The 107,970-nt window shown below is 38.3% G+C and overlaps 10 protein-coding genes across 25 annotated transcripts; 5 read left to right on the plus strand and 5 right to left on the minus strand.

The window, feature by feature from the left end:
- Positions 1–1,444: 1,444 nt before the first annotated feature.
- Positions 1,445–7,812, minus strand: naxe (NAD(P)HX epimerase). Its single transcript, XM_028461719.1, has 7 exons — positions 7,700–7,812; positions 6,423–6,609; positions 6,231–6,339; positions 5,088–5,198; positions 4,724–4,834; positions 3,679–3,826; positions 1,445–1,786 (listed from the first exon to the last, which is right to left on the minus strand). Exons 2-7 carry the CDS (start codon positions 6,584–6,586, stop codon positions 1,587–1,589), a joined length of 843 nt encoding a protein of 280 aa, XP_028317520.1. The 5' UTR covers positions 6,587–6,609; positions 7,700–7,812; the 3' UTR covers positions 1,445–1,586.
- Positions 7,813–10,178: 2,366 nt separating this feature from the next.
- LOC114472453 (lamin-A-like) lies at positions 10,179–23,528 on the minus strand. Of its 5 annotated transcripts, XM_028461708.1 has the most exons (15): positions 23,402–23,418; positions 22,810–22,873; positions 21,659–21,940; positions 20,168–20,518; positions 17,558–17,714; positions 16,491–16,616; positions 16,225–16,395; positions 14,798–14,923; positions 13,492–13,712; positions 13,127–13,382; positions 12,929–13,036; positions 12,552–12,671; positions 12,407–12,463; positions 11,662–11,859; positions 10,179–10,877 (listed from the first exon to the last, which is right to left on the minus strand). In XM_028461708.1, exons 4-15 carry the CDS (start codon positions 20,503–20,505, stop codon positions 10,842–10,844), a joined length of 1,914 nt encoding a protein of 637 aa, XP_028317509.1. In that variant the 5' UTR covers positions 20,506–20,518; positions 21,659–21,940; positions 22,810–22,873; positions 23,402–23,418; the 3' UTR covers positions 10,179–10,841. The 5 variants fall into 5 exon arrangements, with proteins under 5 accessions (XP_028317509.1, XP_028317510.1, XP_028317511.1 ...); XM_028461709.1 differs by lacking the exon at positions 22,810–22,873 and having other exon boundaries at positions 23,402–23,528; XM_028461710.1 differs by lacking the exon at positions 23,402–23,418 and having other exon boundaries at positions 20,168–20,520; positions 21,662–21,940; positions 22,810–23,025.
- Positions 23,504–34,509, minus strand: LOC114472454 (lamin-A-like). 7 transcript variants are annotated; one of them, XR_003675108.1, is made up of 12 exons: positions 33,205–34,509; positions 32,723–33,008; positions 31,213–31,348; positions 30,247–30,372; positions 29,981–30,151; positions 28,147–28,319; positions 27,608–28,031; positions 26,321–26,428; positions 25,977–26,096; positions 24,172–24,315; positions 23,791–23,936; positions 23,566–23,687 (listed from the first exon to the last, which is right to left on the minus strand). XR_003675108.1 is itself a non-coding variant. In XM_028461712.1 (10 exons), exons 1-10 carry the CDS (start codon positions 33,001–33,003, stop codon positions 23,519–23,521), a joined length of 1,689 nt encoding a protein of 562 aa, XP_028317513.1. In that variant the 5' UTR covers positions 33,004–34,509; the 3' UTR covers positions 23,504–23,518. The 7 variants fall into 7 exon arrangements, 1 of the variants encoding a protein (XP_028317513.1); XR_003675107.1 differs by having other exon boundaries at positions 33,163–34,509; XR_003675109.1 differs by having other exon boundaries at positions 24,172–24,312; positions 32,723–34,509.
- A 282-nt stretch (positions 34,510–34,791) lies between these two features.
- usf2 (upstream transcription factor 2, c-fos interacting) lies at positions 34,792–44,782 on the plus strand. Of its 3 annotated transcripts, none has more exons than XM_028461715.1 (11): positions 34,792–34,930; positions 36,212–36,255; positions 37,697–37,806; positions 37,863–37,979; positions 38,901–39,063; positions 39,980–40,067; positions 40,276–40,320; positions 41,557–41,615; positions 42,373–42,464; positions 42,588–42,716; positions 43,783–44,782. In XM_028461715.1, exons 1-11 carry the CDS (start codon positions 34,893–34,895, stop codon positions 43,870–43,872), a joined length of 975 nt encoding a protein of 324 aa, XP_028317516.1. In that variant the 5' UTR covers positions 34,792–34,892; the 3' UTR covers positions 43,873–44,782. The 3 variants fall into 3 exon arrangements, with proteins under 3 accessions (XP_028317516.1, XP_028317517.1, XP_028317518.1); XM_028461716.1 differs by having other exon boundaries at positions 37,700–37,806; XM_028461717.1 differs by lacking the exon at positions 40,276–40,320.
- A 714-nt stretch (positions 44,783–45,496) lies between these two features.
- On the plus strand, positions 45,497–52,903 carry tekt2 (tektin 2 (testicular)). The gene is made up of 10 exons (XM_028461713.1): positions 45,497–45,620; positions 47,736–47,896; positions 48,568–48,693; positions 48,810–49,015; positions 49,090–49,233; positions 49,317–49,431; positions 50,526–50,633; positions 50,713–50,856; positions 50,936–51,015; positions 52,677–52,903. Exons 2-10 carry the CDS (start codon positions 47,738–47,740, stop codon positions 52,879–52,881), a joined length of 1,287 nt encoding a protein of 428 aa, XP_028317514.1. The 5' UTR covers positions 45,497–45,620; positions 47,736–47,737; the 3' UTR covers positions 52,882–52,903.
- A 1,675-nt stretch (positions 52,904–54,578) lies between these two features.
- Positions 54,579–55,862, plus strand: LOC114472457 (free fatty acid receptor 3). The gene has a single exon (XM_028461714.1). The coding sequence runs from the start codon at positions 54,756–54,758 to the stop codon at positions 55,767–55,769; it is 1,014 nt and encodes a 337-aa protein (XP_028317515.1). The 5' UTR covers positions 54,579–54,755; the 3' UTR covers positions 55,770–55,862.
- Positions 55,863–57,213: 1,351 nt separating this feature from the next.
- On the plus strand, positions 57,214–59,634 carry LOC114472459 (free fatty acid receptor 3-like). Its single transcript, XM_028461718.1, has 2 exons — positions 57,214–57,274; positions 58,497–59,634. The coding sequence occupies exon 2, from the start codon at positions 58,528–58,530 to the stop codon at positions 59,494–59,496; it is 969 nt and encodes a 322-aa protein (XP_028317519.1). The 5' UTR covers positions 57,214–57,274; positions 58,497–58,527; the 3' UTR covers positions 59,497–59,634.
- A 1,838-nt stretch (positions 59,635–61,472) lies between these two features.
- On the minus strand, positions 61,473–80,787 carry ago3b (argonaute RISC catalytic component 3b). Of its 2 annotated transcripts, none has more exons than XM_028461263.1 (20): positions 80,653–80,787; positions 80,276–80,436; positions 74,951–75,110; positions 74,239–74,356; positions 73,937–74,145; positions 73,532–73,668; positions 72,216–72,350; positions 72,028–72,115; positions 71,805–71,952; positions 69,555–69,674; positions 69,328–69,450; positions 69,082–69,215; positions 67,736–67,920; positions 67,387–67,546; positions 67,220–67,310; positions 66,093–66,287; positions 65,888–66,022; positions 65,710–65,811; positions 64,854–65,053; positions 61,473–63,666 (listed from the first exon to the last, which is right to left on the minus strand). In XM_028461263.1, exons 2-20 carry the CDS (start codon positions 80,292–80,294, stop codon positions 63,558–63,560), a joined length of 2,568 nt encoding a protein of 855 aa, XP_028317064.1. In that variant the 5' UTR covers positions 80,295–80,436; positions 80,653–80,787; the 3' UTR covers positions 61,473–63,557. The 2 variants fall into 2 exon arrangements, with proteins under 2 accessions (XP_028317064.1, XP_028317063.1); XM_028461262.1 differs by having other exon boundaries at positions 69,082–69,218.
- A 1,162-nt stretch (positions 80,788–81,949) lies between these two features.
- On the plus strand, positions 81,950–85,981 carry olah (oleoyl-ACP hydrolase). The gene is made up of 7 exons (XM_028461130.1): positions 81,950–82,009; positions 82,877–83,094; positions 83,173–83,311; positions 83,448–83,547; positions 83,930–84,099; positions 84,736–84,818; positions 85,596–85,981. Exons 2-7 carry the CDS (start codon positions 82,890–82,892, stop codon positions 85,736–85,738), a joined length of 840 nt encoding a protein of 279 aa, XP_028316931.1. The 5' UTR covers positions 81,950–82,009; positions 82,877–82,889; the 3' UTR covers positions 85,739–85,981.
- On the minus strand, positions 85,871–105,407 carry slc9a3.1 (solute carrier family 9 member A3, tandem duplicate 1). Of its 3 annotated transcripts, none has more exons than XM_028461129.1 (16): positions 105,313–105,407; positions 94,002–94,304; positions 92,320–92,480; positions 91,892–91,970; positions 91,415–91,592; positions 91,105–91,325; positions 90,829–91,031; positions 90,668–90,757; positions 90,523–90,593; positions 90,325–90,454; positions 90,092–90,237; positions 89,285–89,411; positions 89,023–89,196; positions 88,815–88,869; positions 88,648–88,734; positions 85,871–87,862 (listed from the first exon to the last, which is right to left on the minus strand). In XM_028461129.1, exons 2-16 carry the CDS (start codon positions 94,222–94,224, stop codon positions 87,570–87,572), a joined length of 2,238 nt encoding a protein of 745 aa, XP_028316930.1. In that variant the 5' UTR covers positions 94,225–94,304; positions 105,313–105,407; the 3' UTR covers positions 85,871–87,569. The 3 variants fall into 3 exon arrangements, with proteins under 3 accessions (XP_028316930.1, XP_028316928.1, XP_028316929.1); XM_028461127.1 differs by lacking the exon at positions 105,313–105,407 and adding an exon at positions 103,547–104,075; XM_028461128.1 differs by lacking the exon at positions 105,313–105,407 and adding an exon at positions 96,568–97,013.
- Between the last annotated feature and the right edge of the window lie 2,563 nt (positions 105,408–107,970).

Consider the following 107,970-nt stretch of genomic DNA (forward strand, 5'->3'; position numbering starts at 1 on the left):
ATTTTTACAGCTCTGGTATCATTTCTCTTTGGCAGGAGATGGCAGGAGTTGATGTTGTCAGGGTTCAGGACAATGTCCTTCGACTTGAGGAAGTCAATGACCTGTTGTTCAATCGATTTTGTTTCTTCGTCACTCCTGGGTTTTATCTTTAGGCCTGTGATGATGACATCTTTCTCTCTTTCCTTTTGTTCCAGCTGTTCAACCCTCACGTTCAACAATTTTATCTCTTCAGCATTTCTTTCATTCTTTTCTTTCAGTACCTTTGTTTCGCTTTGTAGTCTTTCCAGTGAGTTTTCCAGCGTCTTTTCCAACGACTTTATCTCGGCAGATAGGTTTTGTAGACCCTCGCGTATCATCTCCTTGACCTCTTCCAAACCCGAATTGGGTTCTGAAGGGCCTCCCTGCGGTTTTTTCACCATTTTCCTTCAGTCTTGGGCCCAGTTTTTCAGGCTGTTCAGGCTGTTCAGCTGTAGCCAGCTGTAGCCAAGGTCGTGTTATCGGAGCAAACGAAAACACGTCTGCTGTCTCCAAAGACCAGAGTAGTAAGTCTATAGATTGCTAATGTTAGCAATTAGCTTTGGAGAGATCTCAAACCATTCACTACTACTGCAAATAAACTTTTTAAAGCAATTTTGTTTGTTTCTTTTAAATTTTTTGAATTTTGGAAATTATTAATTGTAGGTTAAGTCTAGTGTTATTCTGGTGAAACAGTTCACCTTTTCCACCAATGCGGACTTAGATTTTTTTAAGATTAAACCTGAAATTCAATTCAATTTTATTTATATAGCGCATATTACAACAGTCATGTTAAAGCGCTTAACAAAAAATAGAAATCAAATAAAACACATCATTATATATATATAATTTTAATTATTTATTCAATAGATTATTTGATAAGGACAGTGCACATCTATTTAAACAGCAATAAACGTAAAAATGCCAAATTATAGCAACAATGCTCATTTGTGTCTGCAAAAAAAAAAAAAACATTGGCCGATAAATCACGTTAAAATACGTTACATTTAAGCATAAATGTGACTTTCCAGTTCATCTGCCAATGACTGCTGGCCGTTACTATGGTAACTTACCATCAAACGCTTTCAGGATGCTACGCAGCGGCTGCTCAGTGATTGGTTAGATACAGTTAACTACAATTAATGTTTCTGAAATAAATATAGGAAATTAGAAATTCGAATTTGTTTAGAAAAACAGTGAATAATTTAAAAAGTCATGTAACAGATCTAGACCCAGACAAATTAAAATATATGGGTTTCTCAATATTTATTAGCCATGCATTATTTAACACGACTTGTATACATCACTATCGTGCAGTTTTTGTTGATGATTTTTGCAAATTTAGGAGAAAAAAAACACTTAAAGCAACGAAACACAAACATTGATAATGGTTAAATGTATGATTTCCAGTGAGAACAACAAGAATTCATTCATTTCAGGTACTTCCAAGTTTCGGAAACACGTTTTATTATACACAATCTTTGTGCTAACCTAAGTCAGCCTGTAAAGTTCAAACATTGATGTAGTTACAGAGCAGATGAGAGACGTTCACTGACGTTTCCTGGTGTACGTCACAGCTGGAGGACACAGTCCGTCCCTGGATACTGAGGCAGGTTCAGCTGGTACTTTCTCTCCAGACCGGGCGGTACAAACCGTCCGCCCAAATAGTGGTAGCGCCCCCTGAACATGGAGGCTGACTTCTTGGGAGCAGTGAGGGAGATGAGCGTGTCGGGCTGGAGTCCGTCAACGCTGCCTTGCTCAACGTCCCAACCTTCAACACACAACCATGAAACAAGATGAAAGCTGTAGCGTCCAGTGTGGCGTTTAGGGCGTGACATTGGTGCTTTAGAGGAAGTTGAAGGGTCAGTAAAATCAATGTGGCTCTTTTGGGCGCACGGACACGCTGATGCACTTATTGATTTTTAAAGCATTTCCTGCTCTGGTCACAAATGGAAGCTTGGAGCCAGAGAGAGGAAATCAAAACTTATAATGATACACAGCTCCATCCCTTTCACCAATGTGATTATTTGAGCGATACATGTTTTCACCCTGAAATTAGGTTTTTCAAACTATGGTGATAACTAATATTCTAAAGGTAATAAGAGCGGTAGGGATGTAACGATTAATCGTAAAGCAGTAAAAAATCGATTCATAGGTATCACGATTCACATCGATGCTCTGAAAATTGAATCGTAGTACTTTTTTTAAACAGCAGAGGGCGCTATCTATTTATCCTTTTCATCCAAAAGTGTAGGCTGCGGGCGGAATCTGCTACTACTTTCTTTCTGGCTGCCATCTACTCTTAAACATGTTCATAAATGATTCCTTATCCCTTTAGCACTGAATGAATATCTGTAATATTCCGTGAATATCTGTAAAAGTCACGTTTTTTTTCAGCTCTGTCTGCTAGCATAGCATGTCTTCTTCACTGCAAGAATATCTGCATGCCAACCGACCACTGGGTTGCCAGCGCCCTCTGCTGGTCGAAACAAATATCTGACATAAATACAGTGAAATGACTGTTTTTTTTTTAAAGTCCAATTGTTAAGGCACAAAATACATTTTCAGTTGCACTTTAAAAAAAAAACAAAAAACTACTATGCAGTTTTGCATTGTTTACTATAGAACCAGAATTTAAATTAATAGACTTCTTCTTCATTTGTATTATTCCTATATTTCATTCAAGATTATTTTTTTATTTTCTAGTTTTTTTCCCCCAAAAAAATAAAGGAATATTTTTCAGTCATCATTTGTCTACAGAGAGAATCGATAGAATCGTATCGTGAACCCAGTATCGTGAATCGAATCATCGTTACATCTCTAATGAGCAGATAATCAGCCTAAGGCAGTATATTCTCAAACTTTTTTGAACGTGGGTGAACTTTCAAGCCCCACCTGCGCCAATTACCCCCAAAATATTCCTGACAAATTAGACATTTTCAAATTCATTGAACCAACAGGGAACAAGTAACAATATATTTCAAAATAAATCAAAAATCAAAAACTAAATCAAAAAATTTACCAGCATAAAAAACAAACGTAAAAGTGCAGTAAAAAAAAAAAAGAAGAAAATTCAGTGCAAGAACAAAATTAACTAAAAGGGAACAATTTCATAATGCATCTAAAATAGTTCATAAATAAATAAAAACTTAAAAACTAATATAAACTAATTACCTGCATAAAAACAAATGTGAAAGTGCTGCAGTTAAAAATACAGGAAATAACAAAACATAATTTGCAATCTGTGCCAAAAAGCTTAAGAAAACAAAAAAGGATTTTTTTTAATTATTGTTATTATTATTGTTCTGCTCCACTTCGCATGCCAACGTAAATCATTATTTTTTTAACTTTAGTTCAACGTCACATTTTGTTCCCAGTCACATAATTAATGCAGTCTAATAATTTAGTGCTCATTTAATTTCTGATACAATTTCAGGTGTTTTGTTTAGCATTTATGGTCTTTATTGTCAATAACAAAAGTTTTTTAAAAGATTGGCATGATAATGAAAACGTTGTCTTTTTTTTCACGCCTCACCTGTCATACCTCTATTCGCCACCGGGGGCACGCCACACACGTTGAGACGCACTAGCAGCAGAACAGGAAGTTCACAGTCACAGACATTGATTCCCATTGTCCTTAAAGCTAAGAAAACACCGACTCACCCGACGGGATGTCGATGCTGGCGACGGGGACCGACGTCTTTTTCAGGATGTCTAGAACGGAGGCGAACGGCTCCCTCACAGCACCTTTAAAACTGAAGCCAAAGATGGCGTCTATCACCAGGTTGTAGGCTTCATCGATCACCTCCGCCTGAAAAAAACGAGCAGGAAAACACAGATTTATTATCCTGTTAACAATACAGAGATGATTGTTTACACAATAACTTTAAAACATTAATAAAATCCTTTTCATTATTATTTATTACAATTAAGCAACAACTAGAGATGCACAATATGTATCAGCCAATAATGTTTAATTTCTTTATTTCTCTTATCGGCCCAATTATTCAATATGAACAGATTAGTGATGATATATTTTATATTTTTGAACAGAGGGCTTATAGGTGAAGCTAATGCTAGGTTAGTCCTAGGGCTAGATTAATGCTAAACTAGTACTAAATTATGCAATGCTAATGCTAATAATCCTTAGGAAATGCTTGGGAAATGCTTAGGAAATGATAAGCTTATGCCGTGATAATGCTAGGCTAATGCAAGTCTAAGTTAATGCTATTACTAGGCTAAAACTTAAGTAATGCTGATGTTAGGCTAACGCTATGCAAATGCGGGGCTTATAGTAATGTTAAGCAAATGTAATTGCTAGATAATGCTAGATTATACTAATCCTAGGCTAATGTTAAAGTTAATGTTAATGTTAATGTTATGCTATATTAATGCTAGGTTTATTCTGGGCTAATGCTAAGCTAATGTTAATGTTAGGCTAAGGCTATGCTAATTCAGGGTTAATGTTATGTTACTACTAAGCTAATGTCAATGTTAGGTTAATACTGATGCTAGGCAAATGTTAAGCTAATGCTAATGCAGTGTTCAATGACATGTGCCAGCACCTGCATCCTCACTTGCATTTTCTTCATGAAATGCAAATATTCTAGTTCTCACAACGCTGTACTTATGCTGAGTCATGTGTGACTAACAAAAATTAAATGGCAAAATAACAGGAGATGTTCTGCGGTATTAATCTAAGACAAACCTCAGGCATCTCCGTCAGAAAGGGGATTTCCATCTTCTGGCATTGTGTGGTCAAACCCTGGAACAGGGGCTTGTTGGGCCTCTTCGGGTACAGGATGGAGGGCTCGTAGCCCTGCAACATGAAGTGGGACGAGGGGGTGTGAAGCAGATCAATAAAAAAACCACGTGTCAACATTTCATATCAATGCTATTCAATTAACTACATTGTCAGTAAGGTTAGATTTAAAAACAACTTGAGCTGAGCCGGGTGTTTTTTTTTTACAGACAATAAGACACATTTCAAATGTAATTAAAAAGTTCAAATGTTTCCAAATACCATCAACGACACTTGAAACATCTTTCAAGGGTTAGGGATTTACACTCACAAAGAGTTTAAGATGGCGGGCACAGACCAGACCGTCGCCCCCATTGTTTCCTGGTCCACAGACGACCAATAGCGTGGGTTTGTCTTTCAGCAGAGACGTCAGTGGATACGCCTGCAGAAAAACACCAAAACAAACATCCATGCAGTCAGTGGAGAGAAATGATTAGTCTGACATGATATAACAGGATGATCCTCTCAGGGCTCCCTTAAACAGTGCGTTGACATGCTCTGGTGGCTGAAGTTAGCGAGTAAATCACGGACTGTTGAAGGACTCGTGTTTAAGGGACAGTAAAGGTCCCTTAGGAGGGCTCTTCTTCTCTGCTTCATTGTCTACAAAACCGCAGAGTTGGAACTGTCGCCCCCTGTGGTCACATTCACAGAATTGTTTTCATCCTTTTTCTATAAACAAAAGAGGGTTACATCAACATCTTTAACTGTTCCTGATTATTTAGAGCAAACAAAAGCAGCACAAGTTGTCATTTTGTGTGAAATAGCTGCTAAATTATCTAAAAATCAGGCTGAATGTTTCACTCCAATAGAAAACAATGAGATGTTTACAGGCAGTGGAGCCATGCGACATCATCAATCACATGATTTCAAAATGGCGGAACACAGGCTCTAAAACTGTAAAGTAGCCCCATTTTAAAAAGTTAATAAAATGAATATGGTGAAAATGAATGCGTTTTGTTAGGCACAGATCTAATAATAATGACATTTCAAAAATTTTAGGCCACATTTGTGAAAAAAAAAAAGGAACAAAAGTGGAGGATCCCTTAAAGACGTGACTCCCTCTTCCTTGGCTCTTTCAATGTTAATCTTACAAAATCCCAAAACAGTTTGGGGGCTTGTTCTGGATCTAAATACAACAAAATGTTTTGATAAAGGAAAATATTTTTGTCTGTCTTATTGTTATAAATTAATTAATAAACAACAGAGCAAAAGATGTTCCTAAATTCCACAAGAATAATTCAAACACATTTAATAAGAAAGAATTAAATGTCAAGAAAATTGGATAACATTTTAAATGAGTGTTTTTTTTCTACCAAAACAATAAATGAACTAGTTATTTATTCTTTATTTACATTAAGAAACTAGTAATTTATTAACAAAGTCGTTGAATACCAAAATAAGAGGCAGCACTGACCTTTGTGATGGCAGTAGCACAGCTGAGTCCTGCCAGCTCCATCAGCTGGTCCACACTGAAGCCGTACTCACTGAAGAGCTCCTCATCAATGTGCTGGGCCTCCTCCTGCCTGTGGAACAGTCCACGGGTCACATCTATGCTCAGATCTACAGTGAAACACATCACACGGTCCATCAAACCGTCAGACCTCACCCCAGATACTTGATGCCCTGAGCAGCCATGGTTGAGGCCATTCTAAGGCTGGAACAGTCCTTGATCCAGGTTTTACTGGAGCATGACCCGGTGTGGGCGAAGGCTGCAGAGGATCTAGACGTCACCAGGAAGCCGATCCCGAACAGAGTCCGAACGCTCAACATCCAGTCGGATCCAGACTGGAAACCTGCCGAGTTCATGTTTAAATATTTCAGTTCATCTCAGAATGCTGAGGATCAGTCAGCTGACGCCACATGTTACAAAACAACCACTGTTGCAGTCGTGCAGCTCTGCAGCCGTCAAGGAAACAAAGTGTTCACTGTAGCGGAGATTCTCAAATTATCACGTAGCAATCATTTCATTTCAGCAGACTGCAGGTATTTGGGGGGAAAAGCAAGAACAAATGTGGTGCTTTAATCTATTTATTTAATTATTTTTAGAATTTTTTGTTTTATTATCATGTTTACTTTTCTTTAACACAAAAAAAAAGTTAAATTTCTCTTTATATAAAACAACTCCACACAGGAATTACCCTTTGTTGTTTTTTTTACACTTTTTTTTTAACCTTTTTCTATTGTTATTATATATTATTTTGACCTGCCTTCTGTTGTTTTAAGTACGTAACAAGGAAATAATCAAATACACAGACTTGCAGAAGTAATTGCAGCCACTTGCAAAAAAAAAAAAAAAAAAATATATATATATATATATATATATATATATATATATTTAAATTTTATTATTAATTTTTTAAGGCCATGTCTTATGATAATAATTTCATTATTTCTTCTAACTTATTAACTACATATTATTGCTGGTTTACCCCTGTGTTTATAGTTTAATGGTTGGCCCATGAAAGGCGCTCATAATTATATTTCATCATATTTATTTATTTATTTTATTTCAGACCGAATGGGATCTATATTACAATAAATATAACACCACAGTAAAAAAAAAAAAAAAAAAAAAATTACAATCGATTACTAATATTAATAAATACTATCAAAATTCACACCATCGTTATCAAATTCATTAATGTTTTTACCTGTCCTTTATTTATTATTATTTTTAATGTTTCTAATGTGCTTTTTGTAACTGTAATCTTATCTCTCAATACTTTAACAGGTGCGTGTATGTGTATCTCATATGAATATTTATGTATTTTCTGTGAAGCACTTTGCGCTGCTTTAGTGTGCATGTAAAATAAATGTATAAAAGCTATGTTGTGTGGCTAAGTGCTACTAGCTAACCTTCACCGTCCGCTGGGTAAACATTACCTTCAGCCCAGTGTTCCGCTTTCACAGCAAAGTTTAGAGATTAAACAACAAAACGCAGCTGACAAGCGACATTAGCTTCTATCATTAGCCTAGCCGTTCCTGCAACTTCCGTGTCTGTCAAAATAAAAGATCTAAAAAAAAATAAATAATAAAAAAAAAACTTTATTGACATTAACACAACAAACAAAGCTACAACAGTCAACAAAAAATACATAAATACATAAATTAAATTGCTCATAAAATGAAAACAGAGGATACAATAAACTTGGTTACAAAATATCATAGTAAATGTTTCAATATGATTTTAAACCCATACAAATGACAATAGAATAATTGTCTTATTACATGTTTAATGTGTACCGTATTTTTAATGAGATATCACAGTCCCCATGTGTTTAAACCATCAGTAATAATAAATAAGGATACGTGCGTATCCATCGCCTCTGTTTACCGCTAGGTATAAATGTTCATTAATTGATCAGAAATGAATAATGAGAAAGCTGTGGATATACAAAGAAGGAGGGGCTTAACGACAGTCACAGGACAGAACACTAAGGTCTCCCAATGACAACGATACACTATACATAATTTTCCCAGACTCGCCTGTTTTCCAGAAAAGTCACTTTCTCAGCAACTCTACACAAAAAGACTGATATGTGGCCTACTTATGCACATTTATGAGTGGGCGTGTCTATAGCCGGGACACTGACTTCCTCCTCCACTCACGGTGACGTAGGGCCAGAGGATAGCCTGCTCTCCTCCCACCCACTTCTAGCCGAGCTCATGCTGCTTTATAAACATGAGACAGAGCGTGGGGGCGGGGCGTTCACCGGTACATACATAGACTGTAGAAAATACATACATAGCACTGCGCAAGGGACGCTAGAATGCTCACCTTCGTGGCCGTGTCTGTTTACATGTCAATCACAGCAGAGAGCTTCCTGGAGGTGTGGCTTCTCCAGCTCAGTGCTGTGTCAAATTCGTCATCAAAGTGGGACTGCGTCATCAAATTGGAGAGTGGTGCTTGGGTTTACCCTGCAGTGAGAAAGGAGCAAATCACCCTCTAACTAACGATTGAGGGAATCAATGGGAAAAAAAACACTTTGGGCCTGTGTATGAAGCCCTAATAGCACTTTATGATGTTTAAAGCACAGAAAAGTCCATTTAGCTTTACATTAACAACGCTAAACACCGTCAGTGTGCTCGGCTCAGCTGGGGAGCTTCAAGCTGAGAAGAGTTTGATGAAAAGGTAAAAGCCAGCATGGTCACGGACGGTTTAGCTGAACCAGGTTTAAACCATAAGCCTGGCTCTACTGAGAACACTTTGATGAAATATCCCATAAGTCTGTTTTTTGAAGTGATACACCGAGAAAACAAGTGGCTGGAACAGAGAATGAGCAAACCCTGCGCTCAGTGCGAGCTTGTCTGGATATAAAGCGGTGCATTGAGTGGTTGTTGTGATAATATATTCACCTCCCCGTGACAAAATCGGCATCTACCTGCTATGGAAGCACATAGACAATCAGCGAAGGTGGAGTTATGTGTTGTTAGAGACTTTTAATGCCATAATCTACAATGTTGGACTTTTAAATGCTTTTTATCCATATGGATCCTTATATTCTCTCCTACCTGTTGTTTAACAGTGATTTACAACTGACAGCAAGTCTCACCCTCCATGTTAAAGTGTATCTCCCATATTAAAGCTCTCATAAAGCTTTCAAAACGTATGTTACAGAAATGAATAAAAATAATAATAATAAAAACAGTTAGATTGGTACATTTGTTTTCATCCCTTGTTTGTGAAGCGAAACTTGAGACGTTCTATATATTTGTGGGTGGGATCCAGTCCTTGATTCCTGAAACTTTTAGATGTGTGTCTTTATTGACATTAAAACAACAAACAAAGCGCAAGTTTCCAAACTACAGTCAACAAAAAGACATACATTAAGTTGCTCACGTAATGAAAACAGAGGATACAATAAACTTGGTTTATATAAAATCAAAATTGTGTTTCTATACAGAGGGGACTGATTTATTTTCAATGTGTCAAAGATTGTGTATAGTTTCTATGCTTTAGTAGTTTTGATCAATTCTAATTTGATTAAAAATATTTGAAAGTACGTGATCAACTTTCAAAATAAAAAAAGTAGTAGTGTGCCCACAAAACTGACACGAGGGAGCGTTACCAATGCACATAATAAGATTTATTGTTATAATTTTATAGATTTGAGGAATAAAACAGTAAAAACCTTAATTACTAATTAAATGAATCGAAGCCGGTGTAAACTCGAGCAAGCATATGGAAAATGTGTCGACTTTACAAAGGAAGTAATAAGAAATTTCTCTACTTTGATAATGTATTATTACATCATATAAGTAAATATTGTGTGCACATGTGTGAGAGAAAGGGATTTACAGTATAGGACATTTCTAATTAATATAATGAGGAAAAACTAGTACAAATTTAGAAATCACCATATGTTGAAAAAACATTTTATTGTTATTGTAGAAAATACAAAATATTCATAAAAGATAAAAAAAGAAAAAAACGTAGCATAAGATCATATCAACTACTGTATAGCTATAAGCACTAAGCTATAAAAACACTAAAACATTGATATCAATTATTTCCTTGAACCATTGCAAAACAATGCATTCATTGTAGCAAGGTGCGCTAGAAGCTGCTTTAATTAAAGAGCAATGTCTCATAGATGAGATGATACATTCACATGAGAAAAGAGACACAGGCTTTCCTTCGTATCATTGCACGAAACATCCTACGTCCTCGTTATGATGTCATGGAGGTGGATCGGAGTCTTCATAGGTGGTGTGACGGGTCTGCTGCTACTAAAGGCTAAGGTTTTTGCTGATCACGTGGAAAAGTAGCACAGAATGGCTTTAAGGATGGAGAAGACGTTAAATAACAAACTGATAGTGATGAATTGCTATAGTGTAAATACAAACATTTAAATGTAAATAGTAAAAAATAATAAAAAACTTTAATCAATGGTTGATTAAGTGTCTTCAGCATGCTTTTATGTACTAATAACAACAGTAAGGAAATCTTACATTCTTACTAACTAACTAAAGAGCCAATAACTGCAATGTAACTAAAATAAGAGAGTTAATGAGTAGCCGGGGATCACATAATGGGGCAGGTCTCCTTTCTGGGTCCAGCCTGAGAAAAAAGATTCACAATGTTTTAAATCATTACAATAATAGTTTCAAAATAAAATAACAGTCCATGGTATGTAAAAAAAAAAGCTCTATTGGTTCCCAAGTGGACCAGATTGGAAAAATCCTATTGATAATTTTATCAACCTACACTTAACAGTTAATAAACTTTACTTTGAAAGTCATGTTTATCATAATTTATGGCCTATAAGGGCAACTGGCGACCTGTCCTCGGGGCCACATGTGGCCCTCGGTTTGAAACAAATCCAAAAACATATAAAATGGCAACAGAAACACACAATAGGGATCAAAAAGCACAAAAGAACCGAACAAAAATACAAATATAGAAAACCGCAACATAAACACATAAAAGGATTTCAAAAACACACAACGACAAAAATACACAATAACACAAAAAATACAAAAAAATAAGGAAAAATATACAAAACAGCAACATAAATGCACAAAATTACTGTGATAGATAAAACATGTACTAAAAATACAAAATACGACAAAAAGATGTACAAAACGACAGCAAAAACACACAAAATGAGTTCATAAACACACAAAATTAAAACAAAAATGCCCACCATGACACTAAAATCACACAAAATATATAGATAAAGAGAGACAAAACTCTTAGTTTTTTCCTGTATTAATGCAATTTATTAATCTATTAATGCTCAGATTGTTCCTTATTCTAAATACTGATATGAATGTTGATAATGTGCCCCTCAGACCAGATATAATCACATTCTGTGGCTGTGATAAAAGTCTCCTGTGCTCACCCTGCAAGGCGTACTGGTGTCGAACACGTAGGAGTGGGGCAATAAACCCTCAGAGATGCCTCCACTGCGGGAGGAGCGAGAGGCTGAGGTGACGGAGCAGTTGGAGGATTTATCTGCAGAAAGTCCGCAGGAGCCACAGAAGACGGTCCGGTTGCGCAGGTTGTAATCACTGTCTGCGCACGTGCTGTGAGCGACCTGCTGAGGCCCAGAAACACAGGGTCAGATCAGACTACTAGGAACTCACATTTATAGATATTTAGTGATACTTGGCCTAAATCTCAGTTAAAATAATATAGGTTTTATCAGTTCACTTGTGTTCTGTTATTTAAAAAACCTCATTTTCTATAGACTTATGCCATGAGCTGTACCTACATTGACATTTCTAATTTTTCTTTTTTAAACCAATACATTCAAAACTTTACTAAAACTCCAGTTAACGAGTGAAATTTCAACCAAACACTATAGAACAAGAACACCCACTGGTTCATTTTAATTTGGAAATAGCTGCGCATGAGTTCTCTGAAGACAAATTTCAGAATAAGGATTAAATGCTTAGTGCATGTGAGTAAGACTGATGAAAACCAAGAGAAAAATGACGTGAAATCTAGAGAACATTACCCCATACACAGTGTCAGTTGTTAAATTTGAGTCCGGCTTAATTTATTGTATAGTTTTAAAAGTGTTCCATTCATTGTTAGTTTTTAAAGTATTTGTGTTCATCTTGATCCTAAAAAGCTTTTCTCACCATGTCTTCGTCCTCGTCTTCACACTGAGTGCGCGTGACCTTCCTCATGGCCATTTCCTGAAAGAAAAGGTGTCAAAAATGTTCACTGATGTGTCTTTCCCTTCAATATTTGAATTTCTGCAGTGTGAGGAACGTGTTGAAGTACCTCTCCACCAGCGCTGATCAGAGTGGTTTGGAAAAGATCTCCAGTTCCCCATGAGTTCTGAGTCTTCCACACCAGGTCTGAAGGGGGTTTATGAATCCCGCCTGCGTTAGCGGCCCAGATCTGCAGAGAATCACAGCCATCTCTCTTTAATTTGGATGTTTTTTTTCCAAAGTGTTCCTGTAACAGTTACTTTCTGTGGCCAAAAACAGATAAAATATAGATATATTTTACACTAAATTTTCAAATCTGAGAAACAGTTTTTACAAATACCTTTTCACGGAACAAATGACAAAATAAAACCAATAAAATGTATTTATTTACTTCAAATTTCGGCCCATTCATCAATGGTCGTGATTGTTGAGTAGAAAAACACTAACCGTGACCCTCTGTCCGGCCTTCAGGGTGAACTTAGCCGGGAACTTGAAGACGATGGGGGTAGCAGATCCCACCTGACGCTTCACCAGCCAGTTCCCCAAGTTCTGATCCTACAGGAGAATAGAGAAGGATAATGTTCAGCTGAAGAATCTAAAAATACACAATGACCAGATAAGTTCTTCTGTATCGTCTCATCTCACCTCATCTGCCTTGTTGCCGAGTCTCACGTACTTCCCATCCAGGTCGACCACATCCACTGTGACCCGCCCACTGGCAGACGCCTGCTGGGTGATGCGGGTACGGGACACGGTTCCACCTGCGAAGCTGGAGGCCTCGCTGTCCGTGTCGTTGGGGCGTCGCCTTTTGGTCGGTGAACTCTGGGAGCTGTGAACCGCAGAAGAGGAAGAACGACTTCCTGTCACTCTGACCGGAGGCGGGCTAGGGGACAGACGCAGCCTGGAGGGACAAAGACAAGGATGGACATGATGGAGATACAAGCAGAAAGAAGACAAATGCGTCACAACATCTACAAATATCCTAAGCTGGTAACTCCTGATCTACGCACCTCTCCTCCTCGCCCTCCAGCAGCTTCCTGTAGGCACTGATCTCCATGTCCAGGGCCAGCTTCACATCGAGCAGCTCCTGGTACTCATCCAGCTGCTGCTGCATCCGCTGCCTCATCTCAGCCATCTCCCTGTCCTTCTCCCCCAGCAGACGGCGGGTGTTGTCCCGCTCCCTAGAGAGAGCGTCCTCCAGGTCCCGGATCTTGGCCTCGCGAGCAGCCATCTGATTGGTGAGAGCAGATGATCAGTTTCACTCATATTTCTAGGGGTTCCAACACATTCTCATCAAATTGTCCATCTGTGACTCAGGTTGTTGAGGCTTTACCTACGTGTCAAAGATTTTTGGGCAGACACAAATCCTTAAGATGGTCCTAATATTGGACTAACTAACTAGTCAAACAAGTCAAATTCCTTGTACTGTCCTCAAAACTGTACATGGCAAATAAAACATTTCTGATTCTGATTCTGATGCCTTGGATGGCCACTCTGTCCCATTGGGTGTCAATGGGTTAATGTGGCTGATATTGTAAATATTTTTGGGACTACTTCAGTGGTAAATAAAAGTGCTATCACATTCAAGTCCATTTGTTATGACACTTAAAAATAAGAGTGATGAAGTCAAAGGCTTTTCATCACCTGTATATAAAATTAAATTAAAACCAAACACAATGGGCTTATTTGGTCCAGTGGGTTTCGAAGAGAAGTGTTGAACAGCCTTAAATTAAAAAGTTACCGCTTTTCCATCTCTGTCCACTACGACAGTGTATTATGGCCACATTAAAATAAAAAAATCTGGGCATTATGAGGTTAAAGTTGTAATTTTAATTACAAACAGGATCTTGTCTGCATTTAGTGAAGTTTGCATTCGTTCTGACAAAAGAACCAGACTGATTTGGAGCAAATAGCACCTTTTATTGTGGAGGAGGAACTGGTTGGAAGTGGTTTACTTCAGGGTTATTGGTGTTCGTTAAGTTCACTGGGAATTCTGAGCGCTGTACCATTACGGGTTTTTTAAGATACGGCTTTATTCTCATAAAATTAAGACTTTATTATTGAAATATTACAATTTTAATCTCATGGTGCATAGATTTTTATTTTATTTTAATGTGGCCCTGACAGGCCATTGTAGTCCGCTGGGAACCATGCTGATTTTGTAAAAGTGAAGAGAAACTACAGATGTAAGGTGCAGAACTGAACAACAGATGGCAGCCAAACCCATCTGATGGCCTGTGATGAGCATATGTTATGTGTTATAAAGAAGGCTGTGATTAGCATGCCGCTAAGTATCAGCTAATACCACGTGCTCACTTGTTTCTGCAGCTGGTTGAGCTGAGCTGACATGGACTCGAGGCGAGATCGTGTCTGCTGCAGCTCCTCATGAGTCGCTCCGAAGAGGTGGCTGCTGCGATCGGCCGACAGATGGGCGTTTTCCAGCTGAATTAGAGATCAGAAAGTTAGTGAGTATAGGCCATGATGGTGTCACCTAAAAGGGTTTCAAGCCACTTACTGTGGGGGAGGGGGGTTCTATATCTAACTACCATCAGAATTGGTTAAAGGGAGGCTTAAAGGGCAGAGCCATCATTATGTCACACAAACAGAGCATACAGGGAACAGCTGATCAGCTGGAAGTTTGATCAGTTGGGTGTTGGGGTGTTTCACATGCTATTCTGGTAAGACTGTGATTGGTGTCGCCATAGATTTTATGCGGGAAAATTAGTAATTTCAACATTATTGTGCCCTAGTTAGCACTTCTACTTATAAATAAAATACAAAAGAAGTATTTTAAAAAGATGAAACAAAGCATTAAGGGGCAACATCTATCTTTTTTTTTTTATTTGAATTTCTGGCCTCAAACTACTAAATCTCATTTGTCATTCCTAGGTGGGGCCATTATTTTAAAGGAAAAAAAGGCCCATAATTTGCATTAGTACAGTATATGAAATCCAAGCAATAAGTGAGAGATATCAGTGCCAACACGATCTTCACATTAAATTTCCTACATTTTTTTGACCAATTTATTTCTATTTAATTAAGGGAAATATTATGTAATAATTTGAGGAAAATTTAAGGATTTTGTAAGAATGTTGAGATTTTTCAACTGTTTAACATTAAAAATGAATGCAACCATGTGATAAAAGCACTGGGAAAACAAATCCGAAGTTGCACTCCCTTGAACCAAGCAGCAGCCATGTTGAAAGTCTTAGGCCAATCTTAGACTGATCAGCAGAGATATTTGCAGAAGAAACACACACACACACACACACACACAGACAGAGGTTCCTTGCTTTAAAGATACAGTAGGTAAGTAGATCATTCATGTTTTCCCTGTCATTTTTACTTTCTCCAGTGGGCCGAATTGGATGCTCTAAAAGGCCGGATTTGGCCGATGGGCCATGAGTTTAACACATGTGCCGTAGATCTATTTATTTATCTTTATTTTTCTACCATTAGAAGCCAGTAGGTGGTTCAGGCATCTAATAATAATGATGATGATGTTTTCTGGACTTCTCGGCCTCCGTGTGAGACACTTTCCTACATCTATGAGGAATGTCAGCGAGTGTTTTGTTCACACCTTTCAACTAAAAATACACAATTACAACTTCTAACAGCGACACACAGAATCTAAGCTGTGATGTGATAGTGTGGTGTTGGTTCTGCTCTATTGGCCCCCCATGAGTAAACTAAACTAAACCTATTGTCACTAAGTTATCTATGAATATTAGACGTTGATCTACCTTAGTGTTGTAGGTTTTTTCAACCTCTTCTTTGTAGAGTTTAATCTGCAGTTCATGCTGGCTGCGCATATCCATCAGTGCGTCTGCCAGTTTGCTCTCAAAGTCCTGCTGGTGACCGTTGTCCAACTCCACCATACGAGACTCATGACGCCTCTTCGTCTCCCGCAGCTCCTGTTAGAGAAACACCAGCACATGCCCATCACATCCCCTTTATACCACTACTAAACACAGCTGCTCTACTGGTCAGAGCATTTCATTACCCTGACCTCAGAATGAAGGTTCTTCTGGAACTCCAGCTCTTCTTTCAGTGTCTGGATGCGGTTCTCTCCGTCCACCCTCCTCAGCATCTCATCCTGCAGCTTCTTCCGGACGTCGCTCAAACTGGTTTCCAGCTACAAGTGGAAGCAGAGAGAGGACAAGGTTTGGTAAAAGGTGGACTTCAAACATCAGGGCATAATAATCGACGAGTGTAAAGAGATATAATGCATTGTTCACATAATTGCAGTATTACGGGAAAGTTTTGTGGAATTATTGATTCTAGAGGTGAAATTGTTCCCGTTTACTCTAAATTAACTGCTTTTTATGAAATGGCATCTTCGAAAGCAAACCTTTTGTCACCTTCATAACAAAAGTACTAAGTCAATTTTGGGACATTTTGAGAATTTATGCCTAACTCGTTTATTTTATAATATCTTTTTATTCTTAATTATTCAAATTTTTATTTTTAATTATTCAAATTTTATTTTTAATTTTTCTCATCTTATTTGAAATTATTACAATTTTATTTTTACTTTTTTAAATTTAATTTTAAACAATATTTTGTTGTGAGGATGACAATTTAAAAGAAAATGGAAAAATACAAAATAAAAATGATTTTAAAAATTAAATAAAAATAAAAAATACTTTTAGTGTGACTAAAAGTTGTTCTTTGGAAAAAATACCTGCACTACTTGTATATATGTTCATAGGGTTAGGGTTAGGGTTTTTTTCGCACCATCCAACAAGTCACATTCTTTGAATTGTTTTAAAAACTTTCTGAAATAAAGTTTTTGATTGTGCATCGTTGGCACAACCTCGCAAATCCCCTTCAAAATAAAAGCTTATTGCGTTTTTCCTTTTCAGCCAATGCAAAACTGTGTGATTGTCTGTGAATGACTAACTTCTTTTTTCACAGCTACAATAAAACAGGAAGATGGATTAAACACAAGTATTGAAAATGTGCATCTATGAGTTTTTACCCATTGTGTTCAGGAAATGAGGAAGATGATGAGAAACTATCTGTTGATGAGCTGACCACAGACAGACTGAGCCTGATGGCTTGTTTCCACCTCACCTTGGCGACCTGCGCCTTCAGGTCCCGATTTTCCACGTCCAGGTTCCGTTTCTCTCCCAGTGCCGTAGTCAACGAGGCGTCCTTAGAGTTCAACAGAGCCTCCAGATCCTTGAGCCTCTGCAGGGCGGCAGATAACTCCGACTCCTTTTTTGTGTTCCTATGCAAACAATGGGAGAGGATGGATGCTTTTAAATACAGTTAACATAAAGCTAATGAACCAGACTGGAAATCATTGGATGATTCACCAAGGGTGGAATAATGTAATTTTTTGTTTCATATACTATATATATAATATATATTAGCAGCCGATCCATTTAGATTCACTGTATCAAAAACTTCCCCTTTGCTTTGTTTCAGCATTCAAATGTTGTTGTTTTTGTTGAGAATTGACTAATTTTCATCTCTCCAACCTTAACTCGGACATTCTTATCCATACCATCTATCTATCTATCTATCTATCTATCTATCTATACCATAATGCAACAAAGGTCTGCGTGCGTGTGTGTTTGTGGAGCAAATATCTCCCCGGCGCGGTGTCTGTTCAAATGGAAACTTTGTCAACGGCTTCCAAATACCCCGTGTGTGCATCTGTTGTTTTGGTGTAATTTGGTCATTTCAAAACGTTTATTTTCATTTTATTTGGCCCTGATGGCACATTCAAGTTCACCCAGAAGTGAAGCCTATTCAGCTTTTGACCTCAGTGTGAGGGGGCGCTATCGCACCATCTATATCTGTTTCACTGCACAGCTCCTCACAGTGGCGAGCTAGAGTCACGTGTGCGGCCAGAGCCAATTTGACAACTCTACTTAAGCCCCCACTATATGAATACATACTTCTGTACTGTACTAGTAATAATAATAATAACAATAATTATTATTTGTTTATTTTGGATTCTTTTTTGCTTAACAAATGTGTATTTGTTCCTTATGTTTGAACTGCTTATTGATGCTTTATTAACTTATCTATTTTGTTTACTTTACTTTGTTATGGAATACAACTCGATTCAATTATATTACTTATTATATTATTATTATTATTATTATTATTACTTTTATTATTATTATTATTATTATTATTATTATTATTATTATTATTATTATGACACTATACTATTGTTTTTTGTGTTATATTGTTAGAATTATACTTGTGTATTTGAGTGTTTCATTATTATTACTACTATCGTCATCGTCATAATTATTATTGCAGTTATGAAAATTAACTAAACTAATTGGTTTTAAGAGTTTTTTCATTTCCTCAAAACCTGTTTGAGCCAGTTTGTCTCCGGTTTGGTCGGGGAATTTTAAGCACAGAGGGATGATTAAAATAAGCTATTGTAACTCCAGTAGTTTTCTCTTCTTCTCTGATGCAGATGTGATTGATGTGAGCAGAAACTGGGAAAGACCTCGGCACCAGTGACTCATTCTGTCCTGAAGTCTGTGGAAACCCACAAACCCACAGCCGTTGGTGTTTGGCTGGAGGTGCTGCCATGGCAACGGCTGGCTTTTGCCAAACACACATTTTTACACTGCTTCAATATTTATGGAAAAACATTGAAGGCTTTTTAAACACTGCCACGTACTGTGTGTGTGTGCAGCCTATAATGATGATGGCTGTGGTGAGGGGAAAGAGTTAGTCATCTCAGGCTGTGTATGAGAATATGAGAAAAGACCGTCAGCAAGTTTTATAAATACTTACAACATCACCGTACTATGAATAAATGAGGATCACATGCAGGGAGCTTGAGAGGAATGGAGCCTTCAAGTGAAAATTCAGATCCCAGAGGCAACAAACCATCTCATGATATTCATTAAAAACTGGATTAAAGATGCACTTATTCACATAATTTGGATTTCAACCATGAGAAATGTTGCTAATCCTTTGAGCACATTATGCTTTTTCTGATTCTTTCTTTTTTGGAGCTAGAATCATAAGGTCCCATTAGGTTAGGAAAGTCTGCTACAAAGTATGTTAAAACTGCAGTTTTAGTCCCATGAATTCAATGTATTTCAAGATTTCTAACATTTTGTGGGAAAAATCTGAAGGTGTACATCAGCTAAGTTTGGTTTGTTATAGTCTAAGTTTCACTGGACGGTGTAAAATAACTTGCCTACTCAAAAAGAAAACGTGCTGAACTCCTCCCACTCCAATAAACTTCCTATTTTATCTCGTAAGTTGATAAGACACGACACAAAAAGACAAGATGAGCTAAGTTAAGATAAGCTAAAACAGGATATGATTAGATGAGCTAAACTAAAACAAGCTAAGCTACAATAACATGAAATAAGATAAGACAAAACAAGACTGGACAAGATAAGACAAGACTAGACGAGACAAGATTAACGTCTCATTTCCTCTTGTAAGATGATAAGATAAGACACAACATGATACAAAAAGACAAGATGAGCTAAGATAAGCTATAACAAGATACGATTAGACGAGCTAAGCTAAAATACTAAAAAATAGGATTAGACAATGTAAGACAAGCTAATCAAAGACAAGTTAATTGAAGACAAGACAAGACAAGGCTAGACTAGTCAAGCCAATAAAGGGCAAGTCAAGACAAAAATCTTAATGTATATATTTGGACCACCCAGGTGAACGTTGACCCACCTGGCTTTCAACTCCTTGTGGTCCTCGCGCAGCTTGCCAAGCTCCAGCTGCATTCTTGCTCGTTCCTTGGCTACCGAGTCCAGAGTCTTCCGAGCATCGGCCAGCTCCGTCTCGTAGGCGGCCTTCAGCCCCGTCAGCTCCCGGCTCACCTCCGTCTCAGACTCAGTAATGCGAAGACGCAAGCCGGCGTTCTCGGACTCCAGGAAGCGCACCTTGTCGATGTAGACGGCCAAGCGGTCATTGAGGTTGCAAAGATCTGCTTTCTCCTGGAGACGGGTGATTCGGTTCGGGGACATGGGGGTGTTCGCACCTCGAGGAGTGTTTTGCGGAGTCGCCATTGCACCTTTCTGCCTATTTGGTGGCAAGAAATTCATGAGAAAAAATAGCCCTTTGTAAATTCCACAACAGTTTTAGGAATAAATCTGGCCTACATAGTCTTCCTCCTGGTCCCAAAAGCACCCGAGTATTTAGTTTTTGGATCAATGGAAAACTGTTCTCTCCAATAAACGCAAAAAATCTGGACAATTATAATGGATGATATGATGCTTTTATTTTGAAGGGGATTATGTTTTGTTTTGTTTTGTTTTTAGAGAGAAATAGAGAATCCTATCAAGTCCTTTCACATTTCTAACACTAGAGGGTAGTACAGTAAATATTACGCTTTACACCAGTGGTCCCAAACCACTGGGCCATGGACCTGTACTGGTCCGAGGACCATTTGGTAGCAGGCCACAAAATATGTTCTAGAATTAAAATTGGCACTTTGTCGCTCACATGTCTTTTACTTGACTGCAAAACAAGAAACAAAATCAATTACGTCGGGGGTTCAGAAATGTCGCGTGGACAGACATGTAGCAACTATGAGGTGTAGCCACATTAGATATGGGCCAACCAATCATATATCAAGTTTTTTTCTTCCCTCTCTGAGAAGTGCTCTACTCGCACCCAATGATGCATGAGCTCCCTTTCCAGCAGTTTGGAGTGACTCCAAAAGCTTAGTGTGAACGCAAACTGGGCCAAACCCAGACGTTAATGAGGTGTATCCACCCATTTGGGCGTGGACTAATCTAATTTCAAACAAGGATAATAATTAGAATACTGATCAAATGACAACTGATTACATTGTAACGAGGTACAAAATGCATTTTTATGTCCGAATTTGGCACCAACAATGCTAGAAATATTTCAGCCCTTTGGGGAAATTAGTTGCGAACCCTTGATTGATAAAAAATAGTCTCATGCAGCCGGGCATGGTTTCATCAGTAAGCTTTAGCATTTCCTGTGCCTGAGCAGGATAAGCGGGTACAACAATTATTAAAAGCAGGTGTTTTAAAACAAAGTTTTTAAACTATTAAACGAGCCCTGCAACAAAAGCTCAAAGGCACCACCAAAAAAAAAAAAAAAAAAAAAAACCCAAAAGTCATTTGATCTTGTTTAAACTGATGGCCATCAATAGGTTTTAAACAAAAACCACACAAACTAAAGATTTACCTTTTTTTTTTAATCCAAGTAGATGAAGAAAAGCTGTTCGTCCGTTCGAGTCTTCAGGCCAACGTTGGCTCTTCAGGCTGTTCCTGCTTCATAGGGACTAATGAAAGGGTGGAGCAGAGGCTGGCCTTAGGTTTGGCTGTCCTGCCTCTCCCTCCATCGTTTCCCTCTGTCTGTGTCTGTACTGGGTGTGCTGGAGTCTGACTGGGTGAGTCACAAAGCCATGTGATGCATTCAAAGAATCGTTTGAAGCAGATCCTCATCCTGAGAGTTGACTCACGTACACTGTTCCAATCAAACCACAAAGTTTACACAAAGTTAAAAGCAGTTGCGTAAAGCATTCAGGGTTGTTGAAAGACTTCTTAATCCCTCTGAAAGTCCACAGCTACACAAAAAACTGGATTATTGTCAATGCTCATTTCTTTAAAAAGTCGTGGTAAAAAATTGTGCTATATTTTTTTAGTATGTTTCTAAATCAGTAATTTCACTTGTACTCAAGCACGTTTTAGAAGAAGTCATTTGTTACATTTCTACACCCAATCGTTATTGAGTAAATTAAAAAATTTTGGTGATATTATTTCTTTTCCAACCTTAAGCCAGCAATTTTTGAAGATAATGAACATTGAACATAATCCAATGTTCGACGTCCAATACCATACTTTTATTGGTGTTGTTTCTTTTTTTTGACTGTGGAAAATAAATTAAATTCCAACTGTGCAAGATTGTGTCTCTTTCTTTTTAAATGTATACATAAAGAGGTTTACTGTATGGAAGCAAACCGTGGAGGTGAAAGTAACTAGTAACTGAATTTGAGTACTATTTAATTGAGCTAATTTTTACTTGTACTTGAGTATGTTAAGTATGACTTACTTGTACTCGAAGTACAATTTCACTCAAGTAACAGTACTTCTTCTTGAGTAGGATAAATCAGTAGTCTTTACAACCTCTGAGTGCTTCCCAACCATTATGTGGAAGTATTTAGCAGTCATCTTTAAACTAATAAAATTACCTGTTATATTTTACATTTAAAAAATAAATTAAATCAAATGAAAATGTAGCAGTAAAAATAACAGAATGTATTTACTTTTCTTGAATAATGTGTATGAGTACCATAGGTGTATCCACTGGGTGTGTAATAATCAGAGTAATCTCACCTGAAATTCCACTTTTTTGGAACAAAGAAGGCGAGGCAGTAGGGACATAACTTTCCATTGATTGCTGAAGTGAGGAAGTTATGACATTTGTTTAGCATCAACATCCATCCATTTTCATACCCGCTTATTCCCGTTTAACAGGGTCGCGGGGGTCTGCCGGGGGTACATCACAGGGCAACACAGACACAGACAACCATTCACTCTCTCATTCACTGGGTGGGAGGAAGCCGGAGTACCCGGAGGAAACCCACGCAGCACGGGGAGAACATGCAAACTCCATACAGAAAGGACCCAAGTCCACCCCAGGGCTTGAACCCAGGACCTTCTTGCTGTGAGGCGGACGTGCTAACCACTAAGCCACCGTGCGCCTGCATCAACATCCACAAGTTGAAATATATAGTAACTAAAACAAGCACAAATGTGAACAGCAGATGGCAACAAAACAACATTAATGCACATACTGCAGAGGCGTGAAAATGTCCTGAAATGACTTCGACATCCCTGAAAGAAACGTTTATAAATACCAAGAAATTTGATTGGACAAGAGACTTTCCAGGAGCGCTGATAGAGCAACAGCAGCAATGGGACTTACCGGTACTCATGTTCTGAAAATGGCTGCCAGCCATTTTCAGAACAACTACCCCCTGACTGCCAGATATTTGAAGGCTGCTGATCAATGTCTGGGTCCATGTTTGGCCAGATCGTTCTGTCACATCTTGAAAACACAGCGTAGAACCCAAGAAAGAGACAAAGGAGTGAGTTTTGAGTGGATTTATTTATTGTACACAGATAAGTAAATCCAGGCAGCTGTGGTGGTGATAATCTGTTAGTGGATGAGTTGAGGCAGGCTGGGGGCGCTGGAGTTTAAACAGAAAACACTGGAGAGAGAGAAATAGAGATTCAGATGAGTGGTGAGTTAAGCACAGACAATGATTCCATAGAATAGGCTCAAGACCTTGTGAGAGAGAAAACATGTAATACCACTCAGGAAGACGTCACTGGTGCTGATGAGGAGTCACTGGTGCTGATGAGGAGTCACAGCAGGGCTTAAATCCTGCTGCAGATCATCAGCACTGATTCTAGGCAGATGTGTTGCTCTCCAGTCGACTCCGAGCAGCAGCCACGCACTAGATGCTCAGAAAAACCACTTATAAAACACAAAATATGAATGATATACACAAAATTAAAGCAACGACAGAAGATGGTTACCAAAATACAAAATATGAAAGATGTACAAAACAACAGCAAAAACACACAACATTAAAACACATACAGTGATGCTAAAAACACAAAAAAATACTATGACCCTCAGATCAAATACAATCATATTCTGTGGCGGTGATAAAAGTCTCCTGTACTCACCCTGCGAGGCGTGCTGGTGGTGGGCAGGCAACTCTCAGAGATGCCTCTACTGTTTGAGAAGGGAGAGGCCAAGGTCAGGGGGCGTTTAGAGGATTCTTCTTCAGTAAGTCCACAGGAGATGCAGACGGGGGTCTGGTTGACCTGCTAAGGCCCAAAAACACAGGGTCAGATCAGACTACTAGAAACTCACATTTATAAAAATTTAGTGATACTTGGCCTGAATCTCAGTTAAAATAATATAGGTTTTATCTGTTCACTCGTGTTCTATCAAAAAACCTCATTTTCTATAGACCTCTGCCATTACCTGTACCTACATCTGTTCTGTTCTAAATTTTAAAAAAAACCGAATGCCTTGAAAACAGTTACACTATACAACAAGAACACTGGTTGGTTCATTTTGATTTGGAAATAGATGCGCATAAATTCTCTGAGGACAAATTTCACAATAAGGATCATTAAATGCTAAGTGCATGTGAGTAAGACTGATGAAAACCTGGACATTTTCCAAGAGAAAACATTAACCTGTGCACATTGTCAGTTGATAAATTTTAGTCCAGCCTAAAATTCTGTATAGTTTTACAAGTGTTGCATTCCTTGTTTGTTTTTAGATGATTTATTTTCCTTTTTGATGTTAAAAAGCTTTTCTCATTATGTCTTCATCCTCATCTTCTCATAAAGTGCACGTGACCTTCCTCATGGCCATGTCCTGAAAGACAAGGTGTCAAAAATGTTCACTGGTGTGTCTTTCCCTTCAATATTTGAATTTCTGCTCATGTGATTGAACACTTGAATGGATGGAAGCAGTCGGGCCAGATTTGAAGAGCGTATATTTTTCGAAGTGTCTTAACAAAGGGCTACATTTGTTAAGTTGCACTGAGATAAAGTAAAGGTTTCGTAGCCATCAGGGTTACTGAGTATGAAGCCTGTTACTGTGTATCACACATGCAGGGGACATGTTGAGCATTGGTTGTGCAATGACTCTTTTACTCTCTCACTGAGCTTACTACAGTTCCCAGAAAACAAATCCTGCTAATTATTTATTGTTTCAAGTGTAAGGAACTCTTTTTGTGGCATTTATTATGGCTTTTGTGTGTATGTTGTCTTGTTCCTTCTTAATTTTAATGGTGCATTTGTTGGAATGCCCGTTATGTGCCGTGACATGTTGGAGAACTCTATGCATGAACCATCCAAACATGTAAATGGTTACCGTGCTGGTTTAAGGGTTACATAGTCATATTTTCTTTGAACCACTAAACTGTTTTCTGTGGTGTTGCAACCAGTTTGCTACTTGGTTGGAGTTAAAAACCAAGGCAGGGTTTGCTGCTCAGATGCACACATGAGGAAAAGTAGATGTTATTTTACAATGCGTGTTCCTTAGCATGCTAATCTGATTAACTTTGTTGAATAAGCTACACCTTAATGAAGAAAGACTAGTTCAGGGTTTTGGTGGACTATTTAAAGATTGTTATTCTACAATGACATCGGCCTGGGCATTAGCTTTAACCACCGAGACAATCGCGCACATAAGTTATTTAGTGGTTTTGATGAAGAAGGAAAAAAAAAAAAAGACGAGATCATGTTTCCATGTATGGCTTTGTGAGTTAATCAGTAGTTACATCATGGAAGTACTGCATTTCACAGTTCACTTCTGACACAAATATTGTTTTGAAAATGTGGCTGAACCTTTTTCATGAAAGTAAGTTTTCAGGGAACATCTCTGGAAATAAAGCCTGAATCTTTGCGTGTGTGTGTGTGTGTGTGTGTGGGGGGGGAGTAGAAGCAGTGTGAGGAACGTGTTGAAGTACCTCTCCACCAGCGCTGATCAGAGTGGTTTGGAAACGATCTCCAGTTCCCCATGAGCTCTGAGTCTTCCACACCAGGTCTGAAGGGGGTTTGTGAATCCCGCCTGCGTTAGCGGCCCAGATCTGCAGAGAAAAAACAAATACAGATATTTTTTACACTAAATTTACAAATCTGAGAAACATTTTTTACAAAAAACTTTTTATAGAACAAATGACAAAATAACAGCAATAAAATACAATTTCTTTCAAATTTTGGCTCATTCGGACCGAGTCCAGGACTAAACCAGTGTGAAAGCACCCTAAGTATTCATAAATGGTCGTGATTGTTGAGTAGAAGAACCACTAACCGTGACCGTCTTTCCGGCCTTCAGGGTGAAATCAGCCGGGAACTTGAAGACAATAGGGGTAGGAGATCCCACCTGACGCTTGACCAGCCATTTCCCCAATTTCTGATCCTACAGGAAAATAGAGAAGAATAATGTTCAGCTGAAGAATCTAAAAATACACAAAAGCCCTCATTTATCAACCTTGCCTGAAAACGGGTGCAAATCTGAGTGCACATTTAGTCATACGACAGGACCAACGTGTGATTTATGAAACATATGTATCTGACCAATCCCAACGTACAAATGATCGGGTGTTGATAATAATTGCAGCAGCTGAATTTCATAGTCATTTACATGTGACGCCCTCCTGTTTCGGAGGCCCCGCCAACTAGGAAACTTTTCTAAGATGAAAATCGACATCCTCACATCTGAGGTGGAGCAAAACAAAGATTTGCTTTTTAAATGTGTGAAAACTAGAATTTAAGAAGTGTATTTAAATGAGGTGTGGAAGAGAATCAGCTCCTACAGGTGAAGTCTGCCCCCCTGTGTGCACTGAGAGCAACTTAACAACAGAAATCCTGAAGAAACGCACAGATATGATGTTTATATCAACCTCAGTGTGCACGCTTTAGGCAATAAATATTGCATTAAAAGAAAATTACGATCTAAACATTTTTTGAAAATGACTAAATATTGTCCCTTGTGTGTATTATACCTTCAGCCAATTTCACCTATAATTCATCACATTACCCTTTACTGCATCACATTTGTAGAAGTTTAAGGAACGATTTACATGTGTGTGCGACTGTGTGTGTGGGCGCTCTGGGTGAATTTATGTGCTCCTGCTCAGTAGCAGAGTTTTTTAGCTAGATTATATAAATATACAATAGATAAATAATTTAGTTTAATTCGTTTTAATAATCCCTATAGGTCTGTTTTGAATGTGTCTGCTTATGCCTAAATGACAGCTGAGTTTTTTTTAATACTTTATTTTCAGTCTCAGTCAGATTTTGCTGCGCTGAACCACTAATCCCCACACTCAGATTATCGTACACGAACTCAGACCTGACATGAGATCTTATCGTCGCGAACGCTCACGTCAAAATTGATAAATACAAAAGCTTGCCTGAATTTGGTCGAACACACGTCGTACGTTCAGATCTGAACGTACGAACAGTTGATAAATTGGTTTTACTGTTTTTATGATCTCATGTGCAGTACTTTGGAAGTGTTTTGTTGTTTAAATGTGCTACATTAATAATAAATAAGGGCCAATGACCAGACGAGTTCTGTAGCGTCTCATCTCACCTCATCTGCCGTGTTGCTGAGTCTCACGTACTTCCCATCCAGGTCGACCTCGTCCACGATGACCCGCCCGCTGGCTGACATCTGCTGTCTGACGTGAGTGCGGGTGCTCTTGGTGCTGTTGAGCAAGGCTTCACCCGCGAAGCTATAGGCGGCTTCGCTGTCCTTGTCGTTGGGGCGTCGCCTTTTGGCGTTGTTGTGCACGGCTCCACCCGCGAAACTGGAGGCCTCGCTGTCCTTGTCGTTGGGGCGTCGCCTTTTGGCGTTGTTGTGCACGGCTCCACCCGCGAAGCTGGAGGCCTCGCTGTCCTTGTCGTTGGGGTGTCGCCTCTTAGTGGTGTTGTGCACGGATCGGGAGTCAACTGCCAAAGAGGAGGAAGGACTTCCTGTCCCTCTGACCAAAGCCGGGCTAAGGGACAGACTCAGCCTGGAAAAGCGGAGACAAGAATGGACATGATGGAGATACAAGTTCAGAAAGGAGACGGATACGGATGCTGCAACATCTACAAATATCCTAAGCTGGTAACTCCTGATCTACACACTTCTCGTTGTTGCACTTCAGCTTCTTCTTGAAGCTACTGAACTCGTCCAGGGTCATGTTATGCTGTTGCTGTTGGATCCGATGCCTCATCTCAGCCAACTCTCTGTCCTTCTCCCCCAGCAGATGGCGGGTGTTTTCCTGCTCCCTCAAGTAAGCCTCCCGGATCATGGACTCCTAATCAATGAGAGATCAGGTTTAGGGAAAAATTTAGGGGTTCCAACAAATTCTCATAAAATCTATTGTCCATCTGTGTTATGTCAAAGCTTTCTTGGGCAGAAACTAAACTCAATGGGAGACTGACTATCTAACCAACCACCTAAGTAACTAACTAAGTAACTAACTAACTACTGCCTTGCATGGCAGCTCTGTCCCATTGGGTGTGAATGGGTGAATGTGGCTGATATTTTGTAAATATTTTTGGGACTACTTCAGTGTTCAGTGTCTTCATCTATCAAGTCTGCTTGTTATGACACACATAAATAATAGGGATGAGGTCAAAGGTTTTTCATTACGTGTACATAAAATCAAAATGGGTTTATTTGGTTCAAACGGGTATCAAAGAGAAGTGTTGAACACCCTTAGATTCGAAAGTTTACGCTTTTCCTACTTTGTCCACTACGACAGGGTATTAGGGCCACATTAAAATAACAAATATTCTGGGCACTACAAGATTAAAGTCATAATATTTTGAGGAATTAAGTGGCAATTTTTTGAAAAAAAAATCATATTTCAATAACATCGTAATTTATGAGATTGAAGGCAGAATATTTTAAGATTAAAGTCCTAATAAAATTGAATTCCAAACAGGACCTTGTCTGTATTTAGTGAGATTATAGCCCATCATCACCACACTTATCAGTTTAAGGACTTTAGTTTTTTGAATTTGTTCTGACAACGAACTGGGAGGAAAGGGTCGGCTTCAGGACTATCGGAATTCCGAGCGCTGTACCATTACGAGTTTTTAAATCATTACAACATTATTCTCGAAATATTACGCTTTTAATAAAATTACGACTATTCTGAAAATTTGACTTTATTCTTGAAATATTACAAATTTAATCTTTTAGTGCTCAGATTTCTCTTTATTTCAATGTGGCCTTAATACGCCGATGTCGTCGAGTGAGAATCGCGTAAAAAAGTAAAAATTACAGAAAAAACATGAATGATTGTGTAAATGAAACTCAACACTTCTGGTGCTTATATTGCATGATTACAGTATTTTTAACTGTTGAAAAAAAATCTAAATTCTTACAAAATCTTTTAATTTTCCTCAAATTATTACATAATATTTGCCTTAGTTAAATAGAAATTGGTCACCAAAATAAGAGAAATTTAGAGAGAAGATCCTGTTAGGACTGATATTTATCACTTATTGCTTGAATATTGTCGGTTTCTTACATATTTAGTATTTTATGTAAACGTAGAAGTGCAAACTAGGGCACAATAATGTGGAAAGTACTTGTTTTTCCACAAGAAATCTGTGGCACACTTAAGATCAAACTGCTCTGCATTTGGCCCCTGAACTAAAATGAGTTTGACACCCCTGCAGTAGGTGGTTCAGGCATCTGATGATGTTTTCTGAGCTTCTCTGCCTCATGTGAGCATCTGACTACACGTGTGAGACACTTTCCTACATCTATGAGGAATGTCAGCGAGTGTTTGGTTCACACCTTTAAATTAAAAATACACAATTACAACTTCTAACAGCGACACACAGAAAATCTAAGCTGTGATGTGATAGTGTCGTGTTGGTTCTGCTCTATTGGCCCCCCATGAGTAAACTAAACTAAACCTATCGTCACTAAATTACCTATGAATATTAGACGTTGATCTACCTGAGATTTGTAGGTTTTTTCAATCTCTTCCTTGTAGAGTTTAATCTGCAGTTCATGCTGGCTGCGCATATCCATCAGTGCGTCTGCCAGTTTGCTCTCAAAGTCCTGCTGGTGACCGTTGTCCAACTCCACCATACGAGACTCATGATGCCTCTTCGTCTCCCGCAGCTCCTGTTAGAGAAACACCAGCACATGCCCATCACATCCCCTTTATACCACTACTAGACACAGCTGCTCTACTGGTCAGAGCATTTCATTACCCTGACCTCAGAATGAAGGTTCTTCTGGAACTCCAGCTCTTCTTCCAGTGTCTGGCTGCGGTTCTCCTCTTCCACCCTCCTCAGCATCTCATCCTTCAGTTCCTTCCGGACGTCTCTCAAACTAGCTTCCAGCTACGAGTGGAAGCAGAAGATAAAAGTTGGTAAAAGGTGGGCTTCAAACATCAGGGCATAATAATCGTTGAGTGTAAAGAGATATAATGCATTGTTCACATAATTGCAGTATTACGGGAAAGTTTCGTGGAATTAGGGCTTCTAGGTTCCTGATGCTTGAGGTGGAACTGTTCCTGCTTACTTTCAAAAAACTGATTTCTATGAGTAAGTAAAAATAGCGTCTTGTGAAACAAACATTTTTTCACCTTCATAACAAAAGTACCTAAGTACATTTTGGGCCATTTTGAGATTTTATAGCTAACTCATTTATTTTATAATACATTTTTGTTTTAAATTATTCTTGTCTTAATTAAAGTTATTTTAGATTTTTATTTTTATTTGGGACAGTATTTTGAAATTTAATATTTTATAATATAAAAATACATGAGTTTTGGATTCAAAGACAAAAAAACTACACAGGCACTTTTGTTGTCAGGGTGGGGATTTAAAAAAATGAGTGTGTTTTTAAAAATTAAATAAGAATAAAAAATACTTTTGTGATAAAAAAGTAGTTCTTTGGAATAATAAAATTTTTGATTGTGCATCGTTAGCGCTTTATAAATAAATCCCCTTCAAAATAATAAATAATTAATGCATTTTTTTTTTTTAGCCAAGGCAAAAGGTTCTGAAGTGTGACTAACTTATTTTTTACAGCTACAATAAAACAGGAAAAAGTATCAAAGAAGTCAATTTATCAGTTTCTACACATTGTGTTCAGGAAATGAGGAAGATGATGATGAGGAACTATCTGTTGATGAGCTGACCACAGACAGACTTAATGATGATTTGTTTTCACCTCACCTTAGAGACCTGCCCCCTCAGTTTCTGGTTTTCCACCTTCAGGCTCTGGTTCTCTCCCAGTGCCCTATTCATCAGACCCTCCACATGCTGGAGCTTCTTCAGGGCGGCAGATAACTCATGCTCCTTTTCAGTGTTCCTATGCAAACAATGGGAGAGGATGGATTTAATAAACATGTACACTTTACAATGCAGTCATAAAGATAATTAACCAGAGTGGAAACCATTGGATGGTTGAACAAGGCTGCAATAATGTAATGTTTAGTTTCATATATGTAATATACAGTATATTAGCAGCCAATCCATTTAGATTTATATTTATTGTATCAAAAAGTTTATTTGCTTTGTTTCAGCATTCAAATTGTGTTGTTGAGAATTGACTTATCTTCATCTCTACAACCTTAACTCAGACATTCTTTCATTTTCTGTATTACTTTCTTCTTGCACGTCTTAAACTTAAGTAGCTCAAGCAGAAGTATTTGTATTATTATATATTATGTGTATTTAACCATTTCAGAGGTTGTATACTTTACACAAAACAAGTTTCGATTTTCCTTAAAATGATGGGAGTGAGCAAAATATTTGTATTTATTATCATTATTGTTTTTTAATGTTAGAACTTTTAATGTGTATATACTATAAATAATATATATATTTATATGCATAAGGGATTGAAACTTTACGCTGCAGGATGTAAGCATCTTTCCTTAAAAATGATTATATATATATATATATATATATATAACTATAATATAACTTAATATTGTCATTATTACTATTATTATTATAATTATATTGTTGTATGACCATCAAAATGTGTATTTCTTAAAAATGGTTAATTAAACTATTTTTATATTACTATTATTATTGTGTTATTATTATTATTATTAATAATAATAATAATAATAACAACAATAATAATAATAATCAATAATAATAACAAATACTATTATTATTATCATCTGTTTTTCTGGTCTAAAATGGCCAAACTTCTTTCTTTACATTTATACATGATTAGATTTTGTAATAAGTAATAAATGTGCATTATTTGTATCTGTTGTTTGAACTGCTTATTGATGCCTTATTAACTTATATATTGTTTTTATCTACTTTACTTTGTTATGGAATACAACTATTAAATTATTTTCCTATCATGACAATCACTATTATCATTATTTGTATTATTATTATTTTTGTTATTACTAATACTATTGTTATTGATGTTTTAATGTTAGAATTATACTTGTGTTTAACACAAATGTATTTTTGAGTGTTTCATTATTATTATTACTACTTAGTACTATCATCATCTGTGGATTGTTTGTATGTAAGGTTTTAATGATGTAAAGCACTTTGAATCATATTGTATTAATGAAAAGTGCTCTATAAATAAAATTTGATTGATTGATTATAATTATTGCCATGATGAAAATTTGACTGGCCAGTCAAAGGGCAATGCAAGACAAAAAATCTTAATGTATATATTTGGATGATCTGGTGAACTTTGACCCACCTGGCTATGAGCTCATTGTGGTCGTTGCGCAGACTCCCGAGCTCCAGCTCCAACAATGCTCGTTCATTGGCCACCGAGTCCAGAGACTCCCGAACGTCGGCCAGCTCCGTCTCATAGGCGGTCTCAGTCTGAGTGATGCGACGTTGCAAGAAGGCGCTCTCGTTTTGAATGGAGCCTGCCAAGGTGACGAAGGTGTCAAATTCTTCCTGCAAGCCATTCAAATCTGCTTTCCTCTCGATGGCGGCGTTCGCATCTCGAGGAGGGGTCTGGGCGTTCCCCATTTCACCTATTTAGTGGCAAGAGATTCATGAGATAAATATCAATGCACACAAACAGAACAATATTAAAATATTAAAAAACGCTGCTTATCTGTTTTTTCTGTATTGGTTTTAAATCAGTAAATTGGTTTTAAAATGTAAAAACTAAAAAACGAAGGGTACCTGGATTGTATCCACTGGAGTCAATAATCTGAGTAATCTTACTTTTTTAAGATCACAGTGAGGCAGTAGAGGTCGATTAAGATAGACTGTTTTCAGCGATTAAAGTTGAGATCGAACTCACGCCATATGAGTTACTCGAAGTCTGACGTCATAACTAGAACGTGGTGGATCTATTTGTTTTGGGGAGCAAAATAACTGATTAAGCAAATATCAATATATTGTCACTTATTCGTGTTAACTAATAAAATGCGTTTGTAGAACTGTTTTATAAAAGCAATATCACACTGGAGATCGCGCTGTTGTGCTGAATATCAGCAGTGGTGTGATTATCACACCAGCACGATGTTTTATTGTTTACACAGTGCTCTTATTTTGAAAAGAATAACTTCCGGTCTCACATAATGAAAATCATGTCTGTTAATTCCTTCTTGACCCTGATAAAGAAATATGCCTTTACTTTCAATTTGAAATATATATATATATATATATATATATATATATATATATATATATATATATATATAACACATTTATTTTAAATAAAACATTTTGCTATAACGAATGATTTGAAGTGTTGTGGAAAAATAGAAACATTTTGTTGCAGTAGTTTATGGTTTTCAATCAAATTAAGTCGTTTTAGCTTTAAAAAAAATAATAATGTTAATCACATGTTGTTTATCTAAAGCGAAAGTGATCATTGGCAACGAAACTGTAATGTAGTGAATTGAAGAAATCGCCAGAAAGTTTATCTGTCTTTTACTTCCGTAAATTTACATATTTTCACATGTGCATTAGCGCCCTCTGCTGGCTGTAAAGGCTTAAAACATCGACTATCTGTGGAAAACACTGAATATCCGTTTAAACGTTGTACCTTTCAACACAGATGCCAGACTTACATATACATATTTCCCTTTTTAACAATAAGTGTGGCCTTAGAGTGAGGAATCGTTTGGAAATGTCAAATGTGGGTAAATCGTAAGCTATCGTCCCTAAGCCAGACGTGTGGTGTCATGTGGTTTGTGGGAAAACCCGGATTGGACCACGTCGGTCACCTGGGCAAAAGACCTGAAAAAAACGTGCAGGGAAGTGCGTGTGATTGACAGATAAATGACACACACTGAGGAACAGCGAAAAGGGATTACATTAGACAGTTAGTTTAATAATAAAGTGCATTAATCGGTGCGCAAAACGGTTTGAATGAGGACCGGGCGCTGAAATGTATCTATTTTCCGTGTTTTATCCAGTAAATGTGTAATGCAACAGGAGTCCCGTCAGTGCAACATGATAAAGTGTGACGTGTTGACATGAAAAAGCGAGAATAAAAGAGAGAATATTGGTGTTTTTCCTCTGAGGTGAAACTACTCCACTCCGTGTCTTATAGGGCGCAGCCCAGCTTTGCGCGCACAAACAGCCGCTGTGCGCCATAAACAGAGGACACCAAGGACAAAAAAAGACATCCGAGCACAACAGGGCGGAACCCGGATTCTATTCTGATAATCCCCCGGTTGTCCGTGACTCGTCCGCGGCGTCCACCCTCCGTTAAGCCCGCTTCAGACCGCCTGAGCTCCGCAGCTCCGCTCCGTGCTGCTCCGTCCTCGGACTCCATTAAAGGCCCGTGTGCGCCTCACGTGTCCTGGGTTTCCTCCCTCACATGACCCGTTGTTTGTCCCCGTGATCATCTCGGTGAACCCGTGCCGGTCAGTGAGGTGAGGTGAGGGTAGGTGAGCTCTATGGAGATGCTGGAGCAAAGTCTGGACAGCTCGGCCAGGTGAGAGCACCAAAGCAGAGGGATTTAAACCCAGATCCACCGTCTTTAAGAACCAAACTGCAGTTTTTAATAAAAGTTTTTCTCATTGTGTGCAGCACATGTGACCAGTCGAGGTTTAATCCTTATCCAAAGTACTCTCATTTTCCCACTTTAAACATGGATTACCTGATTAATATAATAAATCTAATTTTATTTACGTCCTGACGTTTGTTCTCTGGCCAACCGAGAGGCGGCGCACTTTCCCCTCATGCTTAAAGATAAATAGTACTAAAGGATGGAGAAACTAAAGCTCTCTCAACTAATTAGGTAGTGCTGGGCGATATATCGATATTCAAGATGTATCAATTTTTTTTATTTTGGCGATATCGAAATTTACAATATTGCCTATATTGATATACATAGTTTTTATAGCTAATTTTGTATGAAAATACTTGTTTTAGGAGTTGCTTTATTTGCTATTTCTCAGAACAGCATTGAAAGCACAGTTTGATGGATTACTGAGTGGTTCTAACCCAGATCTACCACTAAACAAGCCACACTACAGAACTCACTCACACGTGCTGTCCCTTAGAGGAGAAAAAGCAAAAGTGGCACATACTGTGCAGCTGTTTGTTTTTTAAATGTGTCTGTGTGGCGTTTTGCATCAGCAAATTTAACCCAGAATTGTCTTTCTGCTAAAACTTTATTGAATTAAAATTATTGAGATTTAATTTGTGCATCGCCATTTTGAGAAAAAAATATCAGATATGAGCTTTGGTCCGTATTGCCCAGCCCTACAATTAGATTAAGGCTACTTTTTTAAAAGTGTGGTACTGAACTGCCTGAAAAAAAGGTGTCATTTCATGCTGGCAAAGTTAGGATGAAATTAAAAGAATTATATCGTAATGTATCCATTACTTAACTAATTATATCTAGATTCTAGGGATGTGCATTGCCATGAATCTGACAAAGCTGTACGATTCATAATTTCCATGCCACTATGCGATATATCCCAATACTAAATAATACGATATACATTGCGATATCAATAATTACTAATTTCACTTTTACAAGTACAAAATAGTATGAAATACAATGTATTTCATGAGCCTGAGTAAACAAAACCTGAAATAAATATAATGGCTTACTAAAAGAGATGAAAGCAACACATACAGAAGTTAAACTAATCTTATTTTAAAATGTTTTTGTGTGCATCACAAACCTTGTATTCTCATTGCACACAACAAATAAACACCAATAGTTTGTTGTGTGTGTGAATCAAAGTGTTTTTGTGTGTTTCAGTCACGATAAACAGGAAACGGAGGAGGTGGTGCAGCTAGCAGAAGGTGAGCCTCCATCACAGATAGAAAGTGAAACTGTGCATGACCTGGATTCATCGTTGGATATTTATTATTAAGCTTCTCTCCTGGTTTTATTGATTTGCTCATTCTGCTCGTACTCTTCTCCTTTTTGTTTCACTGCGGTAAATATTTTGATTATATATCTATGTTTTATCTGCTAAAGACTTATCAAATCTAGTTTTACGTTGTCTCATCTTAATCAGAGTCACATTTTATTGCCAAGTACATTTACATATATGAGGAATTTGTCTGTAACTAGTCTTATTTCAACTATTTTTATCTTTACTAGCCTTTTTCAAAGTTAACTAGTCTTATCTACCCCGCGACCCTGAAAAGGAGCAAATAGGGTTTGATAAGAAATGGATGGTTAGTCTTATCTATCTAAACTTAACTAGACTTATTTTTTATCCTATCATAACTCGTATTAGTCTTATACCTAGTCAAATGCATTATCTTATCTTGTCTTATCTAAACTTGTACCATCTTATCTAGTCTTATTTCAACTAGTCTTATCAATAACTAGTTTTTTAAAATACCCTTTGTTTGATCTAGTCTTGTACAGTCTTATCTCAGCCAGTCTTTTCTTAACTAGTCTTGTCATAACTATCCTAATCTTACATTATCACACCTTATCTTATCTAGTCTCTTTTCAGCTAGTGTGAACTAGTCTAGTCTTAACTAGTCTTGTTTCATCTTAACTAGTCTTGTCTCGTCTTATTTTAACTAGTCTTTTCTTGTCTAGTCATGTTCTAATTAGTCTCACCTCATCTTAACTATTTTTCTCTTGTCTACTTGTCTTTTCTCGTCTTGTCTCATCTTATCTTAACTAGTCTTTTCTTGTCTTGTCATCTAGTCATGTTCTAATTAGTCTCATTTCGTCTCATCTTAACTATTTTTCTCTTGTCTACTTGTCTTTTCTCGTTTTGTCTCGTCTTAACTAGTCTAATCTAGTCTCGTCGCATCTTGTCTGGTAGTTTAGTTGTCTTATCTTAACTAGTCTGTTTTATTTTCTTATTTTAACTAGTCTAATCTAGTCTCGTCATATCTTGTGTAGTAGTTTAGTTGTCTTATCTTAATATGTCTTATCTTAATATGTCTTATCTTAACTAGTCTTTTCTTGTCTAGTAGTCTAGTCTCTTATTTTCTTATTTTAACTAGTCTAATCTAGTCTCGTCATATCTTGTGTAGTAGTTTAGTTGTCTTATCTTAACTAGTCTTTTCTTGTCTAGTAGTCTAGTCTAGTCTGTTTTATCTCCTGTTATCTTAACTAGTCTCATCTTGTCTTATCCTATGTAGTCTTATCCTGTCTTATGTTAAAAAGTCTTTTCTTGTCTTGTCATGTCTTGTCTAATCTTAACAACTCTAATCCAGTCTAATTTGATCTAGTCTAGTGTTGATCCAGTAACTAACATAGGTGTGTGTGTAGCAGGAGAGGGGGAGGAGCAGACTGCTGTGACCATTGCTGGCGTCCCACAGGCTACGTTCACTGACCATAATGTCCAGTATCAATTCCGCACAGAGAACAGCGGTGGACAGGTGAGAACTGAACATACACGCAGTCCCCACCAGGTACCAATGTGCTCTCTGGTCAGGTGACCTATCGAGTTGTCCAGGTGACTGATGACGCTCTGGAGGCGGCGGACGGGACGGGAGCCGTTAGCGTCGTCTCTGCCGCGTCGTTTGCCGGAGCCTCTCAGGCTGTGACTCAGGTGAGGAAACACGGCAGTGGATTGTGCTTCAGCTTGTCTTATCAAACAATAACGTGAATTAATTAGTAACAAACACACTGTAACGCTTAGATCTTAATCAAAATATCAAAGTGAGCCAGTGTTACAACCAGAGTTGGGGTCAATTATATTTTTCAATTACAATTATCCAAGTACAATTACAACTCAATCCTGATTATGGTGACATTTTTTCCAATTAAAATTTTAATAATTTTCTTCTGAAACTCAATTGCAAATACTTTCTCAATAATAAAAGTTAAAATTACAAATAACAATTACTGAGTCTGAAATAAATAACCTAATAAAACAACCATCCTTTTGCGTTAGCTTTCTGTTAGCATCTTTTATGATTTTTATTTTGACTAATGTCTTAAGTCAACTGTAAAATACACAAACTGACCTTGTTAGGCTTCCGCATCCATGAAAATATTGGTATTATATTTTTGGTGTGGGCGTCTGAGCCTTTTTTCTGTCAATTTACCCCTAGATTTAAAATGTTTAATGGTAAAATTATCCTCAAGAGAACTGACAGGTAACATATTTTAATAACTGTTAACTATATCTATGTGTCAGTTTATGACACATGGTATTTGAGAGTGGCGTAGAAGCTGTGTCCCAGATATGGGAAGGATATACATTTTGGGGACGCATCATCAGTAGTAATCATTTGAATCAGGAGGTGTTTCAGCCTTTTACACACTAGACACCCTCATCAAAGGTGGCCAGCTACAGGGTGATCAAGCTTGAGCTTGCATTCCATAACTGTTTCCCCACTGATAATAATTAGAGTGTCAAGAAAAAAACAACGAAGTTTGAAGAACTAATTTGTCGTAGTTGCAGCAGAGGCTTTTCCTTCTTCTTTTTCCTCTCTCTGACCTCTGCCTAAACTCCGCCCTCCCGCAGGCTGTCATCCAAAACCCTTTCAGTAATGGCAGCAGTCCCGGTGGAGACACCGTAGGGGGGGAGACGCGCTTCGCCTATTTTCCAGCCGCCACCGTCAGCGACGGAACAGCCACAGCTGTGTCGGTGCAGGCCGCCACCGAGCCAACCATCGCACAGGCAGGAGGTGAGAGAGGACTCCACCGTCCTCTAAAGCAGGGGTTCTCAACCTTTTCAGCCTGCGACCCCCAAACTAAAGATTCCAGAAACCAGGGGCCCCCACTGTAGCTGAACACAGACATGAACATTGAACATATGGAGACAGGACCATCTATAAGGGGGAATAAAGGGAAGAGATTTTTGGGGTCCATCCATAAAGTCAGCAAAATGATGGTCCATTGTTCTATGAATCTGTGATAACCACATTTATTTATTCATCTCAATAATATCCACTGTTATACAGGAAGTTTAGTATTATGTGTGCCATAGTATATAGTCATCTTAAAGATGTAAATCCTTCTTTTAATCAAAAATAAAATGGGTAAAAAGGTGGTGAATTGGGATTATTGGTTTAAAGTTGCAAATTAGAGTGACCAAAAACAGACAGAAAAAGGGTTAAAAGTGTCAATATTGGAACAATTAGTTTAAACTGGCAAATAATGGGCATGACAAACTGGGAATGTGGTTAAATTGTCAAAAATAAGCATGAAATATGGTGAAAAGAGATTAAAAGTGACAATAATGGGTCAACATGTGTGACATTAGGTAGAAAAGTGGTGGAAAGGGTTTATAAGTGCCGAAAATGTCTTGAAAGTGGAAAAAATGTGCAGAAAAGGTGTTGAAATTTGATGGAGAAGTGGCGGAAATGGGAGAAATGTTGCAAAAATGCATTAAAAGGAGCAGAAATATGGCAAGAAAAAGTGATGAAAATAGGTTAAAATATGACAAGCTTGGTGTAGTTGCAGAAAAAGGGTAAAAATAAGCAAAAATGGGCTCAAATTGTTCAGAAAATATTCTTGGTCCTGACCCCAAGGTTGAGAACCCCTGCTCTAAACAAAGCACGATCACAGGATGGCGACGCATGTTTGTGCTGCTGTTCTCAGGTCAGTTCTACGTGATGATGAGTCCTCCTGAGGTTCTGCAGACGGCCACGCCGCGGAGCATCGCTCCTCGCTCACACAGCTACACACAGTGAGTGTCACACACACGAGTGAAAAAACCAAAGCCAGCTACGCTCTGTTCCTCATGTTCTCACTCCACTCCTGGGCTCCACATCCTCCCATCCTTGGACTGTGTGTCACTCTGTGCGTGTGTGTAAAGTAAACAAACATACAACCTTTTCAAATCTGTGCTTTAAACCATCCATCCGCACTCTGTCCTGCTTACCTGCCGCCCTCAGAGACCTCGGTGAAAGCGAGATGTTGCAGCATGGCGGCTCCAACTGGTGAGATGATCTTCCACACTCACCTTCGTCATCGTCATGTGTTGTAGAGAAGGACGGTCGCCATCCCCCATGTGCCGCGCCTCTGTAAAAACACTCGGAGCGCTGTGTCCCTCCAAGTGCTTCTTTGTCTTTATTGTCCACAAACTGAGCCTCTGAGATCAAACACACACACAACACACTGTGTGACACTTCAGTCATTTCCAGGGGTGTCAAACATGTGGTCCACGGGCCAAATGTGACCCTGCAAATATGGAGAGAAGAAATGTTTTATTATTGTTCAGTGTTTGCACCACAGGTGTTCAGCATAATCCGTGTGTGTCGCACGAGTTGAACGCAAACATTGTCATTTAAAAGGAAACGCTACTCTTTTAAAACATTATTTCATGATTCTAATTAATCGTAATTTTTTTTGGGATCTTTTATAAAATCTTCTGGTAATTTCGTAGTAAGATTTATTTATTAATCTGACATTTAGTTAAATTGTATTCTTTCTTTTTTAAACCCAAAAACAAATGGGAAAATTATTTGTTTTTTTTTAAATAATTATTTTTGGTTATTTGTTAAATACTTTAATGTTTTTCTTTTATTATTAAATTATTCCCACTCCAAACTTTATTGATGTAATTAAAAAAAAAAGTCTAGCATTCGATGGATGCTAATTATATATAATGTACAAATTTGAGCTTTTCTCTCCAATTTTTCTATTATTCAATTGTAAAGATGTCCTACACCACATTTGTCAAACTCAAGGCTCGCGGGCCAAGTCCAGCCCACCAGAGCATCTAGTCCGGCCCACAGATAGATTTTGTTCAAAGTTAAAAATACAGTCAAAACAGGAGTTTTTTTAAATGACTGTACAAGTTGAAAATAAAAAAAAATACAATCAGGGTTGCAAAACTACATTATTTACAATAATATTAAATCAATATTATTATTTTTTAACTTGGAAAATTCTTGCAAATGATCCCACAGAATTCTGGCAAATTTGGTCGCAAAGTTACTGATATGTGGCCCGTGAACTAAAATGAGTTTGACACCCCTGTCCTACACCCTGGGGAGGGGAATTAAATAGTGAATAGTTGTTTCTGTGCTCAGACTGGGTTAGACAGCCTAATTTTATCATTATGTGACTCAACAGTTACCTTTGATATGAAAATTTCAGTAAACTGGTTAATGTACATCCATGCACATCCCAAACCTGTTTTTTTTTCTCTCTTTGTCTCTTTGTCTTTGCAGGAAAGTGGACGGTCCACGAGCACCGAGGGACGAACGGCGGCGAGCCCAACACAATGAAGGTGAAACTATACTGTATATAACGGGTCTGCAACCTGCGGCTCTGGAGCCTCATGTGGCTCTTTGACTCTTTTGCAATGGCTCTTTGTAGCTTTAAAAAAAATAATTAAATAATGAATTGTTATTTCTAGCAGAGGGTGTTGATGATTAATGACATTAACGTCAAATAAAATGATGATAAAACAATTGGCTAACCTAAAAATAAATCACATTGTGCAATAACTCTGTCACCTTCCTACTTCACCTCCTACAACATCTACTTACCATCAACTGTTCGTGCAGCTGTGGCTAACCTTAAGTTTTAAATCCCTGGTAAGATAATTAAACTAACAAAAAGACTAATTTGGAAGAAAATAGAGATTTTATTTGTGTGGGAAAAGATGTATTTAATTGCCAACATGCTGCCTTAATATGCATGCTTTGTGTTACAAGAAATTAGCAAGTAACGTGTTGACCAACATGATCATGTGTTATTTTTTTGTAGCCCTTCAAATCCATTAACTCATTAAATTATTGGATAATATTTTAACTGTGTAGAATTTTATACACTGTATTGTCTTCATTGAGAAGGTTTTTTTCTTTTCGGCTCCGGAAGGACTTTAATCCAGGTGAGATGAGGCAAAACGGCTCCATTGAAAGTAAAGTTTGCAGAACCCTGGTATATAATTATGCAGTAAATCCACATTTCTCTCTAAATCGGTGCTGAAAGTGTGTGTGTGTGTGTTCTATTTTTCTAAAAGTGTTTCTGCTTCTTTGCAGTGGAGAGAAGACGACGAGACAAGATCAACAACTGGATCGTTACGCTGTCGAAAATCATCCCCGACTGCAGCGTGGACAGCAGAACTGGAGCAGTGAGTAAACACACGTTGGACTTTATTTTTCTGCATATTTAAACAGAGATCAAAGCACTTCCTGCATCAGTGACACATCAGTGTTGATGATGTTGTTGTTTACCTGATGTATTCGTTCCTCAGAGTAAAGGAGGAATCCTCTCCAAAGCCTGCGACTACATCCGGGAGCTTCGTCAGAGCAACCAGCGGCTGCAGGACAGTTACAAGGAGGTGGAGAGAGTGAAGATGGACAACGAGCTGCTCAGACAACAGGTCGGCTTCTCAGACGCTTTATTCTGAAAGGACCAAAACAAAAATGAGGAATTGCAATCTGCATACGTCCTTCACAGGCTGGTGGAGATGCCACAGCGTTGATTAGTCACACACAACCCTGGTGGATTTTTCCTCCTCGGAATCAGTACAGCAGAGGTGTCCTTTCCTTTCAGGGTCCCCACTTTGATCTGTAATGGGCCCGACAAGACAAATCCACATTAATTTGAACACATTGATCCCCTACTATTAGGGGTGTGCATTGTTATGAATCTAACAACACAATTCACGATTTGCATGTCATGATACGATATATCCTGTTACTAAACAATACGAGAGACATCGCAATATATCGTGATATTAATGACAAATTTCTCTCTTACAAGTACAAAGTGGTATGAAATACTATTTATTTATTTTTCAACTTGCAAAAAAACAAGTAAATAACTGTAATTCAAGTACCGTTGTCACAAAGAAGTGGTTTATTAAACTGTCAAGACATTTAAAAAAAAAAAAAAATTTAACTCTCGCTTCTACAACAGATTCTGATACTGTTATGTTTTTGGTTTTTTTTTTAGTAGTAACCACATACATAAATGAAAGTTTTTTTTTTTTTTAAAACATGATTAAAAAAAATTATTTTATTTTTTTATATTGCAATATACTGTATGGCCGAATCGAGTTTTTCTTACACTACCTAAAGTGTAAAGCACATTCGCACAAGTATCAGTATGAATTTCCAAACAATTTTCCTAAAAATGGAAATCGCACAGTACTTTGAGAAAAATGCAGGGATTTATGAGAAAGTTTTTGCATAAAATAATGTAACGATTGCCAGCCTATGCACATGTTGGGGAGTTTTATTAAATGTGTGATTTTGGAGAGACAGATATCTGGAATCAAACCTTTATTGTGATTTATGTGGTTCATGTTTTTCTGACTTTTTTTAATTTTAAATGAAGCTGATCCTGGATGTTCAAATCTACATGTAACTGCACTGTAATGGATGCTGTAATGTTAACGTTTCAAGCTGGAACTTAGTGTCAAATGTGTTTTGTGTTGGTCTCAGATTGAAGAACTAAAGAATGACAACGCGCTGCTTCGAGCACAACTTCAGCAACACGGAGTAGAGATCAACGGAGACTCCACGCCTCAGTGACGGACTGGGCACACACACACACACACACCTCGACTTGAGCAAGGACAAAAAACAAAAGACTGGAAAAACAGAGACTGTTTCTACAAAAACCGGGTCACAGAGACACACCCACACACTTGACTTGTGACGGCGTCTCCTCAGCCCAACACTCCGTTAACTGAACAATCATTTTGTTTTTGAAGTAGCTTTTTTAAAAAAAAAAATCCTTTACTCTCGTCTCCCTCTCCATCCTGTTTGTGTCGTCGGTGTGTGCCGTGTTTGTCCCTGTTTTTATTTAATTTATTTGTGTTAAAGAAAGTCATACACGTGCATAAAATATGAAAACACACTCATCACACTCACGAAGGATTCCTTTTTACTGCTGAGCTTTGCACCTAGTTGACGTGTTTGTTTTTTGGACACTCAAAACTTCAAGCAGTTCAGCAGCAGAAACACTTTTTTTTTTTTTTTTAGAGTGAGAGGAGTTTTGTTTTGTTTTGTTTGGAGCCTTAATAAGAAACCTGCTGCAGAGTCGAGGTGTTCACATAGCTCAGGTAACTGGGAGAGTGCGCTGGTAAGGTAAGGGGTTCCCAGACTCCACAGAGACCCTAAAAAATGTAGAAAACTAGCAACAATTTTAAGGTGCAATGTACAGAATTGACTGAAAGGTTTCCACCTGTGACTGATCCCTTTTGGGCATTAAATGATGTTATAAAGGAGAGGATTTTGCCCACTGGTGGATGTGTGAGGGTGGAGTTCCTACTAAGCTGCAGTTTTATCATGAGTTTCATAGGAAACTATTGCTACAGAATCATTACGAGTGATGGAAAGTTTTAACCAACCAGCATCGAGTCTGAACGTCACCATGGCAACGAAATATAACCACTGGCATGATTGATTCTGACTACAATAAAACAAAAGTGTTTATACACATGGACTGGTTTCCTTTGATAATTAAAGCAGCTTTTACATGTTTGGATTGACGTGTGATTTAAAAACTCATAATTTAAAATACTGTACATAGATTTTAACAATATCAAAAAAAATATAATATTAAATAAACTGACATTTTAAGGCCATTTATGTTGAATCAACCATAGCTCCCTAATTTAATATTTAGTGAAAGAAAAAAGGATTACAGATCAATATTACGTAGAGCTGCTTTTCAATTTGTGCATTATAGGTAGGTAGTTGTAGGTAAAGTTATTAAGAAATAAATATGGTTGATTGGAACATTTTGAGATTTAATTACCATTTATTACAACAAAATTACTGAAAATTGGTACATTTGAGTATTGATTGACAGATACCGAGTATCGTTTCGATAAACTTGCAAACCTAAGCAACAAAAACAAGGAACAGATTACCTAAAATAATGACAAAGCAAACTAGGGTGATCTTTTTTATTATTATTGATTTACATTTTTTTAACCAGATCAATAATTGGGAACAGACATTGTCCAACTTTAAATAAATTCGATGTTAAATATTGTGTCAATAGAAAACCGAATGGTTTAAAGAAAATATCTCAAATAAATTGGTATTTAAAAAAAAAAAAACCATTACTAAAGTAATTATATTGTTAAAATTTTATTTGTATATTTTTCTAGTTTTTGTTTTTAGTTGGTCTTTATATTGATGTCATGTTTCCGTCGGACGCTATAGACGTTGCTCGAATGTCCGTTGCTAGGAGACAGTTGCCAGTGTAAACAGACTTCACAGTCACGACGTTGTCAGCGGCCGAAGAAGACGTGTTTTCAACAGTTTCGGTGAGTAAAATGTGTTAAAACTTAAAAAAATGTGTGATATTCTAATAAAGATGTTTAAAGTTTTAGCTTAATTTTTTTTTTTTTTTTTTACTAACCGACGTACGATCGTATCAAAAACGCGAGCCTTGCCTTCTTATATTTTAAGCCAAACAAACATCGATTCGGTTTTTAATAGCGTTAAATCGTTACTGAAATCTAGCCTAAAAATATTGAAACTAAATCAACTAAAATTCAGCTACAGTTAATTCCAAAACTAATCTATAACCACAACATATTATTTTTAACGGTGAAAATGCATGAATAAATCATCATTTTGACTTATCGGCAACATAAATGTAATGATAATCTTTGTTATTTTATAGCAGACTGAAGAAAACATCACAGAGCATATAGAAAATAGTTTGTTGTTTTCTCTTACCTTTATTTATACAGTTTTTTTTTTTTTTTTAAATACCTAAACATGATAATAATAATAATTAAAGACAGCTGCATGACTGGGGCTTGTTCTATTATTGCATGTTTTACACTACATAATTTTCTTGCACCGTTTCTTCATGTTTCATCACTGATTATAATTATTTGCGTTTCCGTTAAAAAAGTAATGTTAGGAACCGAGGGTGGGACGATATATTGTGTCACGATAATAAAATGATAAAATGACGTATATAGCAGGGGGTGGTTGGAATAAAAAAATATGATCCACTGCTGCACACCAGATTGTTACAGTTCGTTTTTATTTTTTCATATTCTCGTTGAGTTGAAAAGGTCAAAGCCAGAGTAAGTATGTCCAGTAAACGTCATATAAAAGCATGGTTACTTTTCCTCTTTCAAAGTTTTCCTTAAAAAAAAAAAAAAAAAATGTAACACTGTTTTTTTAAGAGAAAAAGTTGTAATTTAACTTCTTTTTTATTTTTTAAGTTACCTCTTAAATTGTACATATACGCTCATAACAGGAGCTATGCACAATAAGAAAATAATAATTATAAACTTGTAAATATGCGTTAGGTAAACTTTAATCTTCAGGCACAATGTTGATCAATGCCAACCACAAATCATCCATCTTCAGACCCACTTGTTCCTGTTAATCAGGTTTGTCAGTGAACCACAAATCAAACACTACAATATACAATTATAGTTGCTGCGCAGCAATGGTCGGGCCAGACAATTTCAGATAATATCATTAGGCAATTCTGAGCAACAAGCAGAGTGTAGGAAGATGAAAATTGGATGCATTTTTTTAATTATGATGTTGCTATTATCATACGTTGTTGTGAATAACCTCCTAACGTACTATGATTTCATTTTAAAAAGAAAATAAAATGGTTTTCAAGCGTTTCCGAGCAGTGCTGCCGCCTGGTGGAACATGTAGGAACTAATCTCTGGCAAGGCAATTTATTTGTACAGCGCATTTCATACACAAGGCAACTCAATGTGATTTACATACTGTACATAAAAGAGCAATAGAAAATATTCAACAGCTTGAAATCAATAAAAACACAAAAGTCGGCAGATATTCTTATTTATTTTTTTTAATCATCAGTAAAAACATTTAAAATCATCAACAAACAACAACACGACTTAAAATCTCTCTCTCAATCATATACAGTAGAGAAAAAAAGTGCCTTTAACTTTGATTTAAAAATGTTCACATGTGATGCTGACTTCAGCTCTGCTGGCAGTTTGTTCCACTTCTTTGCAGCATAACAACTAAAAGCAGCATCACCATGGTTACTGTGAGCTCTGGGCTCCACTATCTGACCTGTGTCCATACTGTAGACCTGCTGGGTTCAGACCTGACTAACATCTCACTGATGTATTCTGGACCAAACCCATTCACATTTATAACCAGCAGCAGAACTTTACAGTCTATTCTGAGGCTGACTGGCAGCCAGTGTAAAGACTTTAAAACTGGACTAATGTGTTCTGGCAAACAAAGCCCAATAAAACCTCGGGAAACAATAAGTAGGAATAAATACTTGCTCCGTCGTAACGATATAGTAACTCTAACAACTGGTAAAATGATAAACTTAGTGATTTTACAGCCTGTGCATCCGACCAACACAAAGCACTATTCAACAAATAAATGGGATTAACTATGTTTTTTGTCTCTCACAGACATGAAGTCTAGTTCATTCTCAAAGCCTGGCCTTTGCCACAACGTCCCAGAGTGGAACAGAAACAACCAGCAGCTGTCAACCACAGCTCAACATGAGCAGCAGGTCTCCACTACAGTCAGACAGGAAGGGAAGTGTCAACGCAACAAAATCGAATGTCAGGTACATTCCTGTTAGTGAAGAAACCTAAACTGTCAGCAGTCCCCAAGGTTTAGTAATTCCACCAAGATTCATTTTGTCTTCCTTTTGAATAACAATGCAAGGTTTCATTTATTCATTTATGTTTTGACTGTCAACTGTCAGTCTTCATCAGAGGTGTCTGCTGATTGCTTTGCTGTTTCCTTCACTTCCACGTAATAATTCCAGCAAGATTCTTTCTTTTTGTCTTTTTTCTTTATTATAATATATTCACTTATCATTTATTCAGACAACTGTTACTCTGGAAATCCACATGTCAACTGCCAGTCTTCGTCAGAGGCATCTGCTGATTGCTTTGATGTTTTCTTGACTTCCGTGTAATAATTCCAGCAAGATTCTTTTTGAATAATACGTTTAGGTTTCATTTAATCAGACAACTGTTACTCAGGAAATCCACCTTGTTCTTGTGACATGTTTTGACTGTCAACTGCCTGTCTTTGACAGAGGTATCTGCTGATGATGTTTACTTGACTTCCGTGTAATAACTCCAGCAAAATTCTTTTTGAATAATATGTAAAGGTATCATTTGTTTAGACAACTGTCACCTTGACCCTGACACGTTTCAACTGTTGACTGCCAGTCGAGGGTTACGTGACCACTGGGTTAAGAAGAACCTAATCTGTGTTTCTTCTCAGACGACCTTTGATGAAAGCTGCACCTCTGGAAGGCTGAGGGAGCGCGTGTGGGACCTCGCTCGATGGAAAGAGGTTTTGGAAAGCTGTGCTCAGAAAGTGGATGAAGAGATGCAGGCTCTGACCCTGGTGACGTATTCAGATTATTCCACGTCTCTACTAAACTCTTAACTTTCCAACATCATTCGTGAGCTGAAAAAGTTTTGAATGGCTTTACTCTAGACCTGCTGTGTGTGTTTTAACAGTCCAAGGAGCAGAGCGAGCACGCCCTCGCTGCTACGGTCACTCCTCTGGAGGTGAGCACTGAGTGTCTGACGCTGAGGGACGGACGGCGAGGGATGGAACGCGTCGTGGACCCCGTGGACGAGGAGCTGAGGAAGGAGGTGGTGCTGATTGAACGAGTGCAAGGAGTCCTGCAGCAGCACATCGACAAGGCTTTGGAGCAGCTGGGGTGAGACAACGCTACTCTGACTAGACTCTTCTTCCTCCTCTTCATCGCCTATGACGCGTTACTTGTTTGTCCAGGGTTCTGCAGGAGATTCGACATCAGCTGACCTCTGACCTCCAGAACAAGATGGAAGCTTTGGATATCGATATGACCTGCCTCTCACTTACAACTCTTTCTCCGACCATCTCTTTAAAGCCTAATCCTACTCGTATACCATCAGGGTAATTCATCTAAGGCTCAAACCTAAACTTTAGCACACTCTAATTTGTTAACTGGTGTAATTTGAAGCTTTTTTTTGTCGCAGCTCTTCCACTCCACAGGAGTGGCTGGAGTTCAGCCATTCTAATGTGTCGTGCGCCCACAACGCCATGCAGAAGTCTCAGCAATTACGGGAGGAAACGAGTCTCAGCAGAGCTCAGGTATGGGATGATCTACACCTCATCAGCTTTAGTTATAAAGTAAACCAGTCAATCTATTCATCTTCTATACCTATACAGTATGTACTAAAAGTGTAAGAAAAAAATTATTCGATATATTGTGATGTTTCACCTCATTTTCGATCCAAAAAATGTCTTTACTTTTTTAATTATGGGTTTTTTTGTTTGTTTTTTTTTACAATAAAACCATTACAATTGTGCATACATATGCATAGCACCCACTAGGTGTCAGTGAACCACATCAGACCTTGTTAAACCACATCACTCCTCAATGCATTTTAGCTGGAAGTTGATTGCACTTTATTTTCATAAAACATACTGGGCACTTTTATATTTGTATGTATTTTCATTTTTTAAAAACGCCACAGAATCAGAATGTGTTGTAGAAGCGAAAGTTAAACTTTTTTGAAAAATGTAATTTGACAGTTTGATAAACATGCCACTTGTTTTTTATATTTGTACTTGAATTACAGTTAGTTACCATTTACCTGTTCTTGCAAGTGTAAAAAAAAATGAAATCAACTATTTTATACCATTTTGTACAAGGGAAATTTGTAATTATTAATATCTCGATATATATCATATTGTTTAGTATCGGAATATATCGTATCGTGCCTGGCAAGTTGTGAATTGTGTCATTTTGTCAGATTCATGGCAATGCACACCCCTAGTATTTAAACACATCAACATGTCTATTATTGTATCCAACTTTCCTGCTGCGGAACAGCTTTAAAATACCAAATCAGATCAAATCAACTATACCAAATATTAAAAAAATTACAAATGTTTTAAGCCAGCAATTTCAAAGTTAAATTAGCAAAATGTTTAAAAAGGAATCCTCCCTTCCTCTGATGGTTCCAAGCATTTAATCCATATCACTGTAAAATAACAATATTTACTTGTTTTTTAGTAACATTTTAAAATGTGTCAGTTTCTCATTGAGTTAACGGTGCTTGGGTTACCAAGTCTTAGAGAGTAAATTCAAACATCCACACCGCAGACATATACTTTCCTTTGAGGATAATCATTTCTGCAGAATTTCATCCACTGACTTGTTTCTTTGCTCTTGTGATCAGCTCCAAAATGAGATGGAAGCCCAGTGCAGAGCCACAGAGTTCACTCTACGCAAACGTAATCATGACGAGAAGCAGGCCCGGGACGAGCTGCAGTGGCAGATCAAAACTGTAAGAAGAAAAAACCCAACAAATAATCTATCAAACCTACAACACGTTCCATTCAGGTGTTATTATCATTGATCTGCAGACTGAGGACGAAATGTCAGAAATGGAAGCCCACATCCTCGGACTGGAGGCTGATCTACAGGCTAAGACCTTCCCCCTGATGCTGGCTCACACCAGGCTGGAGAAACGCACGGCCAGGCCCGGCATGGACCTGTGCAGGGACGAGGTGTGGACACAACACATGAGATACACGGTGGAGGATCACAGAGTAAAAGCATCATATCTGAGTACTGTTGGTTTTTTAGGTGCAACGTGGCCTTGTTGATGAGGTGCAGCAGTTGGAGGCTTCAATCCTGGTGCTGAAGAAGAAGCTGTCAGAGGCTCAGTGAGTCAAACACAAAAAATAGACACAACAGTAACTTAAAAAAACAGTCAAAGAGTTACTGAACCCTAACGACAAAGACAACTCAGCTGAAGGACTGTTCTGTATAACCTTTATTAGTGGAAATCAGAGGAGATTTAGAAGCTGCAGGTGCAATAAAGAGCACTTTAAAGAGTAACTAAACCCCAAAACTACATTTTTCTACTGAATACAAAGGTATTCGTGTACAAAGTAGTACTATTGATTGATCCTGGTCCAACTCTACACATTTTAGTTAAAGTATTTCAATTTGGTAGATTTTGTTGGAAAGAGTCAGAGTGACTGCCCTCTATGGGTTGAAACCAGGCTATTACAATTGATTTTTGCTATTGGCTGAGAACAAGATTGTGTGATGTTTTGGGACCATCTTGCATCACAAACAAGCACTGTTAGCCCCGCCCCTTTTATAAAAACTAGCACCTGTGGGCTCTACAATCTGTGGCGAGTAGGTTGGATTGAGAGAAGAGTGAATAGGGAGGTATAATGAGTAATGAGTAGATAGTTAGCATAGCATAAATTGTTCTTTGGTGATTTTATAGTATAAACTGGGCGTGTCTTAACTGCTCCAGGAGCTCCGCCCAAAATCATAGCATTTTTTTTTTACTTCCCTCCTAGTGGCAGGTCAGGAGAAAGCAGGGGCTTAGTTACTCTTCAAAGTGTCAGTACACCCACAGGTTGTTGCTGACCTGCCACTATGGGGAAAATTAAAAAATGCATTGATTAGGGGCGTGGCTCCTAGAATAGTTAAGACACGCCCAGTCACAGCAGCCCCACACTCACAGCGCTGCACAGTTCCACATGGAGCTGTCAATCAATGTTCACTGAGGGTCATGAGAGGAGGAAACCTCGTCTCTCCTCCCATCTTTTATAGGTGGGGCGGGGCCAACAGTGAAGGTTAGTGACGTCACTGATCTAATCTCAGCCAATAGAAAAATGTAGTTGCAATAGCGGCGTTCAACATATAGAGAGCAGTCACTGACACTTTACAACTAAAAAAGCTAAATTTAAATACGCAGATTGAAATGTGAAGAGTGGGACTAGGATCAATAAGCTACGTTATTTTACTTCATTCTAATCGAATGTATTCAGCAGGAAAAAGTGTTTCTAGGGTGTACTTACACTTTAAATTTGCACTTGTTGAGGTCGACATGTTTGACAAACTGAGTTACATGAATGGAGCACTTCCTTGAGTAATCTCTACATCACACTGTTTTGATGAGATTAAAGGCATCCGATCGTTGCCGTGGTAACATTGATCTCCCAAGTGTTAAGGCCCAAACATACTCGGGGTAAAACAGACTCTGCGCTGGATGTCCGCAGTCATTAGAGCTTCATTAGTCGAGCGCACTGCAGTGTAGTCGTTTTCTGTGAAATTTTCATGTTGGCTTCCAAGATTTTTCTGACACGAATTAGAAACAAAGTTTGATTCTTCAGCTTTGGAGCGATGATAAAGTGTAAAATATGATGGCTTAGTATCATGAAGAAAACAAGTCAGCTTTTCTATATTTAATACTCTCAGATATGTAATAAATTAATAATAAAGCACTGATCAAGTATCTCCCACACACACACACACTTTATGAGGTCATTAACTGTGTGAATATCTGACCTGTTGATTCTTCCAGACACACTCTGCAGAAGTTGATGCGCCATCATTCCCAGATGCTGCAGGATTTCTCCAGGAAACAGGAAGCTCTGTCCCTGGAGCAGCGCAGCATGGACACCCGCAAACGCCTCACGCAGAACCTTAGCAGCAATAAAAGCCCGATGCAGTGCGTCCAGCTTGCCAACTCCAGTGGGCGGAGCAACCTACAGTTCTTGACTCAGTGAGGAGGTGGGACGATGCATCATGACTGACATGGATTGACTTTTATTTGAGTTTTCAAGCAATAAAAAATATTGTTTGATTTTTTTCTATTGACTGTCTAATTTACATATAGATATTGTTACACACTGTAGTATAAGACAAATAAAATAAACCAGGTATTTATAAAATCTATAGTTATGTCGGGCTATTTAAAATTGATTTTTTTTCATACAAAAACAACTGCAAGTATTTTGCAGCTCACTTTTAATCTACAATACTTGAATTTGTACTAAAATATGTATTTATGGTTATGTGTAAAATATATTACATTTATTGCTGAATATATTAGCTTGAGATTCCAAGTGTTATTATGAATAATAATTAAAAATATTAAATCATTAACATCATTAACTAAAGTCCAACCAAACAATTAACCTCACTTTTCCTTTGAATTAGCTTGTTAGCTTCAGCCTTTTTGTTTGCACTTTTATTCAACGCAGCCTTTCTTTGTGACATTTCAAACACACTTTTCCTCTAGTTTGTGTTCCAGAATAACAGACTTGTGACGCTCGATTGTATGGAAGCCCAAAAGAGTCATAATTAATTAAATGAAAACAACATTTCTAAATAAATACCATTTTGATAAATAACAGACAAATATATAATATGGCCATTAAATTGTTAAATAAGGTAATATTATTATGAAATACGTTTCATTATTCTTAAATATATATTTCCACAATGGTCTTATTTTGTGCGTTACTATCAGCCTTTTTGTTTGCGGTTTTCAACCTAATGGTTTGATTAAAGTTAACAGTAGATTTTATGTTGCTTTTTTATTTAATAGTTTGAATTAAACAGACATGAATTGATGCTAATAAGGGTCTCAACTTAAAAAAACAAAAACAAAAAAAACATTTACGCCTTCAGTGTTAAATGAAAAATAAACTCATGACACCACCTTGTGATGTAAAATGGTATTACATGGTGCTAACAGTTAGCTTGTTCAATTCAGCCTTACAGTATGAAATGTTTCCTTTGATAAAACCAAAAATCACTTATTGTACAAAACCATTGTGGTATTCAAACTTCTACAATATTCTGATGTTTGGGGGTTTGTATTAATGTAAAAAAAAAAAAAAAAAAAAAAAAAAAAACTTCAGTTATCTGTTTTTATGTACAAATAAAAATCTCCTGCAACAAATCAATTATTTTCTGCACCATTTTCCTCTCACACTAGCAAACATGCACACCGACACACACACACACACACACACAATAGGGAAGTCATTCTGCGTCATAAAACTGTTAGAAGCGTCTTTTTGTCACAAACAAGTCACCCTCTGCCCAGGCCCAACCCATCTCCTCCTCGCATGGACCATCAACTCCAGCACCTTTATGGCTTTACTGCCCCAGCCCTTCAGTTCATTTGCAAAGCCTGGGCTGTAGAGGGGACTCGACTTTGCTTCCTGACAGGCTGGATTATTCTGAACCATTGCACTTAAGGGCCCAGATGCTACCTGTCTGTTTCCCTCCACTGAGAGGGCAATTAAAGCTAAACTAGTGCCTGCTAAATGCCTCCTATTTCTGCTTGAGTAGATGCGTCTCCTTATCGCTCTTCTGTCGTGATGTAATGTGTGCCGCGCCCACTACATGCCCACATGCTTTAACACCATCGTCACTGCCGTCCTTTTCTTCCTCTCTGCTAGCACCAGTCTAAGGCACTTCCTGAAATCCTCAGAATCAAGCTCATCACGATGGACGTAGAACCTCGGCTGTTCTCGGGCTTTAATACACGCTTCAGAAAGGAAGCATTTGCTTTTCAAACTGTGCTTTTTGTTGGAGGAGTAAAGCAGTTTGTTTGCTGGTGTTAAACGCTGCGTTGGAGGGACCGTTAATGGACTTAACAGGAGAGATGAGGGTCAAGGACTGTGTTGCCCTTTGCGTCTACATCTTCACTTTTCTGCTGGGCCTTCCCGCCAACATCCTGGTTCTTTTTGTCTACGTGCGCAAAGCTCGTAAGCACGGGGCTACACCCAACGTGGTATACGCCCTCAACTTGTGCCTGGCCAACTTGGCCCTTGTGGCCTGGCTCCCGGTCAAGGCTCTGGAGACTATACTTCAGGATTGGAGGCTTCCGGCGCCCATGTGCCCCCTTTTCAGCTTCTTCCTCTTTTCGTCCCTCTACGGAAGCTGCCTCTTCATCACCGTCGTCACAGTCGGACGATACCTCAGCATCGCCTTTCCAATCTTCTATAAGAGATACCGCAATGCTCGCATCTCCTGTTTCGTCAGCGTCGTCTTGTGGGCGGTGGTGTTGGTGCATCTGGGCATCGGCCTCGAAGCCGAGGGCGGAGTTAACTTCGTCCATGTCAAAGATGATACCTCGTTCTGCTACGAGCATTTCAACGCGTCCCAGCTGGAGGTGCTGCTTCCTCTTCGTCTAGAGATGGCCATCGCTTTGTTTCTTCTGCCTCTGATTGTGACCTCCTACTGCACACTGCGGTGTGTCACCCTAGTGTGGCACTCAAATTTGCCCCTGGTGGGGAAAAGAAGAGTGTTGGCCGTCGCACTGTCCACTCTGGCCGTGTTTGTGGTGTGCTACGCTCCGTACAATGCCTCCCACATTGTTGGCTTTGTGTTGAAGGATAACGTGGACTGGAGGAGTTATGCTATGCTGACGAGCTCCTGTAACGTATTCTTGGAGCCGGTGGTCATGCTGATGCTATCGCCGGCTGCGTCCAGAGGCATTCTGGGAAGAATCTGTGGACGTCAGAGCCAGTTTATCCGGAGGAGTGTGTACCGAGCTCGATTAAAACCCACCAGCAAGACTGCTAACGTCAGAGTTCTTACCACGCAGACGGAGAGGAGCCAAGCAGGGGCCGAGGTGACCAAAGTAATCGTGGAATGACTTTGCAAAGCTGGAGATGTGAGGACTTTCTACCATGACAAAACCAAAGAGACGAGTATAAAATCACTTAAAGATGTAGAAACAAGATTCGGTTTGGATCCAGAATCCATCTTCCTAACCAATGAACCAGTATTTATACTAGCTCCAGTCCTTTCTATCATTAGGACCTCACAATGAATGGTCCACTCACAGCTGAGTGTCTTTTGGACATCATTAAAATACTCCAAAGTTGGTGATTCATCCCATTGACAGTGTCACAATACTTGTATAATTACTACACCTGTGTGTGTGTGTGTGTGCATATATATATATATATATATATATATATATATTCCTCTACTTTATATATATATATATAAAGTAGAGGAATTGTTCGCTCACTTATTTTCATACCAATTTGGAACCAGGCTGTAGAGCCAGTTTTACACATTTTCCTAAAGTATTGGCTAAAAAAATAGAAAATGGATGTTTCTCAAAGTCTAAACTTAAAGGGGACATACGTATTATGAAAAATCCACTTTTGCAGTTTTTTTTTTTTTTTAAATCACATACGAGGTAACTTGACTGTCCACCAGCAAACAAAATTTGAAATAAACCCATTCAGTCATTTGTTTGTGGTCTGTGTAAGTCTAATAACACAGAGAAAATTGCTCCGTTTCAAATTTTCTACATTTGTGATGTCACAAGTGAAATCACAAAAAAGTTGACTTTTCCTGGGGAAGTGTTGAACAATAGAGAAATTGCTTTTTTTTTCTTCAGAAAAATGACAGATTTTTCATTTTTACTTGAAATATATTTGGTCCATGAAGCCCTTGTCCTACATTCAAGTACATAATTATGAAGGACCAACTCTGGCATAATTAAAAATAAATAAATGAATAAATAAATTGTATTCATGGCATTTATTCAGGTATCAAGTGATCGGCTAAAACTGCTGCTTTCAAAATACTTTACAGTGCCCTCTAGTGAGTAAAGAAGGTATAAAAGTGGCAACGTTGGTTGGCCAAACGAGAGAGAGACGAAGACTCACGAAGCTTCCTGTAATATTCAAGAAACAAAGTATATGCTGAAGAAAGCTAATACTAATCTCCAAAACGAGATGCTACATCTCAAGGGGTTTTCCTCAAATAAATTTCAAATAAAATTTCAAATATTCTGATCATGATAAGCATGTATAGTGGATGACAGAATAAAATAATAATATCACTCTCCAGTTCTCTGTGGGTTTCTATAAAGCTCTTATGACCAAACACAGACTGAAGTGTTACTTCCTGGCGTGGCCTTTCACACTTAAATGTATTTAACGCGTATTGTGATCATCACCTCGGAGTAGGCGGTTGCCGGGAGATGATATTTGAGGAGTGACGGGGACGAGGAGTGTGTGAGGAAGATAATTAAATTTCCACAACAGAAGGTGAGACTGTAGATGTGCAGAATCAGAGCGCGACTGATGACACGGTCGACTTTGACGAGAATCGCACACGGTGATGGCAAATCGGACGTAGGTGAGTTTAACTCATTTAGAAACGCCTGAAAAACACTGAATTCATGCTTTCTAATTTTGTAAACAGTGAAGTATTTCTGAGAAAGTCATGTTTAAACTTTTTCCGTGGTGTTTTTTTCTTTTTACATTTTATAACAAACCTGTTCACATTTAAATTGAAAGATGACCTTATTTCTTTTTCAGGGTTTATAAAAGTGCAGATTTATTATAATTTGTTTAAATTGCAGATTTATTATAATCTGTGTAAATTGTTTCCATTTATTTGTATTTATTTATTCTCATACTTACTACTGTGAATATTGTTGTTATTGGTATTAACAACTATATTTAATCTATGTTAATTTGGAAGAACCAAGTTAAAACAGCAGAGATAAGATCCCAATTGATGAAATGCCAGTTTTCTTCTACTTTTCTATTTCTATTTATGAAATGCCTAACCTTAACCATAATTACAGTAAGTGTTTGTTAGGATTGTTAACGGGTTGCAGAAGCAAATTAGCTTGAATTCTTCAACAATGTATGTTGGAAACACTTGTTCCTGGTTTTTCTGAAGTCTTCAGTCAGGCTAGAAACATCTACCAGCAACCAAGAAGTTGAAATAAGAAATATGATAAAAGAGGTGGACATTCAGAAAACAATGGTCATAAAGCCATCTAGTGTGTTATTTTTATTACTAAATAACCAACGGAGGACTTTAGAAGAAGAACTACTGAAAATGACCTGAAATCCTTAAAGTTTAAAAGGAAAGTCAGTCAGTTGCATCCAGGGTTTTGTAGATCCATTTTAGGAATATCTATTAGGCACAAAAAGTGCAACAAAAAACATTCAACAGCTTAAAAATCAATAAGAACATTAAAATCAGCAGTAAAAATATTAAATCAACAACATGACTAAAATCTCCCACTCAATCAAACGCAGCAGAGAAAAAGAGTGAAAAATGTTCACATGTGATGCCGACTTTAGCTCTGCTGCAGTTTGTTCTACTTCTTTGCAGCATAGCAACTAAAAGCAGCATCACCATGTTTACTGTAATCTCTGGGCTCCACTATCTGACCTGTGTCCATAGATCTGAGAAACCTGAGATCTAAGGAGGATGCTTGCACGGTGCATACATTATCACCAAATCTCTTAGATCCACGTTTCCTACATTAGCTAAATAATCCAGACCACAGGTGTCTAACGTGACTAGGTCTGAACTCTAAACGGTTTCTTCTTCTTTCCAGTCTCTTTAAGAGTGTTTCTTCCAAGGCCGCTATGCTCCTCAACCAGCTGCTGCTGTCTGTTTACATCCTCACCTTCCTGATGGGTGTCCCCGCCAACATCCTGGCCTTCTGCACCTTCTGTCGCAAAGTGCATCGGAAAGCGATGCCCATCGACATCCTGCTTCTCAACCTCACCATCTCAGACCTCATCTTCCTGGCTTTTCTGCCCTTCAAAATGAAGGAGGCGTTCGATGGTGGGACCTGGAGGCTTCCCTACACCCTGTGTCCTCTCACCAGCTTTGTCTTCTACGTCACCATCTACAACAGCACGCTGATCCTCACTGCTGTGAGCGTGGAGCGTTATCTGGGCGTGGCCTTCCCCTTCAGGTACTCCCTGTGCCGCAGGCCTCGCTACGCCGTGATGGCCAGCGTCAGCATCTGGATAGTTACCTCTCTGAACCTCAGCATGGTCTACATCATGCCTTACTCCCAAATGAACACAACACCTCCGCTTACCTGCTACATGAACTTCACAGAAAACGAGCTCCGCATCGTTCTGCCAGTTCGTCTCGAGCTCTTCCTCGTCCTCTTCCTCGTTCCTTGCTTCATCTGCAGCTTCTGCTACATCAACTTCATCCTCATCCTGTCCCGGCTGCCGAAAATCGGCAGGCGGCGCCGGCTGCGAGCCATCGGTCTGGCCCTCGGCACGCTGATGGTGTTCATGATCTGCTTCGCGCCGTACAACATCTCCCACGTGGTGGGCTTCGTCCACAAGGAGAGTAAGGAGTGGAGGAACGTGGCTCTGCTCTCCAGCACCCTCAATGCCTGCCTGGACCCAATCATCTTCTACTTCTCTTCAGCAACGGTGCGCAGCATGCTGAACCACTGCTTCAAGAACATCATGGCCAAGCTGCACATCCTCAGGTGTGGAGCTCCACCAGCTCTTTCACAGAAGCCCCCCAGGGCAGAGAAAGACCAGGAACATGCTACTTCCCCCAAGGAACGTGAGAATGAAACGTAGTTCAACACGACGGCTTTGATCTTTAAAGATTTTAGAAGGAATAAGAGTACATGGAAGTCAAGTGAAACTTCAAAGAAACGATTAAAGGCAATCAGCAGAACTCCTCAGATGAAGACTGGCAGTAAGCAGTCGAAACAACAAGAGTACCGTCATAATCAGAAGCTGGGTTTCCATTACAGATTTTCACAAAATAAAAGTGATATTTCTAAATGTCAACAAAGTATAATTGCACTTTGAACACGTTTCCAATGAAGGCGGTTTTGGAGCTTGTAACTCCCTTGAAATCTCATCCCGCGAGACTTCGCTGCAGAAAGACATGTGCTCCAAACCTCCTTATAACTCTCTGTATTTCTTTGTTGTTTCACGCCTAATGTGGTCGTGATAATTATAAAGTATAATGCTAAGAATTGTCCCGGTCTCCTCTTCTGTGTCCTGTGTTTGTGGAAAAAGTGTTTCAATGGCGCTTTTGTGACACGCTTTCATGAGGAATTTCAGACGTTTCGATTTTAAAATGTAATAACATTTTAGTGATATTTCAGTGTTTTTTCAAAATTGAGGCGTTTCCATTGCGCTATTTAGATTTTGCACATTTCCAAGGGTAATGGAAACACAGCTAGCTAGAGATACTGTACCTCTATCCCATTCAAGCACGTGAAAAGACTCAACTCTCCCATTAGCCAGGTTGGCTCCTCAAACACAGACAGCGGGACAAAAATCAGCGAAAATACCAGAAGGCCATTCAGTTGAATTTGTTTCATTGCAATATTGTTGACCAATGAAAGAGTCTCATTTCCATCTCGTCGTTGAACGGACGTTGATTGACCAACACTGTCGATATGGAAACATGAACTGCCGTGAAAGTATACAACTTCAAATGCTGGTTTCAACTTCAATGTTTTTCCAAATCTTTTGTTAAAAAATATAACAAAACTAATTCCTTGAAGGTAGAATAATTTCTGGTAATTTACGAGTACACATTGTTCTCATTGGTAATGCATAAATGTAGTTAATACAGGCAATCCTGTATGTGGCTGATGAATGTATATGTGGTGCTTTCTTGAACAGTGTCTATAATAAAAACAATGAATTCTCGAGTTTACTTCCTGCAGTGTTTTCTCATTGTTCCAGTTCTGAAATCAACCCCCTGTGGATGCAGCAGAGACTGTCCTTCAAGCAGATGTTAAATTAATGCTAGTTTTAGTACATAATGGAACAATTAGTTTAAACTGGCAACTAGTGGGCATGACACACAGTGAATATGTTAAATTGGCAAAAAAAAAAAAAAAAAAAAATATATATATATATATATATAGTGGCAGAAATGGGGGGGGGGTTGGGAGGTTGAGGTAATGTAATTTAAAAACATAGGAACAATTAGTTTAAATTGGCAAATAATGGGCATGACAAATCATGATGTGGTTGAATTTGGCAAAAAAAGAAGCATGAAATATCTTGAAAAGAGGTTAAAAGTGACAATATTGGGTCAGCATATGTGAAATTAGGTATAAAAAGTGGTGGAAAGGGTTTATAAGTGCTAAAAATGTTTTGAAAGTGGAAAAAATGTGCAGAAAATGCATTGATATTTGATGGAGAAGTGGAATAAATGGAAGAAATGTAGCAAAAATGCATTAAAAGGAGAAAAACCAAGGCAAGAAAAAGTGATGAAAATATGGGAAGTTTGGTGTAGTTGCAGAAAACGGGTGAAAACACTAAACACTGATAAGTCTGACTTTGATTGAATGACGCATCAGCTTCAGCTCAGACAGTGCACAAACACACACACACACGCACACAATGTACACTTTACATGTTCCTCCTCACAGTTTACTCGCACACTTGTGTTTTATTGAAGCTTTGAACTAATGAAAACCCACGAGGACATAAGGTACGTGGGTGAGATAACGCCGCAGCACAGCTGGGATAAAGCAGGACGACGAATAAACAAACCACGGGATTAAAAACAAGCTGAGAGATCATAAAAAGGAAGAATTTATTTCAACAATTTAGTAGGACAAATAAAATGGCTCAACAATGATCAGATCAGGTCCGTGTAAAGACAAAATAAACAGTTTAACAACCTCTAAAATACGGAGACATAAAAACATCTAAAAACACTGCAGGAGGTAAGAATGTGTAACAGACGAGTGCACAGAAAGATATGATTGCTTCACATTATCATCATAGGAGTTGTATATAAATAAATAAAGCTTACAGTGACTTAGTTCTACTGTCTGATGTTTGGTTTGAGGTTGAAAATCCTCTGTAGCTACAGATCTGCATATGTTAGACTGCACACATTACACAAAACCTTAAGTCTTCTCCATAAAGTAGAAAATAGCTCATTCATGGTATCTCATCATACTCTAAATATATTATACACAGACTTATTGTTCATATCAGTGGAAAAGATCCAGTTACCGCTTCATTAAAACGTCCTTCAAGTAAAAACAGTCCGACACTACAAATAAATCATCAATTCATGTCATCATTACGGTTTACAGTAAAACATCTCATCACAGCGCTGGTTTCAGTGTTGCCAGATTGGGAGGATTTCTGCCTGAGTGAAGTTTTACTTTCTTTTTACAGGCAGTCAGTGTTAAGGCGAGTAAATGGTTCAACATTTATAGAATTTATTTTAAACCCTCCACTGTATCTGGCAACATGTAATGATGACACAGCAGCAAATGGGCATGTGGTTGTTTTCTGATTGGTTGATCCTGCAAGGAAAAGCTAGCTTTGCTAACCAGGTCAGATTGTTTGTAGATTTGGCTTTTTTTCCTCCCTCAAACATTCATCAAAGGTTAAGAAAGAGGAGAGAAAAAGTGATGATCTAGGCTTACATTACATGTCTTTAAAGTGCTAAACATGCTTTTTAGAGCGTTTTATTGGACTTTAAAAGCACAGTGGAGTCATAAAAAAATGTCAAAAACAAGTGAAGCGACTTTAGCTTTCACTGTGATGCAGGTGATGGTTATGATACGTGAAGAGGACTAATGAGACAAGCTCATTTTAACAGAGATGGATCACAAACGCATCATCTGAAGTGCAACAAAGCTTCTAATCCTCACATAAATTACATCTTTAAACTCTTCTAGCAGCTTAATACTGTACTTAATTTTGTGATCAGATGCAGCGAGCTTTGACCTCGGTTTAAGACACGTGGCGGATGTGAACGACTACGGCAGAAAACGCATCTTTCTGAAGAACGAAAATCATTTCAGCAGCAGAAATAGGTGGACTTTGAGTCGCTTTTCTTTGTCATATACAAATAACTTTTGATCTTTGGGCTTTAAAGTTAAAAAATAAAGGAAAAACACTTACTTTGTTAAAGATTTGTTAGAAATTGAGCCGATTGGTTTGTTCTGGTAAACATGCCAGTGCTACAGGAATCTGAGCGAGAGGCATCATTTTAGAAAAAGGCAGAAATGTAACAAATGACACTTGTTTTCTGCTCACAGGTGACGCAGCTATGATGAAACCACTATAAAAGTAGCGTAAAAGCTTTAAATAATCTCCAGCTTTGTGAGCTAATAGTAAATTTCAGCTCTTCAATGCTTCCAAACCATTCCAAACATTCTTTATTGTACCTTTAATAATTACTACATCAATGCATTAAAGGGACGTCCTCCCCTCAGGTTTTTTTTTTTGTAAAAACTGTTGAATAAACAATGCATAAAAAGACAAATACCAAAAAGAGTTGAACAGATAACAGCATCGTTGGCTGCACTGAGCTGTAAAAAACAGGTAGAGTGTGTATTTTTGAGGTTTAAGGCACATCACTGAGGAAGTTACACAACTGTGAGAGAGTGTGAGTACGAGCCAAAAAACACCAGAGGAAAACACACAAACATGTAAAACCACTCAGAAAAGCTCAGATTCTCCTTTGATCTACTTGAGTTCCATTAAAAGTAATCAGATTACAGCAAAAAGCTGCTCTCTAAATAGAAAAGGAGAGAGAGAGAGAGACAGATGTGACCTGTGAGATCGGAATGATGACGTTGTAGCTCTTTGACGTCTTTGTGTTGATCTCCAGTGACGGACGTGTGTGTGTGTGTGTGCGTTCAGGTGAAGTACATGGTGCTCAGCGCGTCGTGGTGGATCTGAACGGCTCTGGCGAGAGTCTGAGGGTCTCGGCCGTTACTCTGCCCAGACAGGTGGCTCCCCTCTGCACTGTGGGAGAGAAAAAAAGAGGGAATTACACTAACTACAACACAATTAACATCTGGTTTTGAGTTTACAAATCAAAAGGGAGCAGGGATGAGGAACTCAAGGTAGGAAATAGAAAGGGTGGGAGAAGAATAGATTGTTTTCCAGTGAGGGTGAGATGTGAAGTTGTAGAACATATTGTGCTTATTATGTTGTGTAATCCAGCCAGTATGGTGACAAGTGAGAAGCTTAGCTATAAAGGTGGTGGCTGTGAACAGGGGGAATGAGTGAGTGGTAGTACCTAAAGCAGGTATTTGGGATTAACGTGTCTAAAGTTAGGCCCAGTATGAGTTTTATCCCACATCCCAAGGCGTGCCAGTGCATCGTAGACCAGTATATGTGCAAAAAACCGCTACCGCAAACCCAGGAACTGCCCCAGGCCCGCAGATGCAGCCAGGCCAGCAGAAAGAGTGGGGGCCAGGGAGCCCCAGGCCACCCCTCCACGGCCGAGCAACCCCCCAGACGCCCCCAAGATCCCAGGCTGAGAGGCAGCCACCGCCCCTCACACACACATCCGAGGAAGCCCCAAGCAGCCGAGCACCCAGCGCATCCCGCCACCGACCCCAACCCCCAACCCCAAGGCCCCCCGCCAGCAAGCCCACCCCCCACCCACCCACACCCAAGCACCCGACCCCCGAGGGGAGGGCCCAGAGAGCCCCCCGCCCGAGACCCCAGCAGCGGAGCCAAGGCCCACGCACAGTAGACGGCCAGAGCTGCGCCAAACGGGCAGCCGGCGGACGCCCACCGGCGGGTCCAGAGCCAGCAGGGACCGGACCCCAGGCCAGAAGGACCCGGAACGAAAGCAGCACCAAGAGCAGCGCCCCCTGGGGCTGTTCTGCCATCTTGAAATCACATGATTGATGACATCACACGGCCCCACTGCCTGTAAACATCTCATTGTTTTCTATTGGAGTGAAACATTCAGCCTGATTTTTAGATCATTTAGCAGCTTTTTCAGTCAAAGTGACAACTTGTGCTGTAACTCTCTTTTGTTTACCAAAAGAGAATAAAAACAGTGTGTGTTTTGTTTGAAATGTCTTTATTAGAAGATCCATGTCTAAGGTTTTAGGCCACATTCGTAAAAACTCATTAATGCAAAATCTCTCATTCAGAGTCTTTAAAACGCATAGATCTGAAGGAACGAGACTCACCTGTCGTGGTCTTTGTCCACCAGGTGGTAGCGAGCTCTGAAGGCCACCAGGTGAGCGTAGTAGGCCGGAGCCGGGATTGAGACGGAGCGGGTGCAGCGGACGTAGGTGTGACACAGCTGGTAGGTGAGCAGCTGGAAGTCGTCAGCGCTGAAGCCGTTATCGTCCCACAGGACCAGATAGTGGGAGGGGCGACTGGTTCCCTACACAGAAACCACACAAGTGTTTTTACTTTGGTTTCTAATTAAAACACTTATGCATCCGTCTAAAGGACTCCACATCCCACATTGCAATGAGTGTTTATGTGTAGATCAAAACCAACTTTCTATCTGCAATTTCAGCCTTTTACATCTTTTTTTTTTCTGAGAAAATGATCTTCCATTTATTGATCCATGAGGCCTACACTACAGCTGACTAAATTTATAAATCTATGAAATATAGATATCATCTTCAGCAGCTTTAAAAATCAGGTTTTTCCTGTAATTTATACTAAACATTAGCAAAAGTAGGTGATATGAAAGAGTAAAAATGGGGCACATGCTTTGATTTTGACCCAAATACATCAGTCATGGTTTAAATTCCCACAGAGGTCGATTCCAGAAAGGTGTAAAACATTTATACACACATGGTTACAATAATGGAAGAAAAAGTACTAAAAACTGGTCAATTGCACTTAAAACTGAACTTTTCAGCTTTAGGGCTTTTCACACATCATCTCCCTCCTGCATCCATCATCCTCCTCACTGGCCTTCCTCTTCTGCTCCATCCTCAGCATCCTCTTCCCTACACAGTCATCATCTCTCCTACAGTTTCAGTGAAGTGTGAGTTAGTTTTAATCAAAGTCAGGGTGCGTTGGTACCTGGATGCCAGCGTGGCTGCAGAGGAAGAAGTCAAACTCGTACGGGTGAGAGATGTCCGTGTCCACTGTGGTTCCAGCGGGAATGTTTCCACTTCTTCCAACCTGACGCAAACAATGATGTCACAGAGGTTTAGGGATCACGTGACCCGGAGCAGAAACAGCTGTAGTTTCCACTGACCCGCTCAGTGCGATCGGAGCAGAAGAGACGCGTGTGGTGGCGTTTCTGCACCACAGCGTAGGTGATCCCAGGCTGGTAGTCCACCTCTAGGCTGAGGCAGGCCTCCCTGATGGCCAGCAGCTCACAGTACAGCACCTGGAGACACAGAAACATTTCACTTAGCGTCTTCTTTAAGCTTTGTAACTCAGCTTAGAGGCCGTACGACCTGTCTGAACTGGCCCTCCGACACTCCGTCTCTGTAGAAGATGATCCTGGTGGGTTTGTATCGGGTGGATTTGTAGAACTGGATCAGAAGCTCTCGGACCATGCAGGCCAGGTCCTGGATCACGTCCTGCCGAGCCCTCTGGACTCGCACCGTGGCACAGTACCGGCTGGGATGGGCGTCCATGCTGCCCACCACCTGTGGAGGAAGAGTGAAGGTTGGATGTAAAACATGTCGGCACTAAGAAGGACGCCTGCGTCATCATCATCATCATCAGTTATTAGAGATTGCTGCAACAAATTAATTTTCTTTGTTGTGTTTGAGCTGGTTTAAGTATTTGATTTTATATTGTAGTCAAAGTTTTTGTATTGTAATTGCTGCAAAATGAAATTAGTTTTTTTTAGATAAGATGTTATATAGATTAGTGATAGACCGATACCCTTTTTGCATTTTTTAAGTGTGTCAGCATCGCCCACAATATTTACAGAGAGCAGAAATATTTTTTGCTTGTTGTCGTTCTACCTCACCTGTGCTATTTTCAATAAATGCTCCTGTTTTTAAAACTGAGACTCATCATTGTGTAATTTTTATGATGTAAATTGAGTGGTATTGCCTCAAGAAGATCGGCGGTCCGTATCGATCATCGGCTAAGGCTGATGGGAAAAAAATTGGTTTTGGCATCGGCCCTAAATAATCCATATCGGTCGATCCCTAATCCAGATGAAGTTTTGTATTTTGGAGTGTATTCTAGAGTAGTTCAGTTGGATCTGCTGCGTGTTCCTTCTTAATTTTTTACTGTTATTTCTTTTTACAAGAGTATGATATAATTTGGCCTCCAATGGGTTTAACTTTCAATAGCCAACTTAAAAAAATGATTTCCTTTTTTGTTTTCTTAAGCTTTTTGTCACAGATTGCAAACAATGTCTCACTATTTCCTGTATTTTTGACAACTGCATTTTAACATTTGAGTTATGCAGATGATTAGTTCAATTTTTCATTCATTAAGAAACATGTCACTTGTTCCCTGTTAGTTCAATACTTTTGAAAATGTGTTATTTGTCAGGATAATTTGGGGGGCAATGGGCCCAAGTGAGGAGCACTGCTTTAGGGGAACTTCTGGGACGTCTCACCGCTACGATGGACGGCTTCTTTCCGTCTCCTGCAGGAGGATGAGTGACATCGGCCCCGAGGAAGATCACAGGCTGCTGAAACACTGACGGCCTGGAAGAAAAATCCAGAAAGTCCAACAACAAACCTTCGTCATTAATCACTGACTGTCCTCTGCTCGTGCTCTTACCGCTGGTGTGGAACCAGGATGTTGTTGATTCCTCCCAGTTTGGCGTTGATCTTCAGGCAGAGGTTGGAGAGAGTCTGAGGAGATGTTTTTAATACGTTCTTCACCTGCACGCACTGGGTGGCCATTCCCAGCAGGGTGTCCCCCACACGCTTCACCTCAGCTAGGGAGGAAAGAGAGAAGATCCTTCAGTTACTGTCAAATATCAAAGAAATCTCCCAAAACTTGGTTTGGAACTGAGGAGGGTTTGTCTGCTTTTATACATTTGATGTTTATATTTATCTGGACATGGACATAATGTCCACTCTTTATGTTTACATTTGTGTCAGTATGTAGGAACCTGTTTACGTACCGTAGACAGGGGTTTTCCCAGGGAGGATGACAACGATGAGCTGCAGCCCGGTGTAGGTGTTCTTCAGGTGTCTGAACATCGGTTCAACGCTGTCGGTTCCCTGCACGTATTTGCAGAAGCACGGCTGGCTCTGAATCGGCATCCCAGCATCCTTTGAAATTTTCCTCAACTGGTCGGTGAAGTTCCTGGAAAGCAAAATTAAAAATAAAAAAACCTGAGGGTGGAGAGAGCGCCATAAAGTCTGAGGAAAGGGAAAGTGTCTCCGAATGCAGTAAAAATGACGGCGTTTGGATGGATTATGAAACGCCGCTGCAGACCGTCAAATTAAAAGCTATGAAAATGTAAAGGACACGTCATTCCTTTCTTTTCTCATTTTAACAGTTGCATGTAAAAAGTGCTCGAATGCAGTCGTGCCCCGGGCTACAGAACGGAGTTTAAAAGTTGTGTTTTATTTTGAAAGAAATTGACTTTTGTTTTAACGTTCGTTACTCCTGCACTTTATGCAAGGACACACAAATAGATATGGGACTGCATTTAGTTATTTAACTTTGACACAAACTAGATGTTTTCTTTATTTTTCTGTGAACGGCAGCATTTTTCTACTTAATTGTTGTTTGATCATCAGTTCTGTTTCGAATGTTGCCACTAATGGATTTTACTAATTGTCTAATTCTAATTTTTTTTCATGCATGAAACGCTCTATTCTTTGTCATCAACCAATGTACTTTGTTTCAACGTTATCATTTATGTTCAAACTTTATTCACCTTTTTGTTAGATTCACATTTTTGTTTTTTATGAAAACATGTTTTGTAACAACATTCCTTGGATTGAATGTAAAAGTTAATTTGAGAGAAAGTAGACGTAGAAATTTTAAATAATCTATTATTGTCAAAACATTCCACCGTTTCCAGGTAATCCTACATTTTATCGTTGTGCACGTGTTAACTTAGTGCAGTGTTTTTCAACCTTGTGTGGTCACCTGGAAATAAAATAGGGTCACCTGAAATGTCCAGTAATAATCACATTTTAAAATTACTGATTAAATTTATATTTAAATTTTTTTGTACCGTATTCATTTTTATTTATCTATATTTCAAACAACTGGATTCTATACTTTCACTTTCTCAAAAAAAAATGCAGTATAAAAATATCTGCGTTGACTCTATTTGATACACTGTTTAACATATATGATCAGAAAACGAATTTTGGAGGAAAGAAAGTCTCTGGGGTGGCCAAAAATGTGTATTTCTGAAGAAATCCTCCTGTAGTTTGTAGTTTCAGCGGCTCAGACAAAAACACGTTATCACCTCATCAGAGACGTGTGTGAACATGTGGCTCAGCTCACTTGAGGACCTCCACTCTGCACTGTCTCTGGGTGGCGAAGCAGGCGATGGCCCACATGGTGATCTCCACCCCGGTGTGGAACTGCTTCCCCCTCATGTCCCACACGCCCTGGCTGGGCGTGGCCACGCTGCGGCTCTGCTGGAGCGACGAGCGCACAGAACCAATGGGAGAAAGTGGGCGGGACACAAGTGAGGGCATGGAGTCAGTGCAGGAATAAATACTTCAAACAGTATGTTTCTGTGCTCACCCTCCCCCCGTACTGCAGCATGGGGGCCGGCAGGATGCGTCCCACCACCTGAGCCATCTCATCCCGCACGCTGAACTGGAACTCCTGAACGAACGGGTCAGCGTTGTAGTGGGCGTTCCTCACCTGAAGGGAGAGAGAGACAGAGAGAGTTTCCTGTTCAGAGTACAGAGGTATGTGGGGTTCTGTGGTGAACTGTGGTGGTCTGTGGGGGTCTGCTCATCACTCACCAGTCTGCTGATCTCATCTTGTCTGTCTGGGGCAGAACGAGCTGTGGCTTTGATCATCATTGACGTCTGGTTGTCTGTTAGTTTCTTAATACAGCGCTGCCCAGAAACGATGTTACACACCTACAGACACACAAACACTAATTCATACAGACACACAAACTAACAACAGGGGCAACACACGTGTATATTTATCACTGCAGTAATCACAGACTTAACCACTGTCAGACTAATAAAGTCTCATCTTACGTCACCTCATGTCTCATCTATCATTTATCATCTCATGTTCTCATATGTCATCATAACACATCTCTAACAATTTCATGATATGTCAACTTATCTGATCCCATGTTGTCATTTAATGTTATATGTCTTCTTATATCTCACAATTTTATCATTTGTCTCATGTAATATTTTATGTACTCTTATCACATCTTGTGTTATAAGTCATTCTCTCTCATAAGTAATATTATCTCTCACAATTTTATCACGTCATGTTATCCTATAATAACGTTTGTCTCCCTATCTCATCCTATATTATCGTATCTCATCCTGTTATCATAAGTCATCTTATATTATGTAAATGTTATATACAGGGCTTTAAATTAACAACCGCCAACTGCTGGTAAAAATTTACTTTGGCAGCTAACATTGTAGCGTTAATAGCCATTTTGGCTAATGAAGAATGAAACAGATACCACTGCGTCTGCTGCAGAATGTCATTGTTGACAGATTGGGCTGTTTTTCTGCCAAGAAGTTTGAGGGTTCTAATCCCACATTTCCCATGAACACTATGTCGTAACGCGTCATTCGACAATTGGCTACGTGCCTACGTTAGCGTGATTGTGGTTTGGTATCGGAGAAGACAAAGAACAAACAAAAACATCTGAAATGAAGTTGTAAAATTGAATGGGAAAAACAAACGTGTGGAGATATTTATCGGAACAAAAAAGGGGAAAATAAAGATGATAGAGGATCTGACACCCAAAGTTCCATATTGCACATTTTAGGCATTGTTACAACATTGTTTTTACATTAAATGTTTATGTATTTTTACCATTTTAATGTATTCCTGCAATCAACAAAAATAAAAACTAATTAAAGACACATGAACGCTTAAATCTATTCTGTGGCTCATAATGTAGATTATTTTCGCTGGAAATAAATTTGGCTGGTGGACAATGTGGTTGACTGGTAACTTTAAGAGTCTACTAGTCATGCTGGCTAGTGATCTAGAGAGTTCATTTAAAGCCCTGGTTATATGTAATCTTATCTCATCCCATATTATCATATGTCATCCTCTCTCACAGGTCATCATATCTCTGACAATTTTATCATTTTTCAACATCCCATGTTGTATGCAATCTTCTCTCCTCATAACTCATTTTCTGTCCTAATTTTATCATTTGTCATCTAATCTCATCCTATTACAGGGGTCTGCAACCTTTACTCTCAATGGAGCCGTTTTGCCTCATCTCACCTGGATTAAATTCTACACAGTTAAAATAATATCAAATAATTTAAAGACCTAATGGATTTGAAGGGCTACAAAAAAATAACAAATGATCATGTTGGTCAACACGTTACTTGCTAATTTCTTGTAACACATAAAGCATGCATATTAAGGCAGCATGTTGGCAATTAAATACATCTTTCCCCACACAAATATAATCTCTATTTTCTTCCAAAATAGTATTTTTGTGAGTTTAATTATCTTACCAGGGATTTAAAACTTAAGGTTAGCCACAGCTGCACGAACAGTTGATGGTAAGTAAATGTTGTAGGAGGTGAAGTAGGAAGGTGACAGAGTTATTGCACAATGTGATTTATTTTTAACTTAACCTATTGTTTTATCATCAGTTTATTTGACGTTAATGTCATTAATCATTAACACCCTCTGTAAGAAATAACAATCCATTATTTAATAATTTTTTTAAAGCTATTGCAAAGAGTCAAAGAGCCACATGAGGCTCCAGAGCCGCAGGTTGCAGACCCCTGTCCTATAACATACGTCATCTAATCTCACCCAAATTATAATCTCATCTTCTCCTATCGTAAATCATCTTATCTCATTCTATGTTATATCTAATCTTATGTTATCATGTGCCTCGTCATTCTGGCGTTTTGTTATAAAGTAATGTGTGTAAAGGCTAAGTTGTTTACATCTCACCTTTCTTTATATTACAACATTTTTTCGCTATATTTCAATAACAGAATAACAATAAATCGTTTGGAGTGTGTTTCCATCTTAACCTCCAGGGGCAGGTAGGTGTGTTTCTGTTCCTGTCCAGCCTGCAGACAGGGCAGGTGGGGATACTTCAGATGCAGGTTGTATTTCTCCCTGAAGTAATCAGCGACCGTGCGTTCGATAGTCAGACCGTTCTCCATCTGCTGAGGGAATCTGGGAATGACAGGAACAAACATCAACAGAGGTTTTACTCTGGACCAGGTCCTGGAGTGTGAAACTAAAACCTACGTCTGGAGCATGGCGGGCCGACGCGTCACGTTGCAGACTTTGTACCTCCTGCGTATGTTTCCACAGTGCGTCACTTCCACTTTAAGACCTGTGGAGACGCTGAATGTGTTCAATGTGCACCAACCTTTTCCTCTCTTTTTTAAAGTGTGAAAACACTCCATGACATGTGAAATAACTGAATGAAGCACCTTTAATCTCTTTGGTGAACTTGACCCTGTGAGAGTCTGGGAGAGAACGCGGCTGCTCGTCGATGTTGTGAAGGTCGAGGACTTCACACATGAACTGAATCACGGGCTGGGCTTTATAGAACGCTGTGGCCGACACTGGAACAAGACGGGACAGTGAGTGAAAGTTTGGTAAAGTCTGACTAGAGACTAACACTCCAAAAACAATCTAAAATACAAGATTCTCAATAGACATGAATTAATGTGTAAACATTTAAGACAATGGTTCCCAAAATTGTGACCCCATTTCAATATCATACATTTCTGGCGACCCCAGGGATGCTTTTTTTTTCTAGAATTAGTTTTTCAACATGTTTATTAAAGTGTGTTACGATTACAGTGTAGCCAAAGTACAGTGTGCAAAAAGTAACGAGATATTTTTATTCTGCATTTTATTTGAACTATATTTGAGAAAGTTTCAAAATAAAATACAGTGGTTTGATATTTATTGTGTGTGTGATGTGTTAATTTGTAAAAGAATAATAATAAAAAAAAATAAAAAACCAATTCCTAGACATTTCATCGTCATTGGAATTGGATTTTATTTAAGTTAATATTAACTTTGGAGATATTTATTTACTCTGCATTTCTCAATTTATCCTTTTTATTTTTAATTATACATGTTTTTTTAGAATTACAATTTTTTAATTTGATTTAAAAATTCCAAATGAAACTGAATTGGTTTAGGTTATATTTACTTAATTCGTCACCTATACTGGCTTTTTTTCCCTGTACAGGTTTGCAGAGAAGGCGGAGCCTATCCCACCAATCATAGGGCGTGAGGCAGTTTATCACATGTTACGGAGCCACCAGAGAGACTCAAACCCACAATCTCTGCACTGAGAGGCACCATTAGTCACCAGTACACCATCAGAGTGACCATACACAGTGTTTCTGATGCATATTTATTAACATCGTTGAGTGAATGCAATACTGAATACTTAACAATACCACTAAAATTACTGTTATGTTGTAGTTTACTGTCTGTGGGGGAAGGAGGGTGGGGGGTTATGGGTAATGTGGTTTGCATTGAATGTTCTATATGGACTGTTTTCTATATCTGTATGAAAAACAAATGAAAACTCAATAAACACAGTGTTAAAAAAACCAACAAAACAAACATCATTGAACAGGCATCATCTTACTACTAATGTGTACCTTGTAAAACAAATGATAAACCTCATGTTTTAAAGTGGCGTGCATTCTGTCATACGTAGAATAAACCACAGCAATGAAAGACTATGAACAAGATGATAGAAAACAACAGTCACAGAACTGACCATCAATGTTGAGCATCATCTTCCACATGGCAGGCCTCACTGACTGATGGAAGCCAAACCAAACCTCTCTGCCTCCACCTAGTGGAGAGTCGTATTCCTCTGGAGAGGAGAAGAAGGACCGTCCCACAGGAGTGAACCTGGTCATCAGCACAAAGAATAAACCTCAGGGGATCTAAGTGACCAATAATCATCACCTCTCACTCAAAACTTCACATTGCCCATTCGCTTAATGCTAGAAGTTGATATAAATGACCCCACCTGCACATCTGAAACCGTCCTTATTTGATTATTTGGTTCAGTTTTGAAGATTATTTTGGGTAAAAGACATTCAATACACAAGTTTGACAGAAACATTGACTAAAAAGCTCAAATGTTACGTTTTTGTTAAAAAAGGACTAAAATCACTTCATGGAGGGCAGGTGTCGTAGGACGACGTCTACGGCGTGTATTGGGTTGGTGCTGTACGGCTTCTCCATGTCCAGCACCTCAGACCCACAGCGTCCTGACAACACTTCGTTTAGCGTGTGCCAGCTGACCGGAGACACGAAACGGAGGCTGACTTTGAAAGGCCGGTCCTTCCCTCCTTCGCCCGGTAGGGCGACATCCAGGTCCACCTGAAGAGCAGCAGAGACTCAATGACACCCGTGCAACACATCCATGCATCAAATAAATAAATAAATAAACAAACAGATAAATGATGAGCTCACCCCACTGGCAGCAACAGGAAGTGGTTGAGCAGTATAGAGGCTTTTCTTCCCATCGTACACCGGCAGACGATCACCAAAGATCACCTTGAAATGCTGAACCATCGAGGCCACCACTTCCCTGTAGAAACCAGTCATAAGGTATTACTCATACCTGGATGTAGACCAACTGGAACATTTTTTAAATATGCACGGTGCGCACACTAGTCATACTCAACCGTCCCATGATGCATTGCGAGTGGAATACAAAATCGTCCTGGGACCAGATTCAAGCTAAAAATCAAACATCCCTTTTTCAAAATAAAACTATACCTTCTTGTCTTCCATTAGTTTTTCAACGCTTTTGTAAATAGGGCTCTTATTTTGAAATTAATTGGAGGTTTTGTCAGTAGCACAATGGCGGTCTCTAAAAATATCTTAAATGTTTGCATGAAATGTGTTTCTGTGAGTTTTATGGAGCAAATGAGCACATGTTGATATTCTACTTGGTCACGTTCTCACTTCAAATGTTTTCAGAACTTTCAAAGGTGGAGAATCAACAGAGATATTTAGCCTCTGCGTGCTTCAGGTTTTTGTCGTTGTAGGTTCCAAATGCATCTTGGGAAACGTGGAAATATACTTCAGTGGGAACGCTCATCATACTAATAGTATATAGTAGACAGTATATACTCATTGAGTTTGTAGTGTGTCTAGTACGTGGTATGAAACTCTTCACCTGTTGATCCGTCGAGGACATCGGTCTGGTTTGATGTCCACCTCGTACAGGTAGACATCCATTTTGGGGATGTCCACCTGGAAGCAGTTGACCAGCAGCTGGATGGGCTTTCCCAGGGTGCCATAGCCAGGTCGTTGTGGCAATGAAAACAGGACTTGGGCTGGAGATAGACGGATGCATGAGCAAACATAGGACTGGGCGATTACAACAAAACAGCAAGTCACTGAAGAACAAAGCTGATTGAGCTCTTTTTGCACCAAATCTCTTCACATTTACATAAAAAAAAAAAATACATTTCAATAAATATATATAGATTTTATACTGAAAGCAAAAAAAGGGGATTATACTATAGATCAGTGGTTCTCAACCTTTTCAGCCCGCGACCCCTTAAAATAAAGGCCCCAGAGAACGGGGGTCCATCTGTGGTAACTACATTTATTTATTCATCTGAATAATATCCACTGTTATCCAAGAAGTTTAGTATTATCTGTACCATAGTATATAGTCATCTTAAAGATGTAAATACTTGTTTTAATCAGAAATAAAAATGGCTTGACCAATATTTGTGGAAAAGGTGGAGAAATGGGATTTTAAAAAACAAAGAAATTGGTCAAAAGTCGCAAATTACAGTGGGCAAAATATTAATAAAAGTAATGAAAAGGGTTCAAAGTGTTAATATTGGAACAATTAGTTTAAACTGGCAAAAAATGGGCATGAAAAATTGTGAATGTGGTTAAATTGGCAAAAAAATAAGCATGGGTCAACATGTGCAACATTACGTGGGAAAAGTGCTGGAAATGTCTTGAAAGTGCAAAAATTGTGCAGATGAAACATTGCGGAGAAGAGAGTAATGAAGCAAAAATGCATTAAAAGGAGCAAAAATATGGCAAGAAAAAGTGATGAAAATAGGTTAAAATGTGGCAAGTTTGGTGTAGTTGCAGAATATTTTTAAAAATTAGCATAAATTGGCTCAAATTGTTCAAAAAATATATTCTTAGTTTCTTGAAAGCATCTGGTGACCACCTCTCAGTGTCTTGTGACCCCAAATGGGGTCCTGACTCCAAGGATGAGAACCCCAGTATTAGAGCAATAACAAACCTCCATTATTATTATTATTAGTGGATTTTTCCCATTGAAAGCAGTTTGGTAAACATGTATACTGTGCCTTTTGATGCACTTATGTGAGTAACAAATAACTAGTTAGAGTGCTCTAACTAGTTATTTAAAAGCTGATTTTGACTCATTGTTTCATCATCTTAAAACACATTTATTCACTGTTACATAAAAAACTAAAGTGAAGCTCCAGACGCTGCAGAGATGAAGAGGACGACCCTGAAGCAGCTGCTGCAGACAGGAAACAGTTTCAGGGTCACACGGTGGCCCTGAATGTGTCACGACTCCAGGAATGTTTAAACCACTGATTCCCAAACTTTTTGTTCCATCATGACCTCATTTTTATATCACAAATTTCTGGCGACCCACAAATAATTTTGTTTCTATAATTAGTTTTGGATCATGTTTGTCACACTGTAACAAATACAGAGTAACAGGATTATTGTACAAAAAGTGACAAGATGTGCCAGCTCAGATATCTTTATACTGTTTTCTCTCTGATTTTCTTTATACTGCATTTTATTTAAAATAGATTTATTTCTGAGAAAGTCAAAGTATAGAATTCAGTTGTTTAAGATTGTGTGTTGTGTTTAAATTTGAAAAGATATAATAATGAAAAAAATATTTGAAAACACTGTATATTTTTTAATGAGTAATCATTTTTAACACATTCCAGGCGACCCCATTTAAATTTCAGGTGACCCCAAATGGTATCATGACCCCAAGGTTGAAAAACCCTGGATTAAACCGTTCCCAGGTTTCATCCTCGCCAAGATATAGCGCCCATGTTGGAAACCGCAGGAGTCCCCAACCACCAGACTGATGACCGCTGTGTGTCGGCCTGCATAGGGGAACATTTTATTTTGAAAAATTGTCCCTTCTGCTCTTGTTCTCACATCTTTTTTCTCCTTTACTTGATTGTACTTCATTAGACTTGAGGCAAAAGCCAACAGCAATTTACCATTAAAGAAGAGCCATTTTAGCCCCGCCCACCAAACCACAGGACACTGGCAGCCACAAATCAATCACTATAATTAAATTATTAATAATTGTGAGGGAGATGACAACACGCCTCCTCTGCTCACTGAAGCGGAGCAGACACATTTACACAAAGTTTGTTTTTCGACGTTGTCATTTTTTTTATTTTGAAAAACAGAAATAGCCTTAATTTCTGTGACTTAACTTCCAGGTTTGCTTAGGGAGGCACACCTGATTGCAATGATCCAATAATTCTAAACAACCAATGGCTGACCCTTTGATTAACGCTTCAATAATCCTGATGTAGAACAGAAATGGCAACTGGAAACTTAAACAAATAAAAACACACAAAATTACCAAAAAAACACAAAAACCCCCAAAAATCACTGATGACTTCCAAAGAACAAAGATACAAAAAAATAATATGTGAAAGTTTCATTCATTCAGACAACTCAGGAAATCAACTTTGACCTCCTGACATGTTTTTAGACTGTTAACTTCCAGTCTTCTTCAGAGGCGACTGCACTTTGCTTTGAAGTGTCCTTGACTTCCGTGTAATAATTCCAGCAAGTTGTTTTTTCCCAAAATCCCGGACGCCTCTGAAGAAGACGAAGGCGCTTGGGGAAAAAAAAGAACTTGCTGGAATTATTGCACTGAAGTCAAGGAAACAATCAAAGCATTCAGCAGACGCCTCTGAAGAAGACTGGCAGTTGACTGTCAAAAAACATGTCTGGAGGTCAAAGTAAATTTCCAAAAAACAGTTGTCTGAATAAATTAAACCTTAACTCTATTATTCAAAAAGAAGACAAAAAGAAGTTGCTGGAATTAAAGGTGCAGTCCGTAACTTTCAGATCCCTCCCTCACCGCTGCTCTCTTGCCCTGCTTCCAAAGTCCCTCTCTCAGAGGAGCTAACAAGTTAACGTTAGCCCGACAGCAACATCACAGTAATATAACATGCACTGTTAAAGCATATTACTGCAGCGCTTCTCACTCTCAATGTGCACACAACAGTCTATCAGCAGCAGCGTAACAACACAGTGTCACTTACAGCAGCCCACACGGAGGCTGCAGTGAGAGCAGCGTGCACACGAACAAACAACACATGCACTACTCAATGAGCCTGTTTTATTTTCACACAAACTACTAGTTTCATGTAAGGCTGTCCTTCCTCACATAGTGACAGCTTTAGCAAATATGACAAAAAGTCATTTTTATAAGAGTTACGGACTGCACCTTTAAGAAGCGAAAAAATATTAAAACAACATACAAAATAATAAATACACAAAATAAAACACAATACAAAGAAAGAGACGCAATGACTTCACAAACGCACAAAAACCATTGTTGTTTCTACTAGTATTGCTCAGGTTGTGGCCCTTTGATCATTTACATTTTTGTGGCCCCCGCTAAAATAAAATATGTTTTCTGATGGTTGAATCCACTGTAGTGGAGGAGCCACATGTGGTTTTATTTTTGACGGATCACTGCATCACCAAATTAAAGTGATGTGCTGCCTGTGCGTGATTCACACATAATTACCCTATGAAGCAGTTAGCTGGAGCTCATTCAGCCATTACAATAATAATACTAATAATACAGACACTATGGCAGCAGTGGGTGTGATCAACGCTGCTGAACACACACACACGCGCACACACACTGTGGTGGGGATACGAGACTCTCAGATTTCAGGAACATCTGACGGGATCAGCAGCTGCCTGTGACGGCCCAGGGAAACACGCTTAGTGTGTTTGGAAAGAAACATGGACACCATTTGGATTTCATCTTTCCCTTCAAAGAAACGTAGAACCTTTGTCCCATTAAATGAACTCATTTAAACTGGAAATCACTTTTAAACATATATATATATATATTTTACATCAGGCCAAAAATAAATTTGCTGCCACTCTCTGTATAAAAATAAATAAATTAAAAGCATTTAAATAAAGTCTAACTGATCAAGTTAAATGCCCAAAATGTCAAAAAAAGATGATTAAATTTCTTAAATTCTCAAATAATGATGTTGTGAACGTGAGATGAGAAAAGATAAACCAAGAAATTACAAAAAAATGTTATATCCTTCATGGATTTTAGGAGTTTTTTTCTTCAATATTATCCACTATTATCACAGTTTAGTTGACAGATTGAATTAAAGGAGCAATATTACTCCATCTGAGAAGCTCTGATCTATACAAACGTGCTGTTATCTTGTTTTTAAAACTGTGTTTTAGTTTTACATCAGTATAGATACTTTATTAATTTTATTATTTTGCTCCTTCAAAGCAAATTACATTTATTAAATGTCTTTTTTTTTTTAAATTTGGCTTTAGACTCAGGGGTCTGCAACCGTTACTCTTAAAGGAGCCATTTTGCCTCGTCTCACCTGGATTAAAGTCCTCCCGCAGCCGAAAAAAAAACCTTCTCAATGAAGACAACACAGTGTATAAAATTATATACAGTTAAAAAAAAAAAATTAATAAATTTACGAGTTAATGGATTTGAAAAACTACAAAAAATAACTTGAATTTGATAACATATGATCATGTTGTTCAACACATGCTAATTGCTCATTTATTGCCACATATCAAGCAGCACATTTAGCCCTCACATTGGCAGTTAAATACATTATTCACAAAATACATCACAAAAATAAAATATCTATTTTCTTCCAGAATAGTGTTTTTGTTGGTTTAATTATCTTACCAGGGATTTAAAACTTAAGGTTAGCCACAGGTGCAGGAAAGTTGATGGTCTGTAGATGTTGCAGGAGGTGAAGTAGGAAGGTGCTGAGTCATTACACAATGTGATTTATTTATAGGTAGACAAATTGGTTTATCATAATGTATTTGAAGTTAATCTCATTAATCATCAATACCCTCTGTAAGAAATAACAATTCATTATTTTATTTTTATTTTCTTAAAGCTATAGGGAGCCATTGCAAAATAGTCAAAGAGCCACATGAGGCTCCAGAGCCGCAGGTTGCAGACCCTGGAATAGAGTGTGCCATCCTCACGTTAGCATACAAAATTATTTTTTTCTTCTATATAACAATCAGCATACATCCGGTTTATTTAATTTATTTATTGATTTTAAACACGTTTACTGAAAGAGTGTAGCAGATAATTAACTTTTCCGTCAGTCAAACTCCAGATATTAACTTGAAATACTTAATTTGTTAACTTTAAAAATAAAATCCAATTTCCTGGTGTTCATTAGAGACCTTTCTAACCCACCTGTTGTTCCGATGTCCATTCATGAGATCTCGGTCCGGATGACCCGGGTCCGCGCTGTGGCACACCGACTCCTGGCGGCTCCGCTGTCCGCCTCCCGCAGCCTCTTCCCCGGCGTCAGTCAGTGGTGAACACCCCGAAGCTGGAAGTCTCCAAGTTTGGTCCTGGAGAGGAAAAAACTGAAGTTTAAAATCCAAAATCACAGCTTTTCTTTCCCAAACAATAATTAAAAAGAAGAAGAAAAAAAAAAAAGTGACAGTGTTGTCACTTAAGGGTCATTTTTTGGGGACTCTTGGAGACAAAACGACTCTGGTTGTTGCGGCTAATGAGCGCTGACCAGCGGCGGGTAACGGAAGTCTGTGACACGGTGAAACTCTTACCTTTAACCCGGGTTAAAAGTCGACTTCTCGCTCCCAGTGGGTTAATGTGACAGCCCGGGTTTGTCTTTTAAATCCACCGACTGAGGTGCGTTGGTCAGTGGGAGACGTGCAGCCGTCTGAGCTGTCAGTTACCACAGACAGAGACCAACTACATCCACAAACCCTTCAAAATAAAGTTTCAAGAACGACGCGGCAATTATTATAATTTTTCTTTACCTTTTTTTATATAGAGAAACAAAAGGTTAAAACTACTATTTTAATTTGTTGTATTATTTAAAGTATAATATCTCATGAGAGATATTTTTTAACCAAAGAGAAAGAAAATGCTACTTCTGAGGCTTGAAGTGTAAAAATTATACGCTAGGGGGCGCATGCCTCACTTTGGAAAGCAAATTCATATTCAGTATCTTTTAAAATAATAATAATAATAATAATAATAATAATAATAATAATAATAATAATACATTTTATTTAAAATGAATTTTCAAAAAACTCAAAAACACATGTTAAAACAACAACAGCAAATACGGTCATGAAAACAAAGAAATACAAATCAGAAAAAGGAAAGAACATCAGTTTAAATTAAATTACATTTAAATTTGGTCGCCTGGAGCTTGTCCTAAAAAACATTACTGATTAAGAATATATGTTAAAATGTTTTAATCATTCTTTTTTTAAATTAAAACACAAAACACAATCTTCAACAACTGTATTTCATAGTTCCACTTTCTCAAATACAATTCTAGTCAAAATTAAATGCGGTATAAAGAAAAGAAAAAGGAAGAAAAACAATAAAAAATACAGTATAAAAATATCTGAGCTGGTGCATCTCGTCACTTTGTTCACTAATCCTGGCTACTTTGTATATTTGTTACAAACTACAAAGTATAACACACTTTATCAAAAACTAATTATAGAAATTTGTGATATAAAAATGGAGTTGCGATCCAAAAAAAAAAAAAAACTTCATCTAACTTGACAGGTTCACTTTATTCTAAATGCAATTTAATTTAAATTTTCATTAACACTTTGTCAGTATTTTTGTTTTATTTTATTTATCATTTAGATTTTTTATTTTTATTTATTTATTTGTATCCTTATTTTTGGGTCCTCGTACCTCATGTAAGATAAACTTTTCCTTACGATATTTATTTCATGTTTTTAAATTTTGCAGGTAAGTAAAGCATGTAGTTTTAGATAAATCAGGCTGATGAGTATTGAGTAATTTCCCTCCTCCAAACGGTAGGTGTCCTCATGAAGCTGTACGGCCTATGTGTACGGCAGCCTAAACCATAGAAGAAGAAAAACCAGGAAGTGAACGACAGTAAACATAAAGATAACAGATCATGCACTGAAGGTAAATCAGTTTTACCTTAATATTCAGAAATAGATTAAAGATAAAATCACGACATTTCCATATATTTAGAAGAATTATTACATATGTTTTTATTATTTTAAGTGATAGATTATTAGTTAAGCTATAATATGATTATTTGGTAACCAAGTCTTTGATACTTACAGTAATGACATGAACTCAGAAATTCTGATTTCATCAGAACTCACTGAAAATATATATAATTGTGTTTATTTACGTATTTTTATACTTTTATGTATTTATTCAAGCAATTTATACAAACAGAAAAGCTTTCATAGTATGTGTAAATATATTTTTTCCATTTGTAGCCTACATGGCTAATATACATGATATGTATTAACATAAATACTATAAAGAAACATAAATACACTGTTCAAAAGGGAGTGGGATGAATAAATAAATAAAATAATATTTTTCAATCTATCTTGATTCCCATAATCTAGTGTTTAGTATTAGATGTTGTATTTTCTATTAACATTTGTTATTAAATAAGATTAATAAATTAGTGATATAAGTATTATTGTTGTTGTCTTGCTAACGTAATGTCAACATTTTTAATTACTAATATGTAAAGTAATATATAATGAAAAAATATATATAATGGATGTTATTATTTAAAAAAATTGAAAGGTGTAAGTAAATAGTGAATAATTACTGAGAAAGAAGAAGAAATAGGCTAAAATTTGTCTTCATTTCCTCCATTTCATAGATAGATACCTTTGTTTCAGAATTGGGTCCATAAAAACCATACAAACAACATTATGGTTTATTTTTGCTATTCTTTCTGTTTTGTATGTACCAACGTTTTTTGTATTTTTGCCTTTTATTTATTTATTATAAATAAATCAGTGTTTGTAGCTGAATGAGGCGTCGTCTCCACGCTGCTGTGAGGCTGTTCTGTGACGATTGGGCTCCTGGTTTATTTGGTGACATCCAGATGGAGAAGGTGATCAGCTGCTTTCAGAGGAGACCAGAGGCTGTGGTCAGGTTGATCTGCTTTCCCTGGGCAGGAGGAGGCTCCCTCCACTACGGTCGGTGGGGAAAGATCCTCAGCAGCTCAGTGGAAGGTAATAAAAAAAAACCAGCCAGTCAGTAACTATAGTTTGCTTTAATTATTGAACTCAAATGTCTCCTCTCGTTCCCAGTACTTTCTGTCAAACTCCCGGGCAGAGAGAGTCGATCCAAAGAGCCGTTCTTTGTGAGCATGCAGCAGATCGTGGACGAGGTGGTGTGTGTGCTGTTAGCCACACTGAAGGAGAAACCCTTTGCTTTTTTTGGTCACAGGTTTGTTGACAGTGAAAACATTTCCCTGTTCAGGAACCGTTATTTATATGATGTTTAAGTAGTAATGATATTAATAGCAGTATATTATTGTTGTTGTGGTCATTTTAAAATGAAGCTCTACTCCGGGTTGTTTCAGTTTCGGGGCTCTCACCAGCTTTGCAGTCGCAGATACTCTGAAGAAAAGTCACGGCATAGAACCCATTCACATCTTTCTGTCTGGAGCCTCTGCACCCTATGTAACACACACACACACACACACACACACGCACACGCACACACACAGTGAGAATAAATCTGTCTGCTCACCTGCTGACACTGTTTTGCAAATATAATTTATAAAAAGTAGATTTCTTAATAAAATGTCATGTTTTTATTATTATTACTACGGCATATTGGGGCCACAAAAAATAAAAATAAATCTGAGCACTACGAGAAGTCGTAATTTTTTGAGAATGAAGTCATAATTTTATGGGAATAAAGCCGTAATGTGGCCCTAATATGCTGTCGTAATTATTATTATTATTATTATTATTATTATTATTATTATTATCAGTAGTAGTAGAGGATATTCCTGCAGCCTGTGACTCTGGTCTAATCAGAGCTGTTTTTGTTCCTCAGTCAGAGACTCGTATCCAGGCCTCAAAGCGCAGCCATCTGTCAGATGAAGAGTTCATAAAGTGGCTGAGTTCCATCGGAGGAACTCCTCCTGAGCTTCTGACGAACCCTGAGGTGGTTCAGCTCTTCCTGCCAGCCCTCAGGGCCGACCTGCACGTGGTGGAGAGCTACAGGTCAGCCACTGTATGATTGATTATGAAGTATGGATAGGTATATTTCCAAGTTTCCCAAGATGCATTTGGAACCTACAATGACAAAAACCTGCAGCACACTGAGGCGAAATATCTCCATTAAAACTTTTGAAAATATTTGAAGTGAGAAAGTGTCCAAGTAGAATATCAACATGTGCTCATTTGATCCATAAAACTTATGTATACACATTTCGTTCAGACACACATTTCCAGAGACCCTCCATTGTGTTACTGACAAAACTTTAGGTTAACTTCAAAACAAGAGCATGTAAGACAAGGAATGATTCTTTTATTTTGAAAAGAGGATGTTTGATTTTTAGCTTGAAGCCAGTCACAGGATGATTCTACATTCCACTCGCAATGCATCATGGGACAGTTGAGTATGACTAGTAGGCCCATCGTGCATACTTAAAAAAGTCCCCATATAGTATACATCAGAGTATACAGTATCTCACGTACTCAATATTTTCATACTATCTAATGTGAACACACTACATACTCATTTAGATGTCAGACTTAGTATGAGTAGTACGTATGTAAGTATGCGATTTTGAACACAGCCAGTGTTTTTTAATATTTTGAATTCACTTCTCTGCTGCTGTTTCTGATCGTCTGTAGGTGCAACAGACTGGACGGACCACGTCTGTCCTGCCCCGTCACATGTTTTGATGGAAAAGATGACATTCCTCATGACCTACAGGGTCAGTATTATTATATATAAGTATTAAAGAGTCTCTTACATGATGTAAGAAAATCAATAAATACTACATAAGTTAGCAGGGCTTGTTCAGTCTGTTCAGGACTTTGTGCATTAAGAGAAAGATTAATTAAAGTGTGCACACAGGGTCAAGATGACCTGCATAGTTCAAACAGAGAAAATGTGATTTTAAGTGTTTTTCATTGTGGAATGTTTAGTTTGAGTGTTTCATAAACTGCTGGTCTACGTAGATTTCAGTCTGGCACAAGCAAGTTATTGTTTACACTTTAAAAATAAAAAGAAATCCAAGCACTACGAGATTTAAATTATAATATTTTGAGAATAAAACCATCATTTTATGATTCTTCAATCTTGGAAAACTTGTCATAGTATAGCGCTCGGAATTCCCTGTTGAAGTGAAGGCAACGAACACTGATAGCCCTGAAGTCAACCACTTCCAGCCACTTCCTCCTCCACAATAAAAGATTCCATTTAGTCAGAACAAACGCAAACGTCTGCAAAGTGTCTTTAAAGTCGTTAAATTGATAACAATGTGGTGGTGATGAGCTAAAAGTATTTCACCATTTGTGAAACCTAAAGAGAAATATAATCTCACTAAATGTTCCACATAACGCAATTTTATTCTCATAAAATTATGACTTTATTCCTAAAAAATATTACATATTTAATCTTGACATATTATGACGCCGTCACTTTGACATAATTTCTCTGTATTTATCATATAAGTAATGGCTGTTTTTTCTCTGTTCTTCATCCTCAGCTTGGAAAGACATCACTTCAGGAGAGTTCACTGTGCGCATGTTTGACGGCTCTCATTTTTACCTGAAGGATCCAGAGAACGAAAGAATAATACTGGACTACATCACTAAACATGTGGAAACATCTGAGATGGATTATTTGTAGATTTGCACATTTTACTTCATGATTTAATTTAATCTTTATGTCAAATATTGCTGCTTTAATTTCCCTGCAAAATAAAAATACATATGATGTAAAAAAAAAAACAACAGAAAAAACAAACAAACAAACCAGGAATACTGACAAAAACTTATTTAATTTGTGATCTTTGGCGCCCCCTGTTGGCTGTGACCCTCTATGATCATCTAATGTGGTGATTTTCTTATTTCCTCCTTCAAAATAAAGTCAGGAGCAAAAAGTCGTCTGTCTTTTATTTCTAAATTCATGATTGCTTGTGACGGACCTATACACACACGATACAAACTTCATTTGTGAATAAATACAATGAGAAAAATGAACACACACTGAGATCAGAGTTTATAAACTGATTTGTGTCACTCTTATTTAAAATACTCTTCTTTTTATATTTTTGTTCTGTACAGTGTGTAAAAAAAAAAAAACCAAAACAAAAATAATAAAAGCTTTTGGCATCACATTTAGGAATTATACCATTTTTAAGGTTTAATTTTGAGAAGAGAAGAAGAAAATATGATGATCTACATCAGGTGTGTCAAACAGATCATAGTTTAATTAAGTGGCCAGAGCAGAAATAACTTTAAAGTTAATTTAGACCAGCTAAAACATGGAAATAAGTCTATCCCCACATTTAACATGAATATTATTGTGCACAACCCACAGTAATGATTTACCTTTCAATCAAGATAAATGACTATATTAAATTAATTGTGAAAGAAATTCAACTTAGATGATTTTTTTAGGTTGTTCTGTTTGATTGAATATTGTTCTTTAACACAATTACTCTTTCTTTTATTAGGATTTTAAACGTGTTTTTCTTGGTTTGTGTCAGAGCTTATTATGAAGATGTGTAATGTTAAATTGTTACGTTAATATTTCAAGTAGGCTGGAACAGAAAAAGCTCATTTTAGGCTCGATAACAAACACATCTTTAGGAGTTCTAACATGAACACACCATAACCCAGGCTGTAGACTGTGTTTTCTGTTCTTTCTTTCTGCAGTTCTCATCTAACTCTTCACATTTCTCATTTTTTCATTCTCATGCTTGTTTTTCCTCCTGCAGTTTGATACATTAGTATTTATGTCTTTTTATTTGTTTTCTATCTATTTATGTTGGTCTCAGGCTGGTTTTTTATCAGCTTGTTCTTTCTTCTGCTGCTAAGACTAAACCAAAAACGTATTTCTTCTATATTTATTTATTTTTTCTTTGCATGAATATTTTTGTGTCCCACTTTTAACACCTTAATGCAGTGTTTTTCAACCATGGGTTCGTGACCCCATGTGGGGTCGGCTGAAATGTCTAGTAATTGATTAAAAAAAAATACTGATTATAATCTTCTTTATTATTATTGAATTATTTTTCAAACTAAAACACAACTGTATTCTATACTTTCACTTTCTCAAAAATCGTTCATATAAAATAAATATCTGAGCTGGCACAATTTGTCACTAATCCTGACTATTCTGCATTTGTAACACTGTAACAAACGTGATCAAAAACTACTTATAGAAGAAAAAAATGTCTTTGGGGTCATCAGAAAATTGATATTGAAATGGAGTCACGATCCAAAAAAGGTTGGGAACCACTGCATTTATGGGTGGAAAATAGCTTTTTTATGTTACTTGGAGTGTAATTGGATGTTCTGTAATGTTCTGTCTGAGTTTGACACACCTGATCTTCATGGACATCAACCATCAAGGTTTGGTCCACAAACAGAGAACCAAACAAAGCGTACAGCAGAGTCTGAGGGTTGGTGCCCTGAGGAGGATGGAGGGTGGGAGGCTACATGTGGTCACTGTCTCATTGAGGAGGAGGAGGAGGAGGACGAGGATATGGTGGAGGTGGAGGTGAAGGAGGTGGAGGCAGATCTGTGGAGGGGGCGTCGGCAGCCACAAAGGAGTCGGTGGACCTGGTGCTGATGCGGAACGGAGCCAGACGACGCAGGTTGCTGGGAGTCCACGGTAACCTGACCTGAGCTCGCTGTGATGGAGCCACTGTGCTGCTGTCAGGCTCCGCCTCCGCCAGCCAGGGAGGGATCTGAATCGAGGCCATGGGGTCCAGGTCTGGCATGAAGGCCGGGTTCTCGATCCCAGCTGGGGGTCAGACGGGAAAAAAACTTTAACATTCTGTCCGACATATCATTTATGTACAATTATACCAAATTAAAGACTCTTTTCTTTTACTATTCACCCCGATGTGACATTTTGAACCAATAAGTCGAATTGATACCACACCTCCTCACCTGTACGCTTTGACCTTCATCAGCCAGTACTGCTACATGCTAAGCTAATCAAAGCATGTGAAACTTGTTGCTGGTTTGTCTTTTTTTTCACAACCTCAGAGGAAAGCAGAACATTTACCATCTGCAATACGTGGAATGCAAAGATTCCCAAATAAGATGAAACATCTTTAAGTATCCTTATCCACCAGTGAAAAGCTTTCATTAAAAAAGGAAAATCTTCTGAAAGGAATATGAAACAGTCGCTGTACAGATTATTAAAAAAAATCCATGAAAGATGTGTTGGAGACATTATTCAGTTACAGAAACATCATTCACAGCTGTATGCCTTAAAAGACATAGAAGTTCACAATTATTGGTTATCAGGTTGGTTAAAAGAAATCTTCAAGAGTAGACCACTAATAATAATTATTCAATGTTAAACTACACAATAATGAAAACAGAAGACTCTTGCACCAAATAAATACAGAACAATCAGTAGAATTTAAGAAGATGTGCATTGCTAAGTAAGAACCTAAGTTGTGCAAAGTGTTAGAAAATGCTTTCTGCAATTATAATCTCAGTAATCTCAGTAATCTCAGTTTATCGTCCCCCTAAAAATAGCAGTTGTCTTCCTCCCTGGCTGTGTGTTTCTGTTACCTCCTGCTGTGTAGGAGACCCTCATTGGAAACGAATTGTACGAAGGGTCAAAGCCAGAGGCCGTGTCTCCCTCTGAGAACGGGGAATCTAAGAAAAAATGATGATGAATGTAATAAAAAGCTTCAAGTCCAGTAAATGTTGAGATTAAATGAATGTGAAGCACTGACCTGCATCACTACAATGGAAGGGTTTATTTTTGTCCAAAGATTTTCCATTTGGCATCTGTAACAGACAGAGGAAATAAAGAGCGAGATTCTCACATCAGGGTTGATTTTGTGGGTTCAGAAACAAGGCATGTTGTTTGCAAAAGTTACAGGAAAAACAAAGATTATTAAGATGAACTCGGAAATATCAAAGTTCTCCTTCTGCTTTCACCTTCTGCTGCTGATCTTTCTTTGCGTGCTTGCTGATGGTCTTCGGAGGAGCGACGCCCATCTTTGCAGACTTGAAGGACTCCAATCGGCTCCTCATGGTTCTCTGGAAGATCTCCTGCACTTCGTTCTCATCTTTGTTGACGTCAAAGTGGCTGCGGCTGTACCTGTGACGATGCTGAGGACGGAAACACAGGAAATCTATCAGGTTATTTTTGTTCAAACTTCTCCCTGCAGAGCTGCATGACGAATCTGAACATGTTTACCTGCTTCCTGCCCTTGTACAGATGCTGTTGCAGCAGATGGTGACTGTTGATGTCCTCAGTGATTTCCCTCATTCCGTTCATGGTCTGCTCATGCAGTTCCAGGCTGACTGATGGCACCGGGTCTCCTCTGCCAGGGAAGAATATTTAACACTTACAAGAAGGCTTTGAATTCAAATATCAGATCGTACAGGAATTTTACTTCATGTCCCCAGAGACAATTAAATTGACGTAATTCATATATTTTAATACCTTTCTAACATGGCACAAAATTTTATAAAGTAACTCAAAAATGTATTTTATTTCTGAAGTGTTTCATTGAGTAAAATCCAGATGTTAAAGCAGACATCAGCAAACCGGTGTCCCCCGAAGCAAATATACAATTTGACTTAAAAAACAAACAAACACACACAAAACTGTAACTAAAATGAACAAAATAACTCCAAAAACACACAAAACGGCAAAAGAAAACACAAATAATATACAAAATGACTCGTAAAACACAAAAACCCAAAACATAAAACACAGAAACAACATGAAAATGCACAAAACAAAAATACCAAATGACAAAAAATATATAAAATTATTCCAAAAACATAAGAAATGACACAGAAATTACAGAAAAACAACAACAAAACCTTTTGTCCTTTGATGTCTTAATGCTCAGATTGGTCAGTATTGTAAATGCTGACATAAATGTTGATAATGTGGCCCCTGGTTCTGTGGCGCCCACTGATCAAAGCTGCAATCTCAGTTTCAGAGCAACTTCTACATCAGTGTGCGAGAAAAATACATGTGATCACATCTCACCTGAAAGAAGACATTGCGCTGTGATCACTGGCCGTGTCGACCATGATGTCCGGCATGACATCTGAGAAGTCGCTGCCAAACTTCTTCTTGAAGTTGACGAGTGCACTTTCGTTGCGTATGAACTCCAAAGACCCTCTGCGCTCACCCTGCAAACACATGAAGAGAAATGCTCAGTAATCAACCTGAAAGTGGATAAAGTGCAGGAAAAAACACAACTAACACGCGGCTGTCACCTCTTGCACGTAGCTCATAGCGTCTTGGAGGTTCAGCTTGTGGAAGACTTTAAAGACGTGGTCACGGTTCTTCCTCGCTGATGGTTTCATCAAAACTCTAGACATCCATTTCTCCTCAAAGTTATTCCACCTTTAGGAGAAAAACATGAATTTACTCCAACGTTCAATTGTCCTCTGTCATAGTGTGTGTTTACATACTTATCCCTCATGTAGTTATGTCCGATCTGTCCTGAAATGTCTTCTATGGCAACCAGCATGTGATCAAACACCTGAACCACAACCAGAGAACAGAGTTAACTGATGATCTAAAGCTCGCGCTATGCATAGGAAGTCTGCTCTTCACCTTATTTTGCACTTTTTCCATGAGCGTACGCTCCGATACGGCCGCTCGCTTGACTTTGAGCCACTTGACCAAAGGTTTCATTGTGATTCCCTGCAGAACAAAAAGCTCTTCTCACTGGATAGCAAATTAAATCAAGTGTTTTCTTTGTGTTTAGTGTTTACCTGAAATATGACAGTGAAGTACACAACAATAAGAGTTGTGGAGATCATCAGGTTCTTCTCCTTTATCTTGTTCTCGTCCAGCATCGTTGCCAGCCCATAAGCGACGGCGCCTCGCAGGCCACCGTAACTCATGATCACCTGATCTATGAACTCCAGGGGAACCAACCTGAACTTGTTCAGGATCCAGGTGAGGAAAAACACCCCTGTGGCGAGGCAAAGAGTCAGCCGTGTCGGAGCGTTGGACATTCACACTTTGAAATAATGAAGCAAACTCACCGATGATCCTGTAAACCATGATGAAGAGGAGGGTGAGGAGGATGAAGCCTGTGTTCCACACCCAGATTGTTGTGTCAATGGCGGAGATGCCGAGGAAGACGAAGATGATGGTCTCTGAGCCGTTGGCGAACACCTTCATGGCGTATCTCACCGTGTTGACGGAGTTCTCGTCCATGTTTGCGTTGATGTACTTCTGACAGCACATTCCACAGAAGAGAATTCTACAGAGGAAAAGGATCCACACGCACAGATCAGGAAGTGCTCTCAACACGGAAAAAAAAATCTGATTTCTTCAGTATTTTGTGCATACGAGAGGATGGCGGACAGTGAGAGCATCTCAGCCGTCAGATAGGAGAGGTACCCGAGCACGAACACAAAGCCGGGCTCGATGATCTGGATGTTTTTGGTGCATCTGGTTATGAGAGAGAGCAGCAGGCCAAACACAAAACCCACGAGGGAGCCTCCAAACGCCACCACGAAGAAGGAAACTGTAAAACCAGAGGACACACAAGGTCGTATTCTTCCTTTTGAGCATTGTATATATCAGGGGTCACCAACATGGTGCCCATGGGCCCCAGGTAGCCCACATGGACTATGCGTGGTACCCTCAGAACCTCTAGTCAACAATTTGCTCCATCTAAAATCTGATTTACTTTCCAGGATTCAAACTGGAACAGTATGTTGAGTAGTCAATCTCTTCTCTACTGTTTTAACTCAATAGAGGGAGTACTCAGGGAGGGTTAGGATTAATAAATGTATTATTCTTCAAAATGTTGCTACCACTTACATATTCCTTTACAGATCTCTGCAGCATCGATTTGAGAGCCTCCCAGTGACACAAAAGCATCAAATACGTTGAAAAGCACCTGTGAAAAAAACAAAGAAACAAGGAAACCAATCTGAACACGTCTCGTCTCAGTCAGCTGAGCCAGATACACTTCCAAAGAATCCTGACATTTAACACAAATAGAGAAATAATGCATTTGGCAACCCTTTATGAAAAAGAGGATGAGGAGTGGTGCTACTTTCAGCTCCTCCCCTTGAATCTGTTAAGGTAGTAAACAGGTCTTGGGTGTGAATATAAACTTAGCTAGGTCTCACTCCTTTTTCTTTTTTCTACTTAATTATGAAGCAGATTAGCAGACACAGAAAAAGGAAACATTTCCTTTTTAATGCAGGTATAAATATTAGCTAATATAAGTTGATCTTACGCACCACTGTGACGCCGTCGTTGAGCAGCGACTCTCCAAACACCATGATAAAGAGCACCTCGTTGACGTGGACTTGCTCAAACACAGCGATGACGGCGACGGGGTCGACGGCGGCAATCAGGCTGCCGAACAGAAGATACTGGAGCAGACCGATGTCCAGGTCACCTACACACGCACACGCACACGCACACGCACACACACACACACACACACAGAGTGTACAGGACTTTTAAAAGAGCTTTGCTCCCAATCAGACGCTTTCATTGCAATTCCTGTGTATTGGTATCAAATAATGACCATTCATTGGCCCGTAGAACACTCAGGAAATGGGACTCATGACCAACCTCACAACCTCACCCTAACCAAAAACTAGTAATGGTTTTATTTCTTAGTGTGGATTTTTGAACATATCAGTATGTTCAGCGAGGAATCAGTCTTTTGTGTTATTTCTCTGTCTAGGTAATAACAGGTTAGTAAGTAAATAGTCGTCATTCAAAACATATTAACAATGATGATGATTAGTTAAACTGCATTTACAGAGTGCATGCGAGTGGGAATGCTGTGTGCTGAAATTGTCAAACAAATGTCCGTGCGTTGCCGTAGCCAGGGGCTCTCAGCCTTGGGGTCAGGACCCCATTTGGGGTCCCGAGACACTGGGAGGGGGTCGCCAGATCCCTTCAATAGAACATTTTTTGAGCCCATTTTGGCTTATTTTTACCCTTTTTCTGCAACTACACTAAACTTGCTATGTTTTAACCTATTTTCATCATTATTTCTTGCCATATTTTTGCTCATTTTAATGCATTTTGCTACATTACTTCCATTTCTGCCACTTCTCCATCAAATTTGATTGAATTTTCTGCACATTTCTTTCCACTTTCAAGACATTTTAGGCACACTGCATGTTGCATATGTTGACCCATTATTGTCTCTTTTAACTTCTTTTCACCATATTTCATGCATATTTTTGCCAATTTAACCACATACACCAATTATAATGCCCATTATATGGCAGCTTAAAGTAATTGTTCCGACTTTTAAAATTACATTATCCCAACCTTCCCGTTCCCATTTCTGCCACTTTCAAGCCAGTATTGATACTTTGAACCCTTTTTACCTCTTTTTCTGTCTGTTTTTGGCCACTCTAATTTACAACTTTTAACCAGTTTCAGTGTTTTTTAAAATCATATTTCACCACCTTTTCCACCATTTTTGGTAACTTTTAACCCATTTCATTACTGATTAAAACAATAATTTACATCTTTAAGATGACTATATACTATGGCGCAAATAACAATAAACTTCCTGGACAACAGTGGATATTATTCAGATAAATAAATAAATGTGTCATCATCCATCATTTTGTTGACTTTATGGATGGACCCCAAAAATCTCTCCCCTTTATTCCCCCTTATAGATGACCCTGTCTCCACATGACTGTTCTTCAATTTTCATATCTGTGTTCAACCACCTTCAGCTACAGTGGGGGTCCCTGGTCTCTGGAACCTTTATTTTGGGGGTCATTGGCTGAAAAATGAAGAACCACTGGCCGTAGCAACAAAACAAACTCAACTGTTCCTGAGGAGCATCCGTGACATCACCTTCGAAGGAATTGGCCTTAAAGAAAGATTGGCTGGTGTACGCCCAGGTAGCCTTTAATATTAGGGATAATAATATTAATATTACCCATGGCTCCTCCTTTGTGACACCCCCACAGCGACAGGCCCAAGCTGGCTGCGTTCCAGCAGGTCCCGATGACGGCGTAGACCAGGATGGCACCCATATTGCTGAAGAACAGCTTGTTGGGCATGGAGTACCCGGCGTCCAGGATAACTTGGGGCAGCAGGTAGAAGAAGAAGACAGTGGGCGTGAGCGTGAACGTCTGAGCGTGGTCCGCTCCCCAGATCATGGCACCCAGAATGAAGCCGAAACAGATGAGCAAGGCACTCTCTGGGATGACGCTGGTCACCTTGTGGTTAGCCTCAATGACTGCAAAAAAAAAAAAAAGACAATACGATTAAAACTGTACTTTTTTATTGTAATCAGGGCTGTAAAGGTTTAATCTCAGTTTGCTCTTTAACTGATCCCCAAATGTGAAACTGCTGTCGGCTTACCAAATCAGCAAATGATCAACTCCCTCTAAGAATGCATTGCCTTTAAGCTCTGGATGTATCATTAACCAACAAAAGGTAGCATTTTAAACCCTGTTTGTGTAACTAAATGCAGACCTTTCTTTAGTGCTTTGACCTAATGGACTGAAAGGTGTCGTTGAGGTTGATATATTAATAAAAAACCTGACGAACCTTAACATGAAAGAGGTTTTCCTGGGTGCATGAAAAATATTTATTTGTGTAATGATTTCATATCATATCAACACTTTGTATTCAAAGCTCACAACAAGGCACACAGCCATTGAAAATAACACAATGAACACAAAATAACCAAAATTCATATCTCTATGTTTTTTCTCAATCGCGATAATTTTAACTCAATGTAGTCTGAGCAGAAAGATGATTCCGAGTTAAATGTGGTGATGCAAAACGCCACACAGACACGTGTATTAGCAAACAGCTGCACAACATGTGCCCCTTTTGGCTTTTTCTCCTATAAAGGGACAGCATGTGTGAGTGAGTTCTGTACTGTGGTTTGTTTAGGGGAAGGTCTGGGTTAGGACACACTGAGAAGTCCATCTAACTGTGCTTTTCATGCTGTTCTAGAAGTAGTGAAAGCAGCGACTCCTGAAACGAGGATTTTGATACAAAATAAGCCATAAAAAATATGTATATGGTTAAAATGGAAAACTATATATCTTGAATATCGATATATCGCCCAGCCCTAGTCCTGGTATGAATCAAAGTGTCACAAACATAGGGAAGAACAAAGACCTCTGCAACCAGAATATGATGAAGCTGATCAGATGGGATGAAACTAAACTAAAAGGTTTCAGTAACTGATTCTCCATATTATCGAGAGCACGTGCAGATCCCAAAACCATCAAACTGATCAGTCTAAAGCACTTTTGATTTGCAGTGCTCCAGTATTTCTCTGACTCAGCAGTTCTGACATTACATTTTGTATCAAACTCATTAAAAATGTCAAAACTGTACGCTTTTCTTTTCAAAGTAAAACACTGAACAGAACATTGTGTTACTTTGCTTTTCACGACACGTCCATGGATGCGTCAGTCGGTAATTAACGAGCTACAGTTTACAATCAGCTGTGGTGGAGCAGGAGAACAGCTATAACATGCAAGACAGGGGCTCTCCAGGAGTGTATGTTTTTTTGTAAAACTTTTCTTAATCACTTAGATAAGAATAAACAAAGGCAGATAAAAAAATAATAATAATTTTTGGTTGTTTTTTTTTTTTAATTAGATATTGACAAACAAGGTCGTAGCAAAGGACAAAATACAATTTGATTTAGTTTGAAGGAGCTTAAAGAGCCGCTATACTAAAAAACCAGACCTTGTAATAACAATTTAGGGTTATCACCAGAGGAGACGCCAAACTCAAAATGAACAACAATAATAAATACTGTAAATTCAGGCTTTAATGCTACAGTCTGCAGACTTTGGGTTTGTTTACCTCAAGACAAAAAATGATCATTTGCCCAAAAACCACAGTTAGCTTCTATATTTCAGCATCCAGTATAACAATAAATAATATGTGATTATTATTATGGAATTATTATAGAAGAATAAAATATACCTTCATCTCCAGAGGGGAAATTTAATTGTTTCAGCAACACGATAAAAAAGGACAGATTATACAGTATATATATATATATATATATATATACATACATACATGTGTCTGTAAATGATTTATTGTTGTTGGCTAGTGGTGGCTATCTTTTGGAGTACCCAGAGAAAACCCAAGCACTCATGGGGAGAACATGCAAACTCCACACAGAAAGGGGCCAAGTGTCCACCATGAACCCAGGACCTTCTTGTTAGGAGGCAGACTGTCCTGACCTTGAAACTTTGAAAATAAAGTAATAAATAAATAGGTGTGTTGTGAGTCGATAACACTTGAAAAACACATCTGTTGACCAATGAAAGAATGGGAAATATTAACAACAAAATAATTTACTTCGAAGGAAGAATTATCTGCGATAATTTACCAGTGTCCATAATATAAATGGGAAAAACGCATAGAAATGTGCTAATATGGAATAAAGAGTTTCTAAGACTGAAGCATGTCCACTTGTCCACCAGAAAGACTTTTCTAAGCACTCAGCAGGTTTTACGTACCCATTTTGCCCAAAAAAGCCACGAGTATCCATAATGCTATCAGGTAGGGGGTCTCCACGTGGTGCCACTTAAAGGTGACGATGGGTATTCCAGTAATGTTGGAGCGTTGGCTGTGCTCATCGTGACTGACAGGTGAACTAGGCTCCGGATGCTCAGCTCCAACCCCTCCAGACAAAAACAAACACAGGAGCAGGACTGTCTGCAGCAGCCAGAGTCTCCAATATCCACAGAGCGGCATTTGGACGAAGGTGAGGAACAATCAGAAGGAGGAAAAACACCACTGTGAGGAATGGTCCTGTAATGGATATGTAGTGGTTTCAGCGCTCCATGTTTCTAACTCCACCTGTGCCCGAGCATCGTCCTCCCTCCCACAGTTTGTTCAGAAGTGTTCAAAAGCCCAATGTCAGCTTTTTATAGCTACAGTATCTGCTGTACGGGCAAGTGCGTAAGCACGCTGGTACACTTTGGGTGAGGAATTAATGGGGGAGTAACTGATGTCTGTGGTTACTCAGTCACGTTTGAGAGATTCACAGGTCCAGCCTTTGTTCACGTCTTCCGGCCTTGGACGCCTTTGTTTCTAAAGGTGAAGGATTGACTGACGGAGCGGAGGTCATTTTTGAGATGTTAAAAGGAAAACCTTTAGCTCTTCCAGGGTCTCTGCTCCTGCAATGATTGACTCTGAGCTTACTCAGTCTTAGTTAAAGACTTCCTAATGCCTTTGGCACACAGTGCCAGTCTGCTGTCTTATATTTTACATGTCCTATAAACCAGGAATCAGTCCAAAAACTAACAAAAAAAACTTCATCAACACATCTGACTGCAGCCCAAAATAGTAATCCATTGACACAAAGTGTCAGAATATGTCGTTGTGCCCAGAATTATTGAAACTTTCCGCACAATCAGCATTTCAGCAACAGACGAACAGAGAAAACATCCATAAAGGGAAGCTGGTCATTATGGTTTTAGGAATCATTCTGATACTGATCAGTGGATCATTCCCAAAACTGTGAGAAAGATGCTACTTTCTGCTTTTATTGCAATTTATTGCCTCTGAAATGTGTGTTTTATTGTTTTTCACCAGTGATCCATGACTGGTCAGCAGCTACTGACCTACCTTCAGATATTGATAAACTGATGAGCTATTAAAAACTACGAGCAGCTCAAAGAATGTAAATTTAAAAAGTCAGAGAGGATTTTAGTTTAGGCCCAAAGTCTCATGCTAAGATTTAAAACAGCATCTAGGTTTAAGTCTGTCCATTCTTTTGCTGTTTATCCTGTTCAGCCTGGTCTAGTTCAGTCAAGTCAGAAAACAGGGATGCTGAATTATGCCAGTATTCATTTTGTTAAGTTAATATCCTTGATCATAGTTTGAATCCTAAGTAGCACCTTTTTACCTTTAAAATACTCCATAAAAACAAATGCATGGAAAACAAAATGATGATGGGTTTACAGTAATGTCAACAAATACAAAATATATAATAATACACTTTAGGACTGAAATTGTTGTCCATTTATTAAAAAAAATCTATTGTAATAGCAGGTTTCAACCCATAGAGGGCAGTCAATTCTACAATTTCCAACAAAATACGCAAAATTTAAATACATTGATTTAAATGTCGAGTCGCTAGTTACTACTCAAATACATTTGTATTCAGCAAAAAAATGTGGGTTTGGGGTTTAGTTAATATTTAAACACATTTTACTTTATATACACTTTATGTACATTATATGTACCCTTTAAAAGAGCATAGGGCAGGATTTGTGAAAAAATAAACATTTTAAGTCTTTTAATGCTAATGGGTGATGAAGCGCTCAAAACCAAAGAGAACGCGACCACACACATTTCTGTTGCCATGAACAGACTGTGTGGTGCATTTCGTAATGCGATTCCAGGCCCGAATTTCCCACGTAGTTCTGTAGACGTGACGTCAAATGACACCGATGTGCATTCAAGCGACGACTCTGCCAGAAATAAAGACAAAGACGGCTTGGCAACCAGAAGAAGACAAGCGTGGTGGACCAAACTACTGTTTGGGTAGTAATGGATTCTGCTACGGTCAGAAAACGACCCACCACCACACAAAGTGCAGTAAGAAGAAAACAAAGTTGTGAGTCGAAATGAAGTTACGAACAAACCCAGGCTGCCATCATAGTAAACATTTGATATGCGTTTGACTCATTGAGGCAACTTCAACTTGAACTGGGACTGAAAGCAGATGCTGACATGGCTAATGGACAAGTAACCCAGTAAGAATATATCAGAGGTCATGTTTAGAGCTTGATTTGAAAATCTTGAGATCACAGAGGACTCTGAGTGAGTTAAAGTGCTAACGTAGCGTTAGCCGCCAACGTGCAACGGTTTGCTTGTGTCTGTGTAGTCACATTAGAGTGGTCTCAATGCTTTGATCGAGCTTATAGTGTATATGTTTTTATAAATTTGACGTGCGTTGTATCTTCCACACAAAGTTGTCCCAGACATTACATTATGTTGAAATGCAACAATATTACCAAACGTCTGAGACACGTATTTTGATATTATTGTTGCAGGAAAACATTGTAAGGCTTGAACTGTTTAGAAGGGATGAGTTTGAATTCTTGGTTTTACATCTGAGATGTAACATGACTTCTCATTATACACGGAGCCGCTCATTACTACATTGATTCACGATGAGGACATGTAAAATTGGAGTTTGATAGCTCGCTGCTCAACAACCTGCAACCTCCACAGTGAAATGAACTGTATCTATGATGTGTTTTCATCCAATAGGTGTTAATTGAGCAGTGATATTATGTAGTGAGCGCATTGTTTCTTTGGCTAGCTGTCCCAATCCGGTTTGAGGAAGACAAGGAACAAAGGCTTCATGGTTTGCCAGCAGTCGGACAGGTTGGAGCCACACTGGGAGGACAGTGCAGCGTAAAGCCGCTTTATAGAGGCAGTCGTTATTGTCGATATGATGGAAACTTGATTGTTTGATTGATTAAAGCCGCACTTTGTGCACTTGATGTGTTAGAAAAAACCTTCAGCTGCAGTTAAGCATGAAATCCTCAGTTCAGCCTGATTAAGCTAATGAATGATGGACTCAGTGGCTGGTTTAGAACTTAATGGTCCAACAACAACAAAGAAAGGTCAACCGCAGAAATATGAAGGTCAAACAAAGAACCATGATGGTTTTTCTGTCATTCTACAGCAGTTTGAGTTAAACTGACTGTAGTTGCCGTCACGTACAGTCCAATATGTTTTGATCTATTCCACAACAGCTTCCCAGTCCTTCAGTGATCAGTCTATATAGTCTATTGTCCCACCGTTAACACCAATGGCGTCAGAATAAAGACGGCATTGTGAAGCAGAACAGAGGAAATACGACCTCAGGAAAGCTGATGCTTTCGTCTTCACTGAGACCAGAATGAGGACGGCATTTGTCGTGCTCACGTGTTGCTTTGCTTTGCAGAAGACGACACACAAACCCAAAGGAAGTGTCCATGTTTGTTCGTTTTATCAACACACTGAGGATAGACTATGAACCCAGCAGGTTTCCTGTTGCAGAACACATTTGTCAAACATTTGCGGGTCTTATTTTCCTATTGGTAAATGTTCAGCGATAATCGTGTCAATGTTTGCATGCTCGCTCTATCTACCTTAACTCCCAGGGAAGTCCTTGTTAGCTCACGAATCTGGAGTTTGTTTAGCCCACAAAACTATCACCGTTTACATATCCGGGCTAGGAAAAAGAAAATATAGATTCATAAGATGCTGTGCGACAGCATGCTGTTTCCTGCACGCTCTCTCAGTGTTCCATAATAACAAAAAGATCACTTTTATACTTTCTGTAGAACACTGATTTTACCGCAAAAATGTTACCACTCATTCCTATTGAGAGAACATCAAAGGAACACAGCTGTTACCGTGGTAACGGGTGGCTCTAACACCCCCTGGTGGAAGACTACCAGCATGTTTCCGTTGATGTGGAATCTGCAGGACTTCTCTATAGAAGTTTTAGTGCTTTTGTGCGTACTTTGCTGTCTTTGTATTATACCAGTTTGTTTTTAGTTTATAATAAAACATGGGTTCATTCATTCAAACACTTTAGTTTTGCACGTCCATAAAAGGATAGAAATGGGAGGCTAAAATACTTAAAGGATCATAGTTTTTTGCAAAATAAAAACAATAACTCTAAAATTTCGGATATTAAGTATAATTGTGCTTTAAACGTGTTTCCATTGTAGGATATTTTGGAGCCTCGTGACTTCCATGAAATCTCATCCTGTAAGACTTTGATGCAGGAAAATGGAAAATATACCACACTCTGCATTCCTTAGTTGCTTGCTGTCTAATGTGCCAGTAATAATTTTCAAGTATCATGCTAAGAAATGTCTCTGGCTCTCTTCTATCCACACATACCAAGCCATGTTTTCTCAGAGAGAAGTGGTCATGTGACCAGGTAGTACATCACGTCCTGTGACGTGTAATTTTGGAAAAAGTGTTTCCATTGTGCTTTTTTTGCGAAACATTGCAATATGAAATCGTATAAAAAAACTCCTCTTGAAAGCTTAATTTTTTTTTCTTTCTCGAAATTCTTGTTTTTCCATTACCAGTGTTTATTGCTCTGTTTAGATTTAAAGCACTTCCAAGGGTAATGGAAACGCAGGTAATGATGTGTCGTAGAAGGTCTTTGGCATGTCAGTGTGTTCCATATCACAGCCTATGTTGTGACATCAAACATTTCTACTCGTCATCGTTAAGAATCTATCAATTATTTAGTGTTCCTGTAAAGCACCAGTACTGATCCAAAACTGACCCACTCGTCACGCGGGGTCCTGCATGTGTTTAGATCACAGAGTCCTTTCTGGAATCACACGACACCAAAGTCCCATATTTACGACAACACACACCAACACAAACACACACACACGACCACACACACTTCAACCTATTTGCAGCTGTTGTGTATACAGGAGTTTCTAAGGACTGTGAAGGTATTTGGTGATCACAGCAGGTCAAACGTACAGTTTGGTTCTAAGCAGAGGTCAGATCATCAGAAATAAACAAACATCATTAGAAATAATAGATAGATGTAAGTCTTTCCTTTATCCCACATCTGACACAAACCTCCATCACATCAGCCTATCTTTCAGCTCAACTTAATCCTTAACATTCACTATTATAACCATCACATGTGGCGAGTTTCAAAAGCAAAACATGCCAAAAACGCTTCAATACATTAATTTATTCCTAACACTAAAATCCAATCCCATCCTTTCTACTTTAAAACTAAAAGTTAACAATACAAAATTAATCCTCATGTTGTCTTCCAGTCAAATTTAAATAATTCAAAATACATATAATCTAAAATACTAACCTAACATTTAAATCAGAGGTGTCAAACTTACGGCCCGCAGACTGAATCCAACTCGCCAGAGCATCAATTTTGGCCCATGGGAGGATTTTGTTTCTATGCTACATTATGATTTAAACATTTTAAAAATGAATGGCGTACTCATGAGATAAGGTGGGATTAAGCATGATTTGAAAAGGTTTGGAAACATTGTTTTAAAAAGCAGGTAAAAAAGAAAGTATAAAAGAAATGCAAACAAGGATAAAGTGTGTAAAGAAGAAAGCAGAGAAGTATCAAATTATCAAAGTATCAAAGTTAAATATTTTACACACAGTAAACAGTTAAACAGTGTGCAATGGAACCCAATCCGTCTTTCTTCCTTGTTGTAATTTTTAGGCTGCAAGGGAAACCTGGTGCACCGATCGGTTCTTCACCACTACTCCTAATTAATTTAAAAATAGAATGTTAATGGTTCCTAATCTAAGGTTCGCGGTCCAACCAGTTTGTGTTCCTGTCTGAAATTATTGTTAGAAGGGACTTCATGCTCTCCATCATTGCTTATGTTGAAATGAGCTTTTTGTGTTCCAGTGGTGGAGACTGCAAATGGACACACTGGAGAGATAAAACCAGTCCACAACAGTCATTTATTATCCCTTTGTTTTATAATTCTGGCAGAAATAAGCCAAGACTTTATTCTAACAGCTCACTTATTTAATTATGGATTTACAAACTGTTTCTTTTTCCCAGCTACAAACATATTGAAGTAAATAAAATTGAAGTTAAAATATACATCTTAACAGTTAAAGTTGTTGAATGTTTGACGACAGAATTCAGAGTGTTACCATTAAAAATAAAGTAGGTACTGTATATGTTGAGCAAGTTAACTGATAATAAAGTCCACATCTTTATTAAAGCTCTCAAGTTATTATGAATTGTTTTATGATTTAATAAAATTTCTCATCTAAGAAGTCCTCGATCATGATCCACAAACAGTAAAGATGAATTAGTTTTAAAAACTTAGTTATGTTGATTTAGATCAATTATCAAACTCAAGGCCCGGGGACCAAATCCGGCCCTTTAGAGAATCCAATTTGGCCCGCAGGAGAAAGCAAAAATGACAGAGAGGACATGAATTATTGTGTAAATGACCAAATAATTAAGTTGTACACAACTGAAATTAACCAATTTAATGAAACTCCACAATATTTTTAGGGGCTTGAATTTTTCCTTCATTTTTATGTCACATGAATGCAGTCATTTTAAATTGCAAATTGTGGAAAGAACTCAATTTTACCACAAATCTGCCAATTCCACAAATGTAATCTAAATAACACAAAAATTGGTAATAAAGTAAAAAAAAAAAATTTAAGTGAATTTTACTGATATTGAAAACTAGGGCACAATGATGTTAAAATTGTTCTTTTTTTTCCCCCACCTAAAATCCGCGGCCCATTTGAGATCAAACTGGTCCGACTTAGATCATTTAAATTTGATTAACTTAACTAAAATTAGTCTAAGGCAACAAGTTTGCATATTTTTCCATGTATTTTTTTTTGTTCTTTACAGTATGAGGGGTTTTATAAAACATGTATTCCATTACATCGGACGTTCTGTGTTGTGTTTCAGGACTTGGCTCATGGACTCACTAAGTTTGCAGATCCAGGAGACCAGGATCCACAAGGCAACCAGGTACGGTACAGTGACATGATGCCACTTCCAGGTCACGATGGGCAGGGTGGTGATTGGTGCATCGTGACCCGAGTCGTGGCCTCCAGAGTCGTCGTGCCCACCATCAGTAGTTGTGTCGTGGTCAGACCCCGTCGTGTTAGCAGCACCTGAATCCTCTTCGTGATGGTCGTTGCTGGTTCCTGGGTCCTCATGTGGATCGTCGTTTGCCAAACTCAAGCCTATGAACCCCATCAGCAACAGACAGAGGACAAGAGCACGTCTCCAGTTGGTTGCCATTGTTTTAAAAACTTCTTTGGAAACTCTCAGATGTGAGTTTTTTGGGGTTGATATCAGGCTGTGACCTTGTGTCTCATTCCTGGTCTCTCAGGTCCTGGTCACTGGGCTCCGTTCTGTGTCCACGTCCTCATGGGAGCAGAGCATGGTGTCCTCCTCATTCTGCTCCCCTCTCTGACCAGGACAGAGCTTTTCACGGCAGGTGAGGCTCAGCCCAGCTGATGCTCTCTGTCTCCTCCCACCTTGTACCAGTATACCAGTACAGCTAGTTTGGCCACTTCATTTAGGAGAGATCTGATGCTCCTGTTGTTCCTTTATACAATCAATATCCAACCTCTCAGACGCTTTTAATCAGGTGAAAGTAATAGATTACAAGTACTCACGTAATGTCATTGAGTTGGTACTTGTACTTTTTTAAGTATATTTCTAAATAAGTCATTTTACTTGTACTTAAGTATGTTTTATTGATTTATTGAATGATTGATTTTTTTATTTGGAATATGAACACAGCAGTGTATTTACCACAATAAAAATAATAATAATAATAATAATAATAATAATAATAATATTAGTAATTTAAAAGAAAAAAAATTAAAGAATAGTGAGAATAAATGGTAACAAAATCTTGCACGTGAAACCTAAACAAGTTCGAAAAAAGGAATAGGAGGATGTATATACTTATGATATCTAGTAATATGCTTATTTCTATACAATAATCTTCTTATAAAATATACCTATTTACACTATAAAAACAGGCAATTCATGTAATCCACTATACATTCATCCACTATACATTAATCTGTCCAAACATACACATAAATGAGTATATACACACCTATTTATGTTTTTTCCCCATTAACGCTTATGCTTCGATAGGATGAATTGTATGCATTTATGTTTAAATTGCTTTAAATTCAGACATTTTCTTATTTCCACACGTAAATTGTTATATAACCTGGTACCGCTTACTCACACACAAAAGCTTTTTTTTTTTTGTAATTTCTACATCCAACCATTACTAAGTAAATCATTTTTTTCTTTCAAAATGATGAACAGACATTGTAAAACTACAAAAAAGGAAATGACCAGACGACAATCAAATGCATGACATCATAACTGACCAATCAGATTGAATGTAACGCACCGTGCCAAAACAGGTTATTTTCTCAGAGTACTATGGAACCCATGACGACAAAGCATCTGTTATTAGTGTCATTTTATTTCAAAAAGAACTGTATAGTTTGACAAACCTTTTATTTTACACAGATGCCTTTGCGGAAAAATAAATTAAATTCCAATTGTGCAAGATTTGGTCTCTTCCTTTTTGAGTTTATACATGAGATGTTTACTGTACTCAGCGGAACCGTGGAAAGATTTATTACCAATAAATCTAATATTTAAGAAAGAGGACGTGGAACAATGGGTCCTTTTTTCCCCAAATGACACTCACCTTACTTCATTCCAACAAATAGCGTCACAATTCCATCACAGGATTCATTGTCCAACCCGACAATGCTGCGACCGTTCTCTCTGCTGGAGGAGCTTCACACTGAATGAAGAACAAGCATCTGCATCATTATTACTGCTATCAGTAGAGGTGACTATTTGCACAGGTTTACTCCTACTGTAATGCATGTTAGAGTCATATTGATTGTTTGTCTAACACGGTTTGTATTTCTAATATTGGACCAAATGTCTCCAAATAAAACTGCATTGCGTTTATTAAAGCACATATGCTTGAAGAGGCGTTTCTGGCCATAGGCGGGCTATACAATTGCACCAGGCCAACAAAGCCACTAGGAGGCGGGGTTGTGGCCATTAATACAGGAATAAACAGAGTTTGTATATCATTTTCTCTCGTTTTGTGTGTTTTTAAAATTGTCATTTATGTATTTTGAAATCTATTTGTGCACTTTTGTTGTTGTTTTGTGTTTTTGGAGTAATTTTGTTGCTCATTGCTATATATCATGTGCGTTTCTGAATTAATTTTGTGCATTTCTGTTGTTGTTTTTGGATTTTGTGTATTCTTAATTCCAGCAATTTCATTTTGTCTTCTTTTTTAAAAATAACATATTATAGATTCATTCATTTAGACAATTTTTTTTAAGGAAATTTACAGTCGACGCCTCTGAGGAAGACTGACAGTTGGCAGTTAAAACATGTCAGGAGAATAAAGTTAATTTCAAAGTAAATTTCCTGAAAAAAGTTGTCTGAATGAAAACTGTTATTTTGTGTGCTTTTGGAGTCCTTTTGTGCATTTCCTTCCCATGTCTGTTCTAAAAATAGACAGATAAATGAATTGGCAGCTGCTCTCGAATCTTTCAGAGAACATGCAAAAGCCTTATGTATGTGTTATATTTACATTTTCTAAATGTTATAAAACATTAAATAAAAGGAAAACTAAATTAAGCTAAAGAACAAAGTCTTGGCAGGTAAGAGTCACATTTTTGAAACAATAGGATTAAAATAATGAGCTGTGTCTCTGGAGCCTCCTCCACGTCACAGCGTCAGTGTTGAGCCTTCATGGCCTCTATATGTGCATGTTTATGTGATAACTTGTTGCAAATGATCCTTGGTTTAAACACAACATTTCTTTTCCAGGTCAGTTCCTGTTTAAACTGCTCTCCTTCTGACTATTTCATTGATTCTTTCACGTCTCAATATTACGAGCATCAGCTTTCCTTTTCAGAAATCCTCAATCATTTCCCTTTGTTGTTTCCTGGTATTTGCGCACCAGCCAGCCATAACATTAGGACCACTGACAGGTAAAGCCAATACCAAGATTAGTTTGAATGTAGGCTGATTTTGAGCATCAAGCATCTAAACCAACATTTCAACCGGTGAGTGGTCATTGAATCCAGTGAGTGACATGCATTAACATGGACAAAATAAAAATAAATAATGCTTTTACTTTGAAGATCATTAATTGATGCAGCTGCGTGCTGTCTTTTTCTCACCTCAAACTGTGTGTGGCAATATTTAGGTGCTCAATATTAACCTAAAGTAGACATGGGCAACATTTGTGCGGACCTCAACACACAAACAGCAAAATTACACAAAATGACCCAAAAAAAAAAAAAAAAAAAAACACACACAAAATGACAGAAAGATACAAAAAATGACACAAGATTACTGGGAAAATACACAAAAGGGCAACAAATGTACATACAAATAACTGAAAAATATACAAAAATACAAAAAAATGCCCACAAACAAAAACCAAAACATTAATAATGGGAACAAAAATATACAAAATTCTCCAAAAATACACAAAACAATGACAAAAATATACAAAATGACAGAATAGCTCTTTCCTGTGTTAACGCTCAGATTGGTCATTATTCTAAATGCTGAAAAAACACAGTTAATGACTTCCAAAAAAGAAAATAATAACACACAAATTGAGAGACAAATATACAAAATGACAACAAAAATACACGAGTGACAGAAAAATATACAAAACATCAATAAATGCACGTAAAATGAATCTCAAAACACAAAATGTACATATTACTCACAAAACAGACAAGAGGACAAAAAAACACACTTACTGATTTAAAAAAAAAAAACCCAAAACAGAAAATAAATATACAAAATAGTCATAAAAAATACAGAAAATAATAGAAAATTATCCAAAACAACAATAAAATTAAACAAAATGGAATCTAAAAACACAAAACAACAAATGCACACAACAAGAAAGGAAATTATGCCAAACAACCACAAATAAACAACAACACACAACTATTTGTTATTTCCTGTATTATTGCTCAGAATTGGTCATTATCCTAAATGCTGACATGAATGATGATAAAGTGACCCTCGGGTGACATTGTATCATATTTGTGGCCCTTGCTGTGATGAAGATTGACCTGAAGTAAAAGGTTTTCAGTTTTTTTTTCATTGTAGCGTTTACAGTAACAGGTCCCATGTCGGACGTGTTAAAGGTTTCATAATCAAAGACTGTTTTAATGTTGGTCATGCATTAAGCAGGAGTATTAGTAATATTAAATGCTGTTCCATTGGCCTGTGGATGGTTTAAGGTGTGTTAATCTGCACAAACTAAAGACCTCTGCTGCACTCACACACAAATCCAACAACATCTTCC

Source organism: Gouania willdenowi, chromosome 11, assembly GCF_900634775.1.
Source record: "Gouania willdenowi chromosome 11, fGouWil2.1, whole genome shotgun sequence".
Classification (NCBI taxonomy): domain Eukaryota; kingdom Metazoa; phylum Chordata; class Actinopteri; order Blenniiformes; family Gobiesocidae; genus Gouania; species Gouania willdenowi.

What these genes read in the sequence shown, in the direction of transcription:
- LOC114472457 (XM_028461714.1), top strand. Translation starts at nt 54,756, where the DNA reads ATGGACTTAACAGGAGAGATGAGGGTCAAGGACTGTGTTGCCCTTTGC.
- usf2 (XM_028461715.1), top strand. Translation starts at nt 34,893, where the DNA reads ATGGAGATGCTGGAGCAAAGTCTGGACAGCTCGGCCAG. An exon ending in CCTCTCAGGCTGTGACTCAG is followed by an intron (nt 37,980 to 38,900) that starts GTGAGGAAACAC and finishes GCCCTCCCGCAG; the next exon opens with GCTGTCATCCAAAACCCTTT. An exon ending in GCGAGCCCAACACAATGAAG is followed by an intron (nt 41,616 to 42,372) that starts GTGAAACTATAC and finishes GCTTCTTTGCAG; the next exon opens with TGGAGAGAAGACGACGAGAC.
- ago3b (XM_028461262.1), bottom strand. An exon ending in GATGATGCTCAACATTGATG is followed by an intron (nt 72,351 to 73,531) that starts GTCAGTTCTGTG and finishes GTCTTGTTCCAG; the next exon opens with TGTCGGCCACAGCGTTCTAT. An exon ending in TGGGAAAACCCCTGTCTACG is followed by an intron (nt 67,547 to 67,735) that starts GTACGTAAACAG and finishes TTTCCTCCCTAG; the next exon opens with CTGAGGTGAAGCGTGTGGGG.
- naxe (XM_028461719.1), bottom strand. Translation starts at nt 6,586, where the DNA reads ATGTTGAGCGTTCGGACTCTGTTCGGGATCGGCTTCCTGGTGACGTCT. An exon ending in GTGCTACTGCCATCACAAAG is followed by an intron (nt 5,199 to 6,230) that starts GTCAGTGCTGCC and finishes GTTTTTCTGCAG; the next exon opens with GCGTATCCACTGACGTCTCT. An exon ending in CCCGCCATCTTAAACTCTTT is followed by an intron (nt 4,835 to 5,087) that starts GTGAGTGTAAAT and finishes TTCATGTTGCAG; the next exon opens with GGCTACGAGCCCTCCATCCT.
- LOC114472459 (XM_028461718.1), top strand. Translation starts at nt 58,528, where the DNA reads ATGCTCCTCAACCAGCTGCTGCTGTCTGTTTACATCCTCACCTTCCTG.
- olah (XM_028461130.1), top strand. Translation starts at nt 82,890, where the DNA reads ATGAGGCGTCGTCTCCACGCTGCTGTGAGGCTGTTCTGTGACGATTGG. An exon ending in CCTCAGCAGCTCAGTGGAAG is followed by an intron (nt 83,095 to 83,172) that starts GTAATAAAAAAA and finishes TCTCGTTCCCAG; the next exon opens with TACTTTCTGTCAAACTCCCG. An exon ending in CACGTGGTGGAGAGCTACAG is followed by an intron (nt 84,100 to 84,735) that starts GTCAGCCACTGT and finishes GATCGTCTGTAG; the next exon opens with GTGCAACAGACTGGACGGAC.
- LOC114472453 (XM_028461709.1), bottom strand. Translation starts at nt 20,505, where the DNA reads ATGGCGACTCCGCAAAACACTCCTCGAGGTGCGAACACCCCCATGTCC. An exon ending in CTGGAGGGCGAGGAGGAGAG is followed by an intron (nt 13,383 to 13,491) that starts GTGCGTAGATCA and finishes TTGTCCCTCCAG; the next exon opens with GCTGCGTCTGTCCCCTAGCC. An exon ending in AAGACGAGGACGAAGACATG is followed by an intron (nt 11,860 to 12,406) that starts GTGAGAAAAGCT and finishes TCTGGGCCTCAG; the next exon opens with CAGGTCGCTCACAGCACGTG.
- tekt2 (XM_028461713.1), top strand. Translation starts at nt 47,738, where the DNA reads ATGAAGTCTAGTTCATTCTCAAAGCCTGGCCTTTGCCACAACGTCCCA. An exon ending in CGAGTCTCAGCAGAGCTCAG is followed by an intron (nt 49,432 to 50,525) that starts GTATGGGATGAT and finishes TCTTGTGATCAG; the next exon opens with CTCCAAAATGAGATGGAAGC. An exon ending in TGGACCTGTGCAGGGACGAG is followed by an intron (nt 50,857 to 50,935) that starts GTGTGGACACAA and finishes TTGGTTTTTTAG; the next exon opens with GTGCAACGTGGCCTTGTTGA.
- slc9a3.1 (XM_028461127.1), bottom strand. Translation starts at nt 103,865, where the DNA reads ATGGCAACCAACTGGAGACGTGCTCTTGTCCTCTGTCTGTTGCTGATG. An exon ending in TCACAAAGGAGGAGCCATGG is followed by an intron (nt 92,481 to 94,001) that starts GTAATATTAATA and finishes GTGCGTGTGTAG; the next exon opens with GTGACCTGGACATCGGTCTG. An exon ending in TCACTGTCCGCCATCCTCTC is followed by an intron (nt 91,326 to 91,414) that starts GTATGCACAAAA and finishes TTTCCTCTGTAG; the next exon opens with AATTCTCTTCTGTGGAATGT.
- LOC114472454 (XM_028461712.1), bottom strand. Translation starts at nt 33,003, where the DNA reads ATGGGGAACGCCCAGACCCCTCCTCGAGATGCGAACGCCGCCATCGAG. An exon ending in AAAAAACCTACAAATCTCAG is followed by an intron (nt 28,320 to 29,980) that starts GTAGATCAACGT and finishes CTCATTGATTAG; the next exon opens with GAGTCCATGATCCGGGAGGC. An exon ending in AGGCCGGAAAGACGGTCACG is followed by an intron (nt 26,097 to 26,320) that starts GTTAGTGGTTCT and finishes TTTTCTCTGCAG; the next exon opens with ATCTGGGCCGCTAACGCAGG.